General features: G+C 38.7%; 2 protein-coding genes and 1 pseudogene across 2 annotated transcripts; 2 read left to right on the forward strand and 1 right to left on the reverse strand.

Annotated features, from left to right (window-relative positions):
* Positions 1-964, reverse strand: part of LOC784473 (small ribosomal subunit protein eS12-like) — a 1,608-nt pseudogene extending 644 nt beyond the window's left edge.
* Positions 965-3,678: 2,714 nt separating this feature from the next.
* SLC30A9 (solute carrier family 30 member 9) lies at positions 3,679-92,145 on the forward strand. The gene is made up of 18 exons (XM_002688216.7): positions 3,679-3,913; positions 16,157-16,309; positions 30,062-30,124; positions 32,560-32,659; positions 34,764-34,856; positions 35,597-35,679; positions 42,332-42,390; positions 46,228-46,295; positions 48,672-48,774; positions 59,804-59,859; positions 62,038-62,173; positions 65,593-65,632; positions 66,569-66,640; positions 67,191-67,298; positions 69,991-70,156; positions 78,084-78,213; positions 80,964-81,077; positions 88,996-92,145. Exons 1-18 carry the CDS (start codon positions 3,802-3,804, stop codon positions 89,038-89,040), a joined length of 1,701 nt encoding a protein of 566 aa, XP_002688262.1. The 5' UTR covers positions 3,679-3,801; the 3' UTR covers positions 89,041-92,145.
* On the forward strand, positions 35,719-42,342 carry LOC132345506 (E3 ubiquitin-protein ligase RNF126-like). The gene has a single exon (XM_059887752.1). The coding sequence runs from the start codon at positions 37,647-37,649 to the stop codon at positions 38,589-38,591; it is 945 nt and encodes a 314-aa protein (XP_059743735.1). The 5' UTR covers positions 35,719-37,646; the 3' UTR covers positions 38,592-42,342.
* Positions 92,146-125,014: the final 32,869 nt, after the last annotated feature.

The following is a 125,014-nucleotide window of genomic DNA, read 5'->3' on the forward strand; positions in this document are numbered from 1 at the left end:
TTATTTGTGTCAGGCGCTGTTTTACCCCTGGGAACCAGCAATGGGCAAAACACAAGACTCCAGCATCATGATGCTTATTTTTCATTCTGAGAGACAGAAAATTATAATAAATGCATAGATAATTTCAAGTATATACAGGCATTTTGAAGAAAAGCATACAGGGCAAAGGGGTAGAGAATAAACAAGCCTATTATAGCATCAGGGAGGAAGAAATTTTCCTCTACCTTTTGAGAAATAGACTATTTCCTGCCATACCAGTAAATAAAGGATATCCCAGTCATCAGCGATTGCAATCACTACTGATTGCAGTCACCATCAATGGTGAGCTGGTGAGCCCTGGGGAACCTCAGGATTCCTCAGGACATACAGGACATTGTATGAACCTATAGGACACTGGTCCCAGATAGCTGAGGCATGTATCAAGGGTATGATTTCAGTGAGCACAGACTCTTGCATCTTCCCATACATAGACAGGTGCTAAATGAGGTATCTTGTATCCCTTTAATTAACAATAATCTTTTTTTTTTTAAACCAAGAACTCAGTTTTTAATTTCATCATTTCTTGCATTTGAAGTACTCCTCGATGACATCCTTGGCCTGAGATTCTTTGCCATAGTCCTTAACCACCAAACAACTGCAACCAAACCACTTTACGGGGTTTTCCCTCTCTGTCAATTTTTCAGAGGCCTACCCATTCCCCTAGTTTCTTGTTGTCATCTACCTTAATCAGGTTGATTTGATGCTCAGCACAAAGGGCCTCCACCAACTTGACATACATGGGCTCATCACGGTTGGATGCAAGCACACGTAGATGGGCTTGGCGCTTGTCTAAAGCTTTCACAGCTTCGCCAATTCCACGTGCTAAGCCATCGTGGATGAGCGCAGTCTTCAGCACCTCTTGCAGAGCAGTATTGACGTCTATTACACCTCCAGCAGCAATGCCTTCCTCGGCCACGGCAGTGGGTTATGGGTGGAGCCCAATCTTGAATGCACCCGAGCCTCCGCCTCCGCAGCAGCAGGGAAAGAGAGCAACAATAACCTTTTGATGTTCAAACTACCTGCCCTTTGTAGCAAAACTATATAACCTGATTCTCCCCTCACCTCAGAGCAGTTCTCTCCAGGTTACTTGAGATGCTGCTTCCCTGGCTTGAAGTCCTAAAAATTCCTGCGGAATAAAACATAACTCTCAATATTTTTTAAGTCTACACCTTCTAAGTTCTAGTTGGTCTAAGAGTTAAACTTACATCAGATGGATTACAGGATAAAATCAAACAAAAGTTCAACAACATGTATACATAGGAGAGACCCAGGAAAACTGAGTAACTCTCCAAAATGGCCAACTTGAATACCACCTTCAGTTAAAGAAAAAAGAGGATGTTAGGGGTGGTAGTTTGGGACTTCTAAGGGGAGGAAGGCAACTGAAAAGGAGACAAAAACAGCAGACGTTTGGTAAACAAATGTTTGATGGGTCAGCAAACACAATGGGACACAGAGGGGAATTTTAGCAGACTTTGCTAGGTTCCTCTGAGTCTACACATCTAGTTTGTACTATGGTTATCTATGGTGGTATCACCCTTGGCAGACACATCTTCCACATTCTTTTAAGCAGGTCGGGGAAAGGTCAAAGGTAATGAGTCTCTGACCTTAAAAAAAAATCAGCCTAAACTAATACACATGCCAAAGAAACTCACTTTGGGGTAGAAAATCTTGCTTCCTCCACATTCTTTTAAGCAGGTCGGGGAAAGGTCAAAGGTAATGAGTCTTTGACCTTAAAAAAAAAATCAGCCTAAACTAATACACATGCCAAAGAAACTCACTTTGGGGTGGAAAATCTTGCTCCCATACTATAGCTAGGGCGGTCAAGGCAGGTGTCGCTCTTTTGAGCTAAGACCTGAGAGCATGTCAGATAAACATCACAGTTAATGCTTGGTGAATATTGTTGATTGCTTTCTCCCTGGGACCACACTGACTCCTATTTACTTGTCTGCACACCTGCTCTACCCACATAAATCCTGAGCATGTAAGTCTTATATTACAGACAGGAGTCCCAGGTTCAGAGGTTAGTAAGGCAAGTTCTGATTCTGTGGGTACTTGCCCTCATGGTAATGGCTACACAGCAGTGTTGTGACATACTGTGGAACAGGTTCTGAGAGCACTGAGGACCAATTAGCCTAGTCTTGGGCTTATCCAATAAGGCTCAGGAGAAGGAGAGGCTCAGAAGGCCATTGTCCTTCCTTCCCATCTTCCATCCTGTTCCAACAGCATGGCCCAGGATCTGAGCCCAGAAAAAAGGAGAGTAGGCAGAGCCCCCCAAAGCTGTCACTTCTGCCCAAGTTTTCATGGGCTGTTAAGAAGCAAATAATTCACGTGTAGACATCCAAGCAAAGTGCCACAGTAGAAGCAAGGAAGACAGTTCAGTTCAGTTGCTCAGTCATGTCCGACTCTTTGTGACCCCATGGACTGCAGCATGCCAGGTCTCCCTGTCCATCACCAACTCTCGGACCTTACTCAAACTCATGTCCATCGAGTCAGGACACAATTTAAGTGACTGAACCACCGCAACCATGTTAGTCAGGGATGTTTTCACCTAAAAGTGTAGGCAAAATGTGGCTTCTTGGTTTAAAAGACTTATATAACTAAAAAACAAGAGATAATTCAGTCTATTAATGATTTCAGTTCAGTTCAGTCGCTCAGAAGTGTCCAACTCTTTTGAGACCCCATGGACTGCAGCATGCCAGACTCCCCTGTTCATCACCAACTCCTGGAGCTTGGTGAAACATGTCCATCAAGCTGGTGATGCCATCCAACCATCTCATCCTCTGTTGACCCCTTTCCTCCTGTCTTAAATCTTTCCCAGCATCAGGGTCCTTTCAAAGGAGTCAGTTCTTCGCATCAGGTGGCCAAAGTATTAGAGTTTCAGCTTCAGCATCAGTCCTTCCTAAGAATATTCAGGACTGATTTTCTTTAGGATTGAATGGTTTGATCTCCTTGCATTCCAAGGGACTCTCAAGAGTCTTCTCCAACACCACAGTGCAAAAGCATCAATTCTTCAGCGCTCAGCTTTCTTTATAGTACAACTCTCACATCCATACATAACTATTGGAAAAACTATAGCTTTGACTAGATGGATCTTTGTTGGCAAAGTAATGTCTCTGCTTTTTAATATGCTGTCTAGGTTGGTCATAGTTTTTCCTCCAAGGAGTAAGCGTCTTTTAAGTTCATGGCTGCAGTCACCATCTGCAGTGACTTTGGAGCTCCCCAAAATAAAGTCTATCACTGTTTCCGTTGTTTCCCCATCTATTTACCATTAAGTGATGGGACCGGATGCCATGATCTTAGTTTTCTGAATGTTGAGTTTCAATCCAACTTTTTTACTCTCCTCTTTCACTTTCATCAAGAGGCTCTTTAGCTATTCTTCGCTTTCTGCCATAAGTGTGGTGTCATCTGCATATCTGAGGTTACTGATATTTCTCCCGGCAATCTTGATTCCAGACATTCAAACAAAGCGCCACAGTAAAAGCGCGGAAGACAGGGAAAACGCCAAAGTTCCTGCGCAGCCACGCCTTCCCCAAGTGGTCAGGGTCTGGCAAGGTCTCGCGATTGGTCCTGCTCGCGCACGCCACTTCCGCTGTCTCCGCAGCTAGGTCTCTAAATGATGTTACCATTTCCGGGTTCGCTGAAGCCGCCTCAGGCGGCGCAAGGGTCGGTGTTCGGTAGTGTCCGGTCTATGGAGTCAGTTGGTGGCGGCGGCGGCGCGGAGGCAGCAGGCGGTGTCCGAGTGGGGGCCTTTGCCCCGCCAGGATGTTACCGGGCTTGGCCGCCGCCGCTGCGGCCCACAGATGTAGCTGGTCTTCCCTGTGCCGGCTCCGTCTGCGCTGCAGGGCGGCGGCCCGGGGCTCCAGCGACCGCCAGGGTGAGTGTCCCGCGCCGACCACTGACTCCGCGGAAGCCGGACTTGAAGACAAGGCCGGGCTCGGAGCCGGGTGCCTCGCCTCGGGCAGTACGCCGCCTTGCCCTTCCCCAGCCAAAGAACCTTCCTTTTGGCCCTCCGTCTTCGCAGTTCAGGCTACCCACCCTGCCGTGGCCCCTGACAGGCCTCCTTGATCTGGTCTCGCGTACAGTTCTAGCACGGCTCCCGCGGGAATTTGGGGCATTTCGCGGTCCGGTGGCATCCATGAAACCGACTACTTCGTTTCAGATGAAAGGTTACGTGAGCATCTTAGTGCATGGCGGTGACGGCCCGCCTCCTCCCCCAGTCAATAGGAAATTGCTGACTCCAAGTTCCAGGGTGTTTTAAGCTCACCGCCTTACCTTTATTGAGCACTTGTGACTCAGTGGATTTTCTTACCCTATTGCTTTTCTCATATGCCCAGCTTGTTTTATTAAATCTTCTGAGAGGAAGTTGGGAGTTACTACTTAACATTTACGAATAATTATTTAATATGAGACTCGGACAGTCCCGCAATTAATTGAATGAACTCAGTTCGGTTGAAGACTCTTTTTGGTGAAGAAATGTTTACTGGTTTACTGTTTTTATAATTCTTATCCAACAATCTTTTCTGACTCAAATTTCAGTTGGCAGTTTGCAAAATATCATTGAACTTGCAAGTCTGAGTCAAGCTTACCTCCGTTTTTGCCATACCAATAGTCCCTAGTAGGCCGAGAGGAACAATGAGGGAGAGACAGAATCAAATCCACTCCTAACCTAATCCCCCAGATTCTTGTGGGTGAAAAGAGAATTTAAAGAAACATTTCCCCAAAGTTTATGTTTGAAAAATCTTGTAGCATGTTTGTGACTTTGCAATAAAAGTTGGAAGTTGTAGTCATTCAAGTTTCTAAGTAACATAAGCTTTAGAAGCTCTTTACTGTGCAGGTATTTTGGCATATGGTCCTATTTTTGATTTGTAGTAAATGTAGAAACTGGCTCTTAAAATTTCAGAAGGGTTCATTTTAAAAGAGCTGTTTTGGGGACTTCGGTAGTGATAAAAACGTGTAACTGTGGAGTTTTCCTGTAATGGGAAATACACCTGATTCTCTTGTGAACAAGATGAATCATCTAGTTCTACCATACTCCAAAATCCTCATCTAAGCTTTCTAGCATGATTGCTTCTATTGACCAAGTAGTTTTGGCATTTTACACTTAAATTAGGTGGAGTGGCTGTTTGTTGTTGCTTGGTCGCGAAGTCCCACTCTGCAACCCAGTGGACTGTAGCTAAATTTAGTCTAAACTGCCTTTAAGTGTTGGTAAAAGGAGGTGAAATAGTGTAATTTGTAATTCATTATTCTCTGTTGAAATTTATGTGCTCTTCTCTCATCCCTCTGTGATAAGAATCGCCTGTCTTCACCAGTCACAATGACTGCAAAGTTGTTTACAGTATTTATTACCAAAAAATTAAAATGTGTTCTCATACTTAAAAATAGTAGATTGAAAAATAACCTTGTTGGTGAAAATTTAGTTTCAATAATACCTAAACAGTTTTTAAAGGGGTGACCATAATTGTTATAAAACTTCAAAGGGATTATTTAGAAAAAGTACTAATCAAGTTGGTTGCACCTAAGAAAGAAATATTGGAAGAACTTTTGGAGAGAAATTTCTAAAAATAAATGTTTTTACTTTGTCAAGAAATAAAGTTTAGTTTGTGCTTCTGAAAGCCCTGTGTAAATTTAAAAAGAGTAGTAGAGGAAGAATCTTAAGGGAAACAACTGCTTCTTGCTGCTGCTGCTGCTAAGTTGCTTCAGTCGTGTCCAACTCTGTGCGACCCCATAGACGGCAGCCCACCAGGCTCCTCTGTCCCTGGGATTCTCCAGACAAGAATACTGGAGTGGGTTGCCATTTCCTTCTCCAGTGCGTCCATGCATGCTCAGGCGCTTCAGTCGTGTCCGACTCTTTGCAACCCTATGGACAGCAGCCCATCAGGCTTCTCTGTCCACGGGATTCTCTAGGCAAGAATATGGGAGTGGGTTGCCATTTCCTTCTCCAAACTGCTTCTTATACATGCTCAAAGATGAGAAATGCTGGTGGGTCAAATTAACACTGTAAACTGCCGGGGTCCAGCCCCGGTGGATCCAGGGAATTCGAAGCGGGGATGGCATCGGCGAGGATCAGGAAACAACTGCTTAATTAAACGTTAATTAAGGATATAAAGAGTAATAGAATAAGGATAGCTCAGTGAGGAAATTCAGTGGAGAAAAGAGGCTGAAATAAGGCTAGCTCAGTGAGGAAATTCAGTGGAGAAAAGAGGCTGAATAATTCAGCCAGAAAGTGAGAGAAAGAACGACCTGGGGAGACCAAGTTTCGGTGAACAAGGCCCGCACTTTATTTTCCAAAGTAGTTTTTATACCTTAAGTTATGCATAGAGGATAATGGGGGAAGGGGTAGAGTCATGCAGCAAGCCAAGCTTTCTTCCTGCAAACTTATCATATGCAAAAGCTTAGGTGATTTGCATCATCTTCTGGCTCGGAGGCCTGTTAACACTTTGAGACCCTTTCTTCAGAAAACTTATTTTTCTCTAAAGGTGATTGGTCAGGAGCCACCCTCCAAAAGCAGTAGATAAAGTTGCATTCCTACAGAGCAAACGTGTGGTGGGCTATAACAAGAAAAAGAATTAACTCAAGGGTCCCAGGTTACAACCATTAAAGCTACTACTTACACCAATTATATTAATCAATACATTGCCAGGGACACAGCAGGTAAGGGATATGGAAACTTAGCAGCGAACATTGGCCCGACAAGTGAAAATCCCTTCACCAATACAATTTCTAATCAATCTTTTAACTGCTCAAAGGAATCTGTATTTAGACAGTTTAGAACATCTCATGCCTCTCACAGTTGGGAGGCTCTGAGCAATCACATGTGGCTGGAAAAACCTATTCAGGCAGGCTAGAGGACTTCCAAAGGAGTTTGTAGGTTGAAACACTGTCACACCCAGGAATTATTAACTGGAGCTGTAAGCTAACTCTTTTTTCAGAGAGAGGTAGTGGGGCACAGCCCCCTGTAAAGTCAGAGGTGTAGGTGAAAGCACAAAGCAGAAAGTAGGCAGACTCTGGTTTTGGGGGTAGATGCTCGAGAATTTCCAGGGGGACTCCTGAGGCTCGATTACGCCGAGCCTCCTTCCTCATGACCTTTGTCATGGGTGGAGCTCCTCACGCTGGCTCCTGGCAGTGATAGAATTCCAGTTGAGCTATTCCAGATCCTGAAAGATGATGCTGTGGAAAGTGCTGCACTCAGTATGCAATATGCACTCAGTATGCAATATGCCGGCTCCCAGCATCGTAAACATTTAAAGGCAACAAGGAGAACAATATTCGAGGGCGGTTCTGTCTGAAAGAAATATAATGTGTATCATGTATGTAATTTTGATAGCCGTATTTTAAAAAGTAAAAACAGATGAAATTTTGTTAATATAGTTTATCCAGTATATTCAAAGTATTTCAATATTATGATCAGTATAAAAATTATTGAGGTATTTTACTTTATCTTTTTGAACTGTTTCTGGAGTCCAGTGTGTATTTTACACTTACAGCACATGTTCAGACTATCCACATTTAAGGTACTCAGTGAACAGTGACTTCTGGGCAGTGCAGTTATAGAATTAGTATTCCTAATTTATAAAGAATTTTTACAAGCCCAGTAGAAAAATGGGCAAAGGAGATGAATGCATTCATAAGGGCATTCGAGTGACCAATAAAAATGCAAAAATGTTCCATATTTACTAATAAGTATAGAAATACAAATCTAAAGGGTTTACTACTAATTGCTTTCACATTAGCTAAGTTTTTCATAGTGATACTCCATATTGAGTGTGCAGGAAAGCAGAAACTCTTACTACTAACTGGGACACGTAGTTAGTTGGTCAGTGTTTTGGAGGTCAGTTATTCCTTGTACTAAAAAGAACCTTAAAGTTCTGTGCCTTCTTACCCAGCAGTTCTACTTAAAGGGATTTGCTTTCAAGAAATAACCAGATACATACTAAAGTGTGCACACAAGTTTATTATTAATAGTAATAAATAGGTAACAGTTATGAAGAGTATATTACAGTTATGAAAAATATATGGTATAATAAATACACCATATTATGGTGTATTTATTAAGGGCTGGTGATAGATGCAGCTGTTAAAAAAATATAATTTAGAAGAATATTTAGTGACTTGGGAAAATGTTCTTGATGTATATGTCTCACCTGTTTTTCATGTATTTGTACCTTGCCTCATTGACAGGGATTTGAGGTGGGGGGATACTCCCTTAACGACTACAAATCAATAGATGCAGGCTTTTGCTGAAATCCAAGATTAATAAAAGTATAGTTTTTACATAAAAAGATAGAAATTAACCTTTGTATTTTTAGATTTTTGTCTGTAACGTGCTGGTACTACCACATGAAAAGTAGAGTGGGGATTGAATCCCTTAAATAAGCAACAGGAACATTGACAGTTGTAAAAGACCGTTTTGGCAGAGTGGCAGCAGGATTCTGTGTAGTTCAGGTTAGTGATAAGGTTGCCTGTGGAGTGAGGTTAGCCACAGCATGTGTTTCATGTGTAGGGTTTTTGTGAGTGAGGATCATTCAGGAAGAGGTATCAGGCATTGTAGCCGCTGATTGTGTTGTGCTGAACAAGACAGACTTTCCACCTTTTTTGGAAATGAGGAATGAGAAACATACCTAAACATTGTAAAAGAAATAAGCCGAGTGGCAGTCTAGAAGCCTGCAGGGGCCATTTTATCAGTTATGCTGGCCTGGGACTCCAGCTTTTCTAAGGAGGTGGTGACTGAACCAAGTCATGACAAATGAAAATCAGCAAGCCAGGTGAAGATCTGGGGCAAAGAGCAATCCAGGCAGAGAAGACCAGACTTGTAGTATTCAGGAGCAGAAAGAAACATGCTTTGGCTGGAGTGTGGTTGGAAAGGGAGGGATGTGTGAAGTGAGATTTGAGAGGTATCAGGGAGACCCTGGTTCGATTCCTGGGTCAGGAAGATCTGCTGGAGAAGGGATCGACTACCTACTCGAATATACTTGGGCATCCCTGGTGGCTCAGTTGGTAAAGAATCCGCCTGCAATGCTGGATACCTGGGTTCAATGCCTGGGTTGGGAAGATCCCCTGGAGAAGGGAAAGGCTACCCATTCCAGTATTCTGGCTTGGAGAAGGTCATGGACTGTAATCCATGGGGTCGCAAGAGTCGGATATGACGGAGCAACTTTCACTTTCATAGCCTTTTGGGCCATAGGTTTAAGGGGCCAGAAAAGGAAATGTTTTAAAAATATCATTCTGACTACTGTTGGATTGGAAAGGGGAAAGGAATAAGGAGATCAGTAGAGGGTTATTAGAGTTAGCCACACAAAGAAGATTGTAGTTGGGCCATGGTACTTAGTAATGGAGATCAGTTCAGTTGCTCAGTATGTCTGACTCTTTGCAACCCCATGGACTGAAGCATGCCAGGCTTTTCTGTACATCACCAGCTCCTGGAGCTTGCTTAAACTCATGTTCATTGAGTCAGTGATGCCATCCAACCATCTCATCCTCTGTCGTCCCCTTCTCCTTCTGCCTTCAATCTTTCCCAGCATCAGGGTCTTTTCCAGTGAGTCAGTTCTTCACATCAGGTGGCCAAAGTATTGGAGTTTTGGCTTTAGCATCGGTCTTTCCGATGAATATTCTGAGAACCCCATGAACAGTATGAAAAGGCAATGGAGATGGAGAGATGCAGATGATTTTGAGGCATACTTTGGGGTATAAATTATAGTGTGATAATACAGGTAGAGCATTTAGGACAGTGGCACTTGGTGAATCCTTAATATATTAAATATTCCCCCCCCCTTTTCTAAGAAAATATTAAGAATTAAGCAAGGAAGTAGAGTTGTATGCCAAGATGCAGTGCAGAAAGTTGCATATTCTTTACATACGCAAAAAAAAAAAAAAAGGATTCCTCGTTGCTTAGTCTGTTCTGGTGAAAAATCACATCAGCACTAGTCCTGAAGGTTGAGCTAACTGGTGTAAGTCACCAGGCAGTCCTTTTGCTTGCCTGATGATTAGACCTGAAAGGGATTTTCCTGCATTTTATTTTGCTCGCTGAAAGTATAAAAGTAAACTAGAGACAATCAGTGTGCTCCTATTAGCAGAAATAATGTTAGAAGTGATTTAACAGTGCATATATTTTTAATTTAAAATTTTAGGTGTTGGGAAAAATACAGAAAAGTATTAAGATATAGAGTAAAAATTATGCATAATCCAGATGCATAATCCATTTAATAGTTGAAATCAACCTGTATTTTGCTTGTTTTTAAAAATGCAGCATCATGGTTCAGTTATACACACACACATATATTATCAGATTCTTTCCCATTGTATGTTATTACAAGTTATTGAATATAGTTCCCTGTCTTATACGGTAGGTCCTTGTTTATTTTATGTATAAAAAGTTAGTCGCTCAGGTCTGACTGTTTATGACCCCATGGACTGTAGCCCACCAGGCTTCTCTGTCGTGGGAATCTCCATGCAGGAATACTGGAGTGTGTTGTCATTTCCAGGGGATCTTCCTGACCTAGGGATCGAACCTGGGTGGATTTCTTGCTTTGCAGGCAGATTCTTTACTGTCTGACACACCAGGTGTGTATGTTAATCCCAAGGTCCTAATTTACCTCCTTTGGTAACTAGAGCTTCCCTTGTGGTTCAGCTGGTAAAGAATCCACCTGCAGTGCAGGAGACCTGGGTTCGACCCCTGGGTTGGGAAGATACCCTGGAGAAGGGAAAGGCTACCCACTCCAGTATTCTGGCCTGGAGAATCCCATCCACTGTATAGTCCATGGGGTCACAAAGAGTTGGACACGACTGAGTGACTTTCACTTTCACTTTGGTAACTACAGGTTTGTTTTCTATATCTGTTAGTCTGTTTCTGCTTTGTAAATAAGTTTATTTTCGTCATCTTTTTAGATTCCACACATAAGCAATATGATATTTGTCTTTCTCTCTTTGACTTACTTCACGCAGTATGATAATGTCCAGGTCCATCCATCTGCAGTGGTCTCAAGTATAGAGACTGATCTCTGAAAGACTTAGGTACATGTTTATCTCTTGTCCTGAAACTAGCCTAAAGTAAAATACTTCAAACCATTAAGAAATCTTTTTGTTTTTTAGTTATTGTTATTGCAGAAGCAACACACATGGTAGATAGAATTGTCAGTTTGCCTGGCAGAAAGAGAGCTTTTTGTATTGTAGTCTGAAAAAGAAGGCCAAATTTCCTCCAAAAGCCAGAGTAAGTGGTAGGTGACAAAGCAGATTGGAGAGGACAAGGGGTGATCAGTACCAATGTCATTAGCAGCTGCAGAGACAGTAACAGTAAAATAAAAGCAGAGAAAAGTGATTGTTGCGGTTAGACAGATAAGATACCTAGCTCTGCAGTCTTGATGAAAAAACAACCCTTGTATATACAGCAATGAGAAGTTCCTTTTCCACGCCCATAGAGTAGTGAGCACTGAACTAAAGACGGATCTGTAGCTTAACGTAGCTTATTTTAGAAGTCATCTTGAAGAGAGTGTATAAATGATGGGTAATATTTTTTTTACTATCTTTTTGCCTCCCAGAATTAATTAACAAATTCAGTAATTTATTCAACAGTTGAGTTTCTACTGCTGAATTTTAGGTATTCTGTGTATTTTATTGAGTCAAATGTTGTCCTATATATTCTGCAGTTTCCTTGCAGTTTGTCTTGTATTATGCCAAATATGTACGTTGAAAGTTGCTGATATCTGAAATTCTTCTAAAGTTAAAATTTAATAATTTTTTGAAACAGTGAACAAGGAAGCTAACAAGATTACTAGGGTAGTATCACAAGGACACAGGAGTTGGGAATTCCCTGGTGGTCCAGAGGCTAGGATTATTCACTTTCACTATCGAGAGTGAGGGTCTGATCCCTGATGAAACTAAGATCCCCATGCCTTGGAGCAAGTAAGCTGGTGAGCTCTGGAGCCCGTGTGCCCAACTAGATAGCCTATGTGGCAGTGAAAGATCCTGTGTGATGCAACTAAAGCCCGACACAGCCAAATAAATAAATATTAAAAAACCCCTCAGTTATGGTTCAGTTCAGTCGCTCAGTCACGTCCGACTCTGTGACCCCATGGATCGCACAATGACAGGCCTCCCTGTCCATCACCAGCTCCCAGAGTTTACCCAAACTCATGTCCATTTAGTCGGTGATGCCATCCAACCATCTCATCCTCTGTCATCCCCTTCTCCTGCCTTCAATCTTCGCAGCATCAGGGTCTTTTCATATGAGTTAGTTCTTCACATCAGGTGGCCAAAGTATTGTAGTTTCAGCTTTAGCATCAGTCCTTCCAATGAATATTCAGGACTGATCTCCTTTAGGATGGACTGGTTGGATCTCCTTGCAGTCTAAGGGACTCTCGAGTCTTCTCCAACACCACAGTTCAAAAATATCAGTTCTTTGGCACTCAGCTTTCTTTATAGTCCAACTCTCACACCCATACATGACTACTGGAAAAACCATAGCCTTGACTAGACGGACCTTTGTTGGCAAAGTAGTGTCTCTGCTTTTTAATATGCTGTCTAGGTTGGTCATAACTTTCTTTCCAAGAAGTGTCTGTCTTTTAATTTCATGGCTGCAGTCACCATCTGCAGTGATTTTGGAGCCCCCAAAAATAGAGTCTGACACTGTTTCCACTGTTTCCCATCTGTAAGTGATGGGACCAGATACCATGATCTTAAGTTTTCTGAATATTGAGCATTAAACCAACTTTTTCACTCTCTTCTTTCACTTTCATCAAAAGGCTCTTTAGTTCTTCTTCATTTTCTGCCATAAGGGTGATGTCATCTGCATATCTGAGGTTATTGATATTTCTCCCCACAGTCTTGATTCTAGCTTGTGCTTCATCCAGCCCAGCATGTCTCATAATGTTCTCTGCATATAAGTTAAATAAGCAGGGTGACAATATACAGCTTTGACGTACTCCTTTTCCTATTTGGAACTAGTCTGTTCCATGTCCTGTTCTAACTGTTGCTTCTTGACCTGCATACAAATTTTTCAAGAGGGAGGTCAAGTGGTCTGGTATTCCCATCTCTTTCAGAATTTTCCACAGTTTATTGTGATCCACACAGTCAAAGGCTTTGGCATAGTCAATAAAGCAGAAATAGATGTTTTTCTGAAACGCTTTTGCTTTTTTGATGATCCAGCAGATGTTGGCAGTTTGATCTCTGGTTCCTCTGCCTTTTCTAAAACCAGCTTGAACATCTGGAAGTTCATGGTTCATGTATTGCTGAAGCCTGGCTTGGAGAATTTTGAGCATTCCTTTACTAGTGTGTGAGATGAGTGCAATTGTGCGGTAGTTTGAGCATTCTTATTGCCAAATTCAGACTTAAATTGAAGAAAGTAGGGAAAATCACTAGATCATTCAGGTATGACCTAAATAAAATCTCTTACGATTAAACAGTGGAAGTGAGAAATAGACTTAAGGGACTAGATCTGATAAACAGAGTGCCTCATGAACTATGGACGGAGGTTCGTGACATTGTACAGGAGACGGATCAAGACCATCCCCAAAAAAAGAAATGCAAAAAGGCAAAATGGTTGTCTGAGGAGGTCTTACAAACTGCTGTGAAAAGAAGAGAAGCAAAAAAGTGAAGGAGAAAAGGAAAGATACACCCATTTGAATACAGAGTTCCAAAGAATAGCAAGGAGAGATGAGAAAGCCTTCCTCAGTGATCAATGCAGAGAAATAGAGGAAAACAAGAGAATGGGAAAGATTAGAGATCTCAAGAAAATTAGAGATACCAAGGGAACATTTCATGGAAAGATGGGCTCAATAAAGGACAGAAATGGTATGGACCTAAGAGAAGCAGAAGATATTAAGAAGAGGTGGCAAGAATACACAGAGGAATTGTACAAAAAAGATCTTCACGACCCAGATAATCACGATGGTGTGATCACTGACCTAGAGCCAGACATCCTGGAATGTGAAGTCAAGTGGGCCTTAGAAAGCATCACTATGAACAAAGCTAGTGGAGGTGATGGAGTTCCAGTTGAGCTATTTCAAATCCTGAAAGATGATGCTGTGAAAGTGCTGCACTCAATATGCCAGCAAATTTGGAAAACTCAGCAGTGGCCACAGGACTGGAAAAGGTCAGTTTTCATTCTAATCCCAAAGAAAGGCAATGCCAAAGAATGCTCAAACTACCGCACAATTGCACTCAGTTTATGGTATGTGGACTGAATTAAGATCTGTTCACAGATATATAAAAATTACAACACTGGAAATTGAGAAAATTGAGAAAATTGAGATTATTGGAAGTTGAGGCTATTTTCATGATATTAAGATTGTTTTTTTTTTACTTGCAATGGTGGTATAGCTATGTTTTATCTTTTAGAATGCATACTGAAAGTTTTATGAGTGAAATTATTTTATGTCTGAGATTTGCATCAAATTAATATGTAGATGAGATATTGGTGAGGTAGAGATAAAATGAAGTTGTCCATGAATTGATAATTGTTGAAGCTAGGTAAGAAGTACATGTATGTTTATTGTACTGTTTTTTTCTACCTTTGTATATATTTAAAATTTTTTATAATAAAATATTTTTAAAATTCAGGAGAACTTTGAACAAGATCGAGGATCAAGTTACAAATATATTGTCATCTTCTGAGGCAAGACTTTTAGATTAGTAATCCCTCTTTAAACACCTTAGCACAATGTCTATAGAAGTATTTCATCAGTGGATTAAAAAAATGTTAGTGGTATATTGTTTTTGTTTGGTAATAATCACAAAAGATACTTTGAATAGGGCTGACAAGTCAGAACACCAGTGGTGGTGGTGGTGAAGATGCTTTCCTGGAGGGTGGTTTTCCAGGGAGGGTTTGCTTTAGCCTTTAGTGACATATTTATTTTAATATGAAAGAAGATACATTGTTATATTTGCTTTACTCAGCCTTTAATAAGTAGCATCAAATGACAAAAAAAAAAAAAAAAAACCATACTGGGCCTTCAACAAATATTTGCCAAATGAAAGATTTAAGTTGGCATCAGGAAGTTTTTCAAGAAAACAAGTTCTAAGCCTGAAATTTGAGTGAATACTTAAGGCTGCCTTATGTCCCTCATGCTTTTCAGATTACCTTTGATATTCACAGTAATTGATGTTCCTGATGAATTCTCTGAGCCATTAAAAAAATATTTATTTTCTTTGATTTCAGAAGGCAATCTGCACATGCAAGTACATGAATTAACGTTTTGGGAAGATCATTATTAAGCAGTTAGAAAAGTTTGAACTCTTAAATGTTTAACTTGACTGTTTCTAATGATATAATTTCACTATTTTACCTAAATTTTAGAAAATGTATAAATTGCACCTAAACAAGGTTTTCAAGTTTCAGTCCTAAGCATAAAAAGTAACAGGGAGACAGGGTCACCCAAGAGTAGAGACAGATTTACTTTTCTACCACTTTGATGCAAATGTGGACTACATTTTTCTATTTCAGCCCTCCAAAGCCCACAATCAACCCAGATGTAGCAGCTAACGTGCTTTGTAATTAGACTTCTATTCTTCCCTCAATATATACTCATCATCATTATTCCTCATATACTGAGGAATCTCTCCAAATGTTGATTTATTTATCTGATTTTAAAAAATCAGTGACAGTATGACTGACTGATTCATATAATTCACATAGTGAATGTGAAATGGAAGAGGACCGAGTTTCAGCTAGCAGAGGGAAGACGCAATGTAATTTTGAGTAGAAAGCCCTCATGACCTTTCTCCTTTCAGAGTTCTTATTTTGAAAGGTATATTATGCCATTTTCTTTTAGCATGCAACCAACATACAAAATAAAGAGTACCTTTTATATGCCAAAGACCTTTCAGAATAGCTGAATAATATAAATGTTTATTTGACTTTATGTAATTAAAAAATTTCTATATAAATTTGCAAGTGAGAAAAGAAGCAATGTTATCTTTATGTTTCCTTTACAGAATATGGACGCTGTATACCTAAGGGCCGGTGAAACACCTGTACGGAAAGGGTGGCTTAACGTTGTGCATTTGGGTATTTAACAGAGTACAGATTTTACTGTTATTTTGTTCTCTTTCTAATTATAGGTAGGCTTTATTGGGTATAAAAATCCTTATTACTAGTTTGTTTGAAATTTAAATTTTTTTCTTTTAGAATGGCAGAGTTTAGTGACATTTGGAAGCTTTTCAAACAGTGTTCCATGCTGTACACTGAATCAAGTAAAGTTGTATTCCACAAATGTTCAGAAAGAAGGACAGGGATCACAATCTCAGAAAATGGAAAAAGTACCTTCATTTGATGAAGCAGGTATGTATAAATCTTTTAAAAAAGTTTTTTTCCCCCTGTATATGGGAATAGTTTGCATGAGATTGTTCCTTGAATGTTTGATAGAACTTATAAGTAAAACCATCTGAACTAGTGTGTTTTTCATGAGGAGCTAACTTAATTTCTTTTAATTTTTCTATTTCTTTTTGACTCGGTAAGTTCCATTTTTTTTCCAGTGATTTATCCACTTCAACTAAATTTTTAATTTATTGATATAAAGTTCATTATATTCTCTATATACATTTTAAAATAGCATATGTATTCTTTTTAATTTCATTCCTGGTGGTGGTTGTTTACTTGATTAATTTTGCCTGAGCTTTGTCAATTTTATTATTTTTACTAAGTGATAATTTTTTTACTTTCAATCTTTATATTGTATTTTTGTTTCCTATTTCATTAATTTCTACTCTTACTTAATTATATTTTCCTTTCTGCTTCCTTTGTATTTATTCTGTTATTCATTTTTAAGAAAAAGTATTTATTTGGCTGGGCTGGGTCTTAGTTGTGGCATGCGAGATTGCTGGTTGCAGCATGTGTCTTTTAGGTGTTGCATGCAGACTCTTAGTTGTAGCATGTGATCTAGTTTTTTGACCTGGGATCAGACCTGGGCCCCTGCACTGGAGCTTGGAGTCTTAGCCACTGACCACCAGGGAAGTCCCCTGTTAATCATTTTTAATGACCAGTTAGCTGTTTTGCTCATTAATCTTTAATTTTTAAATTGTTTTAGATCCTCATTAGTTATCTAATATAGTATTATATGTAATACTATATAGTAATATATATATGTCAATTCCAGTCTCCCAGTTTTCCTGTCCTTTGACTTCAAGCTTTTTTGTCCTAGTTTGATAATCTTTGTCTTTTAATGGAAGGTTTAGTCTGATTACATTTACTACAGTCGTTGATATATTTGGACATATTTCTGCCATTATATCATGTGCTTCCCTGTGTGTGTGTGTGTGTTTAATTTTTTTTGCCTCCTAATAAAATCTTAGTTTTCTTATTCCATTATCCTCTTACCCTCATATACGCAACGTACAGACGCTTGCTTGGGAGGTATATGCTTTATGTATGTGTTAAGTCTAAGGGTAATTGAAAAGTTTACTTTCCTTCTGAAACATACAAAGGGTTTGGAATGTTCACTGTGGTCGCCCATTCTCAACTTACATGTTATTTGCTGGCTGGTAGCTTGTATCTGTTCTCCTCTCTTTTCCTTCTCTAAAATTTATACCATTATTTGTTTAAATTTTTAATCTAATATCTTTGTTAACCATCTTTTCTTATGTCTCTGCTTTTCTATCTGATGTGTCGATACATCCTATAGAAATTTCTTTAGGTGAGACTCTTTCATGGTAAAGGCACATTTAATACATAGCTTATTCCATTGTCTTTTGGCTGACACTGTTAGTGCTGAGAAGTCAGATATCATGCCTTTGTTTTCATGTCTTTTCTGTTTGCTTTTAAAATTTAACTTTATTTTGAAAGTCTTTTTCTTTGGTGTAAAGTTTAGTTTTACTATGAAATGAGTGAGGTATATTACCTTGCCTGAGATTTGTTGGGCTTCCTGGATCTGAGAATTGTTTTTCTACAATTCTGGAATTCTGCAGTTCTCTGTCACTGTTGCTGGGCTTCCCCAGTGGCTCAGCGGTAAAGAATCTGCCTACAGTGCAAGAGCCATAGGAGATCTGGGTTCCATTCCTATGTCAGGAAGATCCCCTGGAGGAGGGCATGGCAGCCCACTCCAGTATTCTTGCCTGGAGAACACTATGGACAGAGGAGCCTGGTGGGCCTCGGTCCATAGGGTTGCAAGCAGTCTGACACAGATGAACTGACTTAGCATGCGTCCCTTGAGGTGTGTATTATTACTGCTTCTCAACTCTCTCTTGGCCTTTGGAACTCTATTAAGAAATCTGAAATGTTTACTGCATAATTTTTCATGTCTCTAAACCTCTCTGACATACTTTGTATTTCTTTATCTTTCTGGCCTGACTCCTGGATTATTTTCTTAAGTCTACGTAGTATACTAATTTTCTCTGAGTAGTTGCCTCTAATCTGCTGGCTGGTACCATGTTGGGCTTTTTATTTCTAATGATTGTATTTTTCATTTCTAGAAATAGTGTATTTTTATTTTTCAGCTTGCTTGGTTGGTCTCTTGTGTGTTTTCAAACTTGTCTTTTATTAGACATTAAACATAGCTATTTTTATATTCTATGACTGAAAATTCTGCTATCTGAAATATTTTGGTTTTATTGTATTACCTTTTTCCTTCATTTCCAGCTTTCATTCATGATGATCTGTTTTTAAACTGAGAATTGTTCATTTTCCATGTAGTTTAATATCTTTGAACTATTTGATGTCTCTGATTGAGAATGTGTTCCTGCATAGAGAGTTTGCATTTGCCTCTCTTAGCTGCTGGGGATACAACTTGGGACCACATTAAATTAAATCGTCAGCTTAAGATTTTTGGACCATGTTAGCAGTATGAATTCAGACTGTAAATTTGTGTGAGCTGCCTTATCCCTAAGATTTCCAGTGGAGTTTTTTCTTCTCCACTACTTAACACACAAGTCAGGGCAGGCTTACTTCCTTGCTGACTCCTTTTCTGTGTTTTTTCTTGTTGTTGTGTAATCTCTCAGTTGTGTCCGACTCTTTGCAACCCCATGGAATGTAGCCTGCCAGCCTCCTCTGTTCATGGGATTCTCCAGGCAAGAATACTGGAGTGGGTTGCCATTTTCTTCTTCAGGGGATCTTCCCAACCCAGGTATCAAACCCTAGGCATCTCCTACATTGGCAGGCAGATTCTTTACCACTGAGCCATCAGGGAAGCCCCATATGTGTTTTATAGGTCACAGTTATGCCTTGTCTACCTTTGTTTCTGGATATCTCCTGTTACCAGAATTCTAGAGAATTCTGCTAGAGATGGAGACTCTAACAGGAGATACCTAGAAACAAAGCTAGACACTTGGCGTAACTGTAGAAATAGAACCTCAAAGAGTGTAAGGGTCAACAGAAATCATCAGGGAAGAAACTTTGGTGTGCTCTCTTATTCTATAGAGATCCTGCTTTCCCTTCATTTTTGCCCCCTTCAGATCATTTTGCTAGCTTAGGAATGCATTTGAAAAGATACATTTTCAGGATATCTAGTCCACTTTGCGGCATTAAAAAGAAGTCTGTATTTATTCATTAATTTATTGAAGAAGTATTTATTGAGCACTTTTTATATAGCAGCACATGAGAATGAGTTTATATTTTTTATTACTGAAACAGAAAATTAAGCAAAAAAAGTATAGTAAGTACTGTGGTGGAAGAAGTGCTGTGTGCTGGAGGGACACCTGGGTCTTGAGTGGCTGGGGACGGTTTCCATAGGGAAGTGCTATCTGATTAGTGACCTGAGAGTAGGTATTGGTGTGATGAATGGTGGGAAGAAAAGATAACACTGCAAGTAGTTCATTGTGATCAGACTAGTGAGTAGAGCACCTCATGGTGGGGTTGGTAGTTTTGAAAGGGGTGAAACTCAAGAGGTAAACAGTAATCAGATCAGGGTTTTGTTCAGGAGTGTGGACTGTTTCAGAGGCAGTGGGAATCTGTTGGAATATTTTGAGAATAGGAAGCACTTAATCATATTTAAGATTTTAGAAAGATAACTAGATGCAGACTGGAAAATAGATTGCAGAGGAAGGAACTGAAAACGGATGTGAATCAGGCTCTAGACTAGGCTAATGGCAATGAGTTTCTTAAGGGGGTAGGCGAGTGCAAGAAATTTAGGAGCTGAATAATTGACTTGACTGAATTTGGTGGACTAAAAGAGAGAGTCAGTAAAGGGCAGTGCATGGTTATTGGATTTGACTGGGCTTTTGTATTGGTGATTTCATTGACTTCTAAAAGTAGAAATACCAAGGCTGGAATGTGTATTAATGAGAAGTTGAGGGCTCAGTCTTGGACATCTGAACTGTAGGTGCCTCTGGGGCATTCTAACAGATGACGACTAGTAGGCAGTGGTTGTACTACTTTTCTACTGTGAGACATCATCTCTTTGGCTGGATTGCTGCAGTAGCCTCTCTGGGCTCCTTGGTTCCACTCTCATTTATCACTATATTTTAGTCAAACCATTTTTCTTTTGGTTCTTAGAAAACAAGAAAATACCAAGCTTGTTCTTGTTACAGGGTGTTTGTTCTAGTTGCTTTAACTTTCCATGATGCCCTTCTTCATCTGGCTGACCCCTTTTGGTAATTTATATCTTACATGACATGTCAACTCTGCACACCCAGTCAGTCCTTGATATTACAGTAATTTTAATTCTCTGTGTGGACATCACTTATTACTAACTGATATTTTCAGTATCTGTATTATTTATTTTTTCCCCTTGTTTTCAAACCTCATCATAGCAGGAACTTCAGTGCTTAGCTGCTGCTAAGTTGCTTCAGTTGTGTCCTACTCTGTGCGACCCCATAGACGGCAGCCCAGGAGGCTCCCCCATCCCTGGGATTCTCCAGGCAAGAACACTGGAATGGGTTGCCATTTCCTTCTCCAGTGCATGAAAGTGAAAAGTGAAAGGGAAGTCTGTCAGTTGTGTCCGACTCTTAGCGACCCCATTGACTGCAGCCCACCAGGCTCCTCCATCCTTGGGATTTTCCAGGCAAGAGTACTGGAGTGGGGTGTGGTTGCCTTCTCTGTCAGTGCTTAGAGTAGTTTGCTTATAGTTCAGTTCATTGCAGTTGCTCAGTCATGTCTGACTCTTTGCGACCCCATGAACCGCAGCACGCCAGGCCTCCCTGTCCATCACCAACTCCCAGAGTCCACCCAAACCCATGTCCATTGAGTTGGTGATGCCATCCAACCATCTCATCCTCTGTCGTCCCCTTCTCCTCCTGCCCTCAATCTTTCCCAGCATCAGGGTCTTTTCCTATGAGTCAGCTCTCCACATGAGGTGGCCCAAGTATTGGAGTTTCAGCTTCAACATCAGTCCTTCCAATTAACACCCAGGACTGATCTCTTTCAGAAAGGACTGGTTGGATCTTCTTGCAGTCCAAGGGACTCTCAAGAGTCTTCTGCAACACCACAGTTCAAAAGCATCAATTCTTCTGTGCTCAGCTTTCTTTATAGTCCCAACTCTCACATCCATACATGACCACTGGAAAAACCATAGCCTTGACTAGATGGACCTTTGTTGGCAAAGTAATGTCTGCTTTTAGTAGGGGTTTAATAAATTTTGTAAATGAGTAAATGCATAGAGTTCTAACCTGGGGATAAAGATTTAGGAGTTTTTAGCTATATCCAGGTGGTAACTGAAGTCATAAGTGTGTTTGAGACAGTACAGGGGGATAGTTTAGATTGGGGAGGTAAGAGCTAGTCTGAAATCCTCAGTGAGTAAGGGACAGGTGGAAGAGGAGAAGCTTGCAAAGAATAGTTGAGGAGGAACAGCCTGGAGAGGTAGGAGAAAAGCCAAGGAGAGGATGGTGTTAGGAGAAGAGTGTTTGAAGAATAATAAACATTTCAAGACCATCTTTCCTTTAGTTGGATGTCTTTCACAGGAAAGATTTTACAGATTCCTTGAGAAATCTGTGTTTATGTTTATCTAGGGAAAGAGCCAGAGAAGGCAGTGGCACCCAACTCCAGTAGTCTTGTCTGGAGAATCCCATGTACGGAGGAGCCTGGTAGGCTGCAGTCCATGGGGTCTCGAAGAGTTGGACACAACTGAGTGGCTTCACTTTCACTTTTCACTTTCATGCATTGGAGAAGGAAATGGCAACCCACTCCAGTGTTCTTGCCTGGAGAATCCCAGGGACGGGGGAGCCTGGTGGGCTGCCGTCAGTGGGGTCGCACAGAGTCTGACATGCCGGAAGCGACTTAGCAGCAGCAGCAGCAGGGAAAGAGCAAATTAGCCAAGAGGGCGGTGGTCAGGCTCTCTCACCCCCATACCCTCTCACTCTTGCCCCACGTTTTGTAAATAATGATTATGTAACAGCTGAGATCACTTATAGCACTGTGCATGCACGTGACAAGGTAACCACTTGGCCACAGGCTACCATGCTTTTGTTTTGTATGCACGTATATATAAGCTCCAGCTGAAAAAGCCCTTGGGGCTACGTTATGGTTGCAATATGGTGGTGAGGCTGTGAGGACCCTCACAGACCCACAGCTGTGTACGCTGGGTCAATCACGAGAGGAGAGAACACAGTGTGTCTGCTGCTGCTACGGCTGCTGTGCCAGCCCGGAGAGAATAAACACATCTGCAGTTTCTACGGCTCTTCTAGTTTTCTTCCAGCCTCTTAGCTCACACCTTACCTACCCTGGGTTCAGTGAACAGTGTGCACGGTGAGATACTGCAGGACAGTTTATCATGCCTGTTCTTCATCCTTTTCCCCAAGCCGCATCCTCTTTTTGGGCTTATTATCCAGTTTTAGTGAGTTTCTTCTCTTTTCCTTGTGATGAAGAACTGCTGGGGTAAATATTGAGAGTCTGGTATTAGAGGATGAAGGAATGGAGAGGATCATGAGTCCCTAAGTTCAAGAAATAAGCATATTTATTTAGAACATTGAGAAGAAACGGGTCGTGGAATAATGTAATTAAAGGTAAAACATGTTATAATGCTATTGTGAGGTGAACATTGACTCAGGCAAAGATATTTAATGTTGGTTCTACTTTACAGAATGCTTGAAATTGAAATCTGTGACTCAGTTTATTTTTTCTCTGCTGACTTGTGAAATTTAAATATTAGTTTATTCTATTATATTAGGACTACATTGTTTACTGATGGTTTTATTTTGGGCTTAATTTTTCAGAATCTTCTTAGGCCAGATTAGACCTTGTTAGGCATCAGATTGGAGAAGGAAATGGCAACCCAGTCCAGTATTCTTACCTGGAGAATCCCATGGACAGAGAAGCCTGGCAGGCTGCAGTCCATGGGGTTGCAAGAGTTGGACACAGCTTTGCGACTAAACTACCAACCATCAGATAGACAGCAAGTAATTGCTTGATTGAAAGATAATTTGTATATTTAAGAGTTTGAGATTGACTTTTGAATAATTCAAATCACATGATAAAGTCAGAAACAGCTCATTAAGAGGCAGAGACTTGCTAAGGAATCGTTAAGTTTTTAAGGAGCATTCAGATGTTTTAAATTTTAGTAAAATCAGTTTTAATTTTGCTAATGACAGCAGATGTGTGGCAAACAGCCAGGGCTTGAGCTTAAAACAAAATGTCTGGAGATATTCATGGATAGCATGTCTCGTTGCTTATTGAAATCATCAAGATTCTACTCCAGGGATCCAGTGTAAATTTATTAAGATGTGGTATGTAAAAAAAGTATTCCTACATGTGTTTGAGCTTTTTACTAGCATTTCTTGTTTGTGAGTCTTAACACTATATATTTAGTAATATCTAGACAGTTTGTGCTAAGAAGAATATCCAAAAATATCAGTATTAGAGCACCTCATTTTATGTGATTTGTTTGAATGACTTTCATCATTGTAGAAAGAACGGCTGTCTGTGAAATTTTAAATAGTAGATTTCAGTTGTTTATACACTAGATGAGTGTTGAAAGCTTAATATTCCACTACCCCACCCCTTCACTTTTATCTGCCCAGGGCTCTATTCCCCAAAACAAAATTTTAAGTAATTGATAAACGTAGATTCTGTAGATAAAGATGCTTTAGAATTTGTTTGCTGTATAGCCAGACAGAAATAAAATATCAGTCATTTAACTGATCAGTGTCAAATATTGGAAGCCATAGTTACTAATTAAATAGAAGTGTTTTTAGGCCTCTTTTTTGTTTGTTTTTAACCAGTGTGTCATTATAACTTACTTAGAATCTGATGAACAGTAAAAATAAAGCCTTTTTGGATTTTCTGTATATGTTTTAGTTATGAAAACATAATATACCAAGTAAGTCATTTCCCCAGTGGCTTTCCCTGAAAAATAATTGAGAAATATACTAAATATTACAGGTAAGATTTTTTTGCTTATATTTAGAAGAGAGTTTTGTTTTTGATAAATAAATAAATAGGCACAATAGAATAAGTGCCTATTCTGTTGATATTTAATTTATACATAAGAGCGTTAAAAGAAGGTAAATCAATGGATTGGCAGAAATTTGGATCAGATAGCAATAGCATTGTTGAAAGAATACTCTGAGGTAACCATTCAACTTCTCACTTACTGGTGTGATAGACTGAATATACAAAGAGAAAACTGAAGAAGTAAGTGGACTCAAAAAAAGATATGTCCAGGAATTGAAACAGAAGATACTGGCCTCTGGGTTTGTAAGCAGGCACTGGCAGCCAGAAGTTTGGCTCATTTGTGATAATGGATCTGTAAGTGCTACATGCATAGCCAGACTCAGACTGTGAATTTACCCATCCATCCTCCTATAGGAGGCTGAAGCTAGCCTCTTCTATTTGTCATCTGGGGCTCTGTGTTATAGGAGGCTGTAGGGTAGGTGGAGGCAGCAGAAAGAACAGGAACTTAAACCTTTTTGCTGGCTGGCATACTAAACTGGAGCATAGTTATTTCACAGTGGCAGTGTGAGGTCTGGTTCAGGACAGAAGGGTCGGATTGAGTTTTGGACAATAGATCATGAAGAGGAGAGTGAAACAATATATCCTATTCAGAATAAGACTGCAAATTCCAAAATTTAGAAGTACAGGAAGGGTCATATTGTAATATATAAGTTAATGAAATCAATGTATTATATACACCTTAACTTTATGTCAATATATCTCGGTAAAAAATGCACAAAGAATTCTAACACAAGAAAGCCAACAAAATCAACAATCAAATATGAATTAACTCCAGATAATTTTAAAATAACAGCACAAATTGCTTCAAATAAGTTTAATGTCCTCAAAAGAATAAATGAAGTACTCATATTTTGAAATACAAACTGACAGAAATAAAAGCATAAGAAGTAGATCTGGACGAGCCAATGAGAATGCCTAGAAATGAAAGTGTGGTCATTAAAATAAGAATATAGTATATTGAATGGCTATAGTCAAGTAGAAAATTAGTAAATTGAAATTCATTCTGAACGTGCATAGGAAAGTAAAAAGATTTTCCAAAAAAATGAAAAAGCTTTTGAAAGGCATGAAGCTTTAGCCTATATTCAACAGGCATTTCAGAGAGAGGATGGAGAAATAATATATAAAGAGATAATGGATGAGAATTTTTCAGAATTTGAGAAAATCAATCTTCAGATCAAAAGTACACTTTTAGTACTAAACAGGATAAATGAAAAGAAATCCATAGATTTCAAAACGGAAAAAGAAACAACCTAACTTAGCTTTCAAAAAGTCAGGCTGTTGTTAGTACAATTGTTATTACTCTTTTGAAGTAGACTTTTTTTTTTTTTCTAATTTTATTTTATATTTAAACTTTACATAATTGTATTAGTTTTGCCAAATATCAAAATGAATCCGCCACAGGTATACATGTGTTCCCCATCCCGAACCCTCCTCCCTCCTCCCTCCCCATACCATCCCTCTGGGCCGTCCCAGTGCACCAGCCCCAAGCATCCAGCATCGTGCATCGAACCTGGACTGGCAACTCGTTTCCTACGTAGACTTTTTATCTGCAACAATATGCAGAAAATAAAGGAGGAATGATTTGAAGTACTGTCCATGAAATGGTCAGAGGAAAAATAAGTGTTCCCTAGAATTTTACATGGTCTAAATAATCACTGGGGCTTTAGAAGGATTATATCATCTATAAGTTCAATCTTATGGGCTCTTGGGCTTCCCAGGTAGCACTAGTGGTAAAGAATCCACCTGCCAATGCAGGAGATGAAGGTTCAGTCCCTGGGTTGGGAAGATCCCCTGGGGAAGGAAATGGCTACCCACTCCAGTATTCTTGCCTGGAGAATTCCACAGACAGAGAATCCTGGCAGACTACAGTTCATGCGGTCACGAAGAGTTGGACGCAACTGAGCGCGCAAATAATCATTCCAGGGGAAAGGCAAAATAACATTTCACATGTAAAGATGACTTATCATTTACTACTAAACCACCCATATTAAAAAAAAACACAACTATTCAAATACATGTTTCTTACAGATTGCAGAGTAAACTCAGGCAAAGAAGGGTTGGGACAATGAAGAGCAAGAAATAGTTTAAATGTGTTAGTAAAGTTATTGATAGTAAAAGTAAACTTTATATTAAATGCTGAAATTTTAGAGTAGTAAGATAAAAGAAATTTCAGTGGTTACAGATACTTTTCTTGTTCAGAGGAAGGTAGAGATGGTGAATAACCTTACAGATGATTAGAGAGATTGACAGGAAAGCATGTATGTTAAGTTTCTAAATGGAATCATGAAAACAGTAGAACTTTAATCTTGTAAATTCAAAAACCAGCAGGTGGGGTGAGAGGAGAATATAGAAAATTTTATCAATTTTATCAATCTAACAGATGGCCAGAAAGGCAAAAATAAAGGCAAGAAAAAAAAAAGGATGGTAAACAAGACAGACAGTAAGGTGGCAGAAGTCTGGTGTTGCCTATCATTTATATAGATGCATATTCTAAATATGTAGAAACGATTATTTTCCCTATTTCATTACTTCTACCTCTATAAAAATAAAATCATTATTTTATTTTTGATAAATAATGATTCCTTGATTCCGTTCTCTTTTCCAGCTCTTACTGAAAGTCCAGATACTGCTTTCACTGTCTCATCTCCCTTTCTCACCTCTACCTGTTGCTTCCATCACTACTCTTTCTGCTGAAACTGCTGTTGTCAAAAGGTTACCAGTGATCTCCACATTGCTGATCCAGTTTTCACTTCTGTCCTCTTTTCCTGAAAACATACAAATATCAACTTATAAACCAAATATTATTTTAAATATAGAGGCAGTGTAGGAAAGTGGTTAAAAGAATAGACTAATAAAATGACTTGGGTTTTAATCCTGACTGTGCTTCCATATTTAAAATACTAGCTATGTGACTTTGAGGCAAGTTCCAAATAAGATGAATAAGATGAAGATAATAATAGTACTTACCTCAGAGCAGCTTTGTGAGGATTAAGCGAAATAATGCATGTCAAGGACATAGTACTGTGTATGGCACATGGTAAGTAGTTAGTAAATGTAAGCTATTAATAGGCTCAAAAATGTTATTTTATTATTGAATGAGGGTATAAATATAATAAGGGAAGATATTTTAAGGATGAGGTTTTTATTACAAACTACTTGATACATGTATAAGAATATATGTAATCAACACCTATAATTTACCACCTAACCTTGTAATTTACCACCTAACCTGACCTTGCATTTTTGATCACATTCTTGTTATCCTTAATACTTCTTTTCATAGTTCCTTTCACCCTTTGTATCCATGTGACTGTCCTGAATTTTGTGTTTCCGTCTCTTGAGTAAGAAAAAAGGAATAGATTTAGACAATTGTATATGTCCTTAATTGTTTAGCTTAGTTTATTGTGATAGTTTATTGTATGCTTCTGTGATTTATTTTTTCATTAAAATTTTTTGCCATGATTTATCTTAATTGTATATGTGTCTGGTTCATTAATTTTCATTGAGATAATTACAGCATATACTTTTGGGGGCTCTTGTGTGAATTAAATGAGTTGATGCACATTAAGTGCTTAAATAATGCTTGCAGTTACCTTAATAGTAAAGGTGCAAAGAAAGATAGCCATTATTATGTTTTTTCTTCTTTATTGATGTACAAAATGCTGCTGAATGAATATAACATGGTCTCTTTATCTGTTCTCATGCCTGTGGACGTTTGGGTTGTTTCCAGTTTGAAACAGCAGAACACAGCACTGCTTTGAATGCTCATCTTTTTATGCCCTTGTACAAGTTTCTGTGTGCCGAGTATGTTGACCTAGAAATAGAATTGCTAAGTTGTAGGTTATGCTTGTGTTCAGCTACATTGAAAGTGAAAGTGAAGTCGCTCAGTTGTGTCCGACTCTTTGTGACCCCATGGACACCAGGCTCCTCCATCCATGGGATTTTCTAGGCAAGAGTACTGGAGTGGGTTGCCATTTCCTTCTCCAGGGAACTTCCTGACCCAGGGATCGAACCCAGATCTCCCGCATTGTAGCAGACGCTTTACCGTCTGAGCCACTTTAGATAATGCCAGTTTGGTTATCCCTGTTTGTCTTTCAGCCAGTAGTGTATGACTTGCCATTGCTCCATACCCTTGCCAACGTTAGGGTTATCATATTTCTCATATTTCGTAATCCAGTGGTTGTTAAATGGCATCTTGTGATTTCATTTGGATTCTGTTAATAACGAGGCTATCATCTCTTCACATGTTTATTAGTTATTTGCATTTCCTGTGCAAGTTTGTTCTTGTATTCTGCCCCTTTCCGTCTTTCTCTTAACACATTTGGAGGAATTCTTAAGTATTCTTCATACTTATCCTTTGTTGATTGTATTTGTTGGAAATACAGTCGCCCGGTTTGCAGCTTGCTTTTCTCTATATATTGTTGTCTGTTAATCATGCCTGCATGCATGCTAAGTTGCCTCAGTCATGTCCTATTCTTTGCGACCCGATGGACTGTAGCCGGCCAGGCTCTTCTGTCCATGGGATTTCCCAGGCAAGAATACTGGAGTGGGTTGCCATTTCCTCCTCCAGGGGATCTTCCCAACCTAGAAATTGAACCTTCACCCCTTGCGTCTCCAGCACTGGCAGGTGGATTTTTTACCACTAGTGCCACCTAATCATATAAATACCTTAGTCTTTAATCATTAATTTTCCTGGAATTGGTTATGGTATGAGGTAGATTACAGTTTCATTTTATTAAATGTTTTTTGAAGTGGGGGAGGGTTGTACCGTTGTTCCAATAACCATTTAATAGCCATCCTTTCTTCATTGAAGAGCATCTCTAGAACAGTTTAGGGGTGGAAAAATCAACAGCATGTGCCCTTGTTTTGTTCCTTGTTTTAAAGGGTTGCGTCTAAATTTTTACCATTGAATACGGTGTTTGTTACAGGTTTGCTTTACCCTCCAAGGAAATTCCTTTTGTGCTAATTTTTCTTAAAAAGGTTTGAAACTTGCATGGGTGCTGTATTTTAAGTGCTTTTTGGTTAGCTCCTGAAATGATTCTACAGTTTTTTTCCTTCGATCTGTTAATGAGAGGAATTAATAGATTTTCTAATGTTTAACTGGGCTTCCCTGGGAGCTCAGTAGTAAAGAACCCTCCCTGCCAGTGCAGGAGATGCAGGTTCAATCCCTGGGTCAGAAAGACCCTCAGGCGAAGGAAATGGCAATCTGCTCCAGAATTCTTGCCTGGGAGATCCCCTGGACGGAGGAGGAGCCTGGCGGGCTATAGTCCATGGAGTTGCAGAAGAGTCAGACGTGACTCAGCAACTAAACAACAATGTTTAACTACTCTTTCATTCCTAAAATAAATCCTCGGATTTATCTTGGTCTGTGATATATTATCTTTTTTATACATTGCCAGATTGGAAAATCCCATGGACAGAGGAGCCTGGTAGGCTGCAGTCCATGGGGTTGCTAAGAGTCTGATATGACTGAGTGACTTCACTTTCACTTTCCACTTTCATGCATTGGAGAAGGAAATGGCAACCCACTTCAGTGTTCTTGGCTGGAGAATCCCAGGGACGGGGAGCCTGGTGGGCTGCCGTCTATGGGGTCGCACAGAGTCGGACACGACTGAAGCGACTTAGCAGCAGCAGCGGCAGATTGTTTTAGCAAATGTTAATTAAGTTTATAGGGTTTATATGAAAACAACTACTTAAAATAACTTTTAATCTTTACAGCAGAAAATATGGGTGCAGAACTGAAAGCTCCAATTATTAAGCAAGAACCTCTCCAAGTAAGAGGTAAATATATTTTATTCTGTTTTTTATTATAAAGGTGTTTTGAATTAAATATATAAAATTAGTTTATATAGATATCTTTATGGTTATAAAGGTGTATTCATTTTTACTTTTAAAAAAATACATTGACCATAAGGATTTGTTCTATTTATAAACTAATTTTCTACTGAAATTTGCATTCTGGTCATAAATTTTATGGTAATTGTTATTTTCAAAAGCCCAAAGAAAGGAGTAAAGGCAAATAAAAAAGGTTTTATCATTTTTAGAAAAGTAATGTGATTAATAAGGAACTAGAGGCCAATACCTGTGGCATGTTGAAATCGAGATAGTTTGGACATTCTTGATTTCCATTTCTAGGAGTGATTAAGTAATGAAGGTATTCTTGTTTGCAGTTCTCTTCTTTATAATTGGGCTATGGCTCCCATGTCCAAAGTAGCATATTTCATGGAGGTACTAATTCTGTGAGTAGGATCACCATGGCTTTGGCGTCAGACAAAAGTAAATTCAGTTTGTAGCTTTAGCATGTACCAGCTTTATGGCTTTGAGCAGTTCACTTGATTTTTCTGAGTCATAGTTTTCTCCTCTATGGTGGTGCTGAGAATGGGACTTCTTTTTTATAGGATAACTTTGGAGATGATATATACTGTATGGTCACAATTAAGAATACTTAATGTTGTGTTACCATCAATAATCTGGGCCAGGACAGGCCAACAGGGATTTCTAGATACTTTGAAGAAATTATTAAAAAGTAATTAGAAAAAATTAATCTTTTTGAAGAGAGATGTATTTCTCCTCTCTGAGAAGCTTATTTGAATTTAATATTTTAGGATTATTACAATAAGGTAGTTCAGAGACTTAAACTTATGCAAAAAGAAACCTGAACTTCCTTATATACTTTTTTCAAATAAAGTTTTGATTTTTTTATTGAACTTTATTTTTGAAATGTTCTTATTAACTATGATTTGTGAATTTTGACTTTCATAGTTTATGTTTTAAGAGTCTTTTTACCTTCTTCAGTGGTGGATAATTTAGTCTTAATTTATTCTTTCAGTTTGCAAGTACAACAGAAGACTTAGTAGTTACTAGATATGAGAATAGAATATGAAGTAACTTGGCGACAATTTGAAACAGAACACATGAGTTTCTGCTGTATTTCTCCTGCTTTTCCAAGATATGCTTATGCTATTTATCTATATCATGTGACTAAAAGTCTAACTTTATAAAAATGAACAGACCAATGTTGGCTGTAATTTTTAATCCACAGGGTATAACTGATGCCAAATTGGTATTTTGTTATTGATGTGTCATTTTTTATGAACAGTTTGATGCTTGATAATAGGGGAATATTTTAATAGAAGGCAGTGTTTTACCTATAATCTATAATTAACTTCCTATAATTTTTAACTAATAAAAATGTTACATATATTTATTGCACCTTTGTTACTTTATGTGAAATCGTTCAGTGAATTTCAGAGTTTTTTGACTGCAACCCACATAGGAAGTACTAATGATTTAGTATATATATAGATTATTATATGTAACTGAAACAAAAGTTTTCACAAAAACTGCTGATTCTTCATTATATGCAATACTCCTTGATTACTTTCTGTTTTTGTTTTTTTTTTTAATGCTGGTTTCACCGGTGTTTATAAAACACTGAACCAGCATGTAATTTTTTAATTGAAACTTCAGTTCACTTTCACTTAGATTTTCCAAGCAATTTAAATTGTACTAGTACGATTTAACAGACCAGTGATACCTTTGCAAGGTGTCCTTTAGACAAAGGGTTGATCTTTTGGCATCAGTTGGAAAGATCCCCTGACCCACTCTAGTATTCTTGTCTGAAGAATCCCATGGACAGAGGAATCTGGTGGGTCACAAAGGGTCGGACATGACCTAAGAGACTTGGCATGCAAGCATGCACTGATGAACTATGGAGTTAAAAGCTGGGTGGTTGCAAGTTTAATTCTGTCCTATTCTATACTTGCGGAGAAGGCAATGGCACCCCACTCCAGTACTCTTGCATGGAAAATCCCATGGACGGAGGAGCCTGGTAGGCTGCAGTCCATGGGGTCTCAAAGAGTCAGATACGACTTAGCGACTTCACTTTCACTTTTCACTTTCATGAATCGGAGAAGGAAATGGCAACCCACTCCAGTGTCCTTGCCTGGAGAATCCCAGGGACGGGGGAGTCTGGTGGGCTGCCGTCTGTGGGGTCACACAGAGTCGGACACGACTGAAGCGACTTAGCAGCAGCAGCAGCAGCATTCTGTACTTGAAGTAGACTTTATTTTCCCCAGATGCCATCCAGTGCATCAGGAAAAACCTGTTTTCTATGGAACTCACTAGTGACCCTACTTAAAAATTAGTATATGTTTATCTTCAAATGTGACTTCCAGTGTGCATATTTAGTATGTTTTCCTTTTCTTTGGTTTTAGTCAAAGCAGTTCTTAAAAAGAGGGAATATGGACCAAAGTATACTCAGAATAATTTCATCACTGGAGTCAGAGCGATGAATGAGTTCTGCCTCAAATCCAGGTATGGTAATTTTTTTTTAAATGTAGTGGTTTGTTCTATCTAATCTAAATAACCAGTTACTTCATAGAATTTGTTACCAGATACCATCCATTTGGAAACTTTACTGTGGTTCCTTCCTAAATTGAAGAAATATTTTTATTCAGTTAAAAATATTTTTTTTAAATGTTAAAATTGTTAGCTTATTAAACTGAAGACTGCTCCAGCTTGAGCAATTCCAGTCTTTCTTGGCTCCTTTAACTCAAAAAAGTAGGTTCTTCAAAAATCTATGTGTTACATAAGAACCTTAGGAGTTCTATTGTTAACATGTAGCAGAATTATCAATACGAGTATTTGTATATTAATATAGCTTTAAAATTTGGGGTTTTTTTGGTAGAGCAATTTTATTATGTTCACATTCCAGCTGTGGTTTGTGTTGAGTGTAAATTATTTTACTTCTTTCTGGTATCTTATTATTTTCTTCTAACTGAAGAGATTTATTGAGGTATATTTTTTTACAAATTTAAATGTTTTCCCCTCTTTTGTCTAGGAAAGCTATATATTTAAGTGGAAGATTTCTTGGCAATTTAGACATCAGATGATCTAGGCTCTCCCTCCACCACCCCCACCATGGTACATCTTCTAGAGTATAAAGTGAAAGTCCCTTAATCGCGTCTGACTCTTTGTGATCCCATGGACTGGAATTCTCCAGGCCAGAATACTGGAGTGGGTAGCATATGGTATAATATCAGTAAATAAGGATTCCTATAATCAGTTTTATAACTTCTATAAATATTGAAACAATAACCAATTGTAATAATGCTATAAAACTATATTTTGTTTCCCATACAAAAACTTTGTGAGTAAAGTAGGTTAGGTATAGGTATCTCCATATTATAGGCCAGGAAATATAATAAAGATGTTAGCAATGACCTGGTTCATTTAGTGAGTCAGTGACAGAGTGGGAATCAGAATACGTATCTTTTGCTACCTGATCTAGACCTTTACTTTTTTATTTTTTGGCTGCAGCACACGGCTTAAAACATTTTAGTTCCCTGGCTAGGGATTGATCCTAGGCCACAGCAAGAAAGCCGGGATCCTAACCACTAGGCCACTAGGGAATTCCTCAGATTTTTGTTTATAGGTCTTTTATTGCTATTACAAAATTTCCTTAGGAAGACCAATGATCAAATTTAGAATGACTGTTTAGCAGAGTGACTTGATGCATGTATCAACCTTTCAGAATTTAAGAGAAAGGAAAATAATTAAATGGCATGAAAGTGACATATACTCTTTATAAATTGATACCTATGAATGATATTACCACTTAGTATTAGTCTGGACATGAATTTGAGCAAACTCAGGGAGATAGTGAAGGACAGGGAAGCCTGGCATGCTGCAGTTCATGGGCTTGCAAAGAGTCAGATACGACTTAGCGACTGAACAATGACAATTAATCTGGATGTAAACAAATGACTGTGAATATTAAGTTTACATTCTCAAATAGAGGAGTAATACTCTAATCTGTGTTCTTTCTACTTTTTTTTTATTCATACTTCAGATATTGCAGTGGTATATCCATAGCAGATAAAGGACAAGCACTGTTTAAGGATTTGACTCACTACCTATTATATTATGGTATCTATATTGAGTCAAGAGTAATTCTTAGGTTTTCAACTCTTTCTAAACCAGTTTTATGTACAAAATATCATCTTTAAACTGATTTTTACAGGCTATCCACCTTTAGCTTTTAAAATGAGGCGCTGCTGCTGCTGCTAAGTCACTTCAGTTGTGTCCGACTCTGTGCGACCCCAGAGATGGCAGCCCACCAGGCTCCCCTGTCCCTGGGATTCTCCAGGCAAGAACACTGGAGTGGGTTGCCATTTCCTTCTCCAATGCATGAAAGTGAAAAGTGAAAGTGAAGTCACTGAGTCTTGTCCTACTCTTAGCGACCCCATGGACTGCAGCCCACCAGGTTCCTCCATCCATGGGATTTTCCAGGCAAGAGTACTGGAGTGGGGTGCCATTGCCTTCTCCGAAAATGAGGCTTAGTGGTTTTTATCTGCCCTTAATAATCCTGAACTATATGAACCTTCTCTGAGTAAATTCAACATATTTCTTTCTTCAGTGATCTGGAACAGCTTCGAAAAATCAGACGACGAAGTCCTCATGAAGATACTGAGTCCTTTACTGTATACTTGAGATCAGATGTGGAGGCAAAGTAAGAACATAGTTCTTTTAGGATAAAATACAAGCTGAATTTGGGATTAATAAAAATCCATTTTAGATAGACTCAGAATTTTTAAAATGATATGTTTTAAAAGCAGAATATATACATATTTTTAAAAAAGTATTTAAAAAATACTTTTTTTTAATAAAATACTTTAAAAAATACTTTTTTTTTTAAAAAAGTATTTAAATAAAAGTATTTACTTTTATTTATTTATTTGGCTGCACCAGGTCTTAATTGTGACACGCAGGATCTTTGATCTTCTTTGTGGCATGCAGGATCTTTAGTTGTAGCATGCAGAATCTTTAGTTGCAACATGCAAACTCTTTAGTTGTGGCATATGAGCTCTTTGTTGCAGCACGAGGGATCTAGTTCCCCAACGAGGGATCAAACCCAGGCCGCCTGCATTGGGAGCACACGGAGTTGTAGCCATTGGACCACCAGGAAAATCCAAAAGCAGAATATTTTTGCATTTGCAGATTTGTTTGAGAGTTACTAGTATATATTAATTAGCAAAAAAAATTAGATTTTTTTAAAGAAAATTTGCTGTTGAATTTATTCTTATTGTGTAGATTTAATTTAGAAAACTTTCTTAAGTGCTTTATATTTTTCCTAAAGGACCTATGATTTGTTAAATTTTCATATAGTTTTCAGTTGTCTAGATTTAAATATGATTTTCATGAAGTCATTAAAATTATATTACTGAATGGTGGCCATGTGTATGTACATAGATCTTTGGAAGTTTGGGGAAGTCCTGAAGCTCTTGCCAGAGAGAAAAAACTTCGTAAGGAAGCAGAAATAGAATATAGAGAAAGTAAGTATATTCAGTTTAAAGCCGAGTTAACTGAAAAGCAACTTGTAAATGAGACCTGTGTCTATAATAACTGTGTCCTCCCTAGTGGTTGCCTACCTCTTGTGTTTGGCTTTGTTGGTTCTAGCAAATGCCAGTTTTCATTTTGGGGTTTAATTATTTTATAAAAACAATATGTTTGTTTTTCTCTCTATAGCTTTTTAAAGATCATGAGAGCAAGGAAAGCTAATTTGTCGTTTCTATAAGACATATGAATGTTAAAACTCAGGGTCCGATTTGAAGATTGTACCTGTTGTAAAAGTGAATCCTAGTTTCTAAGGGGTTTTGGCCTCTCAGAAGAAGCAAACAGCTGTTTAGTATCTTTATATTCACAGATAAGCTAAACAGACCTGCATTTAAATCTACAGGAATGAAATGTTTACTTTCTTAATTTACTTTTTCCTGAGGTAACACTGGTTTACATAACATTTATGTTCTATTTCTGTTTACCCTACAACTTGATTACCACCAAAAATTTAGTTTCCAGCTGATACCACACAGTTGATTCATTTTACCCATTTTTCCCTCAACCTTGCCCCTTCCCCTCCAGTAACCACTACCCTGCCCCAGATTGGTAATCAGCATTTATAGTAGGAGCCCCTTTTCCTCTTAATAGGAAATAAAATTTAGAGACCTCTGGGCATTCAGTTCAGTTCAGTCACTCAGTCGTGTCCGACTATTTGCGACCCCATGAACTGCAGCACCCCAGGCCTCCCTGTCCATCACCAACTCCCGGAGTTCACTCAGACTCACGTCCATAGAGTCAGTGATGCCATCCAGTCATCTCATCCTCTGTCATCCCCTTCTCCTCCTGCCCCCAACCCCTCCCAGCATCAGAGTCTTTTCCAATGAGTCAGCTCTTTGCATGAGGTGGCCAAAGAACTGGAGTTTCAGCTCTAGCATCAGTCCTTCCAAAGAAATCCCAGGGCTGATCTCCTTCAGAATGGACTGGTTGGATCTCCTTGCAGTCCAAGGGACTCTCAAGAGTCTTCTCCCATACCACAGTTCAAAAGCATCAATTCTTCGGCGCTCAGCTTTCTTCACAGTCCAACTCTCCCATTCATACATGACCACTGGAAAAACCATAGCCTTGACTAGATGGACCTTTGTTGGCAAAGTAATGTCTCTGCTTTTCAATATGCTATCTAGGTTGGTCATAACTTTTCTTTCAAGGAGTAAGTGTCTTTTAATTTCATGGCTGCAGTCACCATCTACAGTGATTTTGGAGCCCCCCAAAATAAAGTCTGACACTATTTCCACTGTTCCCCATCTATTTCCCATGAAGTGATGGGGCCGGATGCTATGATCTTCATTTTCTGAATGTTGAGTTTTAAGCCAACTTTTTCACTCTCCTCTTTGATCTTCATCAAGAGGCTTTTGAGTTCCTCTGCACTTTCTGCCATAAGGGTGGTGTCATCTACATATCTGAGCTTATTGATATTTCTCCCAGCAATCTTGATTCCAGCTTGTGCTTCTTCCAGCCCAGCATTTCTCATGATGTACTCTGCATGTAAGTTAAATAAACAGGGTGACAATATACAGCCTTGACGTACTCCTTTTCCTGTCTGGAACCAGTCTGTTGTTCCTTGTCCAGTTCTAACTGTTGCTTCCTGACCTGCATACAGATTTCTCAAGAGGCAGGTCAGGTGGTCTGGTATTTCCATCTCTTTCAGAATTTTCCACAGTTTATTGTGATCCACAGAGTCAAAGGCTTTGGCATAGTCAATAAAGCAGAAATAGATGTTTTTCTGGAACTCTCTTGGTTTTTCCATGATCCAGTGGCTGTTGGCAATTTGATCTCTGGTTCCTCTGCCTTTTCTAAAACCAGCTTGAACATCAGGAAGTTCGTGATCGTTTAGATATAATCAAACAACCGGCGAGGGAGCAGCAAACAGCCGGTGGCGGGCGCCGCGGAGGAGGCGGCGGTGGCCATGGCCGAAGCGTCGCCGCAGCCCGGACGGTACTTCTGCCACTGCTGCTCAGTCGAGATCGTGCCGCGCCTGCCGGATTACATCTGCCCAAGATGCGGGTCTGGGTTTATCGAGGAGCTTCCAGAAGAGAACAGGAGTGCAGAGAATGGTTCAGCCCCCTCCACAGCCTCTGCGGACCAGAGCCGGCAGCAACCGTTCGAGAATGTGGACCAGCCCCTGTTCACGCTGCCGCAGGGCTATGGGCACTTTGCTTTCGGCATCTTTGACGACAGCTTTGAGATCCCCACGTTCCCCGCTGGGGCACAGGCTGATGATAGCAGGGACCCCGAGAGCCGGCGGGAGCGAGAGCAGGACTCCTGGCACCCGTACGGCCCCCGGCAGCCCTGCGCCCGCCTCACCGCGCGGCGGGCCACCGGCCGGCACGAAGGCGACCCCACGCTGGAAGGGATCATCCAGCAGCTGGTCAACGGCATCATCACCCCGGCCACCATCCCCAACCTGGGCCTGGGTCCCTGGGACGTCCTGCATTCAAACCCGATGGACTACACCTGGGGGGCCAACAGCCTGGACGCCATCATCACGCAGCTCCTTAATCAGTTTGAAAACTCGGGTCCCCCACCCGCAGACAAAGAGAAAATCCAGGCCCTCCCCACCGTGCCCGTGACTGAGGAGCACGTTGGCTCGGGGCTGGAGTGCCCCGTGTGCAAGGATGACTATGGGCTGGGTGAGCATGTGCGGCAGCTGCCCTGCAACCACTTCTTCCACAATGGCTGCATCGTGCCCTGGCTGGAGCAGCACGACAGCTGCCCCGTCTGCCGAAAAAGCCTCACAGGACAGAACACGGCCACTGACCCCCCGGGCCTGGCTGTGGTGAGCTTCTCCTCCTCCTCCTCCTCCTCGTCCTCCAGCTCACCTGGCAATGAGAACCCGGCCAGCAGCTCCTGAGCAAACCGGCTAACCAGCCCCCAGGGCAACAGCAGACAGCCCACGCGCCCACGGACTGCAGCGCCACCGGGCCCGCCGCGGAGGAGGCTCGGAGGACCCACTCTTCCTAGCTGCGGAGGGAGCTCGGCCTCCCCAGGGACAACCTGGCTGGGCCGGGCGCCCGCACACACTGCCCGGGCGTCCCACCTTCCCTCCCCTTTGTCTCTGACCTCACCCTCTACATGTTCAACAGCGGAAAGGTTTTTATAATTTTAAATTATTACTGCTTTGAAATAAATGGATGTTTGAGCTCAAAAAAAAAAAAAAAAAGGGCAGAAATAGATGTTTTTCTGGAACTCTCTTGCTTTTTTGATGATCCAGCGGATGTTGGCAATTTGGTCTCTGGTTCCTCTGCCTTTTCTAAAACCAGCTTGAACATTGGAAGTTCACGGTTCACATATTGCTGAAGCCTGGCTTGGAGAATTTTGAGCATTACTTTACTAGTGTGTGAGATGAGTGCAATTGTGTGGTAGTTTGAACATTCTTTGGCATTGCCTTTCTTTGGGATTGGAATAACAACTGAACTTTTCCAGTCCTGTGACCACTGCTGAGTTTTCCAAAATTTGCTGGCATATTGAGTGCAGCACTTTCACAGCATCATCTTTCAGGATTTGAAATGGCTCAACTGGAATTCCATCACTTCCACTAGCTTTGTTCGTAGTGATGCTTTCTAAGGCCCACTTGACTTCACATTCCAGGATGTCTGGCTCTAGGTCAGTGATCACACCATCGTGATTATCTGGGCCGTGAAGATCTTTTTTGTACAGTTCTTCTGTGTATTCTTGCCACCTCTTAATATCTTCTACTTCTGTTAGGTCCATACCATTTCTGTCCTTTATCGAGCCCATCTTTGCATGAAAAGTTCCCTTGGTATCTCTAATTTTCTTGAAGAGATCTCTAGTCTTTCCCATTGTGTTGTTTTCCTCTGTTTCTTTGCATTGATCGCTGAGGAAGCCTTTCTTATTTCTTCTTGTTATTCTTTGGAACTCTGCGTTCAGATGCTTATATCTTTCCTTTTCTCCTTTGCTTTTTGCTTCTCTTCTTTCCACAGCTCAGTAAGGCCTCCCCAGACAGCCATTTTGCTTTTTTGCATTTCTTTTCCATGGGGATGGTCTTGATCCCTTTCTCCTGTACAATGTCACCAACCTCAGTCCATAGTTCATCAGGCACTCTATCAGATCTAGGCCCTTAAGTCTAATTTCTCACTTCCACTGTATAATCATAAGGGATTTGATTTAGGTCATACCTGAATGGTCTAGTGGTTTTCCCTACTTTCTTCTATTTAAGTCTGAATTTGGCAGTAAGGAGTTCATGATCTGAGCCACAGTCTGCTCCTGGTCTTGTTTTTGTTGACTGTATAGAGCTTCTCCATCTTTGGCTGCAAAGAATATAATCAATCTGATTTCATTGTTGACCATCTGGTGATGTACATGTGTAGAGTCTTGTGTTGTTGGAAGAGGGTGTTTGTTATGACCAGTGCATTTTCTTGGCTAAACTCTATTAGTCTTTGCCCTGCTTCATTCCATATTCCAAGGCCAAATTTGCCTGTTAACTCCAGGTGTTTCTTGACTTCCTACTTTTGCATTGCAGTCCCCTGTAATGCAAAGGACATCTTTTTTGGGTGTTAGTTCTAAAAGGTCTTGTAGGTCTTCATAGAACCGTTTAACTTCAGCTTCTTCAGTGTTACTGGTTGGGGCATAGACTTGGATTACTGTGATATTGAATGGTTTGGCTTGGAAACGAACAGAGATCATTCTGTCGTTTTTGAGATTGCATCCAAGTACTGCATTTCGAATTCTTTTGTTGACCATGATGGCTACTCCATTTTTTCTGTGGGCATTAGGGGTACTCAGTTTTTTTTAATAGGTTGATATATTTTTAAGGTATTTCAGTGGACAGAGTTAGGACATACTTTTTGTTTCTTAAGAGAAAACATGTAGGTTATTTTGATAAACTTATTCCCTCCGTTTTTTCCTTTGTATCTCTTACTCTGAAAATCTTATTTCTTAATTCATTAACATCATTAATTACATTTTTTATTTGTTCTTTATGTATGTACACACACATATAGACAGAATACAGTGTTGTTTCAAACTATTAGTATCAGTATTCTTGCTAGTAAGGTGATTTAAGATTTCTATTTTTCTTTTTGTCTTTACTGTATATCTCACTGGGGATGTACAGTCAAATGCCTGTGTTTTAAAGTCACTTGTAATTTCTCACTGTATGGATAAACCATCTACTAGATATAAAAATAGGTTCGTTTGTTTCGTTCTGCTTCTGATTTTAAGAAATTTGATTTATTTTTATTTTATAATTTTGTAAAACATTTATATGGTTCCAAAGTCACCTCAAATACTTTAAAGACAAAATACTTTAGAGAAGTTTAGCTTCCATCCCTGTCTTTTCCACCCTTTTCCCTCCCTCTAGCATAGGTAATTGTTTAAAAAATTAGTTTGAGTGTTATTTTTACTAACATAGCATACATACTGGTAATTTAGACCCTCCTTTTCATAAATAAGGCATAGTCTGTGTACTTTCTGTGCTTGTTTTTTTTTAACTTGATTATGTGTCCCAGAGAACATTCCATAGCAGGAAACAGAGAGGTTTCTTCATTTCTTTTATAACACTCCATTTTGGGGGTGCACCAGAGTTTATTCAGTCCTTTTCACCTAGGTCGTTTCCAGTCTTTTACTGTTAAAATAATGATGCTGTGAATAGCCTTTACATATATTAGAGGACATACTTAAAGTACAGAATTTGAGAAAGCACACTAATAAAATATTTTTTCCTTATTTTTAAACTTTGAGCTATAGATGGAGAATTGGTTCTTATATCAAGCTTAAATAACTCATCTTGCTGCACTCAAGCTGTACTTGTCTACAGTTCTCCTGTCCCTCTAGCTCCTGGTAGCTACTCTTTTTTTCTGTTTCTATGACTCTGACTCCTATAGATACCACGTATAAATGGAGTCATTCAGTGTTTGTCTTTTTGACTAAGTTACCTCACTTAGCGTAATGTCCTCAAGGTTCGTCCATGTGACAGGATTTCCGTTGTATGTATATACCACATGGTTCAGCATTGATTTGTCCATGGACGTTTTGGTTGCTTTCACTTCTTGCCCATTGTGAATGGTGCTGTGATAAATTAGGGTGTGAAAATAACCTCTTTGAGACAGTGCTTTCATTTTTTTTTGGATGTATACCCAGAAGTGGTATTACTAAATCATATGATAGTTTTTAATTTTTTGAGGAGCCTCTATATTATTTTCGATAACAGTTGCAATATTTTATAATCCTACCAGTATAGTCAAGATCTCCAATTTCTCTGCATTCCTTGCCTACACTTGTTATTTTTTCTTTCTCTTTGTTTTTTGTTTTGTGGTAGTAGCCATTCTAATGGCTGTGAAGTGATACCTCATTGTGGTTTTGATCTGCATTTCTCTGATGATTAGTGATCTGAGCATCTTTTCATATGCTTGTTAGCCAGCTGTATATCATCTTTGGAGAAAAGTCTATCCACGTCCTTAACCCATTTTTTAATCAAGTTGCAAATTCAGATTTCTTACCATCACCTGATATTTTTCTTTGTATCTGGGAGAAGACCATTTAACATAGTCTTAGAATAATTGTGTTAATCTAAAATGTGAAAGGATAAGAATATGTATGAGCTAAATGTATTTCGTAATTCTTTTTTAATAGGGCTATTTAGAAACCAAAAAATACTGAGGGAATATAGAGACTTTCTGGGAAATACCAAGGTAAGAATATTTTTCTTTTAATGTTATGTTGAGTATGTATTTCACATAAAATCCTAGAATCTGTCCATGATGAAAATCTAGCATGTCTGTGATCCTATTCCAAGGTAGATCTAATCTGCTAAAAAAAAATACGTTATCTTTCCATCACCACATTTACTGCCTTATCTACAAATGTGCCAGAATACTCTTATTTTCGTTCCTACCAGAAGGAAATTAATATTGGGACCAGTATAGAAAGCTTACTTTTACTGTCCACTTCTTATTTTCTCCTGAGTCCTTCATTGGACTTGCATTCCCACCACTCCACTGAAATAGCTCTTGTCAAAGCCACCGACACTTCACGATGCCAAGTAGTCATGTTCAGAGTCAGCCTTGCCTTTAAATTGAGCTGGAGGTGTCTCTTGTCAAGAAGTGAGCACCATACCTGGAGAAAGGGCTAGCTTTGCAAATTGTCTCTTTTCTTCTGACTTAAATTTGAGTCATTGCTTCCTTCTTGGAAAATTTAGAAATTAGCAATGATGACAACTGTAGTCATACCTTATTTGATATGCTTTTCTTTCCCATTCATCGTATTCAAAGCCTCTTAACTTCCATTTCCCTTTTGAGCCCTGCATTTTTGGCACCCCAGTGCTGCACTGAAGACCTGGATTCTCTTCGGTGGTAGGGCCTTTGTATGTTGTGTGAGTCACTTCTATGCCTTGACAGACTCCGCCCCTGCCTCTTGCTATGGAGTAATTTAGGCTGGTGAGATCTGCCTCCTGGGAAGACTTACTGCTAGCTTTATATCTTTTTTGCATGGAGGATCATCAGCACCAGATTTTTGAATAGCAGCTGTTTGACTTCTGAAATCTGTGTCACTTAGAGCCCTTTTGAAGATTAATACTCATCAGCCTTGAAATGTTACAGATTTTGAATAAAATTTCTATTATACTTTTTTTTAAAATAGTAATAGAATAAGACTTTAGTATTGAATTTCCTACTGTTTCCATATTCCTTCTAGGAACACTCACTTGAGACTCTCACTAAAGATGGTTGGTTTCCTTCTCTAAAACATAACAGGATTATTCATGTTGCCTGGAATAAAAATATCTTCTTTTTTTTTTTTGTCTTTTTATTATTTATTTATTTTTTATTGGAGTATGATTGCTTCTCAATGTGTCAGCTCCTGCTGTACAACAGAGTGAATCAGCCATATGTATAAACATATCCCCTCCCTCTTAAACCTCCTTCTCACCCACCTACTTTGTATCCTTTTTCTCTCTGATCCAGACACTTCCTTCTCTTATTATATTCTTTTATATTCTTCTTCATTTTATGGGAACTCCAATAGTGAAATATATGAACTCACTATATTTTAGGTTTGGCACACACACTCTCTCAATGTTCAGTGTTCTAACTGATATCTTATTTCTTATCCCTTTAATACATTTTCCCTTTAATATTTCTACTTCTTTGTGCCTTTCCTTCTAATCCTAATTCTCGAACTTCTTGGGATAGTCTTTCAGCATACTGGAGTGGGTGGCCACTTGCTACTCCAGGGGATCTTCCCAACCTAGGGATCGAGCCCAAGTTTCTTGCATCTACTGCATTGGCAAGTGAATTCATTACTACTTGCGCCACCTGGGATTGAAATGATAGTGTCACTTTGAAATTACTTGTAGCTCTTTGAGTATTTTATGCTGATTTTCCTCCTAGTCCTCTGAAATCTATCCATCTACTATGGATCTGTTGCTTTTTGAGATTTTGCTTCCCTTGCTGCTAGATTTCCTTGGACCTTGTCGCTGCTGCTACTGCTAAGTCACTTCAGTCGTGTCCAACTCTGTGCGACTCCATAGATGGCAGCCCACCAGGCTCCTCCATCCCTGGGATTCTCCAGGCAAGAACACTGGAATGGGCTGCCATTTCCTTCTCCAAGGCATGAAAATGAAAAGTGAAAGTGAAGTCGCTCAGTCATGTCTGACTTTTCGATATCCCGTGGACTGTGTAGCCTACCAGGCTCCTCCATCCATGGGATTTTCCAGGCAAGAGTACTGGAGTGGGTTGCCATTTCCTTCTCCAGGACCTTGTCGCTATTTCTGACCTAATTATTACCAACATATTTTCGCATTTTCTACAGCTTTCTCTCTCTCTCTCTCTTTTTGGCTGTGCCATGAGGCTTACATAATCTTAGTTCTCCAGGACTCCAGCAGTGGAAGAGCCCAGTCCTGACCACTGAACTGCCAGGGAATTCTCTCTTTCAGAGCAATTTGTGCTCAATGAATCTCTTTTTCCTTACTATAACATTCTGTTATCGTTTTAAAATCTCATTTTCCTTCCCTATCTGTCTTGTTTACTCCATAAGTTTTCAAAACTTTCTTCTAAAGAAATCTTTTTCATCTTCTTCCTTGAGTAGCATGTTTTCATTTTCTACTATTCCTATAACAATTTCATTTTTTCCCCCTGTACTAAGCAAACGATATGGTATATTCTCATTGTAGTAAAATGCACATACACTGGTTTTTGCTTATCAGTAAATGGCATAACTCAGAAATGTGGAACCATGGTCGGACTTTATAAATGAATCACTTTAAAGCTTGCAGCTCCCTCTTTTGTTCCGTTGTCCACAGGAACTTAGTAGGTGCTTTTTAAACCCTAACCTGCAGACCTGACTGCAAAGCATTATCAGAGTGCAAGATAAAAAGAAAAGCATTTTGTTCCCCTCATGCCACATCGGCCTTGTTTTTATCCTTTCTTCACACAAAACTTACTTCTGTCAGAATCTTTGAATGTGCTGTATACTCTGCCTAAAACATTCTTCCAGATTTTTCATGGTTGCTTCCTTCTCATCACTGAACTCCTTTCCCTTAGTATTCTAATCAAAATAGCCCTCCGTGTCATACCCCCAACTCTGTTCTATCAGTCTCTGTCTTAGTTTCTTTATTTATCACTCAGATATGACGGATTCATTCTCCCCTTCCTATGCTAGACCGTGAGATCTATGAAGGCAGGGACTCTCTTTGTTTACTCTTGTGCTCCAGCATCTAGAACTGTGCCAGGTATGTAGTACTTGCCCAGTAAATATTTCTTGAATAAATTACATAAGGCAGAATACAGGACTTGCTTTAATAGAAAAGTAAAGTACAACCATAAATGTGGAGCAGTGTGAGTATTTTCTGGGGGATCAAGGAAGGCTTTACATAGAAGGGTAACCCTTGGCCAGATATGGAAGAAGATGAGTAAAGCTTAGAGAGATTATAGTGACGTATGATAGCATTCCCGGGAGAGGAAAGAGCAGGAAAAGAAACACAGGAAGTATAAATTCAAAGAGTAGCCAAAGAATATTTAACTGAAGAAAAATATTCTCCTTGAATATGTTCTCTACTTGTTTGATTTCCTTTTGTTTTGTTCAGTTTTGGAATTAAACACAGTGTTATTTGAGGGCTTCAGTCTTTAGAGAATAGTCAGGAGTTAAATGAGGGGCAACAGACTTACTGGCTTTGGCTGTTCTTGTTTTAAAATTTAAGAAGTTGCTCAAGAATGGAAAATTTTAGGTTATTTCAGTTCAGTATATTTTTATCACTTTATTTCTGTTTTTTAATGTAAACAACTCAGAATTTTTCTGGGAGTAGATAGGAAATGAATTACAAGGAAATAAACAACATTCTGGACATGCACTTTCAATTTCCATTTTCCCACAATTTAAATAGGAAAGTCTAGAGAAAAAGAATTAAGTAAATCTAGTTGTGAAGAGGCATTGATAGGGGAGATATTTTCTGGTGTGTCAGAGTCACATATAATGGTCATAGTGCCTTTTGGAAAAATGTTTGAGATTTTTTTGTTTTTGTTTTGTTTTTATAGCCACGCTCTAGAACGGCATCAATTTTTTTAAAGGGGCCAGGGAAAGTGGTGATGGTTGCCATTTGCATGTAAGTACTGAAAAATAAACCTTTAAAAATAAATTACATTGTTTTTAATGTATATATATGAATATAAATTTATTACTTGGTATCTAGATAAAGATAAAAGCGCTGTATGAAAATTTTTCTTCTATTTTCATTGGTGTTTATAGAAATCTTTTTTAAAAAGTTGAGTTGGCCGAAGTTACATTTAGAGTAAACCAACCTGCATTATGACTACTGAAGAGAATCTGCCCTCTTTATTTTTCTGCCATTTAACCCGGTAGAACATAACTGATGCTTTTGCCTCTTTCTTTTCTCTTCTGTCTTCTTGGTCTCTATTATTTTGCCTACCTTTTAATCTATTGTACTGAGTAATCTATTTTAGGATATTTATTTAAGAGCATTAATTCGTAGTTCATTAGTTTGTGCTTTTATTTCTCAAATACATATACTACACGTGTCAGGAATTTTGACGTGGTCTGGAAACATGAAGGTAAAATACGTAATTCTTATCTTCAAGGACTGGAGGGGCACTAGACTAAGAGTCATTTATAATAATACAACACAGATAGTGGCAATAGGGGTGGAGAGACATGGTTAGGTTCAAAAAGAATTTAGGAGGACTGACTAGTGATGGTGCCCAGGTTTCTGACTTGGACAATTGGATAGATACTGTACTATCACTGAGAAAAAGGGAACACTGGAAGGAAGAGTCAGGGTGGGAGCAAAGAAAATAATGGGTTCCTTTTTGAGTCTGAGGTATTTATAGGGCACCCAAGTAGAGCTGGTCAACAGAAATAATTGTTTTTGTCAATAAAGTGGGATTAGCAGCTAAAGCTTTTTATATTGGAGGAATGTGATGCAGGGTATGTAAACTGCTTAGCATAGTTTCTGTTATATAATATGGTTGTTATATAATATTATATATTAATATATAATATATATTATATATAATATATATTATTATATAATATACTTAGTGCTTATATTATATATACTGTTATATAATACACTTGATGGTTATTATTGTTAATATATATTGGTTTGAAGCTCAGGAAGGAGACCTGAATTAAGAGATAAAGACTGGAGAGTTATTAGGATATAGGGAATAATTAAAGTCATAAGAATAGTTAAGATCACCTGGAGAATGTATATGTATATACATTATAATGTATGAGGAAGGAAAAGCACTCCTGAATAAGCCTTGAAGAATGCTCACATTTAAGAAATTGGTAGAAGAAAAAAAAAAAAAAAAGCCTGCAGAAGAGACTGAGAAACAGTAAAGAGAAAGGTGGGGAAAAAACCAGGAGTCTGGTAGAAATCAAAGAAGACAGTGTTTTAAGAAGATAGTGGCAAATACCTCTATAAGATTAAAGAAACTATTAAAAATGTTTTCAGGAATTTAATAGCAAGAAACAGTATATTGTTAAGAACAATCTTATGAGGTGTTGGTGGTGAAGCCATTGTTTAGGGATTGAAGACTGAATACAGAATGAGGAAAACTGAGACAGCAAGAGCAGACACAGTTCTTTGAAGAAATTATCTGAAGAGGAGAGGAGAAAAGGGTAGCTGGAAGGGGAAGTAAGGCTCCTCATTTATTTTTATTTATTTACTTAAAAATTATTTATTTGGCTGCACTGGATCTTAGTTGCAGCAGTGGGATCTTTTAGGCGCAGCATGCAAACTCTTAGTTGCTGCATATAGGATTCTCTGACCAGGGGTCAAACCCAGGTCTCCTGCATTGGGAGTGCAGAGTCTCAGCCACTGGACCACCAGGAAGCCCCCTGCCCCCGTTTCCTCATTTATAAAATGAGGATGTTATTACTTATTAATATTTGTATAATAGTTATAGTAAAACATAATAAGTGACTAAGTACAGTGTCTGAGATAAATTATACTAGTTATTACTGTCCGAGTCTGAGCACAACTAGCTTCCTCAGGAGATAATCATGTTTATTTTAGCATGTATGATCTTCTAGTATGACCCAGACTACTTGGTCTAGCTTTGTTTTCACCTCGAGCATCTGTCTAATTAAACAACCTGATCTTCACCAGTGTCGTGTCTTTGACAGTGACCTGCTGAACTACATCACGTGCTGATCTTCTTTCACCTACCTAAGACACAGTTTCCTTTCTGATTCCGTTTTGTCCAAATGTAGAACACCCTCTTTTCTCATCAGTTCTTAAGTAATTTGTTTGCACATATCATGCCTCTTTCATTTAAATATTTAGTGAAACGATAATCTATATTCTTCAAATTTGTATTCTCTTGCCTAAAGTGTAATAAACTAGAAATCTGTTTTATTTTGAACAAAATCGTGTGTGTGTGTATGTGTATAAATAAGCTTTTGGTGGGAATTTTTATCTAAACCTATGCTAAATTATCTTTTCTTTCTCTCCTAGCAATGGATTAAACTGCTTCTTCAAATTTCTTGCTTGGATTTATACGGGTTCAGCAAGCATGTTTTCAGAAGCGATACACTCTTTATCTGATACTTGTAACCAGGTGAGGGGTAAAGCTTTCTTACTAATTTAAAGTAATATTTTTTGAGATTTTAGTCTAAAAGTTGACATTTTAAAAACTGAATGATTCCTACAGTTGGGTTGTAAAAGAAAATGGAAGGTGTTTTACTTTTGAATGATGACATACAAAGAATTATGATCATAGTATTTGAAAGCTGATTGTTATGCTTTAAAAGCTTTTAACAATGAAGTATAAGATTATCAGATACTAGGTATTTGGGCAGAGGCTTTTTCAAAAGTGATTCTTACATTAAATAGAAATTTGATTTAAGAATATTAGTTCTTATAACTATAAGAGCCAGTGGATTTGTTTGAATAAATATATAAAATAGTCATATGTGATTGATGAATTAAAATGATTTTCACAATAAACTAGTATTTTGATTTTTTCCTTGAATTTACAAATGGAGAATAATTTTTATAAAATTAAAATACCTTCTTGCTGCTGCTAAGTCGCTTCAGTCGTGTCTGACTCTCTGCGACCCCATAGACAGCAGCCCACCAGGCTCCGCTGTCTCTGGGATTCTCCAGGCAAGAACACTGGAGTGGGTTGCCATTTCCTTCTCCAATGCATGAAAGTGAAAAGTGAAAGTGAAGTCGCTCAGTCGTGTCCGAGTCTTTGAGACCCCATGGACTATAGCCTACCAGGCTCCTCCGTCCAGACTCCCTTTAATTCAAATTTTGAATACTACAAATCTAAGCCTTTTTTTAAGAATACAACATTTCTACTTGTATATCATTTCACATTTTAAAAAAGTGGCCTATTAAAGAAAACCTTTTTAGTTTTTATTTGTTTATCCTCCTATTATATAAGAATGATTTGGGAGAACTTATAACAAAAGACACAGGTACGTACAGTAAGAATATTTAAGACAAAGTTAAAAATAATAATGGTAAGGAGCAGGGAGACCAATTTTAATAAAAATTAAATCTAAGAACTCATGTAACTCACTGTCAGATAGATTAAACCTTTTGTAAAAGTAAAGAAAAAGGTAGGGACTTCCCTGGTGGTCCAGTGGCTAAGACTCCACGCTCCCAATGCATGGGGCTCAGGTTCAATCCCTGGTCAGGAAACTAGATCCCGCTTGCCACAACTAAGAGTTATCATACCACAGCTAAAGATCCCACATGCTGCAGAGAAGATCAAAGATCCCACGAGTGGCACCTAAGACCTGGTGCAGCCAAATAAATAAATATTTAAACAACTTTTTTTAAAGATAAGGAAAAAGTACAGACACTTGCTATTAGTACTAACAATCATTTTCTTAAATTTTTATACTCAGTAATTACTTAATAACTACTATTTATATAATATTTTGCCTGTTGAGTGGGGGAGAGGTGGGTGAGAGAGAAATACATAACACACAGTAGCTATTTTGTTTTAAGTTTATGCGAACATGAGAAAATTAAAATGTAAAAATAGTGCATATTATTAATTTTAGTTGTTACTTAAAACACTGAAGACAATTTTAAAGTGTCCATACTCTGATATACTATTGAGGGTTTAAAAGCAGGTGGTAGGGGGACTTGCACTGCAGTCCAGTGGTTAAAACTCCATGCTTTCGCTGCAGGGGGCGTGGATTTGATCCCTGGTTGGGGAACCAAGATGCCGCATGCCACGTGCCACAGCCAATAGATAAATAAAAGCATATGGTAGATAGCTATGTATTAATCTGGAATAATAACCATATGACTGAAAAATCAAGTTGCAAAACATATGTACATAATGTAATGTTTCTAGCCATGATGGATACATGGGGACTAGACTCACAGTCTTTTGCTATAAACAGCTGAAAAACTATGCAAAGTATATTTAACAGTATTTTCAAACATTGGACATTAATAGTGCCAAGACTGTGATCCTTGAGGAAGGGGAACAGGTGAATTAAATTATGATCACTGATTTTTTTGCTTGGAGGCACTTTTGGGACAGTGGAGCAGGGTGGGTTACCATCATTGAGTTGAGAAGGTAGAAATTAGGGTTCAGTGAGTCTGAGGTGGCTAGAAATTACAAGGTAGATTACACAGAGGAGGGAGCTATGCAGACAAAAAGCTACAGAAGTCTACATAGGGTTTTCCTTGAGTTGAATCTTTGCTGAGGTTTTGTTACGCATGAGTCGGGTAAAGCACCATGAGACTAGGCAAAGAACCAGCAGGGAACATTAACCTGAGTAATCCCTAGAGTTCAGAAAGGGCTTGGATTAAGTTCTGACTTTCTAAGGTTGAAAGTCCTGACGGATTACCCAGGCTTAGACTTTGGTAGTAGGGCTAAATTATCTTAGTTGTTAAGTTTTAGAACCTTTCTGACAAAACTCTAGAGCATCATACTGATTTGCAAGTAACTTAATTACCTGCCAGAACAAAGCCCTACGCTTATTAAAAGTAAGACAACAAATTCTAGACATGCAGTATAACGTTCATGGTGTCCATACCTAATTTGAAAAATTTGTATTAGACAACCAGGAAGCAGAAAATTTGACATTCAACGAGGAGAAAAATTAGTCAATAGAAACAGACTCAATTGACATACGATAGAATTAGCAGACAAGGATAAATGGCTATTAAAGATGCATTCATATTATGTATCAAAAGAAAATATGAATATAATGAGAAGAGAAATGGAAGATAGAAAGACGAACCAAATGGAAATTTTAGAGCTGAAAAATATCTGATATGAAAAATCCAATGTATAGAATTAAGAGCAGATTAGACTTTGGAAAGCATGATCATTAAACTCAAGTAAACATACGACTGTAGAAAGCATTCATACTAACACTAGAGTGAAAAAAGACTAAAAAAAGAAAATGAAGGGAGCCTTAGACATATGGGACGTTATCAAGAGAATTACATCAAACATGTAAGGAAGAAACAATAACCAGTAGTACAAAGATTTTCAGATATAGACGAGAAGGAAACACTTTTCATTTCCTCTAATCAGGCTAGTGTATCACCGACTTGATGGACATGAATTTGAGTGAACTCCGGGAGATGGTGATGGACAGGGAGGCCTGGCGTGCTGTGATTCATGGGGTCGCAAAGAGTCAGACACGACTGAACAACTGAACTGAACTGAACCCTGATTGTTGTTTAATTGCTAAATTGTATCTCTTTTGCAACCCCAAGGACTGTAGCCTGCCAAAATCCTCTGGGATTTTCCAGGCAAGAATACTGGAATGGGTTGCCATTACCTTCTGAAGGAGATGTTCCCGACCCATGGTCCAATCTCCTACATTGGCAGGTGAATTCTTTACCACTCAGTCACTATGGAAGAGCACCTTAACCCTGATCTAAAATCTTAGATACTGCAAGAAAAAAATATGGACCTATATCTCTCATTAACATAGATGTAGATATCCTTTCAGTTCAGTTTAGTCGCTCAGTCGTGTCTGACTCTTTGCAACCCCATGAACCACAGCACACCAGGCCTCCCTGTCCATCAACAACTTCCGGAGTCCACCCAAACCCATGTCCATTGTGTCAGTGATGCCATCCAACCATCTCATCCTCTGTCGTCCCTTTTCCTCCTGCCCTCAATCTTTCCCAGCATCAGGGTCTTTTCCAATAAGTCAGCTCTCCGCATTAGATGGCCAAAGTATTGGAGTTTCAGCTTCAACATCAGGCCCTCCAGTGAACACCCAGGACTGATCTCTTTCAGAATGGACTGGTTGGATCTCCTTGCAGTCCAAGGGACTCTCAAGAGTCTTCTCCAACACCACAGTTCAAAAGCATCAATTCTTCGGTGCTCAGCCTTCTTTATGGTCCAACTCTCACATCCATACATGACCATTGGAAAAACTATAGCCTTGACTAGATGGACCTTTGTTGGCAAAGTAATGTCTCTGCTTTTGAAAATGCGATCTAGGTTGGTCATAACTTTCCTTCCAAGGAGTAAGCGCTTTTTAATTTCATGGCTGCAGTCACCATCTACAGTGATTTTGGAGCCCCCAAAAATAAAGTCAGCCACAATTCCCATTTATTTGCGATCAAGTGATGGGACCAGATGCCATGATCTTCGTTTTCTGAATGTTGAGCTTTAAGCCAACTTTTTCACTCTCCACTTTCACTTTCATCAAGAGGCTCTTTAGTTCTTCTTCACTTTCTGCCATAAGGGTAGTGTCATCTGCATATCTGAGGTTATTGATATTTCTCTCGGCAATCTCGATACCAGCTTGTGCTTTCTCCAGCCCAGCATTTCTCATGATGTACTCTGCATATAAGTTAAATAAACAGGGTGACAATAGACAGCCTTGATGTACTCCTTTTCCAATTTGGACCCAGTCTGTTGTTCCATGTCCAGTTCTAACTGTTGCTTCCTGACCTGCATATAGGTTTCTCAAGAGGCACATCAGGTGGTCTGGTATCCCATCTCTTTCAGAATTTTCCACAGTTTATTGTGATCCACACAGTCAAAGGCTTTGGCATAATCAATAAAGCAAAAATAGATGTTTTTCTGGAACTCTCTTGCTTTTCCAATGATCCAACGGATGTAATGTTGAAGAAGCTGAACGGTTCTATGAGGACCTAAAAGACCTTCTAGAACTAACACCCAAAAAAGATGTCCTTTTCGTTATAGGGGACTGGAATGCAAAAGTAGGAAGTCAAGAAACACCTGGAGTAACAGGCAAATTTGGCCTTGGAGTACAGAATGAAGCAGGGCAAAGGCTAACAGAGTTCTGCCAAGAGAACGCACTGGTCATAGCAAACACCCTCTTCCAACAACACAAGAGAAGACTCTACACATAGACATCACCAGATGGTCAACACCGAAATCAGATTTATTATATCCTTTGCAGCCAAAGATGGAGAAGCTCTATACAGTCTGCAAAAACAAGACTGGGAGTGGACTATGGTTCAGATCATGAACTCCTTATTGCCAAATTCAGACTTAAATTGAAGAAAGTGGGGAAAACCACTGGACCATTCAGGTATGACCTAAATCAAATCCCTTATGACTATACAGTGGAAGTGAGAAATAGGTTTTAGGGACTAGATCTGATAAACAGAGTGCCTGATGAACTATGGATGGAGGTTCATGACATTGTACAGGAGATAGGGAGCAAGACCATCCCCACGAAAAAGAAATGCAAAAAGCAAAATGGCTGTCTGAGGAGGCCTTACAAATAGCTGTGGAAAGGAGAGAAGCAAAAGCAAAGGAGAAAAGGAAAGATATAGCCGTTTGAATGCAGAGTTCCAAAGAATAGCAAGGAGAGATAAGAAAGCCTTCCTCAGCAATCAATGCAAAGAAATGGAAGAAAACAATAGAATGGGAAAGACTAGAGATCTCTTCAAGAAAATTAGAGATACTAAGGGAACACTTCATGCAAAGATGGGCTTGATAAAGGACAGAAATGGTATGGACCTAAGAGAAGCAGAAGATATTAAGAAAAGGTAGCAGGAATACACAGAACTGTACAAGAAAGATCTTCACGACCCAGATAATCACTAAGGTGTAATCATTCACACTCATCTAGAGCCGGACATCCTGGAATGTGAAGTCAGGTGGGCCTTAGTAGGCGTCTCTATGAACAAAGCTAGTGGAAGTGATGGAATTCCAGTTGAGCTGTTTCAGATCCTAAAAGATGATGCTGTGAAAGTGCTGCACTCAATATGTCACCAAATTTGGAGAAGTCAGCAGTGGCCACAGGATGGAAAAGGTCAGTTTTCATTCCAATCCCAAAAAGTAAGGCCAAAGAATGCTGAAACTATCACACAATTGCACTCATCTCACACGCTAGTAAAGTAATGCTCAAAATTCTCTAAGCCAGGCTTCAGCAATATGTGAACCGTGAACTTCCAGATGTTCAAGCTGGTTTTAGAAAAGGCAGAGGAACCAGAGATCAAATTGCCAACATCCACTGGATCATCGAAACAGCAAGATATCCTTTCAGTTCAGTTTAGTTCAGTTCAGTCTCTCAGTCGTGTCTGACTCTTTGCGACCCCATGAATCGCAGCACACCAGGCCTCCCTGTCCATCACCAACTCCCGGAGTTCACCCAGACTCACGTCCATCGAGTCGGTGATGCCATCCAGCCATCTCATCCTCTCTCGCCCCCTTCTCCTCCTGCCCCCAATCCCTCCCAGCATCACAGTCTTTTCCAATGAGTCAACTCTTTGCATGAGGTGGCCAAAGTACTGGAGTTTCAGCTTTAGCATCATTCCCTCCAAAGAAATCCCAGGTCTGATCTTCAGAATGGACTGGTTGGATCTCCTTGCAGTCCAAGGGACTCTCAAGAGTCTTCTGCAACACTACAGTTCAAAAGCATCAATTCTTCGGCACTCAGCCTTCACAGGCCAACTCTCACATCTATACATGACCACAGGAAAAACCATAGCCTTGACTAGATGGACCTTTGTTGGCAAAGTAATGTCTCTGCTTTTGAATATGCTATCTAGGTTGGTCATAACTTTCCTTCCAAGGAGTAAGCGTCTTTTAATTTCATGGCTGCAGTCAGCATCTGCAGTGATTTTGGAGCCCCCCAAAATAAAGTCTGACACTGTTTCCACTGTTTCCCCATCTATTTCCCATGAAGTGATGGGACCAGATGCCATGATCTTCGTTTTCTGAATGTTGAGCTTTAAGCCAACTTTTTCACTCTGCACTTTCACTTTCATCAAGAGGCTTTTGAGTTCGTCTTCATTTTCTGCCATAAGGGTAGTGTCATCTGCATATCTGTGGTTATTAATATTTCTCCCGGCAATCTTGATTCCAGCTTGTGCTTCTTCCAGCCCAGCGTTTCTCATGATGTACTCTGCATAGAAGTTAAATAAACAGGGTGACAATATACAGCCTTGACGTACTCCTTTTCCTATTTGGAACCAGTCTGTTGTTCCTTGTCCAGTTCTAACTGTTGCTTCCTGACCTGCATACAAATTTCTCAAGAGGCAGATCAGGTGGTCTGGTATTCCCATCTCTTTAAGAATTTCCCACAGTTTATTGTGATCCACACAGTCAAAGGCTTTGGCATAGTCAATAAAGCAGAAATAGATGTTTTTCTGGAACTGTCTTGCTTTTTCCATGATCCAGTGGCTTTTGGCAGTTTGATCTCTGGTTCCTCTGCCTTTTCTAAAACCAGCTTGAACATCAGGAAGTTCATGTTCGTTTAGATATAATCAAATTGAATCTAGCAATATAGAAACATTATAATAGATCATGATCCAGTGAATATTCTAGGAATGCAAATTTAAATATTCAAAGTCAGTAGAAGATTAATATGCAAAAATCTATTGCATTTCTACTATCAACAAACAAATGGAGAATGAAATATTTAATAAATTCCATTTGTAATATTAAATACTCAGTAAATTTAACAAAAGATGTGTAAGACTTTAACACGGAAAACTTAAAATATAACTGGAGACCTAAGGAAATGGATAAAGATACTATGATCATGGGTTGGATTACTGCATTAATATGTCTGATTTCCCTAAATTAATTTACAAATTTAATGTAATCCAGCAGACTTTTTTTTTTGTTAGAAATTGACAGACTCATTAAATTCTATAACTTATATGCAAATGTAAAGAACCTGGAATATTGAAAGCAATCTAAAAAAATTTTTGGAGGATTTTAAGACTTATTTCAGAGCACAATAATTAAGACAGTAGGGAATTCCCTGGTGGCTCAGACCATAAGAATCTGCCTGCAGTCAGGAGAGACAGGTTCCATCCCTTGGTGGAGAAGATTCCCTGGAGAAGGAAATGGCTACCCCCTCCAGAATTCTTGCCTGGAGATTTCAATGGGCAGAGGAGCCTTGTGGGCTATAGTCCATGGAATCGCAGAGTCGGACATAACTGAAGAACTAACACTTTCAAGGTATTGGCTCAAGGACTGACAAATCAGGAGAACAGAGTAGAGGGTCCAACAGACAAAGGCACCAAAGCAGTTCAGTGAAGAAAAGAAACTCTTCAACAAATGGTATGGGAAAAATTGGATATTCACATGGATAAAAAACAAAGGACCTCGACTTATACAAATGCCTTCATGCCTCATACAAATTTAAGGTGGACCCAGAAGTACCAGCTAACTCTATGAAAATACTGGAAGAAAACCTAGGAGAATATCTTCTAGGCCTTTGGGTAAGCAGAGATTTCTTAAATAGGACACAGAAATAGGACCATAAAATAAGAAAAACTGCATCAGAATTAAATATTCTTACTGAGGACACTTTTAAGACAGTAAATAGGCAAGTTGCAGATAGGGAAAAAATATTGGTAAAGCTTATAATCTGACAAAAGACTGGTATCCAGGGTAAATAAGGAACTTCTATTTTGTTATTGTTGTTCAGTTGCTAAGTCACATGTGACTTTGTGACCCCACCGACTGTAGGACACCAGGCTTCCCTGTCCTTCACCAACTCCCGGAGTTGCTAACATTCATGTCCATTGAGTCAGTGATGCTATTCAACCATCTCATCTGCTGCTGCCCTCTTCTTTTGCCTTTAATCTTTCCCGGTGTTAGGGTCTCTTCCAGTGAGTCAGCTCTTCGCATCAGGTGGCCAAAGTACTGAGCTATAACTCAGTATTAAAAAAGAAAATCTAAGTTTTTTTTTAAAAGGCTGAAGATTTGAAAAGGTACTTCACAAAGATACATGAATGTAGTTGATGGACACAAGGAGGTGTTCAGCACTATTCATCATCAGGAAATGTATATTGACACCCAAACAGGGCCTCTCTACACATCCCCTATAATGATTAAAATTTAAAAGCCTGACAGTCAAATGTTGGGTTAAGATGTAGAGCACCCAAACCTTTTAGATATTGCTGATGGAGTGTAAAATGTTACAACCACTCTTAAATTAGTCAGTTTCTTGTAAACATGTGTCTATTGTTAGACTCAGCAATTCCCCTCTTAAATATTTAACCAAGAGAAGTGGGAACAAAAGTCCACAAAGACTTGTATAAGAATGTTTATAGCACTGTGAAGGTGCTGTAATGGACAAAAAATTGGAGTCAACACAAATGTTCATCAACAGTGGAATAAACAAATTGTGGTATATTCATACAATGGAATATTACCTAGCAATAAAAAGAAAAAATGAAATTCTTATCTGTAACAGCATATATGTATCTCCAACAGTATGTTAAACAAGAGATGGCAAATACAAAAGAGTAGTAATTGCATGATTCCATTTACATTAAATTCTAGAACTTTGACTTTAATCTTTGGAGAACAGCATTAGTGATATCTTATTTTTATAAGAATAAATATGGCCCATATTAAATTTATAGAACTTCTGATACCTCACACTTCATTGCACAGCCAACCTGAACATTAAGTATTTTAAAAATGATTGAACACTCATTGACTATTTTGTAAACATTATAAACACAGACATATATAGTGTGAATCAATAATGAGTATTTTAATTTTAGTATACAAGTTTTAAAATTGTATGTTCTTAATTTACTCTCATTCTCTTAATTTATTGAAAAGCCATCATCTGTTTTAGGTAGTTTGACCCTCTTTTCCTTTGTAATCAAGTAGGAAAAAAAGTTGAAATGTTCTTTGTTTTTAGGATGGAATTTCCAATATCAAAACTTAAGTCTGGTATTTATGTGTTTTAGTAATTTTCAGGGTGGTATAATGTCCATATATTTTACAAAAGAAAATGTTTTCTATTAAATGCATGGTAACCTACAGAGAAACCTCAACTGTAAAGAATTTGGTTATCTTGAAAGTTTACCTATTTGATACCATACTGAAAATATGGAAAACCCCCAGCTTAGTCGAATAAAATTACATAGGATATTCACTCAGAGGCTTTGTATTTTTATTAGATAAATAATTTTAATAAGGTAATCTTTTTCAGATTTCTAAATTTACATGAAATTAATAGAAAAGATACTTAGTGCAAACATAATACTGAGCAGTTCCAGTGAATCAGTCTTTTTTAACAAAAGATATGACCGAAAATATCAAATAAACAGAAATAAAGGAAGAAAAGATGAAGGCAAAGGAGGAAGGAAAGAAAGATGGTAACCAATATAAAAGACATTTTTGCATTTTTATCATGCAAAATTTTGTCATTTTGTCATGACTTTTTTCCCCTAAAGAAATAAAATTTTTGTTGTAATTAGTCTTCCATCTTTATTTCTTCCTTCCACACTCCAGATAGTCACTGCTGTGTGTACATTGATATGTATACTTCATGCACATAGGTTTGGAGCTTGACTAAAAATGTAAATGTGTCATAGAATAGAATAGTCGCTCAGTCATGTCCAATTCTTTAAAACCCCATATCTGTAGCCTGCCTGGCTCCTCTGCCTGTGAAATCTCCAGGCAAGAAAATAAGTGAGTAGCCATTCCCTTCTCCAGGAGATCTTCTTGACCCAAAGATGAAACCCAGGTCTCCTACATTGCAGGCAGATTCTTTACCTTCCAAGCCACCAGCAAAGCCCAAATGTATCATGTGTATACACGGTTTGTAGTCTTTAAATCTTTTATTTGTTCAGTTTATACAAGCTATTCTTCCTGTAAAAAAATTAGGTATTACAGGCTACCCTAATCCTACTTTTCTCCTCAGAGGTTAAATGTGAGTTCTTTCAGGCTTTTTCCTATGCTTTACATTATATGTTGTTTACAAAAACTAAAAAACACAAGTTCTTTTGTATTATACATACCGTTTCTAAACTTGCTTTTTTCCCTTTCACTGAATGTTATGTCTTGGAGCTTTCACCATGTCAGCACAGAGAGCTGTATCCCAACTCTATTCTTTTACACTGAGGTAGAGGATGTTTATTATTTGGTTGTACCATGATTTATTTTGCCATTCCTTACTGAAGAAGGTTTAGGTTGCTCTCTTATTTCTCAGCTTTATAAGCAGTGTTTTTTAAACCCTTTCCTGGTCATCTTTATGTCTCGATGGTAAGTACTAGAGAACAGAATTGCTGGGTTGTTGGACATACATGTGTTAAGTGTTTCTTTGCTGTTGTCAGGTTGTGCCCTCTAGATTGGCTTTACCTCATTGTACTCCCTATCTTGCTAATGGTTATTTACTTTTTTTCTTCCATAGGCCTTACTAGCATTGGGCATCAGTAAGTCTGTTCAGACACCAGATCCTACTCATCCGTAAGGACTCTGTCTTTATTATGTTTTCATTTGTTTTGGCAGGAAGTCGTTGAATTACCGATATGTCCTGAAGTTTTATATACCTGCAGCTTTGTGTTAAAGAGTTGGTCCTTTCTTCTGCTGTAGTATCTAAAATGCAGGATTCAACTCCTTTGTCAAAGTAAAGTCAAGATCTAATATGAAAATGGAGTTCAAATTATTTTTATTCTTTGTAATACAACATAAAAATCTTGTCCTCTTTGTATTTGATAATTAATAACAAAGCACATATTTTGATCTTGGAGTTGTTTTATTTGGTCAAAGGAAATACATATATTTCACATTTGGACTAATAGGCCACTCTTAAATTTTAGTGATAATTTTCTATTAAATTCATGCTTAATGTATTTTAATCCCCTTTTTGTCATTTGGAGATAATATTGTTAATGTTTCAAAATGACTTATTTTTAAAAGAAATGTGCTCTTTAGCACATATTGTTTTGAATTATATTAGTTATTTGATACAAAGACTTGCTACTGCTTCTACTAATATAACCAGGTAAAATTTTTGGATTCTACATGTATTTTTTTCTTTTTTCAACAAGCTTCAGTAATAGAATTTGAGCAATCAAATTTGCCTTAAGGCAAAAGAAGTACACTTTTATTTCTGTATAGGAGTCTGCTTCTGTGCTTTATATATCTTGAAATCCAGGCACTCCTGTTTTCTTATAAATAATAGCATATTTTGAATATCCTGTAACTGTCAGGAAGCCTTTATATACCAAAAATTTTAAAACAGGGTGAAATTGAAATTTTTTAGGTGTGTAGCTTTCATAAGATATTTTCAACAGTCTGCGTTAGTGCTGCCTGATAGAATTTTCTATAATAATAGGACTATTTATGTATATCTATTCAATATGCTAGTCACTAGCTACATGTGGCTGTTGAGCACTGGAAATGTGGCAGGTGCAATTGAATTATGTTAAAATTTTATTTAGTTTTACTTAATTTACATTTAAATAGTCTTATGTAGCTAGTGACATATTGGATAGTGCAGATCTACATAATTAAAAATTTCAGTAAGAATATACACGTTCCTTGAAAACACATAAAATGAAAGTAATGCTATTTACTTTAGATCTTAAATTATCTTAAATATATATAGTATATCTATGTGGGAAAAACTTGAGAAGAATGTTAATTTTTCTAAATCAAGCTTATAGAAGACTGTCACATCTATAAACTGATAATTTCCTATGGTAAGCTTACATATTTGCAAAAGGAATTAAAAAAACAATTTTAATTAAGATTCCAAGCAAGAGTACTGGAGTGGGTTACCATATCCTACTCTAGAGGATCTCCCCAACCCAGGAATTGAATCTGTGTCTCTTGCATCTCCTGTATTGACAGGCAGATCCTTTACCACTGCACCGCCTGGGAAGCCCTTTTAAATTAAGAACTCTTATTTAAAGTTGCATCTACTCTAGGGGTACCATGTTTGAATTTGGGGGTAAATTTCCCAGAAACTTTTGTATCAATGCGTGATTCTTTCCCTCTTACACTATCTCATATTTTTAAATTTATTACTCATTATTTTATCGGTACATACAGTAATACAAAGTAATGCACATGTTGACCAAACACTGTTAAAATATAATTGCAATTTAACAAAAAAATTATCAAAACACCCAGAAAACTGAAGCTCTTAGTCTTTTAATAATCGTAGTCAGTCACTGTGTGTTAAATTCTACAGAATCCACAAAAAGTATCTAGCATCAAATTATAGGTAATATAAATTATGTAAGACAGTATTTAATTAGAAACTTCATTACAAGGAAACTGAAATGTTACACTCTTCATTAAACATTTGAATACATTAAAAAAATAAATTTTATCTGTGTTTGTGGTATTTAAGAGTAAAGTCGCTGTAGTAAATCAAAGCAAATTATAAGAAAGAGGGATTAGCAAAAACCTGAATTAAATCATATTCACTTTATTTTTATATAGTTTCAAAGATCTTGCAGTTTTTACCACTTTATATGTTATTTTCTGATTAGATTTGAGTTTGGCACTTACTTTTTACTTAACTATAAAATCATAACATCTTGATATTGTAAGAGGTTTTTCTTCATTGAACTATTAAACATATTTTGGGAGGAAATAATTTGTATTTCTTGTAAACTGTTTTTAATTTTTCAGGTATGGATTTTCAAATATGCGCTATATTGCTTCACTGATTAGTGGTGTTGGTATTTTCATGATGGGTGCAGGATTATCTTGGTACCATGGAATCATGGGATTGCTCAATCCTCAACCAATAGAATCTCTTCTATGGGTAATTTTCTCCTTCCTTCCCTCCTCAGTTTTAAAGTAATATGAAATAACAATTAAGTACAGTAGAATACCTTTGTTATATTAATGTTAATGATTGGGACTAAATATACCTTCTTGACGGTAATATAGGATTATATTACACATAAAAACACCTGTATGTGTTTTTTAGGATGTGACTGAACCTGACCTCTAGATCCATGTGATTCAATGATGTTGAGCAAGAGTATCTCTTTAGGTACAGTTGTTAAGCACTGCATCCTTGGCTAAAATTTTGGACAGTTCTATTAATTTCTGCTGTTACTAAAAGCAGAAAGGCCAGAAGACCTCTGTTCGGTTTTAGTACTAAGAATAATCTGTCAGTAGTTAAAATATCCATTCCCTTGTAACAGTCATATATTAGAATTTTTCTTAAAGCATCTTCTTTTCCCACATTCTGGTCGGAAGCCTACATTGGGAGAATGGGAGTGTGGTTCCCTTCTGTGTTTTTTCACCTCAGGGCCTGTACTCTTCTCTCCTGCTCCCTAGGCTGCCTCTGGCGGCACTGAAGGTAGAGATAGGGAGCAGAAAAGTACTGCTCTGCGGGTACCAGTGGGAGAAGGCAGTGGCACCCCACTCCAGTACTCTTGCCTGGAAAATCCCATGGACGGAGGAGCATGGAAGGCTGCAGTCCATGGGGTCGCTGAGGGTCAGACACAACTGAGCGACTTCACTTTCACTTTTCACTTTCATGCATTGGAGAAGGAAATGGCAACCCACTCCAGTGTTCTTGCCTGGAGAATCCCAGGGATGGGGGAGCCTGGTGGGCTGCCATCTATGGGGTCACTCAGAGTCGGACATGACTGAAGTGACTTAGCAGCAGCAGCGGGTACCAGCATCACCTTGCACTGGTATCCGCTGGCCTTCATAGGTACCTAAAGCTGTCTTTTTTCTTCTCATGGGAACTTCTTGGAGATTACCCTGCTTGGCAGCTGTGACCATAGCTCCCTTGAGAAGTGCAAAGTGGTCATGTGGCACCCCTGTCAGCTTTTGTATCTCATGGTGTAGTTCCAGACTATTTCTGCTGATGTTGCCAGTAAGATTCAGTGGAAGGAGCCTAAAATTGAGATAGGAAAACCTGTATTCTAGTTCTTATTTCAATAACCTTTCCATATACTCAAGCAAATCACGTAGCTTTGGGAAATGTTAACTTTTCTTAACAGGATGAGGAGAAAGTTGAAGTGGGTTCAAATTTTTTAAACCTCTATTTCAGGGAAGGCTGGGGTTCCAAAAATTCTATATTTGAATTTTTAAATTTCATATAAAATTTATCATTTGAATTTCATATAAAACTTTTTTAAAATCTGTTATTTCTTTCTGTATGTCTTGGACTAAAGCACAAATGTGTTCTTGATAGTTCAGTTCAGTCGCTCAGTCATGTCTGACTCTTTGTGACCCCATGAACTGCAGCACGCCAGGCCTCCCTGTCCATCACCAACTCTCAGAGTTTACCCAAACTCATGTCCATTGAGTCGGTGATGCCATCCAACCATCTCATCATCTGTTGTCCCCTTCTCCTCCTGCCCTCAATCTTTCCCAGCATCAGGGTCTTTTCAAATGAATCAGCTCTCCACATCAGGTGGCCAAAGTATTGGAGTTTCAGCTTCAACATCAGGCCCTCCAATGAACACCTAGGACTGATCTCCTTTAGGATGGACTGGTTGGATCTCCTTGCAGTCCAAGGGATTCTCAACAGTCTTCTCCAACACCACAGTTCAAAAGCATCAATTGTTCGGCGCTCAGCTTTCTTTTATAGTCCCAACTCTTACATCCATACATGCCTCCTGGAAAAAACATGGCTTTGACTAGACAGACCTTTGTTAGAAAAGTAATGTCTCTTCTTTTTAATATATTATCTAGGTAGGTCATAACTTTCCTTCCAAGGAGTAATCGTCTTTTAATTTCATCGCTGCAGTCACCATCTGCAGTGATTTTGGAGCCCCCAAAAATAAAGTCTGTCACTGTTTCCATTGTTCTCCCATCTGTTTGCCATGAAGTGATGGGACCAGATGCCATGATCTTAGTTTTCTGAATGTTGAGTTTCAAGCCAACTTTTTGACTCTCCTCTTGCACTTTGATCAAGAGGCTCTTTAGTTCTTCTTCACTTTCTGCCATAAGGGTAGTGTCATCTGCATATCTGAGGTTATAGATATTTCTCCTGTCAGTCTTGATACCAGCTTGTGCTTCATCCAGTCCTGCATTTTGCATGATGTACTCTGCACATAAGTTAAATAAGCAGGGTAATAATATACAGCCTTGATGTACTCCTTTCCCAATTTGGAACCAGTCCACTGTTCCATGTCCAGTTCTAACTGTTGCTTCCTGACCTGCATACAGATTTCTAATGAAGCAGGTCAGGTAGAGTGGTAGTCCCATCTCTTTCAGAATTTTCCACAGTTTATTGTGATCCACACAGTCAAAGGCTTTGGCATAGTCAATAAAGCAGAAATAGATGTTTTTCTGGAACTCTCTTGCTTTTTTGATGATCCAGCAGATGTTGGCAATTGGATCTCTGGTTCCTCTGCCATTTCTAAAATCAGCTTGAATATTTGGAAGTTCACGGTTCACATATTGCTGAAGCCTGGCTTGGGGAATTTTGAGCATTACTTTACTAGCATATGAGATGAATGCAATTGTGTGGTAGTTTGAGCATTCTTTGCATTGCCTTTCTTTGGGATTGGAATGAAAACTGACCTTTTCCAGTCCTGTGGCCACTGCTGAGTTCAAATTTGTTGACGTATTGAGTTGCAGCACTTTCACAGCATCATCTTTTAGGATTTGAAATAGCTCAACTGGGAATTCCATCACCTCCACTAGCTTTGTTCTTAGTGATACCTCTTGATATCTTTATCTAATTCAAGAGTGTCTGGGCTTGTAAGGAAAATGGTATTGTCTTCCTCCCCCAAATTGATTACTGTGTATAACTGCTGATCCATCTGAATCAGGACCGAGAAAGAATTCTCTTGGTACTGGGCGTCCAAAGAAAATTAAGATATAACTGGGTATCGTTGTGGATCATACTGTATCCACAACCCTAGATTTCAAATGTTTGTGTTCATTTTGAAGTTCAAAAACTTTTTTTACCAGTTAAGTAATAATTCTTTTATATCATGAATTAACTTAGGTCATGGTATAACATTCTACTGTGTGTGTATATATTACTCTTCCAGGTATTAAAAAATGAGATGGTCATCAAATTTTAACTCTTGTTTCTTCTTATGAAGACACCATGTGTCTCATTGTCCTCACTTGAACTATTTCCCATCAAAATCCTTATCTGATTAGGATTGAATTGATGTTTCCTTCCATTAAGCTTATGCATGGACTTTTATAATTCTTTAGTGAAATATTAACTTATGCTTTATTTTAATATTTATTTCCTAGGCATACTGTATTTTAGCGGGATCATTAGTATCTGAAGGAGGTACGTACTATCCCAGAATTTTGTTATTCTTAATAATCTATACTCCATTTTTGTAGTTTGCTATTAATAATAAGTTCTCTTGGTTAAAGAAAACTGTAGAAATAAGAATAAAGTTTTGTCTCCTTTGAGGGAGGAAATTCTTTGTATAATGTACTATGTTGATTCCTGTAATGGATGAGGCCAAATTTGGAAAAGCTTTTTTTGTTCTTGTTCTTAAGTATCAGAACATTTGAAATGGAGTATAAATACATAACTATATAGTGAGTTTTTAAGAATCAGGCTTTAGTAATGTTAACCTGGGAAGACTGTCCCTTTTTGCAGAACAAGTATTTTTAAGCTCAGAACATTTTAAATGGAGTATAAATACATAACTGTATAGCGAGTTTTTAAGAATCAGGCTTTAGTAATGTTAACCTGGGAAGGCTGTCCCTTTTTGCAGAACAAGTATTTTTAAGTTTTTGAAAGTTTCAGCTATAGAAGTAATATGACAGAGAAGTGCTACTACCATGCATGAAACTGCCTTATCTGCTGCTCTACTTATAGTATGTTTACTTTTGAAACATTGTCGTTTTCTATGCATTATCACTTCATCTTTGACAGTCTTGTAAAATGTTGATAATACCACCTGCCTCAAAAGGTTGGGAGTCTCAAAAATGATTGTGCTTAGTGTGGTACCTGACAACTAATCGTTTTCTAATAAATTAAGGCTGTTGTGATGGTAATGATATTTAAATTATGGTAGCTAAAAATATGGGATTCATTTTATTATAATGATTAACTGGGGTTCTTGATAATGGCTAGTTTAATATAGAACTTTTCCTATTGACAGCTCTTAGCATTAAAGCATTGTGCCTATTTATTTATCTTTTGAGATGCCATCTTTAAAGTTTGGAGGCATGAAGTTTCTTCCATCTGATATGAGTGCTTTTCTTTCAGCAACACTTCTTGTTGCTGTAAATGAGCTTCGTAGGAGTGCTCGGGCCAAAGGAATGTCATTTTACAAGTATGGTATGTATTTTAGAAATGTAGGTGTATTATATCATCATCGTTATTTGCCTAAAATCACCGAGTACTGTTGCTTTGTTCCACATAGATGTGTACAAAATATATCTCAGTGTCTTCCCTATGGCTGTTATATATTAGCTCTTTTAAAAAGAAAAATGTAGTGTAATTTGAATAGGAGTGCTTTATATTTGGATATTTCTGTGTATGCTTATGTAACTTGAGAAAGTAATTTGACTTTACATATCAGTTATTGTTAACATTTAAATCAAGTAACTATATTTATATTGAACAGTTTTAAAAGTCAGGATGGCATACATTAAAAAAAATTTTTTTAATGGCCATTGGGCACAACTTATGGGATTTAAGTTCCCCAGCAAGGGATTTAACCTGGGCCATAGCAGTGAAAACCTATAATCCTAACCACTAGGCCACTAGGGAACTCCCTTTTAATTCAAATTAAATTAAGTTAAATTAATGGACATTTTATGTTACCTGAAAACATCAAATTAAGATTTCAAAATTTTCTTTTCTTGTCTCTACCCCAATGACTAAGTAATGGAAAGTCGTGATCCTAGTACAAATGTTATATTACTGGAGGATACTGCAGCTGTGTTGGGAGTGACAATAGCAGCCACTTGTATGGGCCTTACCTCCATAACAGGTAAATATTTCTCGGATTATGGGTGATTTATTTGTACTGCTTAAATAATCCTTTAATATGTGGGAATTTTCCTTTATATCATTGAAAAAGTTTAAATCAATAGATTGTTAAATGTGAATTTCATACTAACTGTTTGTATAAGACAAGATAGTAAAAGTATTCAGATTTCTGAGTTAGAAATTTCTCTTAGAAATAAAGAAAGCTGCTAATAGAGCATTTCTATAATGCTCTAAACGTTTCTAGCTGTGACTTAGTAAATTACACAACTATTCAGAGCTTTTAAGTTCTTTATGTGTAGATATTGGTGATACTTGTCCTAGTGACCTTACAGGTTTGAGATAATATACGACAGAGAACTTTAATAAACTCTAAAGTTTAAAATAAATATACATTGTGGCTCATTCATTTGTCTTTCTCCACTGTTAGTGCCAATAATAACTGCTTTTGCTTTCCTGTTTCCTTGATTCTTTAGTTGCTTCCATCCTTATTCTGGCAGCTAGTTAAATGTTTTGAAGGCCAGTGCAGCACAGGTGAATAAGACAGATAAACCATTTTATTTTTATTTTCTAAAATAAATGAACCAATTATTATGAAGAAACTAAATTTCTGAGGTTGGAATTCTCTTGGAATGGTATTTCCATTCTTTCCTGTTTGTCCTAGCATATTTAAAATAATTTTAGGTAATGAGCTTCCACCGTTCTGCAGTATTAACATAGTCTGAAGTATGAATAGATTTTTCTCATTTTGAATGTGCATATTGAGACTAAACCATCATTTTCTGATTTTCACTGTGATCCAAAATATTCCTAAATGTTTTGATTGTTTTTCTAGTTGACCTTACCATTTTAGACACTTTGTAGACATAAATACGGAGAAGGCAATGGTGACCCACTCCAGTACTCTTGCCTGGAAAATCCCATGGACAGAGGAGCCTGGTAGGCTGTAGTCCATGGGGTCTCTGAGTCGGACACAACTGAGCAACTTCACTTTCACTTTTCACTTTCATGCACTGGAGAAGGAAATGGCAACCCACTCCAGTGTTCTTGCCTGGAGAATCCCAGGGACGGGGGAGCCTGGTGGGCTGCCGTCTCTGGGGTCCCACAGAGTCGGACACGACTGAAGCGACTCTGCACCAGCAGCAGCAGCAGACATAAATAATTTCTTAGCAAAATGTAAGGCTTAAGGAAAGTATGACTTGATGAATAGGTCAACTTTTAATAGAGGGGTAGGATGGGATCAGAGGTGGGAGGGAGGTTCATGAGGGAGGGCATATTTACACTTACGGCTAATTCATGTTATTGTATGGCAGAAACCAATACAACATTGTAAAGCAATTTTCCTCCAGTTAAAAATAAATTAAAAAAAAACAAGGTTGAAAAAAAATCAAGATAAAGATCTCTTTCTACCAAGTATGTATTATTAAAGTTTCACCTTAATTTTTATTTAATTACTTAAGTCATTTACATTAAATGACATGCCAGGAAATAAAATATTTTCCAGCTAATAATTCTGTTCATTTTTATTGTCATTCAGTTATTAAAAATGTATATTTGAAAATAAAAATAATTAAGTTTAGATTTCTAAAGAAGAACAGTATTTGATTTGAAACTCTATAATTACAAACTTCCTAATGGATTATGTTTTACAAATGGATCATATTTGTATACTTTAGTAGTACAAAATAAGTCATCCCTTTTTAGTGTTATATTTTGACCATATGTTAATAAAACTAATGTAAATTGAGATTTTTTTTTTAGTAAAACATGCATATTTTATCAAGCATTAAGGTAGTTAAATTTAATACTGACATTTGATCTATGGAATAAATGCTCAATTATAAAAACCTTGTGTGTAAAATTTATTTTAAAGATTTAAAGTATAATATTTATTGATACATTCATAGGTAATAAGTCAACTCTTACAGGTTCTGGAAGAGAATAAAGCCCTAACAGCCTAAGGCAAACTTTACAATCAGAATCATCTGGAGGGATTGGGAAGGCATAGAATGCTAGGCCCCTGCTGCAGATTTCTGGTTTGGAAGGTCTTGAGCGAGACCTGAGAATTTGCATCACTGCCACGTTATCCAGTGATGCTGCGGCTGCTGCCGGTCATAGGACTGCATTTTGAGAACCACTGCTTTAAGGTAGCCGTTAGATGCAAATGAACTTCCATTTGCTTTCTGCTTTCTTTTTGTGTATCTAAGAATGTTACTACCTATGTTATCATTCTTGGTTGAAAGAGATAAGAGTGCCTCATATGTATTTTTTTATATGGCTTAAATCTTTCACAGAATCTTTATAAGACAAAACACAAAAATTTTTTTTAGCTGTTGATCCTACAATTATTTTGTCAACTAGGAAAAGTGCTACCGACATATCAAAAAAGAAATGGACTCTATTACTTTCGTATATATATCATGTCTCTAATTTGAAAATGCTCTGAACCCTAACCCATGTAACCAGGTGCAAGTAATGGATCATAAGTAATTAAACTGCATAATACTCTTTATGTAATATGCAGCAAGTTGTAGCATTCTTATTTTGTAGAATAGTAAAACTATTAGGAGAAAGTCATTAAAGGAATTAGGAATGAATTTCAGGTCCCTTGATTTACTAATTCAGGTTCTTTGCTCCCTAAAGCTCATTGAAATAGAACATGTTAATTTACTGACTTCTTATGTGCTTTTATTTAGGCAACCCACTGTATGACAGCCTCGGTTCTTTGGGTGTGGGTACCCTATTAGGCGTGGTCTCAGCATTCCTCATCTACACTAACACGGAAGCACTCTTAGGGCGATCCATCCAGCCAGAGCAAGTACAACGGCTTACTGAGCTCCTGGAGAACGATCCGTCAGTAAGGTCAGCTTATTCCAGTGATGCTGTTAAAGTTTAGAGAAATAGAAATGCTTGTTTTATAAGTTCTTCCAAAAGAGGTTTTGAATCCCTAGCCTTCAGAACTTTTTAATCTATTACTTTGCAGCATTGCAACCTTACAAGAAAGCAAGTGAAAGCATTTAGCAAACTCCCTGAATTTCCTTTTAAATTTTTTATATCTTTAATTTTTCTAAAAATAAGGAACAGTTAGATCATATAATGGGAACAGAAGTTTGCTAAGTATTTGCCTCTTCAATGTGGAACCACTTATATGAAATCTTTGTATTTATATTTGCCTTATATTTATAATTACAAATTGAATATGTATTTTTAAAAATTTATTTGACTACACTGGGTCTTAGTTACAGCATGTCAGGTCTAGTTCCCAGACCAGAACTGAACCTGGGACCCCTGCATTGGGAGCTTGGAGTCTTAGCCGCTGGACCACCAGCGAAGTCCCCACAAATTGAATATATTGAACCTAAAAGATTTTTATTCATTGGGATATGACTACCAAATTGAATATAATTTATACTTTTTTTAGTATAAACATCTTATTTTAGCTTATTTTAAATGTTTTTCCTTATAATCTTTATCATTAAATGATAAAGAGTTGAAGATTTAATAGATAATCAGAAGAGATAAAGTGTTCTAATAGAACTTAGTGAACTTAAGCAGTAGTGTAGTTTCAGAGTGAAGGGAAAGGAACAATCCTTTAAAATTCTAATTTTCTACTAATCTACACACACACACACACACACACATATTTAACTCTAAGAATGTGTTTTTCTTGTGTTATAATTAAAATCTTTAAGTTCAGTCTTTTAAGAATGACCTCTGTATCTACATCACTAAAACAAATGAGTATGTGATTACTATATTTATATTCTAAGCCCTACATGTTTATTCTTAAAAAGTACTTACCTGCTAGATCAAGATTAGAAGTTGAGCATTTTTAGAATCAATACTAGGCTTAGTGACTTCATGTGAGATTCTCCATGTTAATATCCTTTTCTTGTGATTTCTTTTGTGATTTCTTTTTCTACTTTTAGTATCATGGTAGTATTGACTTTATAAAATGAGTTGGGAAGTGTTTCCTCTCCTCCTCTTCTAATTTTTTAATGAGTTTGTAAAAAAACTTGTTATAATTTCTTCTTTAAATGTTTGGTGCAATTCAGCAGTGATGCCATCTGGGGATGGGCTTTCTGCTTGGTTAGTTTTTGATTACTTGCTCTATCTCTTTTTACACATTTATTCGGATTGTCTGTTTCATCTTGTGTCAGTTTCAGCAGTTTGTGTCTTTATAGAAATTTGTCCATTACTTCGAAGTTATCTAATTTGTTGGTACAGCTGTTCGTGGTTTTCCTTTGTATTTCTTTAGGATTGGTAGTAATGTCTCCTCTTTCATTTCTGATTCTGCTAATTTAAGTGTTGGTTTTTTTTTTTTTTTTCCCTTGGTCAGTCCAGCTAAAGATTTATCAATTTTGTTGATCTTTTCAGAGGACTAGCTTTTGGTTTAATTGATTTTCTGTAGTTTTTTCTATTTCTTGAATCCTGGTCTAATCTATATTATTTCTGTCCTTCTGCTTGGTTTACGTTTAGTATTGATTTACGTTTGCTCTTGTTTCAGTGTCTTAAGATGATACGTTACATTTTTTATCTGATACCCATCTTCTTTTCTTAATATAGGCTTTTACAGTTATAAATTTCCTTCTAAGTACTGCTTTCACTTCATCCTATAAATTTTATTATGTTATGTCTTCGTTTTCATTTACTTCAAAGTATTTTCTAATTTCACTTTAGATTTCTTCTTTGACCATTGGTTGGTTAGTAGTGTGTGGTTTAATTTCTCAAATGTCTTCATTAATTCTTATTTCATTCCATTATGGTTGTCAAGCACTCTTTTTATTATTTCTGTCCTTTTGAATTTACTGAGCTTTATTTTATAGCCTAACATGATCTATCCTGGATAATGTTCCATGTGTACTTGAGGATGTTTATTCTGCTATTGTAAGGAGTGTTGTGTAGATGTCTATTAGATTTGGTTGGTTTATACTGCTCAAGTTTTCTGTTTCCTTATTGATCCTCTTGCCTCATTGTTTTCTCCATTAGTGAAAGTAGAATATTGAAGTCACCTGTTATTGTTGTTGAATTGCCCATTTCTCCTTTCATTTCTGTCAGTTTTTACTTCATGTATTTTGGCACCCATTTGTTAGGAATAATGTGTTTATAATTTGTATATGTTGTTTATAATTAAACTCTAGGGAAGAACTGCAAAAGGAAAGATGGTGACAAATTTGAAATTTCCTGAAAAGTGCTACACTCAATATGTCAGCAAATTTGGAAAACTCAGCAGTGGCCACAGGACTGGAAAAGGTCTGTTTCATTCCAATCCTAAAGAAAGGCAGTGCCAAAGAATGCTCAAACTACCGCACAATTGCACTCATCTCACACGCTAGTAAAGTAATGCTCAAAATTCTCCAAGCCGGGCTTCAGCAATATGTGAACCATGAACTTCCAGATGTTCAAGCTGGATTTAGAAAAGGCAGAGGAGCCAGAGATCCAATTGCCAACATCCACTGGATCATGGAAAAAGCAAGAGAGTTCCAGAAAACATCTATTTCTGCTTTATTGACTATGCCAAAGCCTTTGACTGTGTGGATCACGATAAACTGGGAAATTCTGAAAGAGATGGGAATACCAGACCGACCACCTGACCTGCCTCTTGAGAAACCTGTATGCAGGTCAGGAAGCAACAGTTAGAACTGGACATGGAACAACAGACTTGTTCCAAATAGGAAAAGGAGTAAGTACATCAAGGCTGTATATTGTCACCCTGCTTATTTAACTTATATGCAGAGTACATCATGAAAAAGGCTGGCCTGGAAGAAGCACAAGCTGGAATCAAGATTGCCGGGAGAAATATCAATAACTTCAGATATGCAGATGATATCATCCTTATGGCAGAAAGTGAAGAACTAAAGAGCCTCTTGATCAAAGTGAAAGAAGAGAGTGAAAAAGTTGGCTTAAAGCTCGACATTCAGAAAACTAAGATCATGGCATCTGGTCCCATCACTTCATGGCAAATAGATGGGGAAACAGTGGCAGACTTTATTTTTGGGGGTCTCCAAAATCACTGCAGATAGTGATTGCAGCCATGAAATTAAAAGGCGCTTACTCCTTGGAAGGAAAGTTACGACCAACCTAGACAGCATATTAAAAAACAGAGACATTACTTTGCCAACAAAGGTCTGTCTAGTCACAGCCCTGGTTTTTCCAGGAGTCATGTATGGATGTGAGAGTTGGACTATAAAAGAAAGCTGAGTGCTGAAGAATTGATGCTTTTGAACTGTGGTGTTGGAGAAGACTCTTGAGAGTTCCTTGGACTGCAAGGAGATCCAACCAGTCCATCCTAAAGGAGATCAGTCCTAGGTGTTCATTGGAGGGCCTGATGTTGAAGCTGAAACTCCAATACTTTGGCCACCTGATGTGGAGAGCTGATTCATTTGAAAAGACCCTGATGCTGGGAAAGATTGAGGGCGGGAAGAGAAGGGGACGACAGAGGATGAGATGGTTGGATGGCATCATCTACACAATGGACATGGGTTTGGGTGGACTCCTGGAGTTCGTGATGGACAGGGAGGCCTGGCGTGCTGCGGTTCATGGGGTCGCAAAGAGTCAGAGACGACTGAGAGACTGAACTGAACTGAACTGAAATAGTGAAGATCTATATATTAAATTGTTGGAAAAATAAATGTTAGTTATTTCAGAAAGTTTATACAGTTTTTAAAGCAGTGTATTAATTACCTCTATTGGTCTGTTACAAATTACCCCAAAACTTTGTGATTTAATACACCATTTATTGCCTCACAGCTTCTATGGGTCAGGAATCTGAGCACAGTTTACCTGGGTCTCCACTCCAGGGTTTCTCACATATTGTAGTTAAGGTATTGACTGAGACTTCAGTCATCTCCTGGGGAAGGATCAGCTTCTAAGCTTACTCCCACAATTATCAACAGAATTTAGTTCCCTTGCCATGTGGAACTCTCCAACATGGCAGTTTGCTTAATCAAAGTATGCAAATAGAGAAGACAATAAATATTGAGTGTGGACAAGATAAAAGTCACAGATCAGTCACCTGATCTTGAAATGACACCTCATCATCTTGCCATATTCTTTGGTTAGGAGCAAATCACCAGGGGTAGCCTGCATTGAAAGAGACAGGGTTATACAAGGGCCTGAACACAAGAGGAGAGGATCGCTGGAACCATGATAAACACTGCCTATCACAGTTTTCTATCTGCAGTTAAGATACATAAATTAACTAAGAGTATAAGGGGAAAGTATATCAATATTTTTAACTGCTGTTTAATTTTAGTCAAGTCATGAGTATTTTAAATAATTTGTTAAGACTGAGTTAGATACACTTTTCTAAAATGAATAAATTATATAGCCTTTTACAAATCTGGACAAGTTCTGTTTCAATTTGGACATATATAACTTTATAAATATTCAGCCACTAATTCTTATTTTCATCTATAAATCTATATTCATATGGATAAAGAATTTTAGACTCCATAGTAACTTGCTTAAGATCTCTCAGGCAGATGTTTTAAGAGTACTTGGTGCCTCATTTAGGCTTGTTTTCCCAGTAGAAAATCTCAATGTCCTTAGAATTCAGAGGGGTTTTAGTTTTCTTATGTATCCTGTAAACAAAAGATATTATAGTGATTACCATAAAAAGAAGGGAATTTATCAATAGTGTTCCAGGGAAGATTGATGCCTAGGATTAGGGCAGGAAGGATAAAAATCAGTTATGCTTGAGCGTCTGCTTCCTTTTCTGGAAGGCAGAATGGTATAATGGGAAGGCCACTAGGTTTGGATATCGAAAGATCTGGGGTGAGGCCTGGCTCTCCTGTTGACTAGATAAATTACCTTAGGTCTCTCATATCCCTCTGGGATTCTTTTATCTATAAATTAAACATGCCATCTTAATCTACTTTGCGAATGTCATTGATTAAAAGCCTGCTGTGTAATTGGTGCCATATTAAACATTTTATGTATTTTGGTTCATTATTTCCCACATCCATCCTGTTCAGTTCAGTTCAGTCTCTCAGTCGGGTCTGACTCTCTGCAACTCCGTGAACCACAGCACGCCAGGCCTCCCTGTCCATCACCAACTCCCGGAGTTTACACAAACTCATGTCCATTGAGTCGGTGATGTCATCCAACCATCTCATCCTCTGTTGTCCCCTTCCCCTCCTGCTCACAGGCTTCCCCAGAATCAGGGTCTTTTCAAATGAGTCAGCTCTTCGCATCAGGTGGCCAAAGTATTGGAGTTTCAGCTTCAACATCAGGCCCTCCAATGAACACCCAGGACTGATCTCCTTTAGGATGAACTGGTTGGATCTCCTTGCAGTCCAAGGGACTCTCAAGAGTCTTCTCCAACACCACAGTTCAAAAGCATCAATTCTACTGTGCTCAGCTTTCTTTATAGTCCAACTCTCACATCCATACATGACTCCTGGAAAAACCATGGCTTTGACTAGACGGACCTTTGTTGGCAAAGTAATGTCTCTGCTTTTTAATATGCTGTCTAGGTTGGTCATAACTTTCCTTCCAAGGAGTAAGCATCTTTTAATTTCATGGCTGCAGTCACCATCTGTGGTGATTTTGGAGCCCAGAAAAATAAAGTCAGCCACTGTTTGCCCATCTATTTGCCATAAAGTAATGGGGCCAGATGCCATGATCTTAGTTTTCTCCCATCCAAGTACTAACCAGGCCCGACCCTGCTTAGCTTCCGAGATCAGACGAGATCGGGCGCGTTCAGGGTGGTATGGCCGTAGACTGATCTTAGTTTTCTGAATGTCGAGCTTTAAGCCAACTTTTTCACTCTCCTCTTTCACTTTCATCAAGAAGCTCTTTAGTTCTTCTTCACTTTCTGCCATAAGGGTGATATCATCTGCATATCTGAAGTTATTGATATTTCTCCCGGCAGTCTTGATTCCAGCTTGTGCTTCTTCCAGCCCAGCCTTTCTCATGATGTACTCTGCATATAAGTTAAATAAGCAGGGTGACAATATACAGCCTTGATGTGCTTACTCCTTTTCCTATTTGGAACCAGTCTGTTGTTCCATGTCCAGTTCTAACTGTTGCTTCCTGACCTGCATACAGGTTTCTCAAGAGGCAGGTCAGGTGGTCTGGTATTCCCATCTCTTTCAGAATTTTCCACAGTTTATTGTGATCCACACAGTCAAAGGCTTTGGCATAGTCAATAAAGCAGAAATAGATGTTTTCTGGAACTCTCTTGCTTTTTCCATGATCCAGTGGATGTTGGCAATTGGATCTCTGGCTCCTCTGCCTTTTCTAAATCCAGCTTGAACATCTGGAAGTTCACGGTTCATGTATTGCTGAAGCCTGGCTTGGAGAATTTTGAGCATTACTTTACTAGCATGTGAGATGAGTGCAATTGTGTGGTAGTTTGAGCATTCTTTGGCACTGCCTTTCTTTCGGATTGGAATGAAAACGGACCTTTTCCAGTCCTGTGGCCACTGCTGAGTTTTCCAAATTTTCTGACATATTGAGTGTGGCACTTTCACAGCATCATCTTTCAGAGTTTGAAATAGCTCAACTGGAACTCCATCACCTCCACTAGCTTTGTTCGTAGTGGTGCTTTCTAAGGCCCACTTGACTTCACATCCCGGGATGTCTGGCTCTAGGTCATTGATCACACCATCGTGATTATCTGGGCCGTGAAGATCTTTTTTGTACAGTTCTTCTATGTATTCTTGACACCTCTATCTTCTGCTTCTGGTAAGTCCCTACAATTTCTGTCCTTTATTGAGCCCATGTTTGCATGAAATGCTCCCTTGGTATCTCTAATTTTCTTGAAGAGATCTCTAATCTTTCCCATTCTATTGTTTCCCTCTATTTGTTTGCATTGATCGCTGAGGAATGCTTTCTTATCTCTCCTTGCTATTCTTTGGAACTCTTCGTTCAAACAGGTATATCGTTCCTTTCCTCCTCTCCTTTTCGCTTCTCTTCTTTCCACAGCTATTTGTAAGGACTCCTCAGACAGCCATTTTGCTTTTTTGCATTTCTTTTTCTTGGTGATGGTCTTGATCCCTGTCTCCTGTATAACGTCACAAACTATGTATAACATCCATAGTTCATCAGGCACTCTATCTATCAGATCTAGTCCCTTGAATCTATTTCTCACTTCCATTGTATAATCGTAAGGGATTTGATTTACGTCATACCTCAATGGTCTAGTGGTTTCCCCCACTTTCTTCAATTTAAGTGAATTTGACAATAAGGAGTTCATGATCTGATCCAGAGTCAGCTCTCTGTCTTGCTTTTGCTGACTGTATAGAGCTTCTCCATCTTTGCATGCAAAGAATATAATATATCTGATTTTGGTGTTGGCCATCTGGTGATGTCCATGTGTAGAGTCTTCTCTTGTGTTGTTGTAAGAGGGTGTTTGCTATGACCAGTGCGTTTTCTTGGCAAAACTCTATAATCCGTCCTGTTAGGTAGTTATTATTAAGCTCATTCTAATACAGTACTTCTGGGCATTGTGTGAAAAAGGAGCTATTGAAAAAAAGATTATGAGATAAAATGACAGTATTGTAAAAAGCAATTTAGAGTTGATTTTTTAATCCAGAAACTATGTAATTAATGTATATTAAAATTACTGTAAAATAGTATTGTTTGCACCTTTGTATGGCATTATACAAAAAAAAAAACTTAACGAGCAATTTTTTGGAAAATGGTAGGTGGTGCTTAATGGTGAGCACTCTGGAAGCCATCTTAGTCCATTTTCATCACTGGTGGAAAAAAAAGAATTCTAGACTTTTGCCACTAAAACGTGTGTGTGTGTGTATAAATTTGTATGCATTGTTATTGATTACAGGGCAATTCATGATGTTAAAGCCACAGACCTGGGATTAGGGAAAGTGAGATTTAAGGCAGAAGTAGATTTCGATGGACGAGTTGTTACGAGATCATATTTGGAAAAACAAGATTTTGACCAAATGCTACAAGTAAGTTTATGTATTTTTAAATTTTTTTTCTAATATAGCCAAGGGTTGAAGAGTTACTTCCTGAGTAAATAAAATAAAAGCTTTTCTTTGTAAGTCTTAAAGTCACTTCAAGTTTCAGCTTCTTAGGGTTCTAAAATTTGACAAAGACCTTTTTACTTAGTGTAAGAGTGTTTCAAAGGAGACAGCAGAAAAGGTAATTTATTATTAAAGTGCTTGTTGGTGCCACACATTTTATATATGTTATTTTATTTACTCTCAACAACCTGTGAGGTGAAGAATTAATATTTTCATTTTTATTTTATTTATTTTTAATAATTCATATTTATTTAATTTAGGTGTAGTGGGTCTTCATTGCTATGTGGGCTTTCCTCCTGTTGCAGCATCAGGGTCTACTCTAGTTGTGGTGCATGGGCTTCTGATTGTGGTGGCTTCTCTTACGGAGCACGGACTCTAAGGTGTGTGGTCTTTGGCTGTTGGAGCAAGTGGCTCAGTAATTGCAGCTCCTGGGCTCCAAAGTGAAGTGAAGTCGCTCAGTCATGTCCGACTCTTTGCGACCTGGACTGTAGCCTACCAGGCTCCTCCGTCCATGGGATTCTCCAGGCAAGAATACTGGAGAGGGTTGCCATTTCCTTCTCCAGGTGATTTTCCCAACCCAGGGATTGAACCTGGGTCTCCGCATTGCAGGCAGACGCTTTAACCTCTGAGCCACCAGGGAAGCCCAAAGCACAGGCTTAATAGTTGCGGCCCAAGGGCCTAGTTGTTCCATGTCATGTGGGAACCTCCTGGACCAAGGATCAAACCCATATCTCTTGCTTTGGCAGGCAGATTCTTTACCACTGAGCCACAAAGGAAGCCCCTTAATTTTTATATATAGGCAAATTCAGACACAGAAAGATTAGATAACTTGCCTAAATTTCAGAGCCGTAATATGGAGTCAGATATTCATTTAGATATCTGTAACTCCAGAATCCATGCTTTTTTATTAGGAGTACTTTAAAAGAAAATTTATAGACGATAGTATAATGAATAGAGCAGAGGTTGCTGGTGCTGCTAAGTCGCTTCAGTCGTGTCCGACTCTGTGCGACCCCATAGACGGCAGCCCACCAGGCTTCGCCATCCCTGGGATTCTCCAGGCAAGAACACTGGAGCGGGTTGCCATTTCCTTCTCCAATGCATGAAAGTGAAAAGTGAAAGGAAAGTCGCTCAGTCGTGTCATTCTGATAGTGACCCCATGGACTGCAGCCCACCAGGCTCCTCCATCCTTGGGATTTTCCAGGCACGAGTACTGGAGTGGGGTGCATTGCCTTCTCTGAGAGCAGAGGTTACCACTTGCCTTTGTCTAATATTAACATTTACAATACTGTATTTGCTTAAGATTGTAAAAAACGAAAAGAAATCATTACAAAAATAGTTACAGTCCTTGTTTCTCCTTCTAGATCTCATTCTCTTTTTTCCATTCCAAGAACTAACAATTATCTTGAATTTAGTACTTGTCATTTCCATTCAGATTTTTATATTTTTCAAGATATTTTTCTTAGCACAAGATAGAGTAACATTTTAGATGTTTGAAAATTGTTATAAATGGTATAATATGATTATCTCTATAATTTGTTTAGCAGTGTGTTTTATGGTAATATATACCCTATTAATTTACTTTTACTTGCTATATAGTATTTCATTGTATAAATGAACATACTGCAGTTTATTTATCCAGTCCCCATTTGATGGGAAATTATATTGGCCCCAGTGTTAAACTATTGGAAACAACACTACGATGGCATTTTTATACATGTTTCCTTGTTTGCATGTGCAAAACTTTAGGGCACATGTGCAAGAAATTTAGGGCATTATTATATAGCTCGATTTAAAATATGTGAGCAATGGGCTGAACATATCTTCAGCTTCCTTAGATATTGGCAAATTGTTCTCCAAAGTATGTCAGTTTAACTTCCATCATCAATGTAGCAAAGTTTCTATTGCTACATTTTCAGTAGACTGTATTGACAGAGTTTTAAAAATTTTGTCATTATGATAGATATAAAATACTATCCTGTTGATTTAGTTGATATTTCCGTGATAGTAGTAAGGATAATAAGCATAGAAATTTATTGACCATTGGAATTCCCTCTACTTACTTCATTGTTCATTTACTTTCTCTTATTTTGACAGATTTGTAAATGTTTTATTTTTAATACGCTGAGTACTAATCGTTCCTCAGTTACGTATATGTGGATAACTTCCTAGTTTGTAACTTATCATTCCACTTTGTTGTTTTACAGAAGATTTAATGCAGTTTTTAATTTTATGTCAAATTTGAAATGCTTTTTATTATCTTGATTGAGAAACCTTTCTGTATCCCATTATCATAAAATATTCTTTTCTTCTAAAAATTTTATGGTTTACTTTTGTACATTTGGTTTTCAGTCCACTTGGAATTATTTATTAGTCTAAGGGATTTAGGCTTTTTTTCCTATTAAAAAATAATTTTCTCAGCACTACTTACTCATTTGTCCATTTATTTCTCACTGATTTTGCAGTATTACCTCTGTGGGGCATTGTATTCAATTTTTCTGAGATTGATTTTTTTTTTTTTTTAGAAATAGATGGTCCATTGCTTATGGCTTGAAAGTTTTCCATATTTCATAAAACTCAATGGTATTTGTTATAATTTTTAGAAGAAATTATCAATGTATGACTATGATTTTTTTTAAGAATTTATTTTGTTTTTATCCTATCATTTTCTTTTATAGGAAATTCAAGAAGTGAAGACTCCTGAAGAACTAGAGACCTTTATGCTTAAACATGGAGAAAATATTATTGATACTTTAGGAGCTGAAGTAGATAGACTTGAGAAGGAACTGAAAGTAAGATATATTCATAATAATAATATGCTAACAGTGTCACCTATTTTTTGAATATTTATCTGTGTCAGGCACTTTGCTAATTGCATTACTTGTGTGCTTTTATCTTCTCAGTAACCTCATAACGTATCAGTAGTTACGGTCAACAAAATGACCAGGTTAGAGAAGTTAGGTAATATACTCAAGGAAACAGGGGACTTGGGATTTGAACCTTTATTGTTTAGTTTAAGATTCAGTATTTTTAACCCCTGTTCTATACTGATTGCTTAGTTTCTAAAATAGTCAGAGGTTTGTCTTTAAGAAGTGGTCTCTAATATTTTTAGAGAAAGGTAAAGGGGAAACCTTAGATTCTGTTCAAAAGTTTAAAGAAAATGACTTTAAGTATATACATCTTTCTTTAATCTGTCTGACATTAATTTATATTTTCTGTTTGTTTCTGTTCAGTTGGATAGCATTACAACCTATCGTTTTTTTAACTAAAATATTACGTAACCAGACTGCCTTTAAAAATACCTCTGTGTTCTGAAATTGTCATTTGTTGACATTGGAGTTCTAATCCTTTGCAATGAAGAAAACTTGTAAATGATTGTTAACATCTATAGCTTGTTGAAGACAGTGAATTTTCTTCAGTTGATGTTGATCAATCTTTAATATTGTTAAAAGTTGATGAGGAATGACAAATTGAAGGGAAACATTTTTATCACTATTTTACTATCTTTTAGAATCTACGTATGTGATCAAAGCACTTCAAAAAAAGATGATTTTGTTAATGTATTTGTTTTAATTTTGATGATTTTGTTAATGTTAATATTATAGTTCATGAGCTCTATCAGGCATGATTTTCAGAACTTCTGGATGAGTAATTGTCACATATTTTGATATTAGGATTCTACTGTCTTAAATATTATTGAGGACTTGAGCTTTTTTTGGTAGGTTATATTTATTGATACTTAGCAAATTATAAATTACAATTGAGAAATTTAAGAATATTTCTTCACTTAAAACGGAAAAGGCAATGGCACCCCACTCCAGTACTCTTGCCTGGAAAATCCCATGGATGGAGGAGCCTGGTAGGCTGCAGTCCATGGGGTTGCGAAGAGTTGGACACGACTGAGCGACTTCCATTTCACTTTTCACTTTCATGCATTGGAGAAGGAAATGGCAACCCACTCCAGTGTTCTTTCCTGGAGAATCCCAGGGACGGGGGAGCCTGGTGGGCTGCCATCTATGGGGTCGCAGAGTCGGACACAACTGAAGCGACTTAGCAGCAGCAGCATTCACTTAAAAAGCTAAATTGTTATATTCTCTTTTAATATTATATCAAAACCTGGCAATTGGTAACCTCTTAAAGCTTAGTTGTGATGCGAAATATGAAACCATTCAATGAACTTTTCATACAGTGTTTGAAGTTAGAGGGCACAGTCCAGGAGACCATCTTCATTTGTGATACCAGTTGCAAAGTTCAAGGAGTTTCTAAGACTATCCTCAGGTTTGATAATTCACTAGGAGGACTCACAGAACTCACTGAATGGTTTGTTACAGTGAAAGGATACAGATTAAAGCTAGTCAAAGAAAGAGGTGTATAGAGCAGAGTTCTGAACCTGGAGTTTCTCTGTCCTCTCCCCGGGGAGTCATGGACAGTGTTACATTCATGGTAATGATGTGTGACAATTTGCATGGAGTGCTGCCAACCAGAGAAGCTCAGCTGAGCTTTGGTATCCAGGAGTTTTCTCGGGGCTCTGTAGTTGACTGCTTGAGTAGCCTATCTCTCATCTCCAGCCCCTCTAAGGAAGAGCTGACACCTCTAGTCTCCACCCCTTTCTGGAGATACAGCAGCCACCATGTGGCCAAAGATAAAAACATAATTATCAGGCAGGATTTCCAAGGGCCTGAAGATTATCTCCCAGTAGCCAAGAGCAACTGTCAGACCTCTCTTTGGGTACAATAAGTTCTGTCCTATACATTATTATATTAAAATCTGTTAGCCTGTCTTTGTTCTCTGTCTGATGGGATCTTTTAACCCATGCATAATTCTTTAGCATTATGAATTGGTCATTTGGAAAATACTGGCTCATTGAATTTATGCACATCATTCAAATGTTGATACATTTCTAAATATTGGGAAACTGTCAGACTCATCATGGTGGATATGAGTTTTTCAGCATCCTAATTTTGACCTGAAAGCTTGCATTTTATTATTAGCAACAAAATACTATTAGTTGTTTTTCTTGAAGTAGACTCATTTTGTTTATTTCCCAAGAGGGTGCCTACCAAATAACCAGATTTTAATAACCATGGTTTGTTAGTTATTTTTTCAAGTAAAAATGGTGTTCAGATAAAAAGCATCTGATTGAGCTCATAATTCAAGCAGTCATGGGGGTTCCTTTCCTTGTGACATCAGACTTCTGTGTGGCACTAGAGGGCTTTATACATATTTCCCATTTTATCACAAAACATTTTTTAAAAATTGTATTCACAATTTCAGTTTAATAAATTAGTACTTTTTACTGCTTCATGAAGGACATTTCAGAGTGAAACTGGCTTAAAAAAAAAACCAATGGAGTGGCAGTAAAGAAGCAAAATGAATGTCAGTATAGTTTGGTGTAAGTTGTCTTGAGTTGTATGAAGGTCCCAGCAGTTTTATCCACCATTGCTTTTATGCCATTGGAGGAAATGTCAGCATAATACAAAAGGCAAAAAGCATCTTATGTAATTAGGAAAATAGTTTGACCTTGGAGTCACCCCTGAAAATATCTCCGTAACCCAGTAATCCTTGGACCAAACTTTGAAAACCATTGTTCTTAATAAAATGTGAGATGATTCTTTTTATGCTGGGTAATTGGTGAATGAATATATGTTACATTTCCGTTCTATCTGCTTTTATGTCCCTGGCAAGGAAAATAATGGATTTTTAAAACTAATTTTTAATTTTGGCTTTACTCTTATTGGAAACAGCACATCACAGTATGGACTGGAGAATACTTAACAAGTTGGCCATTCTTAAGTGTATTTATTCTTATCATAATCATATAAGCTTATTATTTTTAAGCTTATTTTGCTTTAATTGGGACATCCCAGGTGGCTCAGTGGTAAAGAATCCACCTGCCAGTGCAGGAGATGCAGTTTTAATCCCTGTATCAGGAGATCCCCTGGAGTAGGAAATGACAACCTGCTCCAGTATTCTTGCCTGGAAAATTCCATGGACGGAGGACCCTGATGGGCTGTAGTCCATGGGGTCACAAAGAGTTGGATGCAACTGACGGTGCACGTGATTTAATTAGAAGCCATTAAATCATTAATTATAGTCTTTGCAGCCAAAGATGGAGAAGCTCTATACAGTCAGCAGAAACAAGACCGGGAGCTGACTGTGGCTCAGACCATGAACTCCTTATTGCCAAATTCAGACTTAAATTGACGAAAGTAGGGAAAACCACTAGACTATTTGGGTATGACCTAAATAAAATCCCTTACAGTGGAAGTGACAAATAGATTCAAGGGATTAGATCTGATAGATAGAGTGCCTGAAGAACTATGGATGGAGGTTCATGACATTGTACAGGAGGCAGTGATCAAGACCATCTCCAAGAAAAAGAAATGGAAGAAGGCAAAATGGTTGTCTGAGAAGGCTTTCCAAATAGCTGAGAAAAGAAGAGAAGCTAAAGGCAAAGCAGAAAAGGAAAGATACACCCATCTGAATGCAGAGTTCCAAAGAATAGCAAGGAGCAATAAGAAAGCCTTCCTCAGTGATCAATGCAAAAAAATAGAGGGAAACAATAGAATGGGAAAGACTAGAGATCTCTTCAAGAAAATTAAGAGATACCAAGGGAACATTTCATGCAGAGATGGGCTCAGTAAAGGACAGAAATGGTATGGACCTAACAGAAGCAGAAGATATTAAGAAGAGGTGGCAAGAATACACAGAAGAACTATACAAAAAAGATCTTCACGGCCCAGATAATCACGATGGTGTGATCACTCACCTAGAGCCAGACATCCTGGAATGCAAAGTTAAGTGGGCCTTAGGAAGTATCACTATGAACAAAGCTAGTGGAGGTGATGGAATTCCAGTTGAGCTATTTCAAACTGTCAGAGATGATGCTGTGAAAGTGCTGCACTCCATATGTCAGCAAATTTGGAAAACTCAGCAGTGGCCACAGGACTGGAAAAGGTCCGTTTTCATTCCAATCCCAAAGAAAGGCAATGCCGAAGAATGCTCAAAGTACTGCACGATTGCACTCATCTCACATGCCAGCAAAGTAATGCTTAAAATTCTCCAAGCCAATCTTCAACAGTACGTGAATGATGAACTTCCAGATGTTCAAGCTGGATTTAGAAAAGGCAGAGAAACCAGAGATCAAATTGCCAACATCTGTTGGATCATGGAAAAAGCAAGAGAGTTCCAGAAAAACATCTACTTTTGCTTTATTGACTACACCAAAGCCTTTGTGTGGATCACAACAAATTGTGGAAAATTCTGAAAGATACGGGAATACCAGACCACCTGACCTGCCTCCTTAGAAATCTGTATGCAGGTCAGGAACCAGCAGTTACAACTGGACATGGAACAACAGACTAATTCCAAATCAGGAAAGGAGTATGTCAAGGCTGTATATTATTACCCTGCTTATTTAACTTATATGCAGAGTACATCATGCAAAATGCAGGACTGGATGAAGCACAAGCTGGTATTAAGATTGCCAGGAGAAATATCTATAACCTCAGGTATGCAGATGCTGCTGCTGCTAAGTCGCTTCAGTCGTGTCCGACTCTGTGCGACCCTGTAGATGGCAGCCCACCAGGCTCCACCGTCCTTGGGATTCTCCAGGCAAGAACACTGGAGTGGGTTGCCATTTCCTTCTCCAATGCATGAAAGTGAAAAGTGAAAGGGAAGTCACTCAGTTGTGTCCGACTCTTCTCGACCCCAGGGACTGCAGTCCACCAGCCTCCTCCGTCCATGGGATTTTCCAGGCAAGAGTACTGGAGTGGGGTGCCATTGCCTTCTCCGATATGCAGATGACACCACCCTTATGGCAGAAAGTGAAGAAGAACTAGAGAGCCTCTTGATGAAAGTGAAAGAGGAGAGTCAAAAAGTTGGCTTGAAACTCAACGTCAGAAAACTAAGATCATGGCATCTGGTCCCATCACTTCATGGCAAATAGATGGGGAAACAGTGATAGACTTTATTTTTTTGGCCTCCAAATCACTGCAGATGGTGACTACAGCCATGAAATTAAAAGACCGTTGTTTCTTGGAGGAAAAACTATGACCAACCTAGATAGCATATTAAAAAGCAGAGACATTACTTTGCTGACAAAGGTCTGTGTAGTCAAAGCTATGGTTTTTTCAGTAGTCATGTATGGATGTGAAAGTTGGACTGTAGAGAAATCTGAGTGCTGAAGAATTGATGCTTTTGAACTGTGGTGTTGGAGAAGACTCTTGAGAGTCCCTTGGACTGCAAGGAGATCAAACCATTCAATCCTGAAGGAAATCAGTCCTGATTATTCTTTGGAAGGACTGATGCTGAAGCTGAAACTCTAATACTTTGGTCACCTGATGCGAAGAACTGACTCATTTGAAAAGACCCTGATGCTGGGAAAGATTGAAGGCAGGAGGAGAGGGGGACAACAGAGGATAAGATGGTTGGATGGCATCACCAGCTCGATGGACATGAGTTTGAGCAAGCTCTGGGAATTGGTGATGAACAAGGAAGCCTGGCATGCTGCAGTCCATGGGGTCTTAAAGAGTTGGACACTCTGAGCGACTGAACCGAACTGAAATCATTAGTAGACTGAATTATCTCATGTTTTTGAGTTATGTAAGTCTTTCAAACCAAGATGCCACATTTTGCCTACCCTTTTAGGTGCAGATATCCCTGACTAATGTGGTTGTGGTGGTTTAGTCCCTTAAATTGTGTCCAACTCTTGCCAACCCATGGACTGCAGCCTCCTAGGCTCCTTTGTGCATGAGATTCTCCAGGCAAGAATACTGGAGTGGGTTGCCATTTCCTTCTCCAGGGGATCTTCCCAACCCAGAAACCAAACCCAGGTCTCCTGCAGTGCAGGCAGATTCTTTACAGACTGAGCTATGAGGGAAGCATAGCTACTAAGGTGGTCATCAGTTCAGTTCAGTCGCTCAGTCGTGTCCGACTGCTTGTGACACCATGGACAGCAACATGCCCGGCCTCCCTGTCCATCATCAACTCTTGGAGTTTACTCAGACTCTTGTCTATTGAGTTGGTGGTGCCATCCAACCATCTCATCCTCTGTTGTCCCCTTCTCCTCCTGTAGGAGGAGAGGAGGAGAAGGTGGTCATAAGGTACAATTAATCTCAAGTCAAAGGAAAAGTTCTTGCATTACGTATCATATCCATAGTGGGAAAATCCTCCCAAATCTTAACTTGCTCTGTAGTAGCATAACGTTATAATGTCTGCTTACTTAACGTGTGTTTCCTCACTAAAGATAAGTTCTTTCCGGTCAAGTGCTGTTTGTTTCTTGTTCATTGTTGTATACTTCAGTGCTTGCTACAGTCTAGGCCTATAATAATTTTTGTTGTTGAAATTTCTTTAGATTTTTCTACAGTCTGACTTCTGCTTATCTTTCCAGCCTTATCACTAACCCGCCCTTTTGCAGTTTCTGTGCTGATCACACCGTGTTGCCAGTGCAGAGTTCGCAGGCTGTCTGACTTTGCTCATGTTTCTTCTGTCTAGACCCTTTTCCTCATCTGTCTGGAAAACTCACTGTATTCAAACCTTGGTTAGATATTATATCCTCAGTGAATTCTTTCTGGATCTCGTGAATGAAAGTAATAGATCTCATGTTATTATAACCAGAATCATTATTTAGTACATAAAAATAGTTAGGAGCTTTGGGGTCTGGAGTCAGGCCTGGAATCTGTCTTGCCTCCATCACTTACTAGCTGTGTGACTTTGGATGGTTAGTTAATTTCTTTAACCTTCAGTTTTCCCATATGTAAAATGGAAATAATTGGTTATTATGACAGTTTTAAAGTGCACACTATTCCATGAAGCCTCTTACACAGTGTTTGACACAAGAGTAACTGCTCATTAAAGGTTAACTGATTATTATTAGTTATAATGCTTTAACTCATAAAGGTTATTCATATACTTGCCTCTGAGTAAACTAAGTCCCTCAGGGTTAGAAGCAGAGTCTTATTTAATAACCATAGCTCTACTTTCTAGAACAGTCTTAGATCAAGACTATATGGACCGTTACTGGAATATGTAAAATAAGTTAATATCAGCTTAATTCTGATTATTATTGTTCTGCAGTGATTTTCACCACAAATGAGTATTTGCACTGCTTTGCAATACTTTGCATGTACTAGATTCTTAATTCATTATTGTGTTAATGAACATATGGACAAAACTCAGGGAGGTTGGACTACTTACTGTTACTGTTTATAGTGTATAATTGGTCATTATCTATTGATCTTGTGTTTTTCCCTATGTAAATATTTCTCTTGATACTATGCTACAGCGAAATAGTTTGATCAAAAGTTTTCATTGGCTTTAGGGAGCAAAAGAAATAAAAAGAGCAACTCTCCTGGCAGTCCAGTGGTTCAGACTCTGAGCTTCCAATGCTGGAGGCACATGGGTATGATCCCTGGTTGGGGAACTAAGATCCCACATGCCATATGGTGCATCTACGTAAATAAAGTAAAGTTGATAAAAAGGAACGGGGAGGGATGTGGGAGGGGGGTTCAGGATGGGGAACACGTGTACGCCCGTGGCGGATTCATGTTGGTGTGTGGCAGAACCGATACAGTATTGTAAAGTAATTAGCCTCCAATTAAAATAAATAAATTTAAATTTAAAAATAAATAAAAATTTTAAAAAGGAATAAAGGAAATAGAAGATTGTCTTTTGCTATTAATAACGTAACGGTGATTTTTTTCCTTCCAGAAACGAAATCCTGAAGTTCGACATGTAGATTTAGAGATATTATAAACTTGATGGGATGAATCACCTTGGAGGGAGCCTTGGAACCAAGTTTGCCAAGACTACTTTCCCACCCTGAGGGAGTCAATGCCATTCAGAAGCCGTTTATTTGAAGATGGAGGAAGTATTTATATGAAAAGGGCAATTCAACAGTCCATAGAACTAAAACAGCTTCTTCTAAGAGACCTATTACAAGTTGAATCAATTTGGAAATCATGTTTTTATGTTTCAATGGAAACGTTTTAGTTACTTAAATTGTTCATAATTTCTTACTTTAGCCTGTCAGTGTGTATTGTACCTGCAATCATGTTTCCTTCCTTCACATGGGTAAAAATAAGCAGCATCCGTAAGATTATGATTTTTTATTTTGTGGCCAGTGAAGATTTCACTCCATCAAAACCTGTCAATCTTGAACATTCTGGCTAAATCTTGTATTCTGGTTTTTGAAACAGTCACTCCATTTTCAAAGTCTGTCTTTCCTTACAGAATGTAGAAATTATTTTGACATAGGTTGTCAAACCTGAGCACTAAGAGGAACACTGTCGTAATAACTTGGTTATCCATAAATGTTCATTCCAATAGGACTCTGTTACTGAATTGAAGGAAGATAACTTCAGTACACTCTTTTAGGTCATGCTAGTTGCCATTTTGTAAAATTTCTTTTCTCTCCTTTGTTTTTTTCCTTATTTAGTTTAATTTTTCTAATGGTAGGAAATATAAAATAACCCTAGATGTTTCCATGGGCCAGTGTGATGACTGGTTTTTAGTTTTTGTTTTTTTTAACTGGCTCCAATGCTGCCATGTGTATTTACTAGGAGATAATGCATTTATAAGTATTTTAACATTCTGTAAAGTGGACTAGAAATATTTATAATTTTACAGACACCACAGCATTTTATTTTTAATTTATTTTAAAAGAGGCACTACTTATGTAAATCTGAACTGTGTGATATTTCTTGCTTTAAGAGATAGAGACATAAACCTCTTATACAAAAACTTGTGACCATGACTTTGTTTAATATCATAGTCAATAGTGTAACATGAGTTTCTTGCAGTTACAAATGGGCATTTAGCATAAAGTATGATTATAAATTATGTAAGTAGCTTTCTGATGATCATAAAGTATCAAGGTGAAAAAACATAATTCAGTAATTAAAAACTGAGTGCAAAACTACAGCTGTGTCTCTCCATTCATCAAACCAGTTCACACGCACTTTAAGTTGTTCAGGTACCGGTGAGCGTTGTCCACGCAAGAGGGATAGCTGGTGAATAATCTCTTTGCTGGATAAGGGGGTGTTTAAGGACCTAGGTCAGTGTCTATAAACTTATTTAGATTGAAGTTTACCAATTATAGCAAATTGTAATGCCAGAAACAAAAAATAAACATTTGATTAAAGGGTTTGTAGTGGTAATTTTTTGACCCAGAATTGTCATTTACTGGAAAATTGTGAAAATCTAGTTTTCTGTACATTTTTTACCATTACAATTGTAGCATTTTGCATGCTGTATATTTTAAGAAAAATAACATTCCAATTTTATTTTTTAAGATATTAAACTCTTTTATACATATACCTGTATACACCCACAATTTGTTCTTACAGTTTCAAATTCTTCACCCTTTTTAAGAAACTTTTTTTACCCATTATAATTCACTCTATATTTTCTATGTCTTCCTCCCTCCCCTTTCCCACCTGCCATTTTGTTATTCCATGTCAATGCCATATGGAAAGGTACCAAATTATATCCAGTTTCCTCCTAGTAAAATTACTCGGAAGAATATCACATAGCTAGACAAGAATATTAACTTATTAAAAAAAATCTCAAGTTGATGTGCAATAGTTATTCCAAGTGGTAGATTTTGTTTAAAGGACTCCCTGAAAGAAGCCAATTCCTGATACTTCTTTGACTTTTCTAATCTGATTTTGATTGAAGTAATACCTAATTGAAGGTTATGTTTCTGTCCTTTCTTCCTGGTCTTGTCCTGCACTGATACTTTAAGTGAAATCTGACATAAAGAAGTACAGCCTGTCTAGGAATTTAATGTATAACAACACTGGTCCTTTTTTTGTTTTGTTTTGTTTTTTTTCTTTTAAATGAGAGTCAAATTTGAATTTTGAAATCAGGGAATTTGATCCCCTTTCTTTAAAAATAAGATGATATCTAATGTTGGACAGAGAAGAGGTCAGTTAAGGCCACTACTTCTCTTTGTATTAAGCTGAAATCTGGAAAGTAGCAAAGGTGAAATGTACTTGTTAGTAACAGGCCTCAGACTATGGAAGGTGGCATGTCTCTCAGACCACAGCAGAGGATGAGGAGTAGAGATCTGTTTTTAAGTGGACTATGTTAGTGTCCACTTATTATGTTAGTAATATTCAGTTCCAAAGAGGGAGATTCCTGAACATATACTTAGGAAACTGTAAGATAGATTGGAAAACCTTCAAGTTTTTAAAAAAATAAACTGCATACATCCTCCTACACACCAAATAAACCAGAACAACAAAATGGCTTTAGATTTGAATTTTGGGTATATGACTTCAGTGTGTTACCTTAATTATCCTGTACTTTGGGTAATGCTTTTTGGTAAAATTATACCATCTAAAGGAAATGGCTTAAGTTTTAAATCGGATAACTTTTTGAGAATGCTGGAAACTACAGAAAATTGCACAGGCATTTGAAATTTATACTATTTTTCTTAGATTGCATTTGTCAAACTTTGGCATTTCTTTTAAATGTGATGACCCCCAATTTGCCAAACTGTCAGAAGTCACTGAAGCAAAGAATTGAAGGTAAAATGTTGATTCAAAGATTGTCCCCCCTAAATCCCTCATCTTTGTCTCTGAAATGGAACTTTGGAAAGCATTTATATAGAAGATTGGTCTGGCAGCCTTTATATTTGCATTTAAGTTTACTAGCATCTCTAGACTTGGTTTTATGGAAAAGAGAAAATTTTTGTTTCTATTACATTGTATTTCATCTGTCTGATCTCTGTGGCAGGTTAGATTTCCCTGGTCCCTCAGGATGCATTCTTCCTTAATAAATGTTGTATGTAAATAAGAATGTTTTACTTCTTAGTTTGGGATTTTTCCCCCCTGATAAATAAATGTTTGTTAAATACTTCTTGTGCTAACCTTAAATATCATACCTTTGTTTCCAAACAATTTATTATTTCTTGAGCATGGTTGTTAATTTGTGGGTGTCCTCAGTTTTACAAAACTAAGATATAAAAACCCTTAATTGTTTTATAATCCATTTTCAGTATAAAGAGAACTATTATTAATATACTGTTAGAATATCATGTGCGTGGTAAGGTGAAAATTAAAACATATATATTTCTTAGTGACACATACTGTATCACTACATTTTAACAAAATAAGATTATTGGAACATGTTAATTGGTTTATGTCTTTTGAGATATACCTATATAGTATATTTAGGGGGAAAAAGGTACAAAAATTAAAACAACAAAAGATTGAGCCTAGAGCCAGCCTGCAGTGTGATCCAGGTTGAATTCTGTACTAATCCTGCAGGAAGCCCAACTGTGTTTCCTTTTTCACAAGAAACTGAGCCATATTAGTTATTCAAAGTAATTTGGTATTTTGAGAGGGCATATCTCCCTCCAAATCAAAACATATTGAAAATAAAAGCAATACAGTTTAGAATTTGTGAAGCAAAATACAAAATATGTGTGTGTCTTTAAGAGCTCGTAGAAGTTTTAAAATAGACAAAAGTTAAAAAAAAAAATCTGTTGTATAATACAGCTATCAACAGGATAATTTGAGCTGTTTATGCCAAGTACCATTTTTTATGTACATGCATCCTTCAGAGATTGCAGGTTCTGTCCCAGACCACTGCAATAAAGCAAACACTAAAGCAAGTCATACACATTTTTTGGCTTCCCGTTGCATATAAAAGTTATGTTGGACTTCCCTGGTGGTTCAGTGGCTGACTCCGTGCTCCCAGTGCAGGGGCCTGGGTTTGATTCCTGTTGAGGGAGCTAGATCCCACATGCCACAGCTTAAGAGTCTGCGTGCTGCAACTAAAGTTCCCCAATGCCGCAGCTAAAAAAAAATTAAAAATTAAAAAAAAAAAAATTTTTTTAATTAAGAAAGGATTGCACATGCCCAAAATGAAGACCCAGCACAGCCAAAGAAATGTTTAGAAAGTTCTGTTTACACTGTAGTCTATTTAGTGTGCACTAGAATTATGCCTAACAGCACGATGTAAATACCTTAATTTAAAAGTACTTTATTGCCAAAAAATGCTAACCATCATCTGGGCCTTTTGAGAGGCCTCATGCTGATGGAGAGTCTTGTCTTCATGTTGATGGCTGCTGACTGACCAGGGTAGTGGCAGTTGCTGAAGATTGGGAGTTGCTGTGGCAATTTCTTAAGATAATGGTTTCCTTACATCATTGGACTTGCTTTCTTGAACAGTTTCTATGTCATTTGATAGCATTTTACCCACAGTAGAACTTTGTAGATTCTCCTCCAATTTTCTATACAGTAGAAAATTGAAGTTAATCTTCCCAAACCCTGCCCTGCTTTTTCAATTAAACTTATATTATATTTTCAGTACTTTGTTGTCATTTCAATATTCTTCACAGCATCTTCACCAGGAGTCAGTCCACCCCAAGAAACCACTTTCTTTGCTCATTCATAAAAAGCAATTCCTCATCTATTACAGTTTTATCATGAGATTGAAGTAATTCAGTCACATCTTTAGGCACCACTTCAAATGCCAGTTTCCTTGCTGTTTACACCGCATCTGCAGTTACTCCCTCCACTGAAGTTCTTGAACGCCTCAAAGTTATGAGGGTTGGAGGCAATATCTTCCAACCTGCTGTTAATGTTGATAATTTGTCCTCTTTTTGTGAACCACTTCTGTTCTTAATAACATCTACAATGGTGAATCCTTTCCAGGTTTTCAATCGACTTTACCCAGATCCATCAGAGGAATCACTACAGCTTTATGAAATATATTTCTTAAATAATTAGATTTGAAAGTCTTGGTCCATGGGCTGCAGAATGGATATTGTGTTAGCAAGCATGAAAATAGTAGTTTTGTGGTACATCTCCATCAGAGCTCTGGGGTGATCAGGTACATTGTCAATAATGGAGAAGCTCCATACAGTCAGCAAAAACAAGTCCTGTATCTGACTGTGGCTCAGATCATGAGCTCATTGCAATATTCAGACTGAAATTGAAGAAAGTAGGGAAAACTACTAGGCCATTTAGGTATGACCTAAATCAAATCCCTTAACGATTATACAGTGGACGTTACAAATAGATTTAAGAGATAAGATCTGATAGAGTGCCTGAAGAACTATGGACGGAGGTTCGTAACATTGTACAGGAGGAGGTAACCAAAATCATCCCAAAGAAAAAGAAATGCAAGAAGGCAAAATGGTTGTCTGAGGAGGCCTTACAAATAGCTGAGAGAAGAGAAGTGAAAGGGAAAGGTATGTAGTGTTCCAAAGAGAGAGAAGAAAGCCTTCTTAAGTGAACAGTGCAAAGAAATAGAGGGAAACAATAGGCAAGACCAGAGGTCTTAAAATTAGAGATACCAAGGAAACATTTCATGTAAAGATGGGCTCGATAAAGGACAGAAACTGTAAGAGCCTAACAAGCAGAAGAAATTAAGATGAGGTGGCAAAAATATACAGAACTGTATAAAAAAGATCTTACTGACCCAGATAACCACAATGGTGTGATCACTTACCAAGATCCAGACATTCTGGAGTGTGAAGTCAGGTGGGCCTCAGGAAGTATTACTTCGAACAAAGCTAATGGAGGTGATGGAATTCAACTGAGCTATTTCAAATCCTAAAAACAATGCTGTTAAAATGCTGTGTTCAACATGCCATCAAATTTGGAAAACTCAGCAGTGGCCATAGGACTGGAAAAAGTCAGTTTTCATTCCATTCGCAAAGAAATGCAATGCCAAAGAATGCTCAAAACTACTGCACAATTGTGCTCATTTCATATGCTAGAAAAGTAATGGTCAAAATCCTTCAAACTAGGCGTCAGCAATACATGAACTGAGAACTTTCAGATATAAAAGCTGGATTTAGAAAAGGCGGAAGAACCAGAGATCAAATTGCCGAAATCCATTGGATCATAGAACAAGAGCAATATTTTGAAAGGAAATTTTTTTTTTTTGAGCTGTGTGTGACAACAACAGATATGTTGTCTTCTGAAGGTTTTGCTCTTCCACTCATAGAGCACAGGTAGAGTAAATTGAGCCTAACTTTTAAGGGCCCTAGGATTTGGGGAATGGTAAAAGAGCATTGGTTTCAAGTCATCAGCTGCCTTAGCTCCTAACAAAAGAATCAGTTTGCCCCTTTAAGCTTTGAAGCCAGGCATTGACTTCTCTTTAGCTATGAAAGTCCTAGAGGGCATCTTCCAATATAAGGCTTTGTCAACACTGAAAATCTGTTACATAGTGTAGCCACCTTCATTTATTATCTGAGCTAGATCTTCTAGATAACTTGTGGCAGCTTCTGCATTAGCACTTGCAGCTTCTCCATTACACTTGCTAATATAAAGTTCTATATTAGCACTTTTATATTATGGAAATGGCTCCTTATCTTAAACTTCATGAACCAACGTTTGCTAGCTTCAAACTTTTCTTCTGCAGCTGCCTCATCTCTCCCAGCCTTCACAGAGTTGGAGAGAGTTAGGTAGGGCCTTGCATTGGATTAGGCTTAAGGAATGTTGTGGCTTGTTTGTCTTCCAGCCAGACTACTAAACTCTCTCCATATAAGCAATAAGACTTTTGTTTTCTTATCATTCATCTGTTCATTGGAGTAGCACTTAAGATTTCCTTCAAGGACTTTTCCTTTGCATTCACAACCCGGCTAGTCGGTGCAAACTTTTGGCCAGTCTTGCTAAGTTTGACAATGTATGAAATCTTCACAAAATTTCTGGATTTTTATCAAAATGCTCTTATGTCTCCCATCATAGAAAATGAACTAAAACAAACATCAATCACACACATGAATTCCTAAAAACAAAAAAATCCTTCAACTACTTTCCCAATTTTCTGTTTCCCTTTACAGGAAAAAAGCTCAAAGGAGTCATCTATATTTGCTGCTCTTCTTTTTTCCCATTTTCATTCTTCCTGCTAACCCCTTCCTAAACCTCCATACTACTAAATACGATGGTCAGTCTTAAGTGATCATTTGACTTGACCTACCCAGCAACATGTGATGCTGAATCTTTGACTTTCTGAACCCCACTCTCTTGAGTTCTCCTCCTACCTCAGTGGCCTCTTTTCCAGTCTCTTCTGCAAGTTATTCCTCACTTCCCTTACCTCCAAGAATTGGCATGTCCCAGGGTTACATCTCTTCTCCGGCCACACTCATTCACTGGTGACTCAATTCTATGCCTTCAAAAACCACTGTTTATTGAAATCTGAATTTTATATCTTGAACCCTAGGTTCATACACCCAGTTGCCAGCTTGACTTTCCACTTGGGTAAATTAGGTGATTGGTCCTGATTATTCACTGCCTTTATGAAAGAACATTACACGTCCCTGTTGAATAATTATCCCATGGCCATAAGACCTACAGTACTTTCCATTAACATCAGGCTTTGTCATGCAACAGGCTTTGGCTAATATATTGTGAGCATGAGTGGTATATGCCATGTCTGAGCAGATTAGTTGATTTAAAGTGTTGTGTTAGTTGAGCAGATGTTTTAAGAGCTATTGCATGATTCTACCATAGCTGTTTTCCCTCTTTCTTGAGAATGGCATGTTCCAGATAGGGGCTGTTTTATTTTAATCTGGTTTCCTGAATGAAAAAGGCACATGGAACAGAAAGACAACCAACCCATAACCATTGCAATGTGAGCATTACTGAGATTTGGGAGATCACTAATATCTCAAATTCAACATATCAAAAAAGAAAACTCCCAGTTTCTTTGTCTCACCTTCAAAACAATTCTCTTGCAGTCTTTTCCTTCTCATTAAGTGACATCTTCATCCTTTCAGTTGCCCTAAACTTTGGCTTTATGCCTGGCTCCTCTTTATTTTTCATACAATGAACATTCAACCCCTTAGCAAGATGTACGGGCTCTAGCTCCAAAATATACTTAGAATCTAGTTCTCAGCATCTCAATTATCTTCATGTCAGCCATCATCATATCTTGCTTGAATTTTCAAAATAGACTCTTAAGTGATTTCTTCCTAATCCTAGCCCTCACATTGCTTCAACACAGCAGCTTGTGCTTTTTTGAAAAGATACTAGATCATGTCACTTCTTGAAGCCCTCCCTGTAGTTTCTCATCTCATACAGACTAACAAAGTCTGTTCGGACGAAGCTTACAAGTCCTCCATGATGAGTTTCTCCACCATCTCTCAGACCCCATTTTCTACTATTTTCTCCCTGCCGTTCCAGCTAGACTGGCCTCCTTTCTGCTTTTTATACATCCTACGGCTGTACGTATGCTCTCCACCTAGGGCCTTTGTACTGCCTGAAATACTCTTTCCACCACATGCCTGCACAGTATGTTGCTTTGCTTCTTCAGATATCTGTTCAAAGGCTACCTTAACAGGGACTTCCCTGGTGGTCCATTGGCTAAGACTCTGTGCTCCCAGTGTAGGGGCCGGGGTTCAATCCCTGGTCAGGGAACTAGATCCCACATGCCACAACTTCGAGTTTGCCCACGCTGCAGCAAAGATCAAAGATTCTGCAAGTGGCAAGTAAGACCTGGTGCAGCCAAATAAATATATTTAAAAAAGCATAGATTAAAGGTGAGGCCTTTCCTCACCACCCTTTATAAAGTAGCAAACCCTCTCCATTTCTCTCCTCACACCTCTAATTTTTCCTTGTTTTATTTTTGACAATAGCATTTATTACCTGCATACTACAATTTTATTTTGTTTATTGTCTATCTCTACTAACATGTAACATCCATGAGAGCTGGATCTCCAGAAACTAGATTGGCACCTAGATTGGCATCGTAGGCATTCAATAAATATATGTTGACAAGTTAATATTTCATGTATGATGCTATCTCTAGAGGTATAAAAATTAAAAAAAAATAGACTCACAGTCTAGTTAAATGACCAACGCAGCACAGCTGCATGGCGCTGCAGCAACTGTGAGGAGATCCCTACACCCCAGGGCAGAGAAGCTCCAGCAAGATGATAGGTGCTGGAGCAGTGGCTAGGCGGCACTGGAGCGACTTTGAGGAGATATCCCATGTCCAAGGGCAAAGGAGAAGCTCCACTAAGATAGTAGAAGGGGAAAGATTGTGTTTAGAATCAAACCCCATACCCGCCAGAAATTTTCAGAGGACTCAAATATACCTGTGTGCATCAGGACCCAAAGACCCCACAGAGGCTGAGACAGAACTGTGTTTGGTATCTCCTGAGGAGGTATGGGTCATCAGTGGACAGCTGCGGGGGAAGGGGCTGTGGGTGCAGAAGACCTGGGTGTGGCACAAGTCCTCTTGGAGGAGGTCACCATTAACCCCATCACAGAGCCACCAGACCTTACACAGGACTGGGAAATGGACTCTTGGAGGGCACAAACAGAACCTTGTGCACAACAGGACCCAGGAGAAAGCAGCAGTGACCCCACAAGCCACTGATCCAGACTTGCCTGTGAGTGTCCAGGAGTCTCTGGTGGAGGCATGGGTCAGTGGTGGCTTGCTGCAGGGTTGGGGGCACTGAGTGTAGGGTTGCCTGCATGGGACCTTTTGAAGGAGGTCACCATTATCTTCATTACCTCTACCATAGTTAGGCCTCAGATCAATTAACAGGGAGAGAACACAGCCCCACCCTTCAACAGAAAATTGGATTAAAGAGCATGGCCCCGCCCATCAGAACAAGACCCAGTTTCCCCCTCAGTCTCTCCCATCAGGAAGCTTCCATAAGCCTCTTATCCTTCTTCATCAGAGGGTGGACAGAATGAAAACCATAATCACACAAAACTAACCAGTCTGATTACATGGGCCACAGCCTTGTCTAACTCAATGAAACTATGAGCCATGCTGTGTAGGGCCACCCAAGATGGACGGGTCACGGTGGAGACTTCTGACAAAACTGGAGAAGGGAATTGCAAACCACTTCAGTATTCTTGCCTTGAGAACCCCACGAACAGTATGAAAAGGCAAAAAGATAGGACACTGAAAGATGAACTCCCCAGGTAAGTAGGTGCCCAATATGCTATTGGAGATCAGTGGAGAACTAACTCCAGAAAGAATGAAGGGATGGAGCCAAAGCAAAAACAACACTCAGACTGGCGATGGAAGTAAAGTCCAATGCTGTAAAGAGCAATATTGCATAGGAACCTGGAAGGTTATGTCCAAGAATCAAGGAAAATTGGAAGTGGCCCAACGGGAGATGGCAAGAGTGAACATTGACAACTTAGGAATCAGTGAATGAAAATGGACTGGAATGGGTGAATTTACCATTATATCTACTACTATGGGCAAGAATCCCTTAGAAGAAAAGCAGTAGCCATCATAGTCAACAAAAGAGTCCAAAATTCAGTACTTGGAAGCAATCTCAAAAATGACAGAATGATCTCTGTTCGTTTCCAAGGCAAACCATTCAATATCACGGTAATCCAAGCCTATGCCCTGACCAGTAATGCTGAAGAGCTGAAGTTGAACGGTTCTATAAAGACCTACAAGAACTTCTAGAACTAACACCCAAAAAAGATGTCCTTTTCATTATAGGGGACTGGAATACAAAAGTAGGAAGTCAAGAAACACCTGGAGTAACAGGCAAATTTGGCCGTGTAATACAGAATGAAGCAGGGCAAAGGCTAATAGAGTTTTGCCAAAAGAACACACTGGTCATAGCAAACACCCTCTTCCAACAACACAAGAAAAGATTCTACACATAGACATCACCAGATGGTCAATATAGAAATCAGATTGATTATATTCTTGCAGCCAAAGATGGAGAAGCTCTATACAGTCAGCAAAAACAAGACTGGTAGCTGACTGAGGCTCAGATGATGAACTCCTTATTACCAAATTCAGATGTAAATTGAAGAAAGTAGGGAAAACCACTAGACCATTCAGGTATGACCTAAATCAAATCCCTTACAATTATACAGCAGAAGTGACAAATAGATTAAAGAGATTAGATCTGATAGACAGAGTGCCTGAAGAAAGAAGTTATGAAAGAAGAGATGCGAAAAGCTAAGGAGAGAGGAAAGATATACCCATTTGAATGCAGAGTTCCAAAGAATAGCAAGGAGAGATAAGAAAGCCTTCCTCAGTGATCAATGCAAAGAAATAGAGGAAAACAATTAAATGGGGGATGACTAGAGATCTCTTCAAGAAAATTAGAGATACCAAGGGACCTTTTCATGCAAAGATAGGCTCAATAAAGGACAAAAATGGTATGGACCTAACAGAAGCAGAAGGTATTAAGAAGAGGTGGCAAGAATACACAGAAGAACTGTACAAAAAAGATCTTCACGGCCCAGATAATCACGATGGTGTGATCACTGACCTAGAGCCAGACATCCTGGAATGTGAAGTCAAGTGGGCCTTAGAAAGCATCACTACGAACAAAGCTAGTGGATGTGATGGAATTCTAGTTGAGCTATTTCAAATCCTGACAGATGATGCTGTGAAAGTGCTGCACTCATTATGCCAGCAAATTTGAAAAACTCAGCAGTGGCCACAGGACTGGAAAAGGTCAGTTTTCATTCCAATCCCCAAAAAAGGCAATTCCAAAGAATAGTCAAACTACTGCACAATTGCACTCATCTCACACGCTAGTAAAGTAATGCTCAAAATTCTCCAAGCCAGGCTTCAGCAATATGTGAACCATGAACTTCCAGATGTTCAAGCTGGTTTTAGAAAAGGCAGAGAAACCAGAGATCAAATTGCCAACATCCGCTGGATCATGGAAAAAGCAAGAGAGTTCCAGAAAAACATCTTTCTGCTTTATTGACTATGCCAAAGCCTTTGACAGTGTGTATCACAATAAACTGTGGAAAATTCTGAAAGAGATGGGAGTACCAGACCACCTGACCTGCCTCTTGAGAAACCTGTATGCAGGTCAGGAAATAACAGTTAGAACTGGACATGGAACAACAGACTGGTTCCAAATAGGAAAAGGAGTATGTCAAGGCTGTATATTGTCACCCATTGCTTATTTAACTTATATGCAGAGTACATCATGAGAAAGGCTGGGCTGGATGAAGCACAAGCTAGAATCAAGATTGCCGGGAGAAATATCAATAACCTCAGATATGTAGATGACACCACCCTTATGGCAGAAAGTGAAGAACTAAAGAGCCTCTTGATCAAAGTGAAAGATGAGAGTGAAAAATTTGGCTTAAAGGCTCGACATTCAGAAAACTAAGATCATGGCATCTGGTCCCATCACTTTATGGCAAATAGATGGGGAAACAGTGGAAACAATGACAGACTTTATTTTTGGGGGCTCCAAAATCACTGCAGATAGTGATCGCAGCCATGAAATTAAAAGACACTTACTCCTTGGAAGGAAAGTTATGACCAACCTAGACAGCGGCGAAGAATTGATGCTTTTGAACTGTGGTGTTGGAGAAGACTCTTTAGAGTCCCTTGGACAGCAAGGAGATCCAACCAGTTCATCCTAAAAGAGATCAGTTCTGGGTGTTCATTGGAAGGACTGATGTTGAAGCTGAATCTCCAATACTTTGGCCACCTGTTATGAAGAGCTGACTCTTTTAAAAAGACCCTGATTCTGGGAAAGTTTGAGGGTGGGAGGAGAAGGGGATGACAGAGGATGAGCTGGTTGGATGTCATCACCGACTCAATGGACATGAGTTTGGGTAGACCCTGGGAGTTGATGATGGACAGGGAGGCCTGGTCTGCTGTGGTTCATGGGGTCGCAAGGAGTCGGAGACGACTGAGTGAGTTAACTGAACTGAACTGAACATGAGGTACCCACTTTAAGAGTTTTTTCAGCTTTCTAATTTGCTTCAAATACCAAACGACCGTAAAATGGTTGATGTTGAGTTCTTGGGTAACTTCTCATGTAAGTGGATCAGCTTCAATGATGGCTCTCAATTGGTTGTTGTCAACTTCCAATGGCTGGCCAGTGAGCTCCTCATCTTCAAGGTTCTAGTCTTGTTTTCAAAACATCTTGAATCACCACTGCACTATACATTCATTAGCGGTTCCTGGGCCAAATGAGTTGTTGATGTTGCAAGTTGTCTTGGCTGCTTTATGACACATTTTGAACTGGAATAAGAATATTGCTCAAGTTTGCTTCTGTCTAGCATCATTTCCATAACTAAAACACATGTAAAATAAATAGCAAGTAATAATTCACTAGCAGAAAACATAAAACAAGAAATGTGCATTAAAATGTTGTATAACATAACCACATTTATTTAAGAATGTATTCCAATATCAAATGGCAAATTTCAACAATGCAAAACTTGCACCAACCTAATACATACACTAAGCAGTAACAATGTTCAATATGACTTTTCTCTTTTTTTGTCATTTAGAGATTTCCAGTGATGAATGTGTCTTTCATTGGGTTGATCAAAAAGCTTGTTCAGGTTTTCCATAAGATGTTATAGAGTATAACAAAAAGATAATTGAAAAGGACTGACAATTCTTCAACTGTCCTGATATAATTGAAAACATCATAGAGTATCGTAAAACTAAGATGTTAGAATTTCTGAATTAGAATTCTAACTTTAATACTCCCTTTCAAAAGGAAATAAGAACCAAAAATTTTAAAGGGAAAAGGCTGAAGATAAGATGGTTTCTTTCAATTATTTTTAAAACTTGAGTTTAATACCATTAGATTTCAACTTTCCCATAGGAACTTCCAGCCCTAAAAATAGGGGTATATTGTGCTATATAACACAGGATGCCCAGCCTGGGGCTTTCTGATGACCTAGAGGGTGAGATGGGTGGGTGGGAGGTTCAAGAAGGAGGGGTTATAAATATAGTTATGACTGATTTGCATTGTTGTACAGCAGAAACCAACACCACATTGTAAAGCAATTATCCTCCAATTTAAAAATAAATTTAAAAAAAGTTGTATTTCAAACTCAAGAAGGCCATGTGCTTAATTCTTCATTTATATAATCTGTCATGGTCTTGGAGCTCACTATGGGTTATTGTAAAAACAGATACTTCTCTGTCAGAGAAGCCTAGAGAAATTGTCTTATAAAATTGGAAAACTGAAAGAGAAATTTAAAAAACCGAGCCTTCAATTATTGCATTCACTCAACAGATGTTTTGAGAGCACCCTGTGTCACTGGGCACTGTCCACCTCATTCCTACCTGGGCAGTAGGGATGGGAAAGCCTCCTCCAGGCTGTGCCCTTGGAGGTCAGACAGAGAGCACGGGGTGGTGTGTTTCAGGAAAGAGGAAAGGAATGTGTACAAAAATATGGTATTGATCTTCAACTGATAGCTCTAATTGGGCTCATGCAACCTCATGCTAACAGGAATATCAGAGTGCATTTTCATTCCTGAGAACCTGTTCCTCGAGTGTTCATGCAGACTGTCTCTAGCCGTCAGTACTGAGTGAATTCCACTCTGCTACATCTCTGCTGGATCTGGAGAGGCATAAAGGATGAGACTCTCACGCTTATTTTGCAATGGTAGATAGAGTCTCTGGGGGTTCAGTAGATTTAACTTGTTTCCTCGTAAGTGTAGCTTCAAGGCATTGTTTCTTGCTGGAGTTCTGAATTGTGATTTATTTGTTCTCAGTAGAAATATTGAATAAATCTGCGAAAACCCTAAAACCCATTTTTATTGTAATTTTTCCTATTGAATTCTAGATGTAGCTTTAAGAAGATTTAGTAAGAGGTGAAGGGAGAGGTGGCTGTTAAACTCAGATTGAAGCAGTTTAAAACTTTACAGGCAGTTGTATTTGGTATAAACATTCTCAGTTTATTCCAAATGGGGAACAGTTCAGACATCCAGAAGGGATGAAATGGATGTCACAGCTCTTTCCTTTGTCGCCTGGGACTTCTTTCCTGCCCCAGCCTGCAAGGCTCCTCCCGGCCTCTCAGCTCCATCTTCACATCTCTGAAGACGAAGGCCTTGCTGTGTCCTAAAGATGGGCTTAGTGCTGCAGTAGGAGCACCTCTCAAGCTTGGCAGTGTTTTCAGACTAAGGTGCTTCAATTTTCTTACAGGTTATTTACTTACTTAATTTTATTGAGGTATAACTGATATATTACATTATATAAGTTTCAGGTGCACAGGATTATGGGTCACTATGCTTATGCATTGAAAATGATCACTGCAAGTTTAGTTAACATCCTTCACCAGTCATAGTTACAAACTTTTTTTCTTGTAATGAGAACTTTTATTTATTTATTTATTTTTTTAATACTGAATTTATTATTTTTTTAATTTTATTTTATTTTTAAACTTTACATAATTGTATTAGTTTTGCCAAATATCAAAATGAATCCACCACAGGTATACATGTGCTCCCCATTCTGAACCCTCCTCCCTCCTCCCTCCCCATACCATTCCTCTGGGTCGTCCCAGTGCACTAGCCCCAAGCATCCAGTATCGTACATTGAACCTGGACTGGTATCTCGTTTCATACATGATATTTTACATGTTTCAATGCCATTCTCCCAAATCTTCCCACCCTCTCCCTCTCCCACAGAGTCCATAAGACTGTTCCACACATCAGCGTCACTTTTGCTGTCTCATACACAGGGTTATTGTTATCATCTTTCTAAATTCCTACTCTTAGCAATTTTCAAACACGCAATTGTTAACCGGTGCATGGGTGGTTCAGTAGTAGAATTCTTGCCTGCCAGGCAGGAGGCACGGGTTTTCCCGGGCCATGCAGCCACAGTGTCCCCTCTGGGGCTTCCCTGGTGGCTCAGATGTTAAAGAATCTGCCTGCAATGTAGAGACCAGGGTTCGATCGCTGGGTCAGGAAGATTCCCTGGAAAAGGGTATTGCAACCCACTCCAGTATTCTTGGGCTTCCCTAGCGACTTGTGGCTCAGATGGTAAAGAATCTGCCCGCAATGCGGGAGACCTGGGTTCAATGCCTGGGTTGGGAAGATTCCCTGGTGAAACGAATGGCAACCCACTCCAGTATTCTTGCCTGGAGAATCCCATGGACAGAGGAGCCTGGCGGGTATAGTCCATGGGGTCTCAAAGAGTCGGACATGACTGAGCGACTAACACTTTTCTTTCTACTATAGTCACTGTGCTGCATGTTACATCCTCCTGACATTTTTTATAACTGGAAGGATTGTACTTTTTGACTCCCTTCACCAATTTCATCCATTTCACAGCCCCTCCACCAATCTGCTCTCTGTTTCTGTAAGTTTTTTTTTTTAAGACTCGACTTAGAAGTGATAGCATATAGTATTTGTGTTTCTCTGTCTGACTTATTCCACTTAGCATAATGCCCTTGAACATGGTTCATCCATGTTGCTGCAAATGGCAGGATTTCTTTTCTAATGGCAGAATCAGTTCAGTTCAGTCACTCAGTCATGTCCGACTCTTTGCGACCCCATGAACTGCAGTACTCCAGCCTTCCTGTCCATCACCAACTCCCAGAGTCCACCCAAACCCATGTCCATTGAGTTGGTGATGCCATCCAACCATCTCACCCTCTGTCGTCCCTTCTCCTCCTGCCCTCAATCTTTCCTGCATCAGGGTCTTTTCAAATGAGTCAGCTCTTGGTATCAGGTGGCTCAAGTATTGGAGTTTCAGCTTCAACATCAGTTCCTCCAATGAACAACCAGGACTGATCTCCTCCAGGATGGACTGGTTAGATCTCCTTGCAGACCAAGGAACTCTCAAGAGTCTTCTCCAACACCAGAGTTCAAAAACATCAATTCTTCAGCACTCAGTTTTCTTTATAATCCAACTCTCACATCCATACATGACTCCTGGAAAAACCATAGCCTTGACTAGATGGACCTTTGTTGGCAAAGTAATGTCTCTGCTTTTGAATATGCTGTCTAGGTTAGTCATAACTTTCCTTACAAGGAGTAAGTGTCTTTTAACTTCATGGCTGCGATCACCATCTGCAGTGGTTTTGGAGACCAGAAAAATAAAGTCAGCCACTGTTTCCACTGCTTCCCCATCTATTTGCCATGAAGTGACGTGACCAGATGCCATGATCTTAGTTTTCTGAATGGTGAGCTTTAAGCCAACCTTTTCACTCTCCACTTTCACTTTCATCAAAAGGCTCTTTAGTTCTTCTTCACTTTCTGCCATAAGGGTAGTGTCATCTGCATATCTGAGGTTATTGATATTTCTCCCAGCAATCTTGATTCCAGCTTGTGCTTTTTCCAGCCCAGCGTTTCGCATAATGTACTCTGCATAGAAGTCAAATAAGCAGGGTGACAATATACAGCCTTGATGTACTCCTTTTCCTATTTGGAACCAGTCTGTTGTTCCATGTCCAGTTCTAACTGTTGCTTCCTGACCTGCATACAGGTCAAGAGGCAGGTCAGGTGGTCTGGTATTCCCATCTCTTTCTGAATTTTCCACAGTTTATTGTGATCCACACAGTCGAAGGCTTTGGCATAGTCAATAAAGCAGAAAGATGTTTTTCTGGAACTCTCTTGCTTTTTCCATGATCCAGCGGATGTTGGCAATTTGATCTCCAGTTCCTCTGCCTTTTCTAAAACCAGCTTGAACATCTGGAAGTTCACGGTTCATGTACTGCTGAGGCCTAGCTTGGAGAATTTTGAGCATTATTTTACAAGTGTGTGAGATGAGTACAATTGTGTGGTAGTTTGAGCATTCTTTGGCATTGCCTTTCTTTGGGATTGGAATGAAAACTGACTTTTTCCAGTCCTGTGGCCACTGCTGAGTTTTCCAAATTTGCTGGCATATTGAATGCAGCACTTTCACAGCATCATCTGTCAGGATTTGAAATAGCTCAACTGGAATTCCATCACCTCCACTAGCTTTGTTCATAGTGATGCTTCATAAGGCCCACTTGACTTCACATTCTAGGATGTCTGGCTCTAGGTGAGTAATCACACCATCGTGGTTATCTGGGTCATAAGATCTTTTCTATATAGTTCGTCTGTGTATTCTTGCCACCTCTTAATATCTTCTGCTTCTATTAGGTCCATACTATTTCTGTCCTTTATTGAGCCCATCTTTGCATGAAAAGTTCCCTTGGTATCTCTAATTTTCTTGAAGAGATCTCTAGTCTTTCCCATTCTCTTGTTTTCCTCTATTTCTTTGCATTGATCGCTGAGGAAGGCTTTCTTATCTCTGCTTGCTATTCTTTGTAACTCTTACATATGCATTCTTACAGAATTAATACATATATATTCTTACATAATTCTTACATAATTAATACATATGCCTTCTTACATAATTAATTGTTGGGAGTTAATCTGGAATTGTATCCAAAGTATGATCATAAAATAATGTCAACATATTTTAAATAAACATTAAAGTGCAAGAGAAACCAATATGCAGGTCAGGAAGCAACAGTTAGAATTGGACATGGAACAACAGACTGATTCCAAATAGGAAAAGGAGTACATCAAGGCTGTATATTGTCACCCTGCTTATTTGACTTCTATGCAGAGTACATCATGAGAAATGCTGGGCTGGAAGAAGCACAAGCTGGAATCAAGATTGCCGGGAGAAATATCAATAACTTCAGATATGCAGATGACACCACCCTTACGGCAGAAAGTGAAGAGGAACTCAAAAGCCTCTTGATGAAAGTGAAAGTGCAGAGTGAAAAAGTTGGCTTAAAGCTCAACATTCAGAAAACTAAGATCATGGCATCTGGTCACGTTACTTCATGGGAAATAAATGGGGAAACAGTGGAAACAGTGTCAAACTTTATCTTTGGGGTTTCCAAAATCACTGCAGATTGTGATTGCAGCCATGAAATGAAAAGAAGCTTACTCCTTGGAAGGAAAGTTATGACCAACCTAGACAGCATATTAAAAAGCAGAGACATTACTTTGCCAACAAAGGTTCATCTAGTCAAGGCTATGGTTTTTCCTGTGGTCATGTATGGATGTGAGAGTTGGACTGTGAAGAAAGCTGAGGGCCGAAGAATTGATGCTTTTGAACTGTGGTTCAAACTGTGGAGAAGACTCTTGAGAGTCCCTTGGACTGCAAGGAGATCCAACCAGTCCATTCTGAAGGAGATCAGCCCTGGGTGTTCTTTGGAAGGAGTGATGCTGAAGCTGAAACTCCAGTACTTTGGCCACCTCATGCGAAGAGTTGACTCATTGGAAAATACTCTGATGCTGGGACGGATTGGGGGAAGGAGGAGAAGGGGATGACAGAGGATGAGATGGCTGGATGGCATCACTGACTCGATGGACGTGAGTCTGAGTGAACTCCGGGAGTTGGTGATGGACAGGAAGGCCTGGCGTGCTGCGATTCATGGGGTCGCAAAGAGTCGGACATGACTGAGTGACTGAACTGAAAGTGCAAGTAAATGTTCCTTTAAAAATAGTCCCTTGTGAGACTCTTGTCTTATTCTAAAATGCTGCCGTCTTTAGGATATGTTTGGAACGCCTGCTTGGGAGTTTAGTATTTGTAACTCGTTTGTAAAATTAGGCTGATGAGGTGATAGATATCTTCACCTTTTGAGGATAAATGGAATTTCGGGTGAAGCTGTCAAAACCACTTGGATCTAAGACTTATGAATGTGGATGGGTAAGCTAGTTATCATTGTTTGGGGATGATAAATAAGGAGCAGTATAATGAAATCTATTTTGCGTTTGTGGCTCATTATTTCATTTTGTAGGAGAAGCCTCACAAACAACATGAATATTGTCATTATATAATGAGTTCAAGTTCTTTCAAGGTAATTACTGATTTGAAGAATAATGTTTACCTTAAGATATAAATTCCGGTTTCTTGGTTAAAGAAATCAGCCTCATTATCTAACAGAGTTTCAAAATATATGAGGCAAAAACTGATAGAACTGGAAGAGAAATAGATAAATGCACACAATGCTCCTCTCACAATAATCAATAGACACAGATGAAAGTCCTCTATATATAAGTATAGAGAAGATGTGAACAACACTGTCAGCTACCTTGACCTATTTGACACTTGTAGTACCTTTCATCCTGAAACAGAAATGCACATTCTTTTGAAGTTCACTCAGGTTATTTACCAATAAAGACCTTCTGCTTCACCATAAAACATGTGTTGATAAAATTAAAGGGATTTGAATCATGCAAAGTATATTCTTTGACCAAAATGGAATTGAGTTTCAAAACCCATAAAATGTAGAATTAAAATATATAACAGCAGTAGCACAAAAGGACAGGAATAGAGACATAGAAGACTCTTACACTCTTAACGAAGTGTTACACTTATATTTCCAGGCAGCCTGAGAAAGGCTAAAGGACAGTATGTTTTAGCAATGCTAAAACACATTATTAGCTAAGCCTCATACAAAGAGGTACAGCTAATAAGCCAACAGTGGAGATAAAATGGAAACATAATAAATATTCAGTAAATCCTAAACAAGGAATAAAGAAAAGATGAGGCAAAAATCAAATAGTAAGATGTTAATTCTTATGTTAATTCAAAGTGGTATTGTACAGATATTTTACAAATAAGCAAAGGTATTTTACAGATAAGCAACCTAAGGTTTAGCTTTAAATAACTTGCCCAAAGTGACATAGCCAGGATGTCCTGGGGCTGGGATTTCAATTCAGGTCCCCTGTCTTCCAAGATCTCTGCCCTTTATTTAATGCCAAGGTACTGTAGTAGTAGTAGTAGCAGGGTGTGTGTGTGTGTGTGTGCATTCTAGCTCCTGCTGCTACTGTGTGGCATGCTCAGTCATGTCCAACTCTTTGCAACCCCTCATGCTCGCTCCCCTGTCCCTGGAATTTTCCAGGTAAGAATACTGGAGTGGGCTGCCTTTTCCTTCTCCAGGGGATCTTCTCGACCCAGGGATCAAACCCCCCGTCTCTTGCATCTCTTGCATTGGCAGGAGGGTTCTTTACCACTGTGCCACCTGGAAATCCCTTCTAGGTACTATGTGTACAGAATAATTTGGACAACGAAACCTATGTCTTCCAACATTTGTGCATATAATTGACATTTACATTTCTGCATGCCTATGTAACTAAAATATATTCTCACTTTTCAAATTACAGTGACGTTATATAGAATTATTTCTTGGGGGTTTCCTATCTGTCTTCACTCTCCAGCGCAGGTCGGGATATGCCTAGGTTCTCTACAACTGAGGGAGTGGGATGAGATGGTGTCAGTGTTGCCTGGCCCTGCTGCACTGCCCATGGTGAGGATGACCGAAGTCTCTTCTCACAAACCTCTTCAAATCTCTATGAACTTCTTGCTGTGCTCATCATCTATGTATAATACACACATATGAGCATAGTACACTAACACATTAAACATGTTTTGGCACTTCATAAAATATGCAAGATTCTGTGGTAGGTAAAAGATATTAAAAGATGAACAAACTATGTCTCCTGATATTATAGAATTAGAAGTCTGATGAGGCATGCAAACTTTATACAGAGAATCACACAAATATACACAATAATGTCATAAATGATATGAGAGCAACAGGTTATCATGATTGGATAATAGGATGACCTATTTGCAGGGTCATCAATGGAATAGGCATTTTCTTCTTTTACAAATATATTGAAACTATTACAAATACTACTATTATTTGTAATACAACTACTATACTATTACTATTCTAGCCACCAAGCTAAAAGTTGATATTTTAGTAATACTACTACTATACTAATACTATCCTAGCTACCAAGCTAGAAGTAAGATAATTTATTAACAAAAAAATTATTTCAACCTCAGCATGCTTGGAGCCACGTGATGTATTTCTAACAGAATATATTTCTATTCTCTTGAATGTGAAGTGCTGTCACTTGCAATTATTTTCAAAGTTATTCAGCCTTTTCCTTCCAATCTGCTAAAAGAATGATGGTTTTTTAAGAGTGAAGATTAGCTAGGAATTTTTCATTACAATGCAGGCTTTAACTACAGGACTTTAGAATAAAACTCTTCACTTCCAGCAGTGCATTTAAAAAATGGCTGTGGATGCGTTTAAAAGAGCAGTAAAATCAGCTGTAGCTGATAGAGTGTAAGGGGCTCACCTAGACCCTGCCGTGTTCATTCTGAGCTGTGTTCTGGGGGGAAGCTGAGCAGGAGTGATTTTGGGAGTAGCCCGCTTCCTTGTCTCAACAAGACCAGATCACACTGGGGCTATTTCTGATTCTCTCCAACCAGAGTCCACCGGTTGGAGCCCAGTGACCGGCTGCAGTCGGTGTGAAAGCTGCACCATATCACTCTGAAAAGACCACAATACTCCTTCCTTCAGATCCCATCTTTCCCTGGTGATAGGGAACTGGAGACCCAAGGACAGGCCCAGGACCGACCACTTGCACTGTGCCTACACATACTGAAGACTCAATAAATGCTTAAAAAAGAAAAAAGTAAAGCAAAATTGAGTGTTTGTGTTCAGATAGCTCAAAAGGAAGATGGAAATAAAACTAATTTTTGTTAGTTGTTGGATAAGAACTGAAGCAGGAAGAGACAAAAAATAACATGACCCAACAATCCCACTGCTGCTGCTGCTAAGTCGCTTCAGTCGTGTCCGACTCTGTGTGACCCCAGAGACAGCAGCCCACCAGGCTCCCCAGTCCCTGGGATTCTCCAGGCAAGAACACTGGAGTGGGTTGCCATTTCCTTCTCCAATGCAGGCAAGTGAAAAGTGAAAGTGAAGTCGCTCAGTTGTGTCCGACTCTTAGTGACCCCATGGACTGCAGCCCACCAGGCTCCTCCATCCATGGGATTTTCCAGGCAAGAATACTGGAGTGGGGTGCCATTTCCTTCTCCAATGCATAAAAGTGAAAGTGAAGTCGCTCAGTTGTGTCCAACTCTTAGCGACCCCATGGACTGCAGCCCACCAGGCTCCTCCATCCGTGGGATTTTCCAGGCAAGAATACTGGAGTGGGGTGCCATTGCACTACTGGGCATATATATGGAGAAAACCACAATTCAAAAGACACATGTACCTCAGTGTTCACTGTAGTGCTATTTACTGTAGCCAGGACATGGAAGTAACCTAGATATCCATCGACAGATAAATGGATAAAGATGTGGTACATACACACAATGGAATATTACTCAGCCATAAAAAGGAATGAAACTGGATCATTTATAGAGCGGTGGATGAACCTAGAGTCTGTCATACAGAGTGAAGTAAGTCAGAAAGAGAAAAATAATGTATATTAATGCATATATATGGAATCTAGAAAAATGGTATGCTGCTGCTGCTGCTAAGTCGCTTCAGTCATGTCCGACTCTGTGCAACCCCATAGATGGCAGCCCAGCAGGCTCCTCCGTCCCTGGGATTCTCCAGGCAAGAACACTGGAGTGAGTTGCCATTTCCCTGTCCAATGCATGAAAGTGAAAAGGGAAGTGAAGTTGCGCAGTCGTGTCCGACTCTTCGCGACCCCATGAACTGCAGCCTACCAGGCTCCTCCATCCGTGGGATTTTCCAGGCAAGAGTACTGGAGTGGGGTGCCATTGCCTTCTCTGGAAAAATGGTATAGATGAACATATTTGCAGGCCAGGAACAGAGGCGCAGATGTGTCGAACAGACATGTGGACACAGTAGGGGAAGAGGAGGGAGGGACAAATTGGGAGAGGAGCATTGCTGAATATCCACTATCACACGTGAAACAGCTAGCCTGTGGGGCTCAGCGCTATAGCCCAGGCAGCTCAGCTTGGTGCTCTCTGATGACCTACGAGGGGGCTATGAGGGGTGGGAGGGAGGTTCAAGAGTGAGGGGACATTTGGAAACATACAGCTGATTCACTTGATTGTACAGCAGAAAATAACACAGCATTGGAAAGCAATTATATTCCAATAAAAAAAGGAAAAAAGGAAACTGATTTTAAAGACATTTTACAAAAACACTGGGTCATTGTCTGATGACTTGTATGTAAAAATTGCTTTATTTTGGGAACAAATTTAAGTGACCCGATTTTAAACATTCTCCCCAAGTATTTTCCTGGTTAGACACTTAGTACCTAGGCAGTAAGGAACATCTGCTCGCTGAACAGATATCATGGTGTAGAGTAAAGGCACTCAAACAACTGCATTTGCTTTTCTGATTAGAGTGAAGGGGAGGGAGGGGAGGCAGGAACATGGGGGAATAATGTGGGTGGCTGAGTCTGCAGTGCCTGCCTGCTTGCAATATAAATTGGCAGCTTGTCTGCTTAACAAAGTGGGAAGGATTGTTTCTAGCACAGAATAACCATCCTTAGAAAATGTTTCCTAATAAATATTTTTATTAGTATACCATAAAGTTTTTAGTATTAATATTAAAGAACCCACCAGATTAAGGCTGGGCATCATTTTGAGAAGGTATATGCATTCATTTTAGGGTATTTGGGGAGCAAAACTGCTTTGTTTCAATAAGGATTGTAGCACAATGCTTTTTTGAAAAAAATAACATTTGCTCATTTTGTGCAGGTGATGTTTATTATTATTGATTAATTAATATTAATATTTTTGGCTGTGCTAGGGCTTCTTGGCTGCACGCGGCGTCTCTCTAGTTGTGGTGAGCGGGGGCTGCTCCTCGTTGCGGTGGTTTCTCTTGAGACACAGCACAGGCTCTGGGTGCGTGGGCTTCAGTAGTCGCAGCACTGTGTGGCAAGTCCCAGGGCAGTGCTTTCTTAAGAGTGAGACTTCAAGTTTGGAACAGGTTCGTCCATTTGTCTTTCTGATGTCCTCTTTCTAGCCTAATAATTTGGGCATTAGTACTTTTAATATTTTACAGCAACATATTTTACTGCAAAGCCTTTCAATGTAGCCAGCACCTACTAAGAAGAAACAAAAAAGCTGTGGGATAAGCTGCCAGGGAAAAAGCGATTCAGAGCTGAGGAGAAGGCTCTAGATTAGGAGGCGTTCTTAACATGGGGACCATGGATAAAACTTAGCGTAAGAATCCCTTGGAATTGCCTGGAAATTCTGAGTGTATCTAGGGAGAGAGTCCCAAGTTTTTATGATTTTCAGAGAGGTCTTTACCCTAACAGTTAAACTCTTGTAGTGTGTGTGTGAGTCCAGATAGACTAAGTTATGTTGCAGTAACAAGACAATTTTGAGACCTTGATAGCTTAAAACCCCCACTGCTCCTCACTCCCTAAGGTACTTCCACTTCCCACTTGTGTCAGACAACAGATCCTTGTTCAGAGGGGCTTCTGCTCAAAGTCTCCTAACTAACTAGGGCCCCAGAGAGGAGGGGGCAGGTTTCTGGACATCACATGTCTTTACCTCTGGACAAGTTCCTCATTTTTCCTTATCCACCAGGTTCAATTTAAATTATTGAAGTTTAGTTAATTTAAAAGCTGTATTAGTTTACACTGTACAGCAAAGTGAATCAGTTGCGCATATACATATATCCACTTTTTTAGATTCTTTTCCCGTATTCGGCATTAGAGTATTGAGTAGAGTTCCCTGTGGTATACAGTAGGTCTTTGTGAGTTATCTATTTTTTGGACAGCAGTGTGTATATGTCAATCTCAACCTCCCAATTTACCGACAGGGGAGCCTGGTGGCTGCTGTCTCTGGGGTCACACAGAGTCGGACATGACTGAAGTGACTTAGCAGCAGCAGCAGCAGTGTGTATATATCAATCTCAGCCTCCCAATTCACCCCTCCCTCCCTTCTTCCCCCATAACCGTAGGTTTGTTTTCTACACCTGTGACTCTATTTCTGTTTTGTAAATAAGTTCATCTGTACCTTTTTTTTAATTTCATATATAAAAGGTATCATATGATATTTGTCTTTCTCTGTCATCCACCAGGTTCTTAACCTCATTGCAGACAAAGAGGGGAGAGAACCCTGGCAGGGATGTGACCACAAGGGCTGAGACAAGAGATTCCAGATAGGTGAGTTGGGACAAGCAGTCTGCATTGTTTTTGTTAGTGCTGGGGAGCGGGGGGTGGGGCAGCTGGCAGAAAGGGGTGAAGATTTCTAATTTCTGGGGTTAGCTTTTGAACATGACAATATATGTTCTAGGAAGCATTCTAACATACTTACCATCCCTACTTCCTCCATTTCCAGGTAAAAATAGCTCATAATAATAAAGCACTGCTACAATAAACTTTCAAAGATAAATGCAAAGACGAGAATAGAAACTGATGGCCAGTAGTGGTGGAGAATAAGCAGACTGGAAAAGGTGAGCTAAGGGAAGCTGCACTTGAGATATAACTTAACATCGGGCTTCCTGGCAGCCGTGGGGAAAAAGGGAAGAGCCGATAAGAAATTTGGACAAGTAGCTGTAAAAATTTTACGGCTCTAGGGTCTTAAGAGTTTTGATATTCATATAGGCACTGCTAGCAAATAGCTGCATGAATGTAACAGGTTACTAGTAGAATGTTCTGGGCCTCACTTTTCTATGTGATAGTAATTGCCTGCTGAATTAGACAGTATTTAAATTTGTTTTATTCATAACTTCTCAATTATTAATGACCCTTCAAAGAAATGTCTTCCTTTATACATTTCATTAGGATTATTCACTTCTTCATTAAACATATGTTTATGGTTCATAGTAGATTCATGAGATTTTCCTCATTAAGCATCCTTAAAGGGAAATGTGACAGAATTATCTAATCTTTACTAATTTTAAAGCTAACATATATTTCACATGTCACTAGTTTTTACTTTGACATTCTTCTGAAGTCACAGAAAAAAAGTACCCGAAATTACATAAGAAATGAAAGGGTAATTATTTAGTACAATGTGTTAATAGAAAACATAACACAAGTCACAATCAAACATAATTATTATGTTTTAAAAATTGAATTGAAAATGCTTCTGTGTTGCCAGGAAGGAGAAAACAATCATTGTCATTCGGACCAAGAAGGAGACAGGCCAGAAGACATTTCCCTACCCCTGTTCCTCACATCTTGACAGGCCTGCGTTTCTTCCTAGAATCTGGCAGACACTGAAAAATGTTTTAAATCTCACTTACTGCTGGAAGTGCACCTTAGCCTTTAAAAGCAGCCTATATTTATACATTTTCTGGTCTCTCTGTGTGTGTATCCAACCACACAGTTTATTGTTCACTATATTTCATTTTCATTAGTGATATTCTTATATACACTGTGCCTTGATGAATTCTTATTTTTTAGTAGTAAAGAAGTTAAAAGAAAAATCGAAACTAATCTGGTCCATGACTTTTTTTTTTGGCTGTGTCACGCAACTTGTAGGATCTTGGTTTCCTGACCAAGGATTGAACCCGGCCCTTGACAGTGAAAGCCTGGAATCATAACCACTGTGGCCCATAACATTTTTGTTAGGTGAGAATGAAAGTTGTATTTCAATCCCATGTTTTAACCTAATTTATTAAAATTTGACAATGGATCAGAACAAGTTCGAGATAGTCTATTTTGATGTATCTTACTCTACCTTATCTATTATCTATCAATCATCTCTTCACTCATTCATTTATAGAAGCAAGCATATGTTGCTTCTTCAGGATCACTGAACACGGAGGACTGCTGATAGAGGCATTAAGATCTCTATGGATCTTTAGGACTGAATCAGAAACAAGACTCACCTGGGACCCAGGAATCACTGAACACGGAGGACTGCTGATAGAGGCATTAAGATCTCTATGGATCTTTAGGACTGAATCAGAAACAAGACTCACCTGGGACCCAGGAATTCCACCAATATTCACTGGGGCATTTTTTGTTTTTAGGATTTTGAGCAGTTTTCTCAGGCCATATGAACAGAAGAATTATAACTTGATCAGTCAAAGCTGGGTAGACTTAAGAGGTGGTTACGGGTTTCCCTTGTGGCTCAGCTGGTAAAGAATCTGCCTGCAATGTGGGAGACCTGGGTTTGATCCCGTGCGTTGGGAAGATCCCCTGGAGAAGGGAAAGGCTACCCATTCCAGTATTCTGGCTTGGAGAATTCCATGGACTGCATAGTCCACATGGTCGCAGAGTTGGACACGACTGAATGACTTCTACGTCCACTATTTTATCAGCGTTATTGTTGCCATTCTTTTTTCAGCCTTGAAGGTCTTCAAAGATCAGTTTTACTGGCATGGGTGAAAGCTGGGTTTCTCACCTGGAGCTGGACTGCCTGGATGAGCACCTTGCCCTCAGCATGCCACCACCACTAGCTCTGTGACCTTGGGTCCATGTCTCTAAGATTAGTTCACTCATCTGTTGAGCAAGGGATCCTATTAAGTTTTCCTCACAGGCCGTAAGAAGATTCACGACAACAATGAGAGAAAGCATTAAACTACTGGCTTGATATGGTAACTATTCAAATTATTAAGAACTAAAATGTCATTTATGTAAAGAAGTCATGTCTCAGGATTTCAGGGAAGGGGAACCAAACAGATCCTTTGAATTCTCCAGCTCGTCCCTGTATCAGTTGTGGCCAACTTCTTCCCCTGACTCCGTCTCCACCTTGGCTCTGCGCCCGGGGGCTGACCTGCATGGGCTCCCACCTGTTCCACTGCCCTTTGCCTTCCAGGTGCTTTCGGCCGGAGGGGAGCATCGGGAGAGAGAAAGAGGGGGCTCAGGTGGTGATTCTTCCGGCTCCTTCCCTGCAAGCTTTGTGGAGTCCGACCACGTCTCCTCGCAGGCACTCCCAACTCCAGCCCCACCGCTGCTCACCTCACTTCTTCAGGCTGACGACAGCACCCTGCCAACGCAAGGGCTAGATGCCCCTCCCCACTGTAGTTTCAGGCTAACCTGCTCACACCTTTGGACTGTGTCTTTATCAAATTCTTCTCAAATCGACTGTGCCATCTATTTCCTGACAGGCTGGTTCAAACACCAGGTGTGTATCACTAAGATGGTGTCTTATGTGAGGCCTGAAAAACAGCTTTAAGAGGAGGGAGGAATTATGAGAAAGAGTCAACCAGGGTTTGGGAGTACATCAAATTATATGTGAATAATTCCCTGAACTGGCATGTACTTTGGCTGAGATGCTCAGATTGAATTATCTTAGTGTGACAGAGACAGACATGTATTTTCTCTTTGTATGACTGACGCGGTTTTTAAAAAATATATTCAAGAATGAGTTGCTCAGTGGAACTTAGAATTTTCTCATAACAGGTGTTGGTCCTTTTTCTCCAAATAGTTACTTAACCATCAGCTGTATTTATTCCATTCCTGGGACACAGTACCTGTATAGTGCCAGGCAATCAGGCTCTCAGTAAATATATTGCATGAATGTATAATCAACTTAAAAAGGGTTCATCTATGGTATAGAGTTCTGGCAAGACAATGCACTGGTCATAGCAAACACCCTCTTCCAACAACATAAGAGAAGACTCTACACATGGACATCACCAGATGGTCAACACCGAAGTCAGACTGATTATATTCTTTGCAGCCAAAGATGGAGAAGCTCTATACAGTCAGCAAAAAGACCAGGAGCTGACTGTGGCTCAGATCATGAACTCCTGACTGCCAAATTCAGACTGAAATTGAAGAAAGTGGAGAAAACCACTAGCCCATTCAGGTATGACCTAAATCAAATCCCTTATGACTATACAGTGGAAGAGAGAAATACATTTAAGGGACCAGATCTGATAGACAGAGTGCCTGATGAACTATGGATGGAGGTTCGTGACATTGTACAGGAGACAGGAATCAAGACCATCCCCAAGAAAAAGAAATGCAAAAAAGCAAAATGGCTGTCTGAGGAGGTCTTACAAATAGCTGTGAAAAGAAGGGAAGTGAAAAGCAAAGGAGAAAAGGAAAGATATACCCATTTGAATGCAGAGTTCCAAAGAATAGCAAGGAGAGATAAGAAAGGCTTCCTCAGCGATCAAAGCAAAGAAATAGAGGAAAACAATAGAACGCGAGACTAGAGATCTCTTCAAGAAAATGAGAGATACCAACGGAACATTTCATGCAAAGATGGGGCACAACAAAGGACAAAAATGGTATGGACCTAAGAGAAGCAAAAGATATTAAGAAGAGGTGGCAAGAATACACAGAAGAACTGTACAAAACAGATCTTCACGACCCAAATAATCACGATGGTGTGATCACTCACCTACAGCCAGACATCCTGGAATGTGAAGTCAAGTGGGCCTTAAGAAGCATCACTACGAACAAAGCTAGTGGAGGTGATGGAGTTCCAGTTGAGCTATTTCAAATCCTGAAAGATGATGCTGTGAAAGTGCTGCACTCAATATGCCAGCAAATTTGGAAAACTCAGCAGTGGCCATAGGACTGGAAAAGGTCAGTTTTCATTCCAGTCCCAAAGAAAGGCAATTCCAAAGAATGCTCAAACTACCGCACAATTGCACTCATCTCACACGCTAGTAAAGTAATGCTCAAAATTCTCCAAGCCAGGCTTCAGCAATACGTGAACCGTGACTTTCCAGATAGATGTTCAAGCTGGTTTTAGGAAAGGGAGAGGAACCAGAGATCAAATTGCCAACAGCCGCTGAATCATCAAAAAAGCAAGAGAGTTCCAGAAAAACATCTATTTCTGCTTTATTGACTATGTCAAAGCCTTTGACTGTGTGGATCACAATAAACTGTGGAAAATTCTGAAAGAGATGGGAGTACCAGACCACCTGATTTACCTCTTGAGAAACCTATATGCAGGTCAGGAAGCAACAGTTAGAACTGGACATGGAACAATAGACTGGTTCCAAATAGGAAAAGGAGTACGTCAAGGCTGTATATTGTCACCCTACTTATTTAACTTATATGCAGAGTACATCATGAGAAACGGTAGGCTGGATGAAGCACAAGCTGGAATCAAGATTGCCGGGAGAAATATCAATAACCTCAGATATGCAGATGACACCACCCTTGTCAGAAAGTGAACTAAAGAGCCTCTTGATGAAAGTGAAAGAGGAGAGTGAAAAAGTTGGCTTAAAGCTCAACATTCAGAAAACTAAGATCATGGCATCCGTTCCCATCACTTCATGGCAAATAGATGGGGAAACAGTGGAAACAGTGGCAGACTTTATTTTTGGGGCTCCTAAATCACTGCCGATGGTGATTGCAGCCATGAAATTAAAAGACGCTTACTCCTTGGAAGCAAAGTTATGACCAACCTAGACAGCATATTCAAAAGCAGAGACATTACTTTGCCAACAAAGGTCCATCTAGTCAAGGCTATGGTTTTTCCAGTGGTCATGTATGGATGTGAGAGTTGGACTGTGAAGAAAGCTGAGCGCTGAAGAGTTGATGCTTCTGAACTGTGGTGTTGGGAGAAGCCTCTTGAGAGTCCCTTGGACTGCAAGGAGATCCAACCAGTCCGTCCTAAAGATCAGTTTTGGGTGTTCATTGGAAGGACTGATGCTGAAGCTGAAACTCCCAATACTTAGGCCACCTGATGCCAAGAGCTGACTCATTTGAAAAGACCCTGATCTGATGCTGGGAAAGATTGAGGGCAGGAGAAGGAGACGACAGAGGATGAGACGGCTGGATGGCCATCACTGACTCGATGGACGTGAGTCTGAGTGAACTCTGGGAGCTGGCAATGGACAGGGAGGCCTGGCGTGCTGCGGTTCATGGGGTTGCAAAGAGTTGGCCACGACTGAGTGACTGAACTGATGTAGTATGTAGTTTCCTCCTTTTTGGTAACTGAACACCACTCTGTTTTGTAGATATATCACATTTTATTTGTCCTTTCATCACCTGATGAATGTAAACTGATTTCACTTTTTGGTATTGTAAGTAAAGCTCTTATGAATATTTATGTACAGGTTTTTGTTTAGACGTCTGTTTTCAGTTCTCTTGGGTATATACCCACTAGTGGAACTGATGGGTCAAACGACACTGAGCTTTTTAAGGAACTGCCAAATTGTTTTTCAAAGTGACTTACACCATTTACATTCTTACCAGCAGTGTATGAGTATTTCATCTTTCCATATTCTGATACCTTATCACATTACCTTTTTCATTGCTATTTCACTGTGGTTTAATTTGCATTTTCCTAATGACAAGTGGTGTTAAGCATCTTTTCACGTGCTTATCGGCCATTTGTATATATCTTCATTGGAGATATGTATATTTAGAACCCTTGCCCACTTTTAAATAGGTTATTTGTGCTTTAATTAATTAGGTTGTATTATTGTGTTGTAAAAGACCTATATATTCTGGCTACAAGTCTTTTATCAGATATATAATTTGTTAAGTATTTCCTCTATTCTATGGGCTTTTTGTTCTTTATGTTGCTTTTGGAAATGTAAAAGTTTTAACTTTGATGAAGTACAATTTATCAGTTATACTTTCTGGTGTCGTATTGAGGAAAACTATTGCTTAACCCAAGATTTATTCCTGTTTTCTCCCAAGAGTTTTGTAGTTTTAGCTCTTCCATTTATTTTGAATTACCTTTTGCACATGGTATAAAAGTAGGGGTCCAACTTCATTCTTTTGGATGTGGATATCCTATTGACTCAGGATAATCTGTCATAAAGGCTATTCTTTCCTTATTATCTTAGCACCCTTGTTAAAAATCAACTGACCACAAATGTAAACATTGTTTGCATTTCCATAAGAACTTTAGGATAAAGTGGTCAATTTCTGCAGAGGTCACCTGAAATTTGGTTAGGAACTACAATGGACTCGTAGATCAATCTGGGAAGTACTGCCATCTTAACAATATTGATTCCTCCACTTTACTATCATGCAGTATCTTCCCAGTTATTCAGAACTTCTAAAATTTCTTCCACTAATGTACTGTAGTTTGCAGAGTACAAGTCTGGCACTTATTTTTAAAAGTTCATTCCTAAGGGTTTGTTTCTGATATGATTGAAAATAAAATTGTTTTTTAAATTTCAGAGTGTTGCTAGTGCATAGAAGAGTTGATTTTCATATACTGATCTTGTTTCCTGCAACCTTGCTGAATTTGTTCCTAACATCTGTTTGATTTGTAGCTTTTACTGTGTGACCTGCTACAAAATATTAAAAACCAAAGTGACTTAATCCTGTTTCAATGCTTTAGAATAGCAAAATAATTTAAATTTCATTTTAATTTATATTCCAATTCAAACTCAAATTATTTGGACTAAATTGCTTTTCCATCCAAAACTGCTGTTTAGGACACTCACCTTGTAGTGCAAAAATAAAACCTTTTCCCTAAATGAAAAAATGTATTAGTTTTTACTTGGTCTAACTTATGAATGATACATTCAGTCTCATTGTTCAATAGTATTTGGTATTTTAGATTCATTTTATGTAGTAACTAGTGGGAAGCCACCATGCCATCTTCTTTAGCCATAGCTACTTTGCTTTTGTAATGAGGTCACTGTTCATAACCAATCAACATCTTTTCACTGTTAAAGGGTCAAGAGAAGAAACTGTAGCATTCGTCCTCTCCCGGAGCAATGGAACTACAGAAGCATGTACGTTTAAAGTGTGACTGCAGAAAATGCTGGGCAGAAATTTGGGTCACATGTCACTTTCACTTCATCACTGGTTGTCCCCTTCATTCACTAGATCAAATGGATTTTTTGGATGAGTTCTGGTCAGTTCCCGGACATAACTATCTTTTATATGGCTATTAAGCATGTAACATTTTCTTGGCATTCTGAGTCATGCAGAAAAGTCCTAGTGTCAAGGCAAAAAAAAAAGTTTTGTTAAAGAAAAAAACACCCAGAAAAGCGTCTTGAATAAATTTGAGAAAGATGCAAAAAGCAAGTTAAAACACTTAACATAAACTTGACATTTATTGTGCAACTTTATCTCCAACAGAACAAGTGGCATTCTAGAGGTATATGAAGTAATAAAATCAATACTCCAGTTAGAACACCTGAAATAACTGGCTCTAGTAACAAATGTTGCTTATAATTAAAAATATTGAATGTTTAAAAAACTCTTATAACATTTTAAGTTCCTAAAAGAAATGTGCCTAACACTTAAAAAACAACTTACTCTTCTATATAAATTGTTCACAAAAAATCTTGCTATCCTGTATTACACTATGCATTTATAGCTTTATTAACATATCTCTAGTGGGTATTAACTCTACACAGTACAATCAAATAGAAATTATTAATAAAGAATCAACAAGACTTCAACAATAAAAATATCAGGATCAATGGATTTGTCACAGTTTCTGCACATGTGTTCTTCATAGAAAATAGAGTAAAGGCAAGTTGGCCCCAGTGTCAGGCTGCTACACGAGTTCCAGGGAGGAGACACACACAGAGGCAATGCCTACATGGGGCAGGGTCGGACTGGAGCAGCGACCTTCAGGGTTTCAGGACCCCTCTCACGGCCTGGCATGCCCTGTTCCCTAGAAACAAAGCCAGGCACTGATGGCCGAGGCAACCTCTTGAAACTTCAAACACAGCCAGAGGTGTTAAAGCCACAACTAAAGGAAAGGATCAACAGATTACTGTATTTTCCTACAAAACCTTCACGACAATTCTCACAGTGACATCATGGTTAGAACCCTCTCTTCCAAACCAGACTCATCAAATCTAAGGCTACGAATACAACTGATGTGAAAAGTGAATGAATGCTGGCTAATGATGTCCAGTGCCACGTCTAACATCTATCTGTTCCCAAAGAACATCACTTCACTGAGTTCAAAGTTTTGCTTTTATATCCCTGCATTTTTGTACTGGGAACCCTATGATGGAAATGTGAACAAATTAGTCATTTTATTCACTACTTCGATTAAACAACAAATCTATCCCCAAAGTGTTGATGGGTTTTGAGAACGGGAGAAAACTGGAACTATTGGAGAAAACTGAACGAGTCATTCCACTTTCTAAACCCAAAGATTTCCCCTTACTAGCTGAGTAATAATAAGCTCAATAAAATGGGATAACAATAACAGCCTAGGGAGTGCTTGTGAGGATTAAAATGAGAGGAGGCATAAAGTGCTTAGCAAAACACCTGCACACAGGACTCTGAACTATAAGCTATAGCTTTGTCAGTGGTTCTGAATGGGTCTGAAGAGTTTCCAATGCAGGCAAGACCCATCAGGCTACTTGTACTGGGCCAATTCTGACAATGAACATGCTTTTGAGTAAGTCATCTTAGCAGATGTATTTTTTATTGTAATTTGGGGAACTGTGATTCAGTGAAAGCCTAGTGCTTCTATTAGCCAGTTTTGGACAGTCATGAGGAAATTTAATCTGGTGCTTTTACCACAAAGATATGGTAATTCAGTGCTATCAATAAGCCATACTGACCGAGCTGGTCGTTAAGATGACTGAAGTCCTTCCTCTGAGTGTTCTCTGCAACTGAATACACCATGGAGGGTGAAAGTGGTCTCTAACAGGTAAATATACTCTTTATAGTTTTGAATTTTAATTAGGAGGCAAGTACTGGTGAGTTATTACTTGTGCACTTCATGTTGTCCAGCATTAATTCTCCACTGTCTAACCACTGGCTGATAATTCAAGTAACTGCAGAGGGCCCTCAACTGGGTGGCATTTTCCACATTATTTCAAGTGAAGTGGTTATTTTTATCCAGTACTTACATGACTGAAAGAAGCCATCACTATGTTTACAAAAATATATCATAATGATACATACTGCTGTTTAGAGACATTTCCACTAGCGTTCTGACTCAAGCATCCTATTTGACATGTTTTGCCAAGCAGTTTTGGCAAGTGTCACCACATTAAACACACACCAGCAAGACTTGCACCATATGTTGAAAATCACTATTACGTTTTAAAAATTGGTATATAAGAGCTGTCAAAAATTAGCATCTGTATGGTGAGACGACATAGCATTGAATGAGAAAAGTTTAAATCTTTTCTAAAAATGAAGCTATCCAAGAATGAGACTTTTTTAAAATGAATGAAATCTAAGAAAAACTAAGGAGGTGGTCTGTGGGCATCAGGTCAGGTTCTAGAGTTCATGTTGAGTGACAGAATTCAAATGAGGGCAATATTCATTTGTTTTTCTGAAAACAGTGCATGCTTCCTACTTGATACTCCATTTGTTTTCTGAGAGCATCAGGAGGTCAAGCCATTCAAAGCGGCAGGAAGATGCAGACATCATGAACTTGCAGATTCCCCAGTTTGTACTGTTGTCTAGAT

The sequence above is a fragment of the Bos taurus genome, chromosome 6 (assembly GCF_002263795.3).
Source record: "Bos taurus isolate L1 Dominette 01449 registration number 42190680 breed Hereford chromosome 6, ARS-UCD2.0, whole genome shotgun sequence".
Lineage (NCBI taxonomy): Eukaryota > Metazoa > Chordata > Mammalia > Artiodactyla > Bovidae > Bos > Bos taurus.

What these genes read in the sequence shown, in the direction of transcription:
- LOC132345506 (XM_059887752.1), top strand. Translation starts at nt 37,647, where the DNA reads ATGGCCGAAGCGTCGCCGCAGCCCGGACGGTACTTCTGCCACTGCTGC.
- SLC30A9 (XM_002688216.7), top strand. Translation starts at nt 3,802, where the DNA reads ATGTTACCGGGCTTGGCCGCCGCCGCTGCGGCCCACAGATGTAGCTGG. An exon ending in AGAACCTCTCCAAGTAAGAG is followed by an intron (nt 30,125 to 32,559) that starts GTAAATATATTT and finishes CTTTGGTTTTAG; the next exon opens with TCAAAGCAGTTCTTAAAAAG. An exon ending in ACTTTCTGGGAAATACCAAG is followed by an intron (nt 42,391 to 46,227) that starts GTAAGAATATTT and finishes TTGTTTTTATAG; the next exon opens with CCACGCTCTAGAACGGCATC.